We start from the raw sequence: 144,179 nt of genomic DNA, 5'->3' as shown, positions 1-144,179 counted from the left end.
TCCGCCGGCATTCTTCGGTGTTGAAGAGCATTTGGAGGAGCTGCTGACAGTCCTCCCAGGTGGGGCAATGAGTGTGGAAGATAGATTCCATAAGATCTATCATGGCTTGCGGTTTCTCCGAGTAATCTGGGGTATGATGTTTCCAATTCAACAGGTCAGTGGTGGAAAAGGGCTGGTAGTTGATGACGGGGCTTCCTGGCTGGAGGGTCCCATCATCTCCAACTTGGTCTGGCCCTCTGGTCTCCCGGAGGAGCAGCTGAAGTGGAGGCAGGTCCTTGGACCAAAGTCGACTAGCAGGTCCCGGTGAGGGTTGGTGTGTAGGATCAGGGGTTCCCTGGGGAGGGCTTGGGAGGTCGGGTGTCGCGGTGGGGGCCGGACGGAGGCAGAGTGTCTGGAAGTGGTGGGGCCACACCAGCCATTGGCTGTGGTGCTGTGTAGGGAGGTGGTGGCGGCTCTTTGTCAGGGTCTCCCTGGAAAATGGCCTTAGCCATGTCTTTCTGGGCGTGGCCTCATGGGTTCTATGCAACGAGGACCCTGGACTGTCCCTTACTATTGGAGCTGAACCGTACCCAAGGAGGAAGGGTTTCGGCTATTTCCAACCATGAGCCAATGTAAGGGAACTGGTCTGGATGTCCTGGGGTCCCAGTGACAACTATGTAGACTTGGCGAATAGTGGGGAGGTCAAGAGTGCCTTCTGAGGGCCATCCCACGTCAAAACTTGACCACTCCAGTTCACATAAAGTATGGAGATGTCCGGGGGTCATTTTGACCATGTAGTCTCCTCCGAAACCCTTCCTGAAATTCTTCAACATGCAGTCTAGAACCGTGGGCTTCCCGCAACTCCCTCCCATGATGTTCGGTGTTACACAGACAAGGCGCCCACCTGGCTGTGTCCCTCATGGGAACTTTGGGTATGTCTTGGCTAAGGTGTGCCCATATAAGCCCTGGGCTCGGTCGCACTCCGAGAGTGCGAATCACCATTATGCCGCACGACGCTACCATGGAATGCAGGTTGGGGCTCACTCGGGCTCCGTAGCCGACAGACCATAGATCCGCACAGAATCCCGTTGGTGACGAAGCACACGCATGTTCATTCAGAGAGAAAAGACGCCTTCCCCTAGAATGGCCCTAACTAGAGTCCAAAATGGGACTTAGTGGGAGGTGATCAGGCTCCCCTTCTGTCCTTAGGCAGGCCTAACTGGGTCCGGGCTCTGGGGTCATAGCATGTCCGATCTCCTGGTTGACTGTCCATCCTTTCTCTCTAATGGGATCCAGCAGGGAGTCACAAGCCGGAGGTGGCAGGAGGTCGCCGGTCCCGAGCCTGCCAAAATCAGCAGGGCACGCCTAGCCCTGTCTTGGCTCTCCCCCCACCCTACGGTCCCCTCTTGCCCAAACCAGTACCTCAAGGGGCCAGTGCAGTTGGGTTTCCTGGTCAGGGAACCAAGAATGTTATGGATACCAGGGCCGGAAAGAACCCAAGCAGCACTCAGAGAGTTAGGAAGGTCAGCTTTATTACACCAGTGGGCTCAGTGGGATCTTTCCCAAATACTGAGCGCCTAGCAAGGTTTTGAGCAGGTTTTTATGGGTTAGGGACTTCCTTGTGTCGGAGAAGGGGTAGGTGTCGTCTGGTGATTGGCTCAGGGTGTGGCTTGGAGGGGATTATGCGGAAGTGGGCTGGTGCTTAGGCTAGGGATTTCTCTCTTCGCTCAGGCCATCATTTTAGGTCAGTTCCCCCATCACTGGGAACTTATTTGTTCCATACCAGCTCTAACTGAATTCTTAACTCTGGGGGTGAGGCACCATAATCTGTCTTTTAATAAGCCCTCCAAATAATTCTGATACATGCTGAAGATTGAGAATTAATCAATATAGACAATAAAGTGGAAGGAAATAAGTAAGGTTAAATAAGAATTTTTTATACCTCTTTTGTATCTTGCTTAGGGAAGATTGACCATATTTGTGTCTTTCTACAGAGAGAGAATGCTTCTCTTCCCAAGTATTCTTATGGACCATTGCTGGAATTTTCATCCTACTACTCAGTGCCTGTTTTATCACCAGATGTGTTGGTGAGTTCTGAAGGTCAAATTTAATCTCCCTGGTGAATAATTAGGGTACATTCTTTCTTGCTGTCTGTGGATTCTCTTCTCCTACAAGGTATTTCTAGTCCACTCCCCCCCCTACCCCCTGCCCCCCATTTATCTCCAGGTTATTCCTCAAGCCAGAAATCCCAAATTAGTATACTAGTCCCAAATAGAACTATTACCAAATTTCATTGACCTCTGACACATTTTTCATGATAGACATTTTTCATCTCCATGACTCTTTGAGTCCTTCCCTTTGTACACTTATCATTAGTGTAAAGCTTTCTAGGAGATCCCAGCCAAAGACATAAATCACTTTTTGGAAGGAAGAGTAGAGAGGGTGAGACTTGGCATAAGAAAGAATGCAAACACATTTGTTTTATCTAAGTCTTTGGGCCTGAAATAAAATACATTCTTATTCATAAATCAGGAAAACCATGAAATGTGAATTCCTTCTTCCTTCTTTAAGTAAATCTCAGTGCTTCTCCATTTAGAAGGAAAAGTAAATAGCAAGAAAATAACATAATATTTGGCACTTTAGTTATAAATACAAAAATAATTTATTTTTTATCAAAAGAGTAATAAACATTAACTGTGCACCTTTCCTTACAGTGACGTATCACATCTTTCAACTCTGTGATGAAAATAAGTTCCAGCCACATGAAGATCTCATGGAATTCTCCTGCTACAATGATGGATCAGGTATAATAGTCCTCAAATTTGAACATCAAAATGTACACATCAACATTTTCTGGCTTCTAGATTGATTTGGGGATAAGTAAAGTAGTTGGAGTAGGTCCTGTTTTTCAAAAGCAAAATGTAAAATTTTGCCTGTACTGGAAGAGTATTATGAGGAGTTGGTTAAGAAGACAGGAATAGACCTTTGGAAATGCAATTAGCATTGAGGCAGGAAGTCTTGGGGACATTATAGTAAATTTTTAGAATAAATTTGAGGTATATGTCTGAACAGTAAATCTAGAAGTGCAAGGGTATCACCATGATACACTCTTTTTCCTGTTCACCACCTGCTTTCAAAATGAAGGAAAAAGTATATATAGACTCTGGGTGGTGAACACACAATATGGTATATAGATGATGCATTATAGAATTGTACACCTGAAACCTATGTAACTTTTGTCACCCCAATAAACTTTAATAAATTTTAATAAACTTATATATATAAGTTTAATAATATATATAAGTTTGATAAACTTATATTATATATATATATATATATATATATAATGGGGATTTGGAAAAACTTCAGAAATATACTTTCTATGCTCTTGCATATAGTCCTATTCTAAATCTTAGAAAAAAGACATATGATACTAGAAAATGACTTCCTTCTCTTGGCTATAATTTCCTCACCATTAAATTGAGAGAGATTGGACTATTTCTTTTTAATACACCTTTAAGTCTTAACTTCTATAGTTCTAAGAAATTTAACCCATCTGTAAATCCAGTTTGGAGAGTTTGTTGAGGGTACATCATTTGGACAACATGAGAGATGGTTGCTTAGATAAAATGCATAACTTTCTCTGACCTTGGCAGTCTGAAAATATATAATGGAGTCCCATAAAAGTAGCATAACTGAGATAGATTGTATATATGGTTGCATTTACTGGTATATCTAGAAAATAAAAATTGTGTCTCAAAAAGACAAGAAATTTGCTATTTGTGTTTATTGACATACGAATTACCTTAAGTCTTAGATAGTAAGATGGGGGTGGGGGTACAAACAAGGGATTCCAAGGCTTCTAATTGTAAATGATGGACTTCATGGGACCAGATGGAACTTTCTGTTTTCTTACTTAGTTCATGTGGGACTCTCATGGAAACTTATCTCCTCCTAGGTTCAGTCAAGAATTGCTGTCCATTGAACTGGGTACATTTTCAATCTAGCTGCTACTTCTTTTCTACTGACACCATGACCTGGGCAGCAAGTTTAAAAAACTGCTCAAACATGGGAGCTCATCTGGTGGTTATCAACACACTGGAGGAGCAGGTAATTGAAGTACAGTCTTCCCCAGTTTCAATGTAACATTCTTCACATGATCTATCCCTTTTTCCATACGTGTATACAGTGTTTGGACCACAGTTAATATGTTTTAAATGAATGTACTGAAATGCATGCTATTCCTACTATTCCTCTAAGTCAATACCTACTATAATTTATTTTCATTACTTGAAGAGCCTAAGAAAAAATACATTTCCATATTTAGTTCCTTCATTAGTAAGGCAATGAAAAAGAAGAGTTGGGAGTCCATTTTAGAATGACCATTATGTTTACCAACCTAGATGAAAGAAGGAAAGCAAATATTGTCCATTACTTTTAAGCTGTGATTAATAATATTTTGTGCTAATCTATATAGTAGATTTTGCGACAAATAACAGTAGATACTTGTAAACTTTGAATGAGTTATTGAGCTGTTGAAGGTTCTTTTTTGTTGGTTTAATTTTATGTTTTGTGTATTTTTACCACAATAAACAAAATCAGAAGATAATTCCCCCATGATTTCAGGGCTATTTATCTATCATTTTTAGTCCAGATCCTATATTATCTCTTTTAATAACAATTACCTTCAGCATGTGTTCAGAATTGAAATAGTTGATCAGTTGTTGTTTTTTCATTGTGTATCTTCCATAGGAATTCCTTTTCCATTCGAAACCTAGACAGAGAGAATTTTACATTGGACTGACAGACCAGATGGCTGAGGGTCAGTGGAAATGGGTAGATGGCACACCTTTCATGGAGTCTCTGAGGTAATTTCTTTCTTGTAGGAAAATTTAACATTACCCCAAATCCTAAAGTTAGACCATTGTTGAGGGGAGTTCTCAGAAGCTCCTTCAGCTCCATGACATATATTTAGGGTTATTGTTCGTGATATTAGATACAAGAAGAGAGAAAAGAGAAACATGTGGATCTACTGCTATCATTTCCTAAGACTATCTCAAGAATACAGGGCTAACAGTGAAAATTGAAAGAGGATTAGAACTGAAGTTTAATTCTTTGGAAATGCAGCAGAGGCAAAGAGTGGAATTCAGTCTTATGCCCCTATACTATAGTAAATGAGACAAAAATAGTGATTTGAGAAAGAAAGAAGATGCTTATGGTGTGAAAAAGGGAACCTCTTTGATAATGTCTCTTCTCCTTAATAATTTTTTACAGCATTAGAGCACAACATTTTGGAGTTTTCAAAGTTTTGATCTCATTCATGATTTCATCTAACCTAAGTTACACCTTTCTGAGATACATCGATATTATTAATCTTCACTGAGCTTTGGAGGAAACTAGAGGTCAGGGGGTATCAATCAGCTCTGAGAGTACAGTCCACATGCTTTGCTACTTTAAAAAGTTGCTTCACTACAACACTATTCAAGTGTGCACAGAAGTAAATACAAACTCTGTGTAGAATAAAGGGAAACAAACATGATATGAGATACGAATACAAAGGAAACAAATCCATCAAAACATCAGTCGTTCCCATAACTTCTCATTCTGGGTCTAATATATGAGGAAGTATGACAAAATAGAAAGGAAGAGAGATCCAGTTCAGCTTAACTACTCACAAACTCTATGACTTAGACAAATCGTTTAACTTTTCAGAGATTCCTTTTCTTCATCAATAAAATGGAGAATATAATATCTGCCTCACAAAATTGCTGTGAAGTTAAATAATGCAAAAGTAATTTGCCTAGTATATTAGGTCACTATCGCTTGTAGTTGGGATTTAAAATCTCCCATGTCCTTTCCTTTCAGCTTCTGGGATGTAGGGGAGCCCAACAACCTAGCTACAGTGGAGGACTGTGTCACCATAAGAGACTCTCCAAATCCGAGGAGAAATTGGAATGATATGACCTGTTTCTTCAGAATGTATCGTATTTGCGAAATTCCAGAAATATATGATATGAAGAATAATCTCTAAGAAGACACAACTTAAATGTATAAATGAGGAGGAAGAAGAGTGTGAACACAGCCACAACTCCAACATGAGAAAAGTGTGCATTGCACTTCTTAAGGACTTCATAAGTGTTTGCCACTTTGATATAAATAAAAATAAGTAGTTTTGAATGTTATAATTCATGATACCGATTGAAGTGTATTTTTCTTTCTACTAGTCTCAGGACTTCTCAGAATTTACCAAGCAATTCTTTAGCAAATGCTGTGAGAAAGAAGGAATTCTTCTTTTGGTACATTTTCTTCATTTTGTGAGTATTTATAAGAAAATACAGGGAGATAGAACAAGTGCAAAGTTGGACAAAGAAGAGGATTTTGGAAAGTGCCTTGAACAATTGCCTGAATTCAGGCTCTGTGTCAATTCCTCTTCTTTCTAGCTCTTGAAAAATGTATCTTCTCTTCTTGGTTTCATACTGTTTTACCGCCTGCCTAAGTATAGTTCTTCAATATGCTTTGTACAATGAGTAAGAAACTTTTTAAAGTCATGAAACTTATCCCCGTTCAAAAGACTGGTGTGGACTTTCTGGCCAAAGGCCTTTACTGCACCTCTTTATGGAAAGGACGTGCTAACCGTCAGGTCCAAACAGACTGTCATTCAGTCCACTCATCCCAGGAACTCCCTTTTCTCCATATCCTCTCCCACTGACTAATGGAATCTCACCTGAATTTGTGTCTATTACTCAGCCAGGGCCAGAGTGCAATCTCAAGCCAATCCATTTGTTGCATAATATTCTAACCATACAGATAAGGTTATTCAAAAATATGTATATAACATGGCAGCTTTTATAAACATGTTTCTTTCACACAGCACCATAAAGAGACCCTCAAATTTCATACATTGGAATTAATGTGTAATTATTAAGTGGGAAAATTCAACTGAACATATATTGGCTTTCTTTACAAATGTTTATTTCCTTTAGGCATAAGTGAAAATCTGTGGTTTTGAAATCAATACACCTTTAAGCCAAAAGTCATTCAAACTAAAAGTAACCCTATAAATATATTTTCAATTTTCTCATTCCCATTTTTCAAATCATAAACATGAATGAGAAAACATTGAAAGATATATGGAGATGTTTTTGATCATCATTGTTTCCATGTAGGTAGCTATAATTTGATTATTCTAAATTTTATTTTGATATTGAAGGACATATGAAAATATTAGTGTATATTATTTCACTATATATTTATAATTTAAGTTATACAACTAAATTTGTCTTTAAAATTTGGCAAGAAAAGAAATAATTACTAAGGGTTTAGTAGTTAAAAATCATTGGAACCTAAATTATTTATTCTTGTTTGAGAAGTAGATCATCCAATTGAAACTGTTTAAAAAAAACTATATATATATATATATATATATATATATATATATATATATATATATATATATATATATATATTCCCCCTTATGCATGGTTTTGCTTTCCGTCATTTCAGTTACCTATAGTCCAAAAATATTAAATGGAAAAAATTCCAGAAATAAACAATTCATAAGTTTTAAATTGCTTACTGTTCTGTGTAACATGATAGCATATCTAGCCATCCCACTCTGTCCCGCCCAGGACATGAATCATCCCTTTGTCTAGCATCTCCACACCACATACACTAGCTGCCCATTAGTCACTTAGCAGCCTTCTCAGTTATCAGATCAACTGTCATGATATCCCAGTGCTTGTGTTCAGTCATCCTTATTTTACTCCATAATGGCCCCAAATCACAAGAGTAGTGATGGTGATAATTCAGATATGCCAAAGAGAAGTCATAAAATGCTTTCTTTAAGTGAAAAGGTATGTATGTATAGGAAAAAAAACATAATATATATAGGGTTTGGTACTATCTGCAGTTTCAGACATCCACTGGGGGTCTTGGAAAGTATTCCTGTGGATACGGGAGGACTACTGGGTGTGTATATCTATCTCTATCTCTATCTCTATCTCTACATCTGTCTCTATCTCTATCTCTCTCTACCTATCTCTATCTATAGCTACATCTATCTATATTTTTATCATCTATATCTATCTCTATATACACATACAAACATTCAGAAAGAAATCATACAACAGATGATGCTTTTTTTTTTCTTTTTTGCTTGCTATAAGTTTTTATTTTATTTTATTAGTTTCAGGTGCACAAGACAAAGCAAAACTTAGACGTTTATCATTTATATCCCTCCCACTGTGTGAACCCCCCTAGATGCTTTTAAAATATTTAATTTTACTTGAATTAAACAAATGAAAAATTGAAGTGAAATTAAAGAATTGTGGAACTTCAGGAATTTTTTAGGCTTTGTAAGTTACCACAAAAAATTATTTCCTAAAAAGTTCTTCTGAAGTAAAGGAAAATTATGAAGAACCATGTAAAATGTTCTTGCTTTTTTATTTTCTCTTTTTCCTAATCCCCATTTCCTTTTGCCTTTCTTAACAATGCAGTCCTAAAATCATTCATCAGATGATGCAAAGCAAGTTAGTTTTTACATGTGTATGCATGAATGTATGGGTGTGAGGGTGGGGGGAAAGGGATGCATAATTACCACCACAGGGATTTAGAGCCTAAGCAGGGTGAGTCTGTGTAAGCAGAAGGGTGGGGGTGGGAAGAGTTGTAAGGGTGTCCCACTGGATTCCAGGGCGCATCCTGGTGGAGTGGCAGACTGGCCCAAAGTGTGAAAGCGTGAGCTAATTTGAGGAGTGCAGATGTTGAGCCCAAGTAAGAGGACCAAACAGAAGAGTCGCAGGGCACATAGTGGGGTGAGGGCCACACAGCCATGCTGTAGTAGGATGGCTTACAGGTCTTGCAATCAAGTTTTGTAATTTTTCTCCATAAACTTGCACATTTGGTCAAGTTTATTTTTGGGTATCTTACAGTTGTATTGCTGTTGTGAGTGTAACATTTTATATAAAAATACATTTTCTATATTTTGCAAGTATTATATAGTGTTGATCTTTGTATATTGATAATTTATCCAGAAACATTACTAAACTCTATTATTTTTAACACTTTAGCTGTATATTCCCTTACATTTTCTATGTAGACAATTATATTGTCTATATACTTAGCTCTCCAGAACTGTAGCCACTGAACATTGATCACTAGTCTTAGTTGAGATATGCTGGGAAGTATAAAATACATATCAGATTTTGGAGAACTAAATTGGAATAAAAAATAAAATGTCACTACTAATTTTATACTGATTACATGTTAAAACGATAATATTTTGGATATATTGGTTTAAATAAATTAAAAGAACTTTTTTTTCATGTGTTACTGAAAAATTTAAGCATATATGGCTCACATTTTTCACTTGCTTTATATTTCCTTTGGACAGTTCTGATCTGCAAATAATGATAGTTTGGGTTTGTTCCTTTCCAGTTCTTCTGATCATACTAAGCTAGCTAGGATTGCCAATAACTGTCACATAGAAGCTGCTATAGTGAGCATCCTTGTTTTGTTCTTGACTTTAAAGAAAATGTTTATAATGATTTATTGTTCAGTATAATAAATGCTACAGATTTGGAGTAGACCTTCTTGGAAAATTCCTTTTATTCCTTGTTTGTTAAATGTTTTACACTAAATCGTTTATTGATTTTAGTAGACGATCCTTAAGCATCTCTTTTTAACTATTAATGTGAAACTTAAATGTTAATATTTTACTTCAATAAAGTTGGATACTACATACATACATGTACATAAAAAAAAATAACCTTCCATAGGTGTTATAAATTAAAAACACCTGTTTTCTGCCAACTGGATTTCCATGCTTAAGAGGCAAGCACATTCAGCTCTTTAGATGTTTCTTCTACTGTGTTGCCTGTTTCTAAATAGTATAGTTTCTATTTCTATCTAATAATTTATACTATATTATAATTTGATAATTTCTCCACACTAATGAAAACAAGAATCTCTCTCTCTGTCTCACAGATACTCACACGCACACAACTTCCCATCCTTCTGATATCACTATATCATAACTTATTGTTATGTCAATATTCAACATTTACATTACTATGATATATAAATATTATTCACATCTGAAGTATGTACTGTATCATGATTACTTTCTTAAACATGTTTTGCTTTTCATGTTGTTATTATTGGCATCATTTTTCATATTTATTTAGTTTTCTATGTACTGGTGAATAATTCATCCCTTAACTCTCCAGAATTGTGTATCACTCTCAGTACGTTCTGTCAGTCCCATATTTTCATGTGGAAAATAATCCCATTGGAACTCTATCTTTCTTTTCTTATCTGATGTGGATGGCTCTCATGGTTTGCCTCACAGTCATTATTTTGTTGATTTTTATTACATAAGGAAATATTTTGTCATTTTAAGTTTATTTCAAATTATGATAATCCGATACAAGAAAATACTATTTACTTATAAGGAACAAGGTATAAAATAATTATCAAGCTATATAGTTAAGTAAGAAATGCAAGATATTTAAGACTATGTAGATAATGGTTCCATTAGTGTAAAAATTGTAAATTATATTCTATATATGTTATGTAACACACATATGAGTAAACATATATAGAAATATACATAAGAAACTGATCAAACTGTACTTACTCTGAAGAAGCATTTAGGGGACTAGAGTTCAGGATGGAAGAGAGATTTACTTTATACTTCTATCATATTAATGTCTTTACTGTTCGCCTTTTAAAATATTTAACACATTACTTTTTCAAAGATAAAACAGTATTTAAAATTCTTTTCTTTTTCTATTAAATTTATTGGAGTGACAATGGTTAGTAAAATTATATAGGTTTCAGGTGTACATTTCTATAGTATATCTATATATCACATTGTGTGTTTACCACACAGAGTCAGTTCTCCTTCCATCACCATAAGTGCTTCAAACTTCTAGGACTACCACAGTGTACTAAACTAATTAGCTTTTTTTTTTAAATTATTATCAGCTTTCTTAAAGAAATTGTGAAGAATAGGAAAGATGCCATGAAAGTTGATAATAGACTGAAAGGGACTAAGGGGAAAAATAGGAAAACCAATCAGAAAGCCATTGCAATAATCCAAGTAAGAGAGATGATGGCTTGGTCTGTGGTAGTAGCCATGGAGGTAATGAGAAATGGTTAGCATTGGGAGAAATATATATAGACGTACCCATAGATGTATAAAATCACAAAGCGTTCACATTTTATTGACAACTGAATCTCTACCAATATACAGTTTTACACAAATAAATATGAGTAATATTAACTCTACAAAGCCTACTAGTATTTACATAAGTTATGTCAACAGGTCTTGTAGATTTTGTAATTTAGTGAATATGGCAAACACAATTAAAGTCACTTAGCATTACTTCAGTTAAAACTATCATCTTTAAACACAGACACATACACACACGTGGAACCAATCAATCAAACACTCACAAATGTCAATCTAATGACTCACACTATTAAAAAGTCTGAAAACAAAGCATCAAACAATAAAAATATTGTTGTGGGGGGTGGGAGATGAGGGTAAGGGGGATCAAATATATGGTGATGGAAGGAGAACTGACTGGGTGGTGAACACACAATAGGATTTATAGATGATGTAATACAGAATTGTACACCTGAAATCTATGTAATTTTATTAACAATTGTCACCCCAATAAATTTAAAAAATAAATTTAAAAAAAAGAAAACTTTAAAGGGCTTGTGATATTTGGGTTAAAAAAATGGTGTACCACTACCAGTTGGAATATTCCACCTTTGAATTTTAAGAGCTAAGATTTTGAGCAGAGGGAGACATGACTAAGACATTTAAGCCATTCTGTTAGATGTGTAATAAATGCACACCAATTGAAAAGTATATATTTTAAAGTATTATCAAGAAAGCAAAATTAATGAAAAATGACTTTCACAGAAAAGATTATTCCTTCCACTGAAACACCAAACAAAAACACATTATCTTGAATGAATTGAACAAAATAAATAAGGCCATCATGACTGAAAATGTTCTATGACCCAGCATGTTTTCTCTATTCCAGTGATGCATGTATATTCTGCCCTAATTTGATGGGTCCTTCTTTTCTGTCCTCATCACAAGGACCCTTTCATAGGTTTCTATTGAATACAGTTCCAGGTATCTTACAAATCCTACTTGACCCAACGTTACAAGAAAAATCTTTCCAGGCCCACTTGTTTTGGTCATTAATAAGGACAACACAATTTTCTTTCTGATGGTTGTTTGGTTTGCCCTTATGCCAGAATCTGAAATGAAAAAAATAAGTAAATAAATAAAAATAAATAAATTAATTAACACACACACACACACACACACACACACACACATACATATATATATTCAGAGAAAATGCCCCAAGTGAAAACTTTAAATTTGCACTGTCTAATACAAATATCGTAGTATATTATTATAGAGCTTGCTCAACATAGAGTGCTGAGTAAGCATTTTTACATTGGTATGCTCTGCCCCCAAATAAATTCTGCTTGCTACCTTTTTTGCCTATAAAGCTCTTTCACCCCAGTCAATATACTCACACCATGTGTGGGTTAAATGGCGTCTTGTTCACCCATTGCCACTGGACTTCACGGTTCTCATGTGTAAATCCCAGGAAATATGAAAATCGTCTACCCAAAAATTGAATAATAAAGTTCTTCATAAAAAATGTAAATTTTATAAATGTATTTGTATTTACCATGTGATAGCTGTTATGTTAGGAAAAGAGGAAAGAGGTCAAATAGATTACTACTTAAGCACAAAAGCATTAACATCAGACAGATCTGTTTTCATTTCCTGCCTTTGCAGTTTATTGTGTAATGTTAGTAATTGCTTTAATCTCACCAAACCCCAGTTTTCTTATCATCAAAAGGGACAACTCCACTGCTTCATAGAGTTATTGTGAAGATTAACTGAGATCATACTTGTAAACCACTTAGCAAATGCTTCATAGAATCAGATTATTAGGAACTTTTGTTTACAAAATTGCCTTCTTTAATTGTGTATTTCATTAAATTCTATTTTATTCAAAGAGTCAATGAACCTGCAAAGCCATGAAAACAGAATCCTCCAGAAAGCCCTGCTGATCAATAAAAGGGTAGAATGTGAGTCCTGGTACATATATGGAAATATATTACATGAGGATATAAATTTCAGCTTTTAAAGAATTAAATTTACCTTAAGATTTTTTAATTCAGAATTACAACCATATGTCTGAATTATTTTTCCTATGCTTCATCCTGAGTAGCTATTTCAGCCTCGATTAACCATTCATCTATTCACTTACTTCCCATTTATTAAGACCTAGCCAGTGTGCCTAGCACTGCACAGGACCCTGGAGATGTAATTTAAGTAAGGCATGGCCCCAGCCCTCTACAAAGTAGGGGTCATTGGAAGAGATACAGTATTGAACAACTGCAGGACACTGAAGTAAGTGCCATGAAACCACAGTGTAGAAAGTACCATCGAAGTACCTCCAATTTAGAACAGGGAAGGTGGAGTATGGGAGATGGGTAGAGTAGTTTTGAGGAAATAATATATAAATCAACTGGAAAAGACCCGAAGAAGTTGGTCATGTGAAGAAAATGAGAGAGAAGAAAAGACTTTCCAATCAGATGGAATAGGTGAAGCAAAGGAACAAAGGCACAGCAGAGTAGAAAATTCCTCTTTCTCTGCAGAGATTCAAACCAACAGAGAAACTGTGCGAGCCTCCCAACATATCTGCTCAGCTTCTGTGCTGATGGTGGCCCGGTGAGCCCCCATCCCTGTACAGTTCCTTTCACTCTTAGTCCATGTCTTGCTGTCATTAACAGGAAAATAGCAGTTAGACTGGAAGGCTCTCCAGCCAACAGGACAACAATTCCAGGTGCTCCCTCACATGAAAATAGAAATGAAAATTAGTTATAAAAGAGCGTTTCATGTCTAACCACTATGCTGTACACCTGAAACTAATATAAAATAGTGTTGAATGTCAACTGTCACTGAAAAAAATAATAATAATTTTAAAAAGAGCATTTCATCTGCAACAGATTGCATAACTATTTTACCACCTAGTATCCAGTTATCATTTATGGAAATAATATCAGGATTACCAAGATAATTCTGTTCCCCCTTTAAAAAATATCCTGAAAATTACATTTGTAAATGTCTTCTAAACAAAAGTATTTGAATCACATAAGAACTATAAGAAAATTACAGCATATTCTCTTAGAAGGAATGATTATTTTTCAACATCCCTACATCTATTTACATTCATACTTAAAGTGCTTCCATAACAAAGCCTTTTGCAAGACATTTTAACAGATGGGGGGCAAAAAGTATGCTAAAACTCTCAAGCATTTCCTCATTCTCCCAAATGAGACTTTATAAATTCCAGAATAATAAAAGAGATAAAGATGCTTCAACAAAGCTATATATTCTAGAAGGAAACAGTCCTTACGATATGTCTGAATCAAAAGAAATGGAATTAAATTAATGTTATTATTTAAGAAAAATACTTGTTTTGAGTTGTTGAGTCTTAAATGCTTTAGAAGTATAATATATGTGTATATGGTCTGCTTGGGCTTCATTTTTCATTCCACACCACTAAAATTCATTCATGTTGCTATATATAGCTCTATTTTAGTCATTTTTTAATGCTATTACCTCATTACATATTAAATGATTAGAAACAATCGATAGAATTATTCTTCCTTCTATAATATTATAATATAAATAAAATAGATAGGCCATATCTATACCATTTTAACACTGGCCACTCTTAGAAATCTATCTTAATTATGCATTCTGTTCCTTATTAAAGATTGCTTTTCATAATACTACTCAAAGTGCGTATTAACATATTATTTTAATTTTAAAAGCCAATTAAGTTATATATGGCAAACATTTTCCATATGTTGGATGTGATAAATGTCCAACTCCAAGGTTGACAAAAATATTGAAAGCTGTGATGAACAGAAGCATTTATCAAAAAGATATGCTGACATTAATAATATTTTATTTTGCCAATTGTCTGAGAATCATGAACTGATCAAAGTGCTTTGTAAGTTTAAGAAGAAGTATATATAAATAATAGTCATTTGATAAGACTTAGAAAATCCTGTTTTGGTATAATTCCCACAAATTGAGAAAGCAAATGACTATTGATTGAGAAATAGCAAAGTTTTTGCAAGTTGTTCTATTTCTTATTATTTATATTCAACAACACTGAAGAATCACCTAATCCAATTCTCAGTTAACAGATCATTACAAATAATTTTTGATATTAGAACACTGATTTTTGGCAAATAACTCTAAAAATATTGGGTGACATTCTAACAGAGCACTTTTTATTGCTATCTATTTTGATAAGTAAAATTTATCAGATTGCGTTGCTAAAGTAAGATATAAGATTAGAATTGCTGTTGAATTCTATCTCAATCTAGGAATAATATTATTCAACAGTATGTGATTACATGTGATTACATTTTTTTTTAAAGTCCCATTCATGTCCTTAACAGATGGGTTTCCAATAGTTTATTAGTAATAATTTATCAACAAAATAATAATGTATAACAATTTATAATAAATTTGTAATGTTTTGAATATTGTATTCTGATAATAATCATAATAAGTCAATCTAGAAGAAATTTTATAACACTTAAAACTTAATGTTCTATAGGAAATAAAAATGTTAGACATATTCTTTTTACTTTATTATTGGCATTTTGGCAAATGGGGGAAGTGCTATGCAAATATTAGTCCAAGAAGGAAAAAGAATTATATAAAACACGTGACTGTTAAATAATGCGTTTTTCTTTTCCTTTTTTTTGTATGCATGATAGTATTTAGAAACCAGTAGATACGTTTAAGAATAGATGTAACAGTTTTGCTTTTATATGTTAATATTTACAATATTCCAGAAATTAAAGCTTTTGCTTCTATTACATGATGAAAACTTTTAGATGTCAAATTAAATTATGTAAGGGGTATATAGTTTTTCAAAATCTTTCAGGATGGTTGGCAAGCAAAATAGTGTAAGCAGAGTGCAGGCTTATTGAAGAAACTGTTACTTTACTCATGCTTCTAAATGTCTCAACACTCTAACCTGGACTGAGTGGGAAACAAATTGGGGAAGATACAATGTGGATTTCAATTATTTTTAAACTTTAATTAAAATGGAAATTTTGTATTTGGACTTTTATTTTTTCCTTTTCGTTGGCATAATAATTTGAAAGGGTTTTGTTAAAATCTAAGCACTTTTATTGGCTGATATGGTGTTACATAAAATAATTTTCTGATATAAGCTTATCTGTAACTTGATTCAGTTGTATTGAACATCCTGGTTGACCATAACATTAGGTTGGATGTATGTAGAGAGTAAATTTGCAGTCTCTTATGCCAAATGAATGTGAAGTTCATTTAATTAATATCCATCTCTGTCACGTTCATTTCAGAGCATTCTGAAGGCAAAGGCTAAAAGTACCCATTGCTGTTTCCAGGTAGGTATTGTTTAAAACTTCAGTTGTTATAGGAGTGGCTCCAAAAGGTGGGAGGGAGATGACACTGATGGAATTATCTTTTTCTCCCCAGAAGAACCAGCTCCACAATTGTTTGACCAAAAATCCCCACCAAGACAAGAAAAGCATAGGCCAGAGAGAGTAAAGAGAATCATTCCTCACCACCTCCATGCACTATATTCTTGCCAAATACCAAAAAAAAAAAAAAAAAAAAATTCCAACATCTCATAGAAATACAGAGAAACTACTGTCCCCTCTTTACCGCTCATAGATTTCTCGATAAAAACAGAAGAGTGAATTATTTAGTTCTTGAAATAGCAAGAATCTGAGATCTATTTGGATTTCTTTACTTGGAAGGAGTAAAACCATAAAGACCACTACAAACATGCTCTTTTCCTTTCTTTGGCATATTTAACTAGACAGAATTGAAGGCAGATTATGATTCTGACTTCAACTCTCCCAACTTTCCACATTCAAATGTACCAGGACTATACTTTGAAGTGAGGGCAGTCTCATCATGAGCCATGTTCCAACATCCAAACTGACCAATAATAGAGCTGATATTTGGAATATAGATGGGTGTTATTAACCAGGAAGCTTAGATAACAAAAAAAGAATTTTATCCAAACGATAAGAGTGAGGATAATTTGAAAACAGAACTTTTATGAATAACTTCCAGGGTTGGCTTGAGCAAATTACATGGTATGTTGGTAGCAGTTATTGAGATCAAGAAGTCTAGGGAGGAACAGTTTTGATGGCAAATCTAGAGCCTGACATGAGCATGTAACTTCAGAGATATCTTAAAGATATCCAAGCAGAGACTATACAAAAAAAAATAGAACAACCCGAACTTGAGCTTCACCCTGACCTCTCTCTCTGAGAAAAGAGAAAATCTGATTACAAATTGTAATACTTTACCTGTGACCCAATCCCTTCACTGAAGCAGATTAGACTTGAATGATATGTACATAGTTCAGACAGCCTTTTGTCAGCTTTGCCATATGTAAAATGATAAGTCACTGTGGAGGAAGAAGAAGAATTAGCATCCATCCATTCTTTTTCTATAAAGCCTTATGCTCTATAAATCTGTGCCAAACAGGCTTTCCTCCAAATGCTACCATTTTCTTTTCTGTCTAAGCAAGCCCAATCAAGACCATGTTGACTTACCGCTTGTTTGTATTAATTTATCTTGTTTGTTTATAAGTCTGCACCTTTTTTTCTCTTTCTTCTTTGAAATTTCAGCCCTATATTCTAGAGCAGAGATTCTATCTCTTTTCTACATCAATTAATTATAAACACCTAGAACAGTGATTGTTACAAAATAATCCATAGATATTTGTTGATCCTCTGGTTATACGCTTCTCATTAATTTTGATCATGAAGCAAGCATACAGAATATTTTGATATTTTTAAAATTTTCTGACTGCTGATAGCTACAGATAAACATATGGGGTAAAGAGAAACCAAGGGGAGCCTTTAAACATTTAGACATTTTAAATATCACAAATAAACATTAACTTTTGTGTTCAAAGGTGTGCACATTGAGCAAGACCTGTTTTCTCTCAGGTCCTAATTTGATTCTTTACTCATTTCTGTCTTGTCCTGCTATGACTGAAGCTTAGTACTGCCAAACCTTTCTACTTTTCTCTTAGCCTATGACTTGGGGTCCTAAGTATCTGCTTCCTCTTGATTAATGAAATAACTATTCTTAAACCTTCTCTCTTGCATTTGACCATGAGAAGTGAAACAGATTCTAACTTTGGTGATAATTATTTGTGTTTTAGTAAAGACGATGAGATTTATTTATATCTCAAGAGAACTTTAAACATGGTCCATTTGACATATGAAGTCACTTTCACTTAATTCCAGATTGTTCAATATCTATTGCAATCACCTTATCAGTGAATAGAGAACCAAATTACAGATTAAAGACAAAAGAATTTTGGTATTGCTCACAAAATATAATTGAAATTTTTATTTGGAAGCAAAGGGAGCAGGAAAGAAGTATTTTATTCCTTTACATCTCTATTATTTCATTTCAATACTTTTTCTCTTCAATTGGAAAAGACTGCCAGGTGAAAATCAAAGACCCTATTCTAAACTATTACGATTACAAAAGCAATTATACTCATCTTCTCAAAAGAGGCTTTTTGTGACTAGAGAACTTGTGATCATTAGTAAACCATATAGTGGAAAACGGTGTCTTAGAAGAGGCTACAACTAACAGATATTCGTATGTGTGGTCATGATTGGGAACATGCTAATAAAATCAGCTGAAATATATCTGGAAGCAGAGTCAATTATGAAAAGACGGAGGAAGAGGAGAAAAGAGGAGGAAGAGGAAATCAAAAAAATTTTTGGCATACCAAATAAAAGCTAACATACCAATGGTGTAAAGGAGAATATACCCTAGGGAATCTTTATAGACATGTTGAGGAAAGGAATCAAGAGAAGTTGTACTCAGTGAAGAATTTACCCATACAGCTCACGATGAAACAAGTGCTGAGGAGAGCTATGGAAATCACAGCAACAGACCAGAGCCTCACGTGGGATCACCATACTGCTTTCTCTGTCAGAGCAGCAAGACAAACGCAGTTACCAGGGGGCCAGGAAGCCAGAGTTCCTAAGAAGCTTAGAGCAATGAAGAAACCAGATGAAGGATTCCAGATTATGATAATTACAAATCTAAAACAATAGGAGAGCTTAGAAACTCACTCAGCATAAATGACCAGGTAGTAGCTCTGAATTCCTAAACAACCTGGCAAAACTCATGTTCAACCAACTGTCATTTCCACTTCCTTCTTCTTTCTTCTTAAATAGTACATTCACCCATGGATTCCCCATCTTTCTCAAGACATCACTTTTGTCTCCCACGTCTCATGCCACTGTATTAATATTTGGTTTCTTATCCTTTCAAGTACTTTTGGCTCTGAGGAATTATTCTTTCTTTTCACTTCTCATGACTGCTATAGTGGTCCATGGATAGAGATCCCTTCAATCTGTCCGTTGTCTATCGCTTCTCCCCAGATGACTTATCATCTCTTCATACACTTCTAACTTTCTCTCTCCAAAAGTAAGAAAAGGAACACTTACCTCTACTGTGAGGTTGCCCTTCATGTACCATCATGTTTAGAGAGTCCAGGAGCCTGTTGTGTCTGTCTCTCTCTGAAGATGTTACCCAGAGACCTGGCTTCATTCAAATAGGTCAAAGACCAGAAACAAAAAGTAAAACACTCTGATGAGACTAAGAGACTTCCAATGTAAAATGTACCTCAACAAACGAAGTCGTGGTTTAAGGTCTCCAGTGACGTTAAAATATCAAAAAATAAAAATAAAAGAGGAATTGAGAAGCATATCCAAAACTGTTCATGTAAACTTTGTCAAGAATGTTCAAATCATTTGCTCAGTTTCTGACATGAATTTCTCTCTGATTCCTACTCATGAAAAATAGAAAATTTTATATGCCCTAAAAGAAATGTAATTGTAGGACTTAATTAAGTGCTAAGATCTAAATAAATGGAAAGATATTTCATGCTCTTGGATAGGAAAACTTCATATTATTAAGATGTCAGATTTCCCAATGGTCCATAGATTCAATACAATCCCAATCAAAATACCAGCAAGGTATTTTGTGAATATCAACATTGATTCTAAAGTTCATAGGGGGAAGCAAAAGATCCAGAATAGCTAACACAATATTGAAGAAGTACAAAGTTATTAATAGAAGACTGACGCTACTTAATATTTAAGTCTTACTACAAAATTACAGTAATCAAGACAGTGCATTATTGGTGAAAGAAAAGACAAATAAATCAATAGAACACAATTGAGAACCGAGAATAGACAGACACACAAATATAGTTAACCGATCTTTGACAAGACACTCCAATGGGAAAAGCATAGTCTTTTTAACAAATGGTGCTAGAACAACTAGAAACACACATGCAGAAGTGCATCTAGACATACACCTTATACCGTCACAAAAATTAACTCAAAATGGGATACAGACCTAAAAGTATAAACAAAACTGCAAAGCTTCTTCAATATGACACGGGAGGAAATCTAGGTGGCTTTGGGTTTGGCAATGAGTTTTTAGGTACAACACCAAAAGTATAATACAAGGAAACAAATGGGTAAGTTGAAATTCATTAAAATTAAAAACTTCTGCTTTGTGAAAGGTACTGTTAAAGGAATAAAAATGCAAGTTATATAATATAATATGCCCACTATACAAGAAGAAGAATTAAATGATATTTTGCATTTTCTTCAGTGATGGTAAAATTAATCTACTCTGATTTTTAAATTGTTACTAATCTCTTTAGATTAGTCAATTGTTACTAATCTTTTGTGATTGAATATGTTTCATTATTTTGCAGAATCTTGGTTCAAAACTGATGTAATTTGAAGGTGTCTCAGTTATACATCAGTATTGTTGAATAATAAAAAAAACTTAGTGGCTTAAAACAACTCTTTCGTTATTTTTCGCAATTCTGTCCATTGATTGGAACTCAGCTGGATGATTCTTCACTTAAATGTCACTCTTTAAACACAAAATTACATAAAATCTGTTATATACAATCTTGATTTAATGGTGCTCTAGGGAAAATTTTTTAAAATAGGTTCTGAACCACAATCATAAATGTAATGTGTAGAGAGGAGAAAAGTTCCAGCACTGACTAATGTTACCATTCTCCTTTTCACTCCATTTTAAGCGCATCTATTCTGACAAAGGCATTTAATAATGTAGTTCTTGTTGCCCTTCCTACAATCCACTCCCAGATGATTGAAATATAATAATAATGGGAAAATTTCATTGTAAATAAAGTTTCCCCAGAATTAGTATGTAAGTTGCTCTCTGGGAAATAAACTGATAAATTCTACATACAATAAATATGATCAGACCTATATAAAAATAACTAAACTTTAGATATTGATGGGAAATGAGTGGCAAATGTAATTACTGAGTTGTATCAAGAATATCAGGGTATGATCTCAGGTCATATTGGGATAACCATGGTGAGAATTAGCTTTATCATGATCAATTATAACTACTATACTAAAGCAATGAATTACAGGCTTTATTGTAAATATGATATATTTTACATTGTTGTAAATGAAAATGATCTGTGAGAACTTTGGTAAAAAAGGGGACTACAAATACACCAGAGGACCTTTGGAGTGGCAAACCATACATAGAAACCATAAAACTTAACTAAAGAAAAAATGTATCAAAATACCTGATGAATATAAATCTGTATTAACTCACCAGTGTTAACCTAAAAACAAAAGGCCAAAGTGAGAGGAAACAAGCATTTGAGATCCAAAAGCTGTGATTCAGGCAGAAACCTAAATAGCATTCCAACTATAAGTTGAAGATAAGGTGTATTTATGAGACACGTAAGGGGAACAATTACATAAATAGATAGAAGGGATTTCTATAGGTGCAGATAGACTAACATAGTAATGATAATTCTAAAGAATGTCTTTAATTTTCAGCCAGGTAGTCATAATATCAGCTTTTTTTGTTATCCTTGCAAACAGTTGTTTGGGATACAGTGCTCCTTTAGGTCCAGTTCAAAGGTCATTTTGCCAAGTTTTAACATCTCAGAGGAAGAGTAAGACATGCAAGGCACTTCCTCTGGGATGGCAACTCCAACTCCCTTTTTAAAGAGGCTCTGTTTATATTCTTTTTCACACCAATAATAACTATAATTCTAAATATCTAATACTCAATCTCTGATTAGCCTATGGCTGTACTCTGATGTTAAATAACAATCCAAGACCAAACAGAGAATGTTAAGAGCCCAAGAGCCCACTGGACAAAGGCTGAAACTTATCTTACACTGAGGTGTATAATATTCCAACTGCTACATAGTTTGCTTTCAGTGAAAATAATAAATCTCTCTGAGAAATGGAATGTAATATTCAGTATTATTTTCTTTTGACCAACCCATAAAGAGAAAAATCCACATCATATCATTATATCAGTATCGAACCCCTTAGCAATTAGACCAATATTGGGATGGAGGCTCATGCTTCCTCCGTTTGTCTGCAGGTAGGCTCTCCAGTATGTGTCTGCACATGGAAAATGCTCAGTATATTTTCATTTTATTAATGAATAAATAAATGAATGTGTACACTGATTTTATCATAGGTGAACTAGGTGACAGCTTACTGGAAAATTCTATGGAGATCACTTATACAAGCTTACAAATGAAATTTAAAAAGCAAATTAGGGGCAGCCAGATGGCTCAGTTGGTTAGAGCCTGAGCTCTTAACAACAAGTTTGCCGGTTCAATTCCCGCATGGATGATAAGCTACGGCCCGTGCAACTAAGATTGAAAACGGGGTCTGGACCTGGAGCTGAGCTGCGCCTTCCACAATTGGATTGAAGGACAATGACTTGACTTGGAGCTGTTGGGCCCTAGAAAAACACACTGTCCCCCAAAATTCCCCAACTGAAAAAAAAAGTTTAAAAAAAATAAAAACAAAAAGCAAATTAGCTCTCTCTTTAATGGTGGACACCAATTCAACCACATGTTCACGGAGAATTTTCATTCAGAAGTAGATCTTCATCATCTCGCAAATTGATCTTAGAGGTAGATCACAGGGGATATCATTCAAGCCCCACCATCTCTGCTGACGAGCATTCAGAACAGCACAACGCTCATCAGGATGACTGGGTTCACCTAGGTGCCAGAATCTGAAAGGGGAAAAAAGGATGAGGATGTGTCTTCAAATAGTGAGAAGGGTTAGAGACAGTGAGGGAGAAAGCTGGGGTTTAACTTTGTGAAAGTCAAGGCAGATATGCCCAAGTCATTCCTTTCCTACTTCTCATGCAATGTTTTCTCCATCTGTGTCTCTGACATTTCCCTTGAAAACTAAGCCTACACCATCCAGTACCGTGTTATCTTGGGGCATAAACACTTTCCGAGTAGATATTCCAGAGGCTCCCTTCTATGTGTCCATCTATACGCCCTGTTCCTAGGGAACTGCCACTGCTCCTTTAATGATGACAAGGTTTTACCTTGGTTCCCTGGTTCCAAGTATCAATCAATGTAGTTTGTTTCCTTTTTTCTTCTTCTTTTTTTAAATGTACTGCTTTTGGAGTCTAAAGAAGTAGCTAAAATCTCTGAATCTGCTACTATTCCTGTTATCTTGCACAAGGATTTTAATTTCCCTCATTTACATATCTAAAAAACAAAGAATAAAGTAATACCCCTACATATATCACCTAAGGACCAAAGGCAGTAATTTACTAAAATGTCCTAAAGTACTTAAGAGTTTTAAAATACCCTCATAAATATGAAATATTATAAAACTATGAGAATTTAGCTTATTTGCTTTATGAGAGATAGTAAATATTAACAATGGTTATAATCAATACAGACATAAATATTTGTTATATTTAGAAATATAAATGTACTGGTTAAAAGCACAGACTTTGGAATCAGATAGACTTGGTTTAAGGGCCACTGACACCACCACTGGATAATATTCACTGAAGTATCTAAACTCTCTAAACTCAGCTTCCTCAGCTCTACAGTGAGAAAAATAATGTGTGCCTCATAGAATTCTTCGTGATTAAAGTAGATAATAAATAAAATTATTTAACATAGTGCCCAAGAGTTAAAAGAAAAGTGAGCTATTTTATTTTAATACCTAACAGTTGGCATTGATAGTGTGGACCCCCTAAATTCCTGATGATCCAAGACACAGGATTCCTTTATCGAATTCTATACTCACGTGGCACTTCGATTGTATGGTGTCTGATCAACCCATTGCCAGTGTCCTGTCCCCTCTGGGTCTGACAGGCCCACAAAATAAGCGTTCTTTTTTTCCAGTTTCCCAGTGATAAATTCCTGAAGGAAGAAAAGAAAGCAGTGACAGCCTTTAGAGTATTCACGTTCAATTGATTTCTTTATGGCTTTAGGGAGAAGAGAAGGAAAGGAGAAGATGCAGGAACAAACACATGGAGGCCCTGCCCAGGATCCTAGGCCTTCTCCCGCTGTGCAGTGCAGGACCACACGTAGACATCACTTGTGAGCATGATATTTGTCTTAATCTACTTGGGCTCCTATAACAAAATACCACAGACTGGGTGGCTTATAAACAACAGAAATCTATTTCTCCCAGTTCTGAAGGCTGGAATCCCAGATCAGGGTACTAGCATGGTGGGGCAAGTCTGGCACCTTCTGGCTGTGTCCTCACATAGTGGAAAGGCGATGTAGCGATTTGGGGTCTTTTTTATAAGAACACTAACCCAATTTATTGGTGCTCATGACCTAAGCACCTTGTGAAGGCCCCACTTCCTAATACCATCACCTTTGGGAATCAGAATTTCAACATATGAATGTGGAGGGGACACAAACATTCAGAGTATAGCAATGTTCAATACATATGGAAGCAATTTCTATCCATGATCATAGTGAATTCTCATCTCCGACTCACTTCCCTTCTTTTCTTCACTAAGAGATGATATACTCCAAAGTTATGCACGAGAAAACATTTGCAGATTAAGTTATTTTCCTTTCACAACCTCAGATTCTTTTGCTTCATTTCTGATTGTTGATGGTGATTCTTCCTGATTGAACTTTATTTCCCTATTTGACCTAACACCCCTTCTCTGTTAAACTGTCATTTATAAAATAATTACATGTTGCAATAATAAACTGATATTTCAGGCTGAAATAATTTCATTCTTCCTTTCAACCCCCACATATTGTATTTTAAATGTCCCCATTTATTTTGAGGGAGATCAGTTTCATGGAAGCAGGAACGAGGTGTGGAATGTAAAGGCTTAAGTGATCTTTCCCATCTATTTTAAAGTCTTTTGCCCCAGTGCCAATATCCCAAAACAATGAAAAATGTTCTCCCTAGCCAAAAGGTGTACAAAACCCAGACAAAATTCCTGACTTCATTATTTATTAGAAAGTACCTGCTCAGCCTTGGTGTTGATCACTAGAAGGTGAGCCTTCATTCCTGAGCAGTTCTTCTCACTCTCATTCCAATTTTCGTCTTTAGTAGAGATGAAGTAGCAATTCAAACTAAATGGCTCCCAACCCTTTGGGCAGCAGCTCCAGTCTTTGTCTGTAGTGACATAAGGCCATATAGGTACAATATAAGAAAAGTAATTCACAAAGTGTGTGTTAAAATTAAGGACCAAGAGGGATCCCATGGAAACCGGAACTCCCATCTGCATCCAGAGGTAACAAGGAGCCCCCGTCCATCAGGTGTAAAGGTCAAGTCTACCTACAACAAGCAGTAACAAAGCAGGGCCCCCTTTCCCTTGCCATAGTGCTATCAGGAAAAGCCAGCTAAAGCAGGGTTAAATAAGATCCAGACACTCAGAACATTATACATTAACATCTAGGTTTCAGTGGAAAATCACTCATTATACCAAACACCAAAATGTTCTCAAAATTAATATAAAAGAAAAAGAAAACAAATACATGGCAATACAACAGAAACATTAAAATTATCTGATTTTTTTTAAATTAAAGTTTATTGGGGAGACAATGGTTAGTAAAGTTACATAGGTTTCAGGCGTACAGTTCTGTAATACATCATCTATGTTGTGTGCTCACCACCCAGAGTCAATTCTCTTCATCACCATATATTTGACCCCGTTTAACCTCTTGTACCATCTCTCTCCCCTCTTACCCTCTGGTAACCACTAAACTATTGTCTGCGTCTAGGAGGGGTGTTTTTTTTTTGGGGGGGAAAGGGGAACAGAACTTTATTGGTGTGTACTTCCAGGACTTTTTTCCAAGTCAAGTTGTTGTCATTTCAATCTTAGTTGTGGACGGTGTGGTTCAGCTTCAAGTTGTTGTCCTTTCAGTCTTAGTTGTGGAGGGTGCAGCTCAGCTCCAGGTCTAGTTGCCATTGCTAGTTGCAGGGGGCATAGTCCACCATCCCTTGTGGGAGTTGAGGAATTGAACTGGCAACGTTGTGGTTGAGAGGATGCAATCCAACCAACTGAGCCATTCGGGAACTCAGCAGCAGCTCAGCTCAAAATGCCATGTTCAATCTTAGTTGCAGGGGTGCTGCCCACCATCCCTTGCGGGACTTGAGGAATTGAACTCGCAACCTTGTGGTTGGGAGCACACTAGCCCATGTGGGAATCGAACCGGCATTCTTCAGAGTTAGGAGCAAAGAGCTCTAACCGCCTGAGCCACCTGGCCAGCCCGCGTCTATAAGTTTTTGTTTCCCTATTCGTTTGTCTTGCTTTCTTGTTGCTTTTGGCTTTATGTCCCACATATCAGTGAAATCATATGGTCTTGACTTTTTCTGTTTGATTTATTTCTCTGAGCATAATAATCTCAAGATCCATCCATGTTGTCGCAAATGGCACTGTTTCATGCTTTCTTATGGCAGAGTAGTATTCTATTGTGAAATATATATACCAAATCTTCTTTATCCAATCATCTATTGGTTGTTTCCTTGTCTTGACCACGGTAAATAAAGCTGTAATGAACATCGGAGCACATATATCTTTACAGATAAATGTTTCCAGATTTTTTGGGTAGATACATACCCAGGAGAGGGATTGCTGGGTCATATGTTAATTCTATTCTTAATTTTTTGAGGAACCTCCACACTGCCTTCTATAGTGGTTGCACCAATCTGCATTCCAACCAACTGTATATGAGGGTTCCTTTTTCTCCACAGCCTCTTCAACACTTGTTACTATTTGTCTTGTTGATGATAACCATTCTAACTGGTGTGAGATGACATCTCATTGTGATTTTTATTTGCATTTCACTGATGATTAGTAATGTTGAGCATTTTTTCATATGTCTATTGGCCATCTGTATGTCCTCTTTGGAGAAATGTCTATTCAGATCCTCTGCCCGTTTTTTAATTGGATTCTTTGTTTTTTTGTTGTTGAGTTGTATGAGTTCCTTATGCATTTTGGATATTAGCCCCTTATCCGAGGCGTTGTTTGCAAAAATCTTCTCCCATTCAGTTGGTTGCCTCTTTATTTTGTCAATGGTTTCTTTTTGCTGTGCAGACGTTTTCTAGTTTGATATAGTCCCATTCATTTATTTTACCTTTTACTTCCATTGCCTTTGAGGTCAAATTCATAAAATCCTCTTTGAACCCAAGGTCCATAAGTTTAGTACCTGTGTTTTCTTCTATGCAGTTTATTGTTTCAGGTCTTATGTTTAGGTTTTTTATCCATTTTGGGTTAATTTTGGTACACGGTGACAGATAGCAATCTAGTTTCATTCTTTTGCACATGGCTTTCCAATTCTCCCAGCACCATTTATTGAAGAGGCTATCTTTCTCCACCATATGTTTCTGGCTCCTTTGTCTAAAATTATCTTGCCATATTTAAGTGGTATTATTTCTGGGATTTCAATTCTATTCCATTGGTCTGTGTGTCTGTTTTTCTGCCAATACCATACAGTTTTGATTATTGTTGCTCTATAGTACCATGTTTCCCCGAAAATAAGCCCCAGTTAAGATCATCAGCCAGATGGACATATTTAGTATGTTATGTCGATGTTTCAGAAGAAAATGACATGACTATATTTGAATAATGGTAGATTGTTGTACATGAAAAAATAAGACATCCCTGAAAATATGCCCGAATGCATCTTTTAGAGCAAAAATTTATATGAGACTCGGTCTTATTTTGGGGGCAATATGGTACAAGCTGAAGTCAGGGAGTGTGTTACTTCCAGCATTATTCTTTTTTCTTAGGATTGCTTTGGCTATTCGGGGTCTTTTGTGCTTCCATACAAATCTGATGACTTTTTGTTCTATTTCTTTAAAAAATGCTATTGGGATTTTGATGGGGATTGTATTAAATCTGTATTTTGCTTTGGGTAATATGGCCATTTTAACTATGCTGATTCTTCCAATCCATGAACATGAAATAACTTTCCACTTCTTTGTGTCTTCTTCCGTTTATTTAAAAAATGTCTTATAGTTTTCAGTGTATAGGTCTTTCACATCCTTCATTAAGTTTATTCCTAGAAGTTTTATTCTTTTTGTTTCCATTGCAAAAGGAATTGGTTTTCGGGGTTTTTTGTTGTTGTTGTTTGTTTCTTTTCTTTTTCTGAGACTTCATTGTTAGTATACAGGAATGCAATGGATTTTTGTACGTTAATTTTGTAGCCAGCAACTGTACTGTATTCATTTATGGTTTCTAATAGCTTTTTTGGTGGAGTCTTTAGGGTTTTCTATATATAACATCATGTATCTGAAGAAAGTGACAATTTAACTTCTTCATTTCCAATTCAGATGCTTTTTATTTCTTTCTCTTGCCTGATTGCTCTGGCTAGGACTTCCAATACTATGTTGAAAAGCAATGGTGATAGGGGACATCTGTTGTGTTCCTGAACATAGAACTTCAGTTTTTCACCATTAATTATGATATTAGCTGAGGGTTTGTCATGTATGGCCTGTATTTTGTTAAGGTATTTTCCATTTCATTAAGTGTTTTAATCATAAATGAATGTTGTATCTTGTCAATTGCTTTTTCTGCATCTATCAATATAATCACATTATTTTTATCCTTTATTTTTTTATGTGGTTCATCCTTGTGCCCCTGGGATGAACCCCTCTTCGCCGTGATGTATGCTCTTTTTAATGCATTGCTATATTCGATTTGCTAGAATTTTTTTTTTAGGATTTTTGCATCTGTATTCATCAGAGATACTGGTCTGTAATTTCCTTTTTGTGTGTTATCCTTACCAGGTTTTGGTATCAGGGTAATATTGGCCTCATAAAATGAGTTAGGCAGTATTGTCTCTTCTTCAGTTTTTTGGAAGATTTTGAGTAGGACAGGTATTAGGTCCTACTGGAATGTTTGGTAGAATTCACTAGTGAAGCCAGCGGGTTCTGGACACCATACATCGTTATTACCATACTACTGACTATTTTCCTTATGCTATATCCTATATCCCCATGCCTGCTTTGTAACAACCAATTTGTACTTCTTAATCTTTTCCCTTTTTCACCCACACCCAACCCCACTCCCATCGGGCCACCATCAAAATGTTCTCTGTATCTCTGAGTTTGTTTCTGTGTCGTGTGTTAACTTATTTTGTTCTTTAGATTCCATTTATAAGTGAAATCATATGACGTTTGTCTTTTGCTGTCTGACTTACTACACTCAGCACAATATCCTCTAGGTGGTATTGACCTAATTGAGTTGAAAACTTATGCCCACACTAAAATCTATATGCAAATGTTTACAGCAGCTTTATTTACAAGCATCAAAAACTGGAAGGAATCAAGATGTCCTTTAACAGATGGAAGGATAAACCAACTTTGATACAACCTACAAAAGAATAATATTCAGTGATTTTTAAATGAACTATTTAGTCATGAAAAGACATGGAGGACCCTTAAATGCATATTGCTAAGTAAAATCAGCCAGTGTAAATTGACTACCTACTGTATAATTCTAATGGTAAGGCATTCTGAAAAAGGCAAAAGTATAGAGAAAGTAAACATTTCTGTGATTACTAAGAGTTTGGAAAGGAGGAAGGAGCACAGGAAATTTTTAGACCACTGAAACTATTCTGTGTGATACTGTAATAATGAATATATGACATTATGTATTTGTCAAAAATCCATAGAACTTTACATATTTATTGTATGCAAATTTTTAAAATTCATTTAGGAGGTCAGGGGATCCCATTAAAGAATGAAGACTGTGACAATAGAATCTAACTGTATTACAAGTATAAGAAATAACCACACTGAAGAGGGTGGGGTGTAAGGTGATGACCTAAGTAACTTTGGAAATGGAGTCTATAAAAGACAAAAGAAACTGTGCATAAGCTCTGTATTCTAGATATAAAGTTGTTTCCCATGGTGATATGAGTTTCTGATTCTGATACTATTATCTGTGTTACTTGGAATTGAATAATTAAGTAAATGTATTGGGCAATGGTGAGAACCAGATTTGTCACTTAAAGATATCAAGGGGTGTAGACTAGAATGATGCATGTGATAATGGATTAGAGTTGGAGACATCAGTAAAAACTGATGTTTAACTTATTATAGGTACAGATAGTTACATGTAGAAATATTCATAGATATATGTAAATACACAGGTTAGTACACACATATATATTTTTTTGCTCTATCAGCTGAGAAGGCCTAAGAGAAATGATACCCCAGTAGCAATGAGCATACCTAGTGTCCAGAGCTTGGTTTCTAATACGGGTCTTCAAGAACAGGAGCCATAGCTCCTCAGACCCAAAAAATAACCTCTCAGGCTTTTCTGATAACTTAGGACACATCTTGTTGCTAATGGACACACAAAATAAATCAAGATAAAGCACCAAAGCTCACAGACCAAAGCTGTGGCAGCTTGATGCTGAGATGCTGAGTGCAGTTGCCTGGGAAGGAGCTTGGCAGGGCCACTCTTGCTGCTCAGGTGTGTGCTGTCTCTGTTAACAGCTTGCTGCAAAACAAACAGTAACTGCTTTGCTTGCTTTTTGCTTTGTTCTGTAAAAGTGAAAATCCTCTTCAGATTTACTTTGATTAACAAAAACAGGTACTAATTTAGGTCTTTTGTATAAGTGAAGTGGCAAAATGCAAACTTCTGAAAAGCGGGGGATACCTATGTTTTGTTATGGCAGCCCAAGCAGACTGATACAATGCTCCACCTTAAAGGACAGGGAGGATAATTCCTCAATACTTAATTGTGGGCTGCATACAGCAACTTCCCTCCAAAGTGTACAGCATGAAAAGGGGGGGGGGAGAATAACTTTATACTGGAGAAATATGACAAACATTACCTCAGCCGTGTGATCAAAGTCAACATCAATTGTCAAAAATCATGTTGATAGAATATAATGTGATGAAAATATGATATAATGTGATGAAAATGGTACTTCATATCTGTGATCCTCCTCTCAAAAACCAATAACCCCAATCTAATCATTAGAAAAATACCGCTAATTTCCAATAGAGGCTCATCCGACAATATACCTGGCCAATATTCCTCAAAACTGCCAAAGTTATCAAAACCAAGAAACATCTGAGAAACTATCACAGCCAAGAGGAGCCTAAAAAGACATGAAAACTAAATGTAATGAGGTATTTTGGATGGGGTCCTAGAATAAAAAAAAAAATAACATTAGGTAAACCCTAAAGAAATCTGAATAAACTATGAACTTTATTTAATGCTAGCATATTAATACTGGTTCATTAGTTGTAATGAATGTACCTTACTAATGTTGAGATGTTAATAACTGGGGAAACTGTGCACAGGGGAGGGGAATGACATGGGAACACCTGCCCCATGACTCTCACTCTCACTCCTCTGAGCATGTCTTGCTGTTCATTATCCTCCCGATTTCTCCAGCTCCATTCCATCCTTTTGGAACTGACATTCTGCTCTGCACATTTAAACTTTGTTCACATGGGAATTCTGTATTAATTGCTCAGTTTTGCTATAACTGTAAAACTGTTCTTTAAAAAATTGCCTATTTTTCTAATTAAATAATTCACATTCATATTTATATCACTATAAATTATCTTGATATCAACATTATCATCTTGATAAAACAAAACTAAAACTTTCTCTTCCAACATCTTCAGTCTTAGTCTCTATAGGTAAAACCCTGTAAGAGTATTTTATGTGTTCTTCCAGAAATGTTTTATGAACATACAATATGTTTTCTTCCATCACCATGTGATATATAGATGATGCATTCTCTTAGAAGGAGTGATTATTTTTCAACATCCCTACATCTATTTACATTCATACTTAAAGTGCTTCCATAACAAAGCCTTTTGGCAGGGCATTTTAACAGACGGGAGGGGGGCAAAAACTATGGTAAAACTCTCAAGCATTTCCTCATTCTCCCAAATGAGACTTTATAAATTCCAGAATAATAAAAGAGATAAAGATGCTTCAACAAAGCTATATATTCTAGAAGGAAACAGTCCTTATTATGATATGTCTGCATCAAAAGAAATGGAATTAAATTAATGTTATTATTTAGATGCCAAGAATGGCCCATAAATGTGTCATTATATCCTCCAGTTATTCAACTGATTACAGTCATGAGAAATAATTCTCTCAATTTACTGATGCTCATTTTTGTGCCAGATTCTCATTTTACGTTATTTTACTCTCTCCTGGTTTATTACTGATATACTTTAAACCAGATTATGAATTTGAATGGAAATGGAAATGATGAAGAAATTCTCTTACGCTCTCTGCTACCTGTACCTTTCCGTTCTGATTTTCCTCTGATGCACGTCAGCGCTGTGTGATGCTCTGGTAACTGGAACCCTCCTGTGCTTCCCTTACAGTGTAGAAAGTTGTAATGAGTCACTGTCAAGGAGGGAGAAAAGTTAGTTTCCTTTCCCTATATAACTGCTTAATTAGAGAAATGGGGCTGACTGCTCTAACCTCTCTCCCACCCTAATAGTAAGCCTCCCCCCGCCCCACACATTCTCTTTTCTTCCTATGCAATTCCTTTATTGCAGTTTCAGGTGAATTGGTTGAAAAGAATTGTTGAAAATGAATATTTCATCATATTGTGCATTTTGTACTTTATGAGAGTAGTTTTGCAAGCCTTTATGTGCATGTGCTTTTAAGCATACTTTTCTATCAGAATTTGTGTTAGCATGGAGATTTTTGGTGAACACTGTCCTGCAAAGTTTTATGAACCTTATACATTTATTTATCTTCTAAATGTTTTTACTTCAAAATATAACCAAATGTAAAGAACTAAAAAACATAAATTATCAAATTATTGTAAAGGGAAAATTCTAGGTAACAACTACCCAGATCAAGAAACACAACATTACCCACACCCCAGGTGACCTTCACATCCAAATGCAGCTCACTCCCTCTCTCTTAAAGGTAATCATGCCATAGCTTTTAAAGTAATCACTTTGTGCTTTGCTTCACAATTTTACCACTTAATAACATATCCCTAAACCATATAGATCACATTTGCCTGCTTTTGTACTTTATAAAACGGAATCATACAACATGTCTTCTTTTGGTTGTCTTCCACTCACATCTGTTGTTATGTGTAAATTTAATTTACCCATTTTCATTCCTGTAAAGTGATCCATTGTCTTAATGCACTAAAGTGCATTTATCTGTTTTTCTTCTGGTAGAGATTTACATTATTTCCAGTGTCTGCCTATTGGAAGCTATGCTGCTCTCAGCATTTTTGACCATGCATCCTAGAGGACTTAAGCATGCATTTCTGCAAGGTATATGCCTAAGAGTGGAATTGCTGTGATAGGATATACATATTATCCACTGTGATAGTGGCAGCTTTCCCAAAGTGGGTTTACTGCTTTCCACGCCTACCAGCAACAATTCATTAGAGGTCCAGTTGCTCCACAGTATTATCAATATCTGGTAGTGCCACACTTTTAAATTATTGCCATTCTTGTATGTTAGCAATGGGATCTCATAGTGAATTTAGTTTGCATTTCCTTCAAAACTAATGGTTGAGTTTTTATATGTCTATTTTATATGTTTATTGGACATTTCATTCTGGTTCTATAGTGCTTATTCAAAATTTTGCCCGTTTTTCTGTTGTACGGTCAGTATTTTTCATATTGATTTGAAAGATTTGTTTATATATTCTGTACACTAATTCTTTATTAATTATGTGCATTACAAACATCTTCTCCTATGGCTTTCTGTTTTCTCTCAGTGGTATTTTTTGTTGTACAGTAATTTTTATGTTAATTAACATAATTTGTCAATATTTTATTTATTGGCTAGCACATTTTGTAACTTGTTTAAGAAATCATTTTCTGACTCAAGACCATGAAGATATTCTCCATTTATCTTCTAAAAAGTGCTCTTGATTTGTTTTTCACATTTTGGTCAATTATCCATCTTGGGTTGGTTTTTATACATGATATGAGACAGGAGAACAATTTCATTTTTAAATTACGGATAATTAATGGTCCCTATAACTCTGTAATATCCCCTTCTGTTTTATATAAGGAGTTTAAATATGCTGGATCTGTAACTAAGCTCTCTATTCTTTTCCTCTGGTCTATTTGCCTATACTTGCATCTTTATTATATTACTTTAATTATAATAACATTGCAGTGGGTCTTGATATCAGAAACAACTGGTCTTCCAACTATTCTTCTTTTCAAAGCCAGTCTGTAGTCCATCTGAAAGTTGGTTTTTTGCATAAGAGGCAACCCTTTGTAATCCTAGTCCAAAATGGGGGATGATTTACTACAGCCACCAACCTTCACATGTATAGAAAAGGGTCTAAATTCCATCTTTCATTCTCTGAGACAAGGCAGCACCAGCAAACAATAGCAGGTCAAGTACATAGCCCTGAATATTAGATCCAAGACCCTGAAGATATTATAGATTGATATGTTGGGGGAAATCAAGATAACAAAAGGTTTAGAGCAATTTTATGAAATTTGTTTGGGAAAATAACTCAAGGGGAGCTCCTCACTTTTGCTAATAACTTACCCAAACAACTTGCAATAAAGCAGGCACCAAGAAGTGAGATGAAAACAATAGCAATGGCCCAAGGGATCAGCTGGAACTGGGGGCTTCCTTCTACTAGGACAGAAAGGAAGACAAATAGGTTATCTGCTTCTCAGCCACAAGAGCTGGGGAAGCTAATTCTACCAAGGAGCAGGCTAAATATGAGGTCATCCAAAATATTTTAGATCTAGAGGAGGGCTTAATGTTTTCCCCTGACTAAATCAATTTTAGAGCTTACAAATCAATCAATCAATCAATCAATCAATCAATCAATCAGAACTATGTTAACAATTTTGAGGTTGGAATAGGAAACACTTTTTATAAAGAAGATACAAAACCCCAAAGTTATAAAAAATTGATCATATAGGTACATAAAAATTAAAACTTCTATATAACACAAATTCTGTTAAAACACAAGGAGATACAGAAGAAAAATCTTCTCACAATATTAATATCCAGACTGTATAAAGAATTTAAAAAATCAATTGGAAAAGTGAGCAAAAATTGGGCAAGAAATTTGCTGAATATTTAATTTACTGAATTATAAATTGGCCATTAAATGAATAAAAATATGCTCAATCAGAGAAATGTAAACCAAAATGTTATGGTAAGATTTTTAATATATAAGATTTTAAGAAGTAAATTACAAATATGTACGGCACTCTTGGTGAGGAAATAAATGCTTCTACTGAACTACAAACTAGAAAGTCTTTTAGACAGATCAAGTTAACAGCATTTATCAATTTTTAAATACATTAACATTTGTCACAACAATTTCAGTTCTAGAGATCTATCCTATAGAAATAACTGAATTTATTTATATTAAAGGATATTCATTACAGTACTTATGGAAATAGAAAAAAACACTGAAACAATATTTACATATGTATTATCAATAGTAGAGATTCCATATCACGGTGAATCTATATAATGGAATTCTATATGGCAATTAAAATAATCATATGTATCAGTGCATATTGCCATAAAAAATCTCCAAGACATATTGTTACATAAAAACATTTTTTACAGCACCACTGTACATTGTGGGTTCATTGAACTTTGCCATGTTGGGGTAACAAGCTAAAGTGAAACGTTAATTTTAAAATGATATATTTCTGCGTTTGTTCTCTATATTTCTCAAAATATTATATAATGTTCTCATAATACAAATCCATTCGTATCACTTAAGTAAAACATAAAATGGGGTAAAGTTAGAGACTCAGGAATGCTGTGAGCCTTAGTCGGTGTGTTTTCTATCTTTCTTCTATCTCTTCCCTTTAAAACAATCTTCCCAAATTTCTTTCTTTCCATCTTGTTTTTCTTTTATACACTTTAAATCCTCTGTGGGCCCAATTTATGTTTTACAAAGAAGTTTCTGTTACTCAATGTATTTAAATCTGTCTATGACCTTCCTCTTCACCAAAGTCATCCTCATTTTTTTCCACCATCTCCTCTCCATATCATCACATTCAATCTTCAAAACAACAACCATCAATTTGTATTTTTAAATCTTAGTCATAATTTTGCCTGCCTCTTTAAAACTGAAAAGAGAGAAGTACTCACGTCTATTTTGAGGTTCTTCTTGCCCCATTGTATGTTAACTCTTTTGTTGTCCAGTGTTTAGGAGGAACAGATGCTTCTAATATTTTCCTCCCAGGGTATATTTCTGTAGATAAAAGAATATATTCAGAAATACTTGAGATTGAACATCAATCTTACCTATTTTACTGAGACTATAAAGTTGCCAATATAAAACACAACTCAAAAGAAGAAGTCTTTTCAGAGACTGGGCTTTCGTTTGATTCGCTTTGGGAGACGGAGCAAAGAAAAAAAAAGGAAATTGAGAAAGCAACACCCAAAAACAGTTAGCAGAAATTTCCATAAGTATTTTGAAATCACTACATTGGTGTGACATGTCGAATCATCCAATTTGTTTTTATTCATTTAAACAAACAAAAAATTAGCGATACCCTAAAAAACAATCATTATACCTAATAAAATTTTAGTACTCTATTTGACAGAACTAGAGCAGTTACTATCTGCTGCCAAAGTTCCAGTGCAGATGCAAGAAAAAGGGGTCCTCGTGCTTTCTGTCTGTGGTAGCCAAGACTGAATGGGGGAATACAGGGGAAAAAAACATGGAGAGAGTGTTTGCAACTCAGAAATAACCTTGTAAACAGTGAAAAACCTGTTTTACTCCAAAGAAGAATCTTAAATACACGTGAAAAGGACAAACCAGTGCTCACAGACTCAAAATATTATAAAAGACCAGGCATTAAGAATGGACATTGGGCGGGCCCGGTAGCTCAGGTGGTTGGAGCTCTGTGATACTAACTCCGAATGCTGCCGGTTCAATTCCCACATGGGTTAGTGTGCTCTCAACCACAAGGTTGCCAGTTCGACTCCCGCAAGGGATGGTGGGTTACGTCCCCTGCAACTAGCTACGGCAACTGGACCTGAAGCTGAGCTGCGCCCTCTACAGCTAAGATTGAAAGAACAACAACTTGACTTGGAAAAAAGTCCTGGAAGTACACACACTGTTCCCCAATAAAAAAGTCCTATTCCCCTTCCCCAATAAAAAAAATCTTTAAAAAAAAAAAAAAAAGAAAGGACCTTAATGATAAGAGTAATCTCTTAACAAATCAAAATTGACAATGGGACTTATAGAGAAGGAAACATAATATAATCTTAGACCATTTCTTGGTCCAAAAGAGTCATGATCATGAGAAAGCTCCTTGATGAGAGTTAGCCTCTAGATAAAACATTCACACTTGATCATAGCGGTTGCACAAAATTAAGTGTTAATCTTAGCCAAGTAAAATTAAAAGTGTAGGACTGACAAAGATAGGAAGTAAAAGTGAGAAGAAAGTTGTAGGAGTAATCATCCTCATTTTAATACAGGTACAACAAAAAATTAATGAACAAAAATATTATTTAGAGTTGCAAAAGCAGCAAATAAATTCATAACTAAAAGTAATAATAATCATTTAATTGTCAAAATTTGAAAGAGAAAAGGTGAAAATAGAGAGGAAAGTGAAAAAGAATAGGGGAACAAGAAGTACTGGGTTGTAATGTTCAGAAAAAAGAGATATAAGTATTATTTAGAGTCACAGAAAAAAATTAGCAGAATTTAAAAAAAAAGCTAAAACAATTTACCTCTGTACAGTAAGGTTGGGGTAGAAAAGGATGAAGTGAGAGGCTGCTGCTTTTCATCATGAACTATTTTGTACTATTTAAATTGTCATCTTGTGCATATTTCATTTGACAATAGACCTTGATGATTTCAGAATTTGCATTCCTTTTTATTATTCCATACTACAAAATTGGCATGAGTACCTAAGTCAGTACAAGTGATTAGAAAATTAAAATGGCAAAGCTAACCCCTCTGAGTGCATTAGAGCACAGGAACAAGAAGAGGAATACAATGTCCAGAAACATTTCTAACCCAGCTATGGTTGAAGATATTGTCAGTCTCTGAGAAAGTCAAATTCTGGAGTCATGACTCAGCTGCAGGAGAATATTCAAGCCATTAGTCATACTTGAAATCAGATAAGTAACAGCACTGAGGGTCTTGATAATAGATGCTTTTAAGTACAGACAACAGCCAAAGGAGTGGCTGTTAACTGCTGAGTGTCAATTGAGCGGTTTTCAGCACAGGGTCCAAAAGCAGAGTCATAGACATAAAAACCAACCTGGCCATAGGCAGAAACCTAATCATATGGGTGTATTTGGGGTAGTATGAGGATAGGGTAAATAACTTAAAAATTCATAGACAATGCAAGCACCCTGCACTGTAGATATCAGATTTATTAACAGCAAAATAAATGTCAGCCCTACAACTGAGAGGAGTTGACATCCTTTATGATTTCTCAGGTCAACTCAGAAAGTAAGCAATGTTGTTTTTAGGAGATTGACATTGGTGATTAAAGCTGGAAAAGGCTGGAGAAAGAAGTAGCCAACAAGTTATGGATGCTTTGTGAAGAACACTGAAAGAGCAAGTTAAGAACACTGATCTGAGGTAATATGCTTCTCAGAGGTCAGATTGGATAGAGTAAACCAGAAATGTTTACAAGTGAGTATGTCTAGACCAACAGTAAAGATCTGCCTTTCTTTCCATAAGTGCTGCTGACACATCCTAGAGGACAGATTGTAGTCAAGGACATTAATAAAAGAACATTATTCAAGTAGGGTAGACAGCATCCATACTCTACGTTACCAACTGGTATTTACATACCAGTCAGTATAGATGCTGTCTACCCCCTTTATTAATAATAATAATATTAATAATAATAAAAATCATAATAATAAATTATGAAATCCTTAGAAAACAGAGATTAAACACTTACATCTACATTTCTTTTATTGTCAAGTGCATACTTAACTTTCATTTTAAGGCTATAGCTGTTCTACCAAATCACTATACTTTTAAATTCCATTAAAATCCTTTTGAGGTCGTCATTGTCTTACCTCTTATTTTCTATATAACCTGTGTATTGTGTTAAGTCTTTCATTTGCAAAATACAGAAGTAAGCCTACTAAAAACTTCCAAAGAGAGAAAAATGTATAGGAAGTCTGCTCATGCATTCCACAAAAACTAAAGTTACTGAACAACCAGTTTCCCAGAGGTTGAAGCAAGGTAGCAGAACTGCATTTGAACATCAAGAAGACAAAAATCATGACTGCAAAAGAAATATACAACTTTAACTTTGACAATGAAGACACTGAAATTCTAAAATATTTTATTTACTTTGACTCAGTCATCAAATGGAGACTGCAGCCAAGAGATCAAAAGACGGCTGAGACTCAGAAAGGCAGCAATGGGAGAATTTGGAAAGATCACTCAGAACAAATGTGTGTCATTAGAGACCAAAGCTGAGATCATCCACCTCCTCATATCCTCAATTACTGTGTATGGATGAAAAAGTTGGATGGTGAAGAAGGCTGAGAGGAAAAAAATGGATTCATTGGAAATACGATGTTGGAGGAGGGCTCTATGGATATTCTGGACCTCCAGAAAGACAAACAAGTGGGTCCGAGAGCAAATTAAGCCTGAAACATCGCTGGAGGCAAAAGTGACAAAACTGAAGCTGTCCTACTTCAGGCACATCATGAGAAGGCAGGGGCCTTTGGAAAAGACAATAATGCTGGGAAAATAAAAGGCAGCAAGAAAGAGGAAGACCAAATATAAGATGGATTCACTCCATAAAAGAAGCCATAGGCATGAGTCAACCTAGATCTGGAAGATACAGCTCACAGTGGGCCATGTGGGGATCAAACTGGCAACCTTGTTATTAAGAGCACTGCACTCTAACCAACTGAGCTACCTGGTCGCCCCCTGTGTTTTAATTTTTAAAAATAAATCTCTTCAGTGAAAGAAAAAAATGGAGCCTTGTGGCTCATTCTGGCCAATAATTTGTGACATGTTTCACATCAGGTCAAAACATTTACTACTTCAGAGCTCTCTTTCCCCCATAATCATTCATATAGTGGCTGTACCATCTGTCTTGACTCCCAAGTGAGGAGAACAGTAATATAGAGTCTTACCATCTAGAAATGGACATACAGCATGAAAAAGTAGTTTTGTTTTGGTGTAATTGTTTCTCACAGCATAATACAGTCTATCCTGGCAAATACAATGTCTAAAAAATTGATAAGGTCAACAAACATGAGTATGAGTCTGAGGTCAATAGTATCTACCATAAGACAAAAATAGAAGGTAACTTTTTTAAATCAGAGAATATTTTGATTTATTTAATGAGAAACAGAAAGCAATTTTTAAAAAAGAAACAAAATTGAAGAATAGTGCATTGAAAACATGAAATAAGGTAGCAGTGATAACTCAGTATAAAATAATCACAATAAATAGAAATGGGTTGAACTCACTACTTAAGACAGAAACTATTAAGATTGATCAAAGGATGCTGTTTACAAGATGCATACTTAAAACAAGTAGCAGGAAAATTCAAAAATGTTGACGGGATGAGATGAAATCAAAAAGAAAGGAAAAAAGATAAAGAAAAGAAAAAGACTCAGGCAATATGAACTAAAAGTTTGAATATCAATTTGAATTTCTAATGAAATAGAATTCAATGCAAACTATTGTAAATGAAGAAGAATGTCACATATTGTTAAAAGGCATCATAGAAGATTAATCATAACAGGAGAGAGACTCAAATTATATAAAGAAATAACTGACAGCAATAGAGGTAGAATTAGATAAACCAACATTTACAGTTGGAGATATTAACACATCTTTCTAAACTGGTTGATTAACCATACTAAAGATAAGCAGTCATACATTTTGTACTTGGTTTTATTAAATAAAAACAAAATTTTAGTAGTCTGCCACCCGGAAGAGGGCCCTCACCAGAACCCGACTAAGTTGGAACCCTGATGTTGGATTTCAGTCTCTAGAACTGTGGGAAATAAATAAATTTCTGTTGTTTGTAAGCCACCTAGTCTATGGTAGTTTGTTTTCGCAGCCTGAACTGACTAAGACAGGTATATTTTATTGTATTAAGTTATACTTCAATAAAGTCGATTCAAAAAAGAAGGCAATGAGCATGGTAAAAACCATTCTTTTCTCTCCATATTCTTCAGTTCATAAAGAGAAATTTCCACTAACACTTTCAGCATGTTTTTGTGGCTCTTCATTTCTCGCAGTATCTTAGACTCTTGAGATAAAATCTGATGCTTCCATTATGTCCACTGGGGAGAACCAATTAATCAAAGGGCAGTATTCAAGTGTTGTTTTTCTCTCTTGGCTCTCTACAGGAAGGCTAGCAGAGGTCTTTTTTTTCTAGCATGTAGCCTCCACAGTTCTCCCCCAAAGGGGTTTCCATTTTAGACTTGGAGTTGGGATAGTAATAAAAAACTTTTTTTTTTTTTTGGCTACAAATCCAATCCGTATTTTTCAGTACAGCTTTACCATCAATAAATCTGGTATTTGGATTCTTTCCTGGTTTTTTTATTTCATTCTCTAGAACTCAGAAATGAGAGGGCTGTCACTAATTACCTTTAAACTTTAATAGAGTTATTATAATACCATTGAGTATATACTGTACTTTACATTACAGTTATTATAATACCATTGAGTATATACTGTACTTTACATTCCATACTTTTTACTTATAGTTGACATTGAATATTATTTTATATGAATTACAGCTGTACAGCATAGTAATTAGGTATTTATATAATTTATGAAGTGATCCCCCCAATAAGTCTAGTATGCATCTCACACTATACATAGTTTTTACAATATTATTGACTATATTTCCCATATTGTAGGAGTATTTCACATCCCTGTGGCTATTTTGTAACTACCAACTCGTACTTCCTAATCCCTTAAACTTTCTCACCCACCCCCACAACAACTATCATTTTGTTCTCTGAATCTATGAGTCTAATTTTTGTTTTGTTTGTTCATTTATTCTGTTCTTTAGATTCCACATATAAGTGAGATCCTTGGTTGACTTTGTAACTGATGATTTGGCCACTTGTTCCCTTCCCACACTTTAATTCCCGCTCTTATGTTTTAAATTCACCAATAAAGAGTGAACCCATAAAACTTAACCCCCCCCCACCATAACCCCATGAAAGAAGAACCCCAGACCTGCTCTCCCTCTGTCTCTCTCTTTTTATCTCTTCAGCCATGAGGGGGCTACTGCGGGCCCATGTGAGTGCTCTCAGGGACTTATAGCCGAAAGCGTAACTATCAATAGCTTGAGACCAACACAAAACCAGGTAAAGAAGGGAAAATTGTTGAGAATCATTCTTAGATTAATAGTTTGGGCATCTGGATATATGTAGAAGCCATTTACTGAAAGGGAGAGCACAAAAAGAGACAGATTTTTGGTAAAATCGAGGGCCTCATTTCAACATGTAAAGTTTGAAATGCCTATCTATAATCTCTAAGGGAAACAACGGGACCTACTCATTTGGAACTCAGAGTGGAGGTCAAACTGAATAGGAATTTGAATATTAGAACAGGAAGTCTGATTTCTCATGCAAAAGTGTATCTTCCAGTAAAATAGCTTTTCACAAGCAGGTCATCAAAAAACCCATGTCAATTTTCCATTATACAGAATTCTGACGAGTCACGGGGAAAGAGGAAGGAGGATTAGTTCCTGTACTATTTATTATGTCTTTACCAGAACACATGCTCTCACTGATTATCTTACTCCTGTTGTCCCTCATTTATTTTCTCTCATATTTCTTAAGGTTAAAATATGCCATCACTTGCCATCATGATTCTGACCATTTAATGCCAACTCTCTTCAGGTCTCCTAATTATATCACTTTTCTCTGTGCCAAACCTCAAGAAAAAATTTCACTATCTCAGAGCTTGTTTGTATTTCATTTTTATTTAGTTATAGGTTTACATATTTTTTCAATGACCATCCAATTAAAATGTAAGAGCTACAGTTTAGAGCAGGCACTACTAGGGAGCTCACTGGTTCTCTAGCACCAAGAAAATAGTAATTATTTGATTCCAAAATATGTTGACTCACTGGCTGCCCATTTCTCTGTATTTTATCATTCTGCGGGCCTTTTAAAAGTTTTTAAGTTTTCTGACTACTAGTAACTACAAAAAAAATAAGAGGTAAAATACACAGGAGAAATTTTCAATGCTTTGAGATATCTTAAATGTCTTACAATGAAAACTACCTCTTTGTTCTTTGGTAAGGACACGAACTGATCTATCTTTGCTCCTCCATTCATTTCTTCACTCCTTTCATTTATTTTCTTCTGATTTGTGGAGACTTGACTCAATCCAATTTCTCTACATTTCTCTTGGTCAAAATATGTGTTTCCTAATCAGCTTCTACTTTATTAATGAAACACCTATTCTTAAACCCATTTATGTCTGGCACTTGACCTTAAAAAATTAAATGGAGCTGACCTTAGTGATGATACCGTTTTTTTTGCATTACACTAAAGTCTGAGCGATTTTTCTTAACATTCCTGAAAATTTCGGGTTGTCTAAATCAACATGTTCCTAATTCGCATAAGAAGGCAGCACAAGAAGGGCAAAGGGAGAACACAGATAGTGCCTGACAGCCTCTGTGGCCTTTGGAGAGTATTTTAATCAGCACCTATATGTGTGATCAATTAGATGCCTACCACTTTTTAAATAAGCAAATCTGCCTTTCACAGAAAGACTGGTGCTTTTCAGTTTGCTACCTCTGTGCTGTGCCTATGGGATTAGCCATGGTGAGCCCGTTCGAACACCTTGAGAACTGTTTCTTGGTTCTTTATAGACTTAGGGGTCTCATGGATGCAAGTTTTGTTGGTTTTCAAAGCTAGATTTTTGGGGGCCCACCTCTCAGGTACAGGTCTTATAAGTTAGGGTGCTAGATATGGGGTTCAAGCCCTTCACTCCTCAGGGAGAAGCCGGGACGCTTCTAATTGTGGGTCACTGTGCTAGGGTGGGGTTCATGGCAAGATTGTTTCTCGGCCTCTCCTACCCATATTAGTATGAGTTTTTCCTCATTCACCTGGTGTGTAGGAATTGCTCAGCTAGTTTTGGGGCTTTTTCTAGAGGAAATAGTTCTATATGTAACTGTAGATTCAGTGTGTCAGTGGGAGGAAGCGAATTCAGGATTTTTCTACATCACCATCTTGAACCACAGTGCACGTTTTTCTTTGCCTTTCAACTGCTCATATCTGAGCTATTTTTCTAATTTTACCTTTTCCTAACCTATTATTAGTGTTATAATCTCTAGTACTAAAATTCTCTAACTTCACAATTCTCTCACCTGTTGGTTTAATTACTTTAGAGAGCATCACTCTTGGAAACAATCTCAATTCCTAATCTTCCATTGTTGATTTTACTTCTACTCTCCTACCTGGAACTGAAAAAAAATAAGTTCTAACTTCCACTTTGAGGTTATTCTTTTAGAAACATTGCATGCACACAGCCATGGTAAGGTATACTAAGAACCTCTTATGTCTGTGGTCCTGAAGTTTTTATCCAGGAAACCTGAATTTATTCAGAGAAGTTAGGCCTTAGTCACTCTGAAAAACTAGAAAACTTCCAATGTAAAATTCATTTCAAAAGAAATAGTATTGTTAAGGGCTAAAGTCCCCAAAGATTTAAAACCTTTTCCTTTACATTGAGAAAAATGCAAGCAAAAGTACATTCAAAAATAAAAGAATGTTAAGGACGTCTCCAAAATGTTAAAATCATTTGCTTGATGTTTCACATGAAGTTACTCTATTTGATTACCACATCAGATCATGGAAATAAGACATAAAGTAATTAGTTTCTAGGCCTCCAAAATATGAACATTTATTGTTATTCTCCATGGTAAATTTTCATTGGAAGTTTTTTTCACGAAGTAAATAATGCCTTAGGAAAAAACATAAGTCATCTCACCCAGAAAGATGGGCAATATCCTAATTTTGCAGACATGATTTAGTTTAAAGAAGGAAATAATATTTAAATAGCTATAGGATCTATGAATATTTTACTGTGTAGGATACGTTTTCAAAAATAGAAAAGAAAGCACCAGAAAAAATGAAGTAAAATACAGAAGAAAGAGCAAGAGATACAGAAGATGATAGAAAGTCTTAACATATATTTAAATGAAATGACAGAAAATAAAAAAAGAAAAAGAGAATTGGAAAAATAATGGCTGAAGACTTTCTAACACTAAAGATGTGCATCAATCAACATACTTAAAAGTCCCAAAGAATCCAAGGTAACACAGAAAAATAAGAAGAGAAGAGGAAGAAGAAAAAACATTAGAAGGGGAAGTGAGAGGTGAGTGGGAAGAGGAAAAACAGGAATAATAAGAAGGAAGGAAAGAGGATGGGAGGGAAGGATGGAGGAAATCCTAGACATTTCATAAGAAAACTGCAGAGGGAAAATAGACAAAGAGAATGTCTCTAAAACGGCCAAAGAAAAAAAGGAAATTGCCTTCAAAGGAGCAAAATTTAGCTAAATTGTTAACTTTTTACGCACAATTATGAAAACCAGAAGATGCTGAATGATACTTTCATTGAGCTGAAAGAAATTCATTACCAACATAAAATTCTATACCCAGCAAACATTATCTTCAAGAGTAAATGTGAAATGAAAAGAAAACATTTTCAGGAAAATAAACACTGAAAATATTTGCCTTCAGAACACCAATATAAATAAAAACATAAAGATTATTGTATAAAAACTGAGGGTTGCTAGATGGGAGTGGGGGGTGGGGATAAAGGTAAGGAAAGGAATTAGAAAGCACAGTCAGTAACCACAAGATTGCCACGAGGATACGAAAATCAATTTGGGGAATGTAATCAATAATGTTGCAAAGATTTTGTAGGGTGTCCGACGGACACTTGTCTCGTTAGGGAGACCACCTAAGGGAAGATGTAGATGCCTGATCACTGCACTGTACACCTGAAGCTGAAGCTGAACAATAATGAATGTCAACTACAAGTTTATATATATATATATATATATATATATATACACACACACACACACACATATATATACACATTTACAAGGAGCAGAGTAAAGTATTAGGAATAGAGACAGAGGAAATGTAATGGCTGTGTGCAATGTCAGAGGGATAGTGAATGGGGGAAGGGGGGTTGTCACTGTGTGAGGGATGTAAATGATAAATGTCTAACTATTACATTGTTTTGTGCACCTAAAACTAATAAAATAGAATGAAATAAAAATGATAAAAAAAAGATTATTATATAGATAGAAGAAAAATTATTCCAGGTATGAAGTTTGAGATGAAGAAATGAGTAAAGAGAAATTTTAAAATAGTAAATATGTAGATAAATCTACATGGACATTGACTGCATAAAACAAGTAAAATAAAATTTGTAAGGTACAAAGAATATATAAAATTTTACTATATGTGCTGCCAAAGCGAGCATGTGAATATATAAAATTAACATACATGACAATAATAGCTTATAAGTAGAGAGGAATGGCAATGGAGTTAACGTGTTTGAAGGTTCTTACAGTATCCAGGAGGACAGCAAATCATCAGTTAACACTAGATTTGATAGGTCATTGCTTCACATCACAATTTCTAGAGTAACCACTAAAAGAATATTAAAAACGTATATAACTTCCAAAATAACAAAAGGAGAAAATAGTAATTTAAAAATAATCCATCCAAAAGATGACAAGAAAGAGCGAGTGGGAAGGAACATAGAACATGATGGGGAATATGGAAACCACATAGTAAGATGATAGATTTAAAACCATGTATACCATTTCCCCAAAAATAAGACTTAGCCTGACAATCAGCTCTAATGCCACTTTTGGAGCAAAAATTAATATAAGGCCCAGTCTATAATATAATTTTATATATAATATATTATATATTATATAATATACATATTATATATATATATATATACTACATATACAATAATAATTTTAATATAAGACCCAGTGTAATATAATATAATATAATACAATATAATATAATGTAATAAATATAATATAATGTAATACTGGGTCTTATATTGATTTTTGCTCCAAAAGATGCTTATTGTCTGGCTAGGTCTTATTTTTGGGGAAACACCGTATGAAAAATTGTCATAAATGCAAACGCATTAAATTTGCCACCTAAAAATTGGGTTGTCCAAACTAATTTTTTTTTTTTAAGATTTTATTGGGGAAGGGGAACAGGACTTTATTGGGGAACAGTGTGCACTTTCAGGACTTTCCTCCAAGTCAAGTTGTTGTCCTTTCAATCTTAGTTGTGGAGGGTTCTGTTCAGCTTCAAGTTGTTGTTCTTTCAGCCTTAGTTGTGGAGGGCGCAGCTCAGCTCCAGGTCCAGTTGACGTTGCTAGTTGCAGGGGGCACAGCACACCATCCCTTGCGGGAGTCGAACCGGCAACCTTGTGGTTGAGAGGACATACTCCAACCAACTGAGCCATCCGGGAGCTCAGCGGCAGCTCAGCTCAAGGTGCCATGTTCAATTTTAGTTGCAGGGGGCGCTGCCTACCATCCCTTGCAGGAGTCGAGGAATTGACCTGGCAACCTTGTGGTTGAGAGCCCACGCTCCAACCAACAACTGAGCCATCCGGGAGGCAGCTCAGCTCAAGGTGCCGTGTTCAATCTTAGTTGCAGGGGGCAGAGCCCACCATCCCTTGCGGGACTGGAGGAATTGAACTGGCAACCTTGTGGTTGGGAGCCCACTGGCCCATGTGGGAATTGAACTGGCAGCCTTCGGAGTTAGGAGCACGGAACTCTAACTGCCTGAGCCACCGGGCCGGCCCCCCAAATTAATTTTTTAAAAATTTAACTACATGTTGTTTACAAGAAGCATATCTAAAACAGAAGACTCAAGAAAAGTCAAAAATGAAGAAAAAGGAAATACCTTATAATACTAATGTATAGCAAGTTGGTAATATCTATTTTAATATCAGGAAAATAACTAAAGCCAAAGGCTGAAGTTAAAGCAAGTGATGTCATAATGATAACTGTGGGTGCACAAAAATATTTTAATCATAATTTGAGATTCATAATACACTATCTTCTTGATATTATTGTCAACATAGATTTATGTACTTTTTAATGTGGTTGTACCAATATAAATTCAAATCAACTATGCATAAGAGAACCCATTTAAATTGGTGCAGCCACCACCATGGAAAACAGTATGGAGGTTCCTCAAAAAATTAAAAATACAACTGCCATATGACCCAGCAATTCCACTTCTATTTATTTATCCAAAACACTAATTCAAAAAGATATATGCACCCCTCTATTGTTCATTGCAGTACTACTTACAATAGCCAAGATATGGAAGTAACAACTTAAGTGTCCATTGATAGACAAATGAATAAAGATGTGGTACATAAATACAATAGAATATTACTCAGCCATAAAAAATAATGAAATCTTGCCGTTTGTGATAACATGGATGGACCTAGGGGATATTAGGCTAAGTGAAATAAGTCAGATAGAACAAGACAAATACCATATGATTTCACTTGTATGTAGAATCTGAAAAACAACATAAATGAACATATAAAACAGAAACAAATTCAGAGATACAGAGAACAAATTGATGGTCACCAGATGGGAAGGAGTTGGGGGATGGGCAAAAAAGTGAAAGGGATTAAGAAGTACAGATTGTCAGTTATAAAAATCATCATGGTGATGTAAAGTATAAGATAAGGAATATAGTTAATAATATTGTAATAACTATGGATGGTGCCAGATGGATACTAATCAGGGTGATCATTTCAAAAGGTATACAAATGTCTAATCACTATGTTGTACACCTGAAACATAGATATAAAATTGTATGTCAACTATAATTGAAAACTAAATTTAAAAAAAAGTCAATTAAAATAAATAAACTAAAAAAATGAAAAAAAATATTCTCTTTCAAACAAATAGATCCGGTTTATCTATATCTCCTCCAATACTTGGTATTATCTGTTTTTTATTTTTTGCCATGCAAATGGGTATGACATGGTATATTACTGTGATCTTTACTTGTAGTTCTCAAATTATGAGTAAAGCTGAGCATCGCTATAAAACATGTTTGTTGAATTATGTATTTCCTCTTCTCTGAAATGCTTTTCAAATATTTTGCCCATTTTTTGTCTTCCTAATTCATTTGTGACCACTGTTTATATATTCTTGGTATTGATGCTGCGTTAGTTGTAAGTATTTGAAATATATTCTACCAGTTCAACCTTTAAAGGTTTTCTTAATAGTGTTTTGATGAAAACACGTTCATAATTTCAGTGTAGAATAATTTTCAATTATTTTTCTTCTTGGTACACATATTTTGTATCTGTTTAAAGGAAACTTCCCAAATAAATTTTCATTTAAAAAAAGAATTATAGTGTGGATTTGCAATTCTGGCTAGAATTCATGGCCTTACCATAAAAAGAAAAACAAAGAAATCCTGCTATGGTAGCCAACCTACAAGATGGCCCTCCGTGATTTTCGTCTTCTGCTGTTCATGCCTTTGGGTAATCCTCTTCTTTAGTATATCAGGTTTGGTCTATGTGAACAATGGAATGCACCAGAAGTTATCGGGTTTGACTTCTAAGGCTAGAAGACATCGCTGCTTTCACTTACTCTCTTAGATTACTTGCCCTGGTAGAAGCCAGCCACGATATTGTGAGAACACTCAAGAAACCCTATGGAGAGTTCCCTATGGTGAAGAACTGAGGCCTTCTAACAACAGCCAGTACCAAGTTGGCAGCCATGTGAGCGAGACATGATGTATATCCTTCAGCTCTTGCCAGGTCTTCAGATGATTGCAATCCTATCACCATCTTGACCAAAAGGATTTCTCAATGGCATTTTGAGGAAGGTCAGTCATAATTTTTAATAGATACCTACTTATAAGTCTTCTAATAGACAAAATAACACCGTTTCTGACACAAGGAATGTTTGTGAAAAGAAGTATGAAGAAAGTAAAGAAAATCATGCATAACAAATGAAATAAGAAAAACGAAAAATAAGGAAGGAAGAGCTCACCCTATCATTAGTGGAAAAAAGGAAACTATAAGGGGGTGATTGAAGGGAGAAAAGGAGCTGGATAATTCACAGCTATGATGTGAATTACATATAAATTACAAGAGGAAATTATCATTTTATGATAGGTCTCAATTTTAAAGATGTCGATAAATAGAGTTCCGATCATAGATAAGTCTTCATTTCACATATTGAATTCTTTTTAGAGTAACAGAGAACATCATTCAAGCCCCATCCTCCATGATTCCAGAAAACTATTAAAGCTCAATCCTCTGCAGAAAAAATGGGCTCACACTGGTGCCATAATCTAAAGAGAAACAAAGAATAAAAACAATTCTTCAATGAATGCATAGTGATCATAAAGTACATAGGTTTGAGATTGAAGAGAATGAGGCTCAGGGTAAAAGAACATCCCAATGATTGCTCTCCTCTTCTCTTATTGCCCTCCTCAAAAACCCCAAACCTCAAAACCTCAAAAACACACTTTTATAATTGCTCACCTAACATTCTCCTGGCAAAACTTTTATGAAATAGGGTAACACTGAACCTTTTCCCTACAATCTGATCTTCACTTCCTCCTCTACACAGAGCCCTTATCCTGATATGAGTTGTTAAATAATTCATAATTCCTTTTTAGTGGCATGTAATAAAGAGGCTGCTTCCTTCATTTGTATACTCTTATCACCTTCCCAAATTCCTCTATTCTCATGGAGATACCCTAAACAAGTGTCAGGATGTTTGAGTCTGGACATAAGAAGTTACTCTACTTCTAAGAAATACAATCTGTGGCAGGAGTGAGGTGGTGGGAGATAGACCTTGTTTTTGAAATTAAGAGACCTGGTTTTGCTACTGACTCATTTTGATCTCAAGCACATACCTTAATCTTCTCTTTATTTATAAAAATAGGAATCATAATCACGTCCCCAAATAACTACAAGATTGTATGAGAATAAAATGAAATAATGTATAGTTAAATCTGGGGTTTTTTCAAAGCCACAAATAAATAGTATTATTATATAACTATCCTACTAAATTGAACATAGTTTCCAGATATTTTAAATCTTATTAATTGGGAAAACATTAATTAAAGTATCTACATATGTTTAGACGCAGCAAACTGTAATGATTAAGAACACCATCTTTGGAGTTAGACAGACATGGCATTGAGACCCAGTTTCTCATCTTACTAGTTATTGAGCTTGGAAAAGTTATTCCATTTTTCATCAGTAAAATTAGTTCTGAAGAATAAGTTTTCATGAAGATTAAATGTGATAATGCATGCCCTTAGTAAGAATTTAATAATGGTTAGAATCTGTTATATGTATAATAGTTAGTATTAGCATTAATAGTTACTGCTAACAAAATTTCCCTACATTTCTATGTAAGCAAAGCCCTATATATGGTTCATTCATCTGAGTCTGCACTCACCTGACATTTTCCTTGTAAGGTGTCTGATCAATCCATTGCCAATTGTCATTCCTTTGTGGATCTGAGAGTCCCCCCCAAAAAAATAAAAAATTATGCATTCAGCTTCTGGACAATGAAATTCTACATAAAGAAAAAAGTCATAGACTGAAATTTGCAGATTGAACAGAGAAGTGTTCTTATAGCTCTAAAGAAAATGCAAAATGTGAGGAACAGTCTCATGACAGCACATTGGAAAACAGAATGGGCCAAAAGCACCAACATCACTATAGGAAGGAGGGAGTTATAACCCATGAATCCAATCTCAGGCAGAAATTATTGATTTTTTTTAACCAAAAGACAGAACTCTTTTTTAAATGTACATGTCAGTTTTTGTGCTTTCAATCATTTTTTTTTTAATTTTATAAGTTCAGATGTGTTCCATCTTATTGCTCATTGTTTATCAGTGAAATTGTATTTGGGTTATCAAAATTCAAATTTCTTTCTCTATTCTCCTAAGTAGTGCCTCTCTAAGAAGTAGTAAATTATTTGTAAAAGGTAAACATAAACCAATGCTTAGTAGATGTTAACTGTAGTGATTATTTCTTTAAAAATTATTAGTCTCATTTTCCCACCAGGGTTTTTATATTACCTCTTTGAGCTATATAGATTGTTTTCCTGTAGGTAATTTTATTGAAATAAAGTGTAATTAATTTTGAATTGGACACGCAGGCTTAAGAATTTCCTGTGTGTTGTCCTGAGATTATCAGACATAAAGCAAATATTCCAGGGCAAGGAGGATGCTCCTTAGCCAAGGGTGTCATACAATACATAAATTTCCCAGGCATTCATTTCTGTTTATAGAGGTACCCTGCTTGTCATGGAATATTTGCCAAGGCATTTTATGTATTTCAGTGATTTTAAAAGAACAAGACAAACAAATGAGAAACAAAAATTCATAGACACAGACAATAGTTTAGTGGTTACCAGAGGCTACGGGGGACAGGGTCTGGGAGATGAGGGTAAAGGGGATCAAATACATGGTGATAGAAGGAGAACTGACTCTGGGTGGTGAACACACAATGGGATTTATAGATGATGTAACACAGAATTTTACACCTGGAATCTGTGTAACTTTACGAACAATTCTCACCCCAATAAACTTTAATTTAAAAAATTAAATAAATAAATAAAAATAAACAATGCTACACTGAGGGAAAAAAAAGCAAACACCTATCCGTTTTTTTGATATTAACATATCAGCTTAAGTATATTTGTAGCTTGATATTGAAGAATTTTAAAAGAAGAGAGAGAAATAATTTCTCTCTATTTCCCAAATGCTCTAATTAATTTTAGTTAACAAGAGTATGTACCTTTTTGATGTGATGTTTTTGTGATTAAAAAGTAGTTGCAAGTAATGTTTATAATATGTCAGACATTGCAAATGTCTACAATAATTATAACATCCCTAATCTTTTGCAGATGAAATTTCTACATACTGAACCACAGGTTTTCCAGGCTCATAAATGTATCATTTCATTGCACATTTCAGCTATCAGAACAGACGACCTCCCACAAAAAAGCATAAGATGCCTTCAGTTGACAAGTTCCTTTAACTGCATATGTTTAACTACACACCTGTAATGGAATTAATCATATTTCTAAGTTGCTTGCTCCAATGAAATATGCTTGTGTAGTTAGGGAACTAGAATGGCAAGTAAGTTTAAAATGGCATCCTTTGCAAAGAACTCAGACTTTTAATTTACTATTATAAAATCAGTTGGTACTCACTGCCCAAGAGTGGTATTATTGAGTTTTTGTTAAAACAATCTTAGTGATTTGCTTTGTTTAAAACAACACAATCACAAATGCCACTATCTCTCAGACATTTGAATTTTTGTTTCAGCTTAGGTACATATTGAGTGAACACATTAATCTAGGCAGAGAAAGTTTTTCTATGCCTCTACTCCAGTGATAAAAGGAGCAATTTTTTAAAAATACTAATTTTGAAGACTTCTAAAAAGAAGACCAGAAAAAGGTCAACACTATGGCCTAAACCACTTACCCAGAAGATATATACATTGTACTTTAGTTCTAAAGTACTTTATTATTAAAAGCAAACAACTTTTACTTAAATTACTTTATTTACCATTGATGTATGTAAGTCTGGGCTCTTTGTAAAAATCAACATCTAATAAAAACATGACTTTGTTTACTGAGATTCAAACTTGATGTGATTTTTCAAATAAAGTCGATGCTTTTAGAAACATAGTGAATGTGTTCCTGCAGTTTTGAAATAGTATATTAGTAATTTTACGTAAGTAATACCTATTTTAGAAGCTGGAGAAAGAAACAAGAGAAAATAACACAAAGAAAGCAATTTGAATGCAATTTCTAAGTTTTCTTTTTTAGGACTCTGAATTTTGCAATGGTCCCTAGAGTCAAATTACGAATTATTCCATTGGTTTGTGTATAAAAATATGCTACGGAGAACTCTAGAGAAAACAGAGAACTTCATAATAGATCCTTAAAAAAATACTGGAAAAAAAATTAAAAACCCAGTCAACACTTTCTACTAAGCTTTATTAAATGCTGAGGATGCTACTTGCAATATTCTATGTGGGCATCATTTTTACTTTTGTTTCACTATAATACAAATTAACACTGTCAAAACAGACATTCTTCAAATATAGATGACTTTTTTGAGATGTTTATGTCTACTAGATGCTTGACATACAGGTATATTTAAAGTAAAAGGTTGGATTGAGTCTTACTACATTGAAATCTTTTATTTTGTCAACTGAGAACTGTATGTCTAGTAGATACAAGAAAAATAAGTGAAAATTTGAATATTAAGGTGAGCTTTATAAAGAATTTTCACAAATTTTTGTGAAAAACATTTTTTTGGAAAATATAAACCTTGCTACTGTAATATTACATTTGACATATTTCATTTTATAAATCAGACCTGATCATTTATTTTCCAGTTTAGAGCTGATTTGCCCTTAAGAATATTTGGCTTTCATTTCAACAAACAATACAAACTGGTTGTTTATTGTATGGTTAAATGTCAACATTTCTTTGAGAATCTGAGTATAGTAGAAACAGAATTTTGAAACAGAAACTGTTAACTTCTTGTTTGGAAAAGTCAACAGAATTCTGTAGAATCAGGTTTCACTACACATATGCCATTCATCAACCAAAAGAAAATGGAAGGTCAATATGGATCTTATTTCTCAGTTATGGATGTAGACAATATAGAAAGATTGATATTAATCTCATTTTTTACTATGTAAAATAAATATTTATTTTCTTTTGAAAAAAAAGTACATGCTCTGCTGACATCAGCCAGATGGTGCAATAAAAAGGCCCAGGCCTTCATTTCCCCACAGATACACCAATTTAACAACAGTATACAGACCTAATTATTTTTATGGGTATTCAAGAAACCAGTCAATAGGCTGCAACACCCAAGGCAAATGCAAACCTAGAAAATCTGCATCAAAGTAGGTAGGAAAGCTTGCTGCATTTACTCACCAAAACTCCCCTACTTAATGGAACAGCACAAAGAAGCTGGGAGAAAATGCCCAATTCACAGATTCTTCCTTGGGAAGGAAAGAGAAGAGTGAAAAATATTTCCAATGTTCTGGCTTCTGTCTTGCCTCACTGGGAGTACTGGGAGTGACTGCCTGCCCTGGCCCCCACCATTATGTGTATGTCTGCAACCACCCCCTACCACTACACAGGTAACTGCAGATGGCCCCTACAGCCAAGTGTGTGCACACCGCCAGCTCCCGCCCACCATCACTGCTGGCCTTACTCCCTAGCCAATGGACCTGAGAAAACCACTGAGGAAAGCATTAGGACAGCAATAGTCTCTGCAGAGCTGACCAAGGACTATACAGTTGTTGATGCTGTGAATCCCAATGGCCTGAGCCAAGAAGAAATTACCTTCTTGTACCCTCTGCTGCCACAAACCCCCACATTTTGTGTCCTGCACCACTAGACCTGTGGTTGCAACACACTCCAGTATGCCCCCACCTACAGGTGAAAGTCTTCTCTTGCTGAAGTCAGTCCCTAAAGTCTGGAAGAGATGATTGCTTCTTCAAATACACAGATACCTATGCAAGACTACAGGGATCACAAAGAATCAGGGGGAAGGGACTCCACCAAAGGGATACAGCAAACCTCCAGTAAGAAAGAAATGGAGATCCAAAGAATTCAAAATAATGTTCTAAAGATGCCCACAGAGCTATAAGAGAACACAGATAAACAACTTAGTGATATCAGAAAAACAATATAAAATCAAAATGATTCAACAGGGCCGGGCCGGTGGCTCAGGCGGTTAGAGCTCCATGCTCCTAACTCCGAAGGCTGCTGGTTTGATTCCCACATGGGCCAGTGGGCTCTCAACCACAAGGTTGCCAGTTCAACTCCTCGAGTCCTGCAAGGGATGGTGGGCTCTGCCCCTGCAACTAAGGTTGAACACGGCACCTTGAGCTGAGCTGCCTCCTGGATGGCTCAGTTGGTTGGAGCACATCCTCTCAACCACAAGGTTGCCGGTTCGACTCCCGCAAGGGATGGTGGGCTGTGCCCCCTGCAACTAGCAATGGCAACTGTACCTGGAGCTGAGCTGTGCCCTCCACAACTAAGACTGAAAGAACAACAACTTGAAGCTGAACAGCACCCTCCACAACTGAGATTGAAAGGACAACAACTTGACTTGGAAAAAAAAAGGCCTGGAAGAACACAGTGTTCCCCAATAAAGTCCTGTTCCCCTTCCCCAATAAAATCCTTAAAAAGAAAACAAAAATGATTCAACAAAGATATAGAAAACAAAGAAACAAACAGAAATTTCAGAGCTGTTGAATCCAATGGCAGAACTGAAGAATTCAATAGAAATCTTCAAAATTGCTTGACCAAGCAGATGAAAGAATAAGTGAGCATAAAGATGACTCAGTTAAAATTATTCAATCATAGGAGCAAAAAGAAACAAAAGGAAGAGACTGAAAAAAAGCATATAAGATCTATAGGATACCATCAAGAGAACCAATCTGTATATTATTGGAGTTCAAGAGGGATAAGGAGGCAGAAAGCTTATTTAAAGAAATAACAGCTGAGAACTTCCAAACCTTGGGTGAGATTTGGATACCCAAGTTCAGATAGCTCATGATTCACCAAACAAACCCAACTTAAAGAGATCCTGTTCAACATACATTACAATAAAACTGTAAAAAATCAAAGACTAAGAAAAAACTCTTAAAAGCAAAAGAGAAAAAAAAAGCTTACACTTATAATACAACCCCCTAAAGGCTAACAGCAGATTTCTTGGCAGAAACCCAACATGTTAGATGTATTCAAAATGATGAAAGAAAAACCTGTTAACCAAGAATACTTTACCCAGAAATTTTTTTCAGAAATGAAGTAGAGATAAAAATGTTCCCAGACAAACAAAAGCTGTAGGAATTCATCACCACTAGATCTACCTTACAAGAAATGATGAAAGAAGTATTTCAATCTGAAATAAAAAGATACTAATTAGTAACATAAAAACATATGAAAATTAATAATGCACTGATAAAGATAAGTACATAGTTAGATTCAGAATACTTTAATACTGTAACATGGTGGCTTGTTAACCACTTAATTTTAATATAAAAGTTAATGGACAAGAGTATAAAAAATAACATAGCTACAGAATTTATTAATGGATACACAATATAAAGAGAGTTTTGCAAAATGTAACAGCAAAAACATAAACTCGGGGAAATAAAAAGTAGACTCTTCGTTGTGATGGAAGTTATGTTGTTATCAGCTTAAAATAGACTTGTATCTGTAAGGTGTTTTCTGTAAACCTCTGGTAACCACAAAGCAGAAAGCTACAGTAGATTCACAAATGATAACGAGAAAGAAATCAAAGCATAACTCTATGGAAAATAATCAATTCACAAAGGAAGTCAACAGGAGAGGAAGGAAGGAACAAACCAGTCAAAAACAGTTACTCAGATGGCATTAGTAAGTCCTTACCTATCAATAATTACCCTAAATGTAAAAGATATAGAGTGGCTGGCTAGATTGAAAAACAAACAAACACACAACTATATGCTGCCTACAAGAGACTCACTTCAGCTTTAAGGACACACACTGAAAGTGAAGGGATGAAAAAAGATATTCCATGCAAGTGGAAACCAAAAGATATCAGGAGTAGCTATACTTATATCAGACCAAAAAAAAAAAAAAAAAGACTTAAGCTAAAAACTGTAACAAGAGACAAAGAGTGTCATTATATAATGATAAAGGGGTCAATTTAGCATGAAGATGTAATAAACACAAATATGCATGCACCCAATATTGAAGCATCTAAATACATTAAGCAAATGCTACCACATCTGAAGGAAAATCATATGATAGGTCACAAAACATCTCAGCAAATTTAAGAAGATTGAAATCATACTATGTGCACTTTTTGTACGAGTGTAGACTACTGCAGCCCCTAATGATGGTTCCTCAAAAAATTAAAATTAGGGGCGGACAGGTGACTCAGTTGTTTAGAGCACGAGCTCTGGGCAACGGGTTGCTGGTTCAATTCCCACGTGGGCCAGCAAGCTGCGCTCTCCACAACTAGAATGAAGTCAATGAGTTGCCACTCAGCTCCCGGGTGGCCAGAGGGCTCCGTTGGTTGGAGTGCAGGCTGTCAACCACAAGGTTGCCAGTTCGACTCCTCGACTCCCACAAGGGATGGTGGGCTGCACTCCCTGCAACTAAGATTGAACACGGCACCTTGAGCTGAGCTGCCACTGAGCTCCCAGATGACTCAGTTGGGTGGAGGGTGTCCTCTCAACCACAAGGTTGCCAGTTCCACTCCTGCAAGGGATGGTGGGCTGCACCCCCTATAACTAACAACGGCAACTGGACCTGGAGCTGCGCCCTCCACAACTAAGACTGAAAGGACAACAACTTGACTTGGGAAAAGTCCCAGAAGACACACTGTTCCCCCATAAAGTCCTGTTCCCCTTCCTTCCCCACCCCCCAAAAAAATAACATTAGAATTACCATATGATCCAACATTCCCATTTCTGGGTATATATCCTAAATAATTGAAATCAGGATCTCAAATAGATATTTGCACACCCATGTTCACTGCAGCATTATTCACAATAGTCAAGAGTTGGAAGCACCCCAAATGTCCATCAATGCATGAATGCAATGCATGAATGGATAAATAATATGTGGTACATAACAAAAGGACAAATACTGTATGATTCTACTTATATGAGGTACCTAAAGAGGTCAAAATCAAGAAACAGAAGATAGAAGGGTAGTTGCCAGGAACTGGGGGCAGAGGAAAATGGGTAGTTGTTGTTTAATAGATATAGTTTAAGTTTTACAAAATGAAAAGTATGTAGAGATCCTTTTGCAACAATGTGAATATAATTAACATTACTGAACTATACCCTTAAAAACAGTTAAGATGGTAAATTTTGTGTTATTTTTTTTCCTACAATTAAATTTTAAAAGAAAAAGAAAAAGAAAGAGAACAAAAGTACCTGCTCTGCTTTTGTGTTGATCACCACCAAATGAGCCCCCATCCCAACACAGTTCTGCTCATTCTTAGTCCAAAAATTCTGTTCAGGAGAAATGAGGTAGCAGTGGGAACCAAAAGGCTTCCAAGTACTTGGGCAACATCCCCAGAATTTTTCTGTGTTACATGAAAAGGAAGGGTGAATGCAAGATGAGACAAATGAGATCAGAGAGGTATGTTCTAGACACATAAAATTCCAAAGATCTGAGGTTGTTTTTTAGAGATGGGCTCCTTTTTTTATTATCATTATTTTTTATTACTTTGAGGTATAGAGATGGGCTTCTTAATTCATGTATTTATTGTCCCCTAAATTATATAATTTGGGGCCATAGAATTGCTTTTAAATAAACATTATTTAACATTAAGTTCTCAATATTTACTAAGGTATACCTGCAGAATTCTTCTGGAATTTTTGACTATCAACATTTTTTTCTGTTCTTCATATCCCTTATATATTAGAAGCACCAAGTTCTTCGAGTTACAAATGACTAACAAAAGTGTATCTGGAATGCCAGTTCTGCTTAATAATCTTGGGCAAGCCACAGAGCCTCAGGATTTTAAAAATGGAAATAATAATTCTCTACAGGGTGGTTATGAGAATGAGAATTATGCCTTATAATTCTGGCTGCACCATTTATTATGTATGCCTTTGGGAAATTATATAACCTCTTTGAGTCTCACTTATTTCATCTATAAAATGGAAATAATTTTATAGATGTACCAACCTCAAAGGGTAACGTAATCCCATAATATATGAAAGGCACTTTAAAATGTGCTTAACATGAAATTATGGCTCATAAATGTTACCTACCACTAAGTTTTAAAACAGTATCAAACATGTAAGAGTTTTAAAAATGATCAGTTCTCTCCTTTCCCCTTAGTAACACCAATTTGCCACTCTCCTATAATTAAAAAAAATATTTAGTTAACCATATTTATAATCAATAACACATTTTGGTTTTATATATATATGTGTGTGTGTGTTTATATGTCAATACATATATATGTTTATATGTCATTTTACCACAGATATATGTACAACTAAATAATAAGTTGTTTTGAGTTGTTGAGTTTTAAATGTTTTAGAAGTATAATATATGTGTATATGGTTTTCTTGGGCTTCATTTTTCATTCCACACCGCTAAGATTCATTCATGTTGTATGTAGCTCTGTTTTAGCCATTTTTTAATTCTATTACGTCATTACATATTAAATGATTAGAAACAATCGATAGAATTATTCTTCCTTCTATAATATTAAAATATAAATAAAATAGATAGACCATATCTATACCATTTTAACACTGTCCACTCTTAGAAATTTATCTTAATTGTGCATTCTGTTCGTTATTAAAGATTGCTTTTCATAATACTATTCAAAGTGCGTATTAACATATTATTTTAATTGTAAAAGCCAATTAAGTTATATATGGCAAGCATTTTCCATATGTTGGATATGATAAACCTCCAACTCCAAGGTTGACAAAAATATTGAAAGCTGTGATGAACAGAAGCATTTATCAAAAAGATATGCTGACATTAATAATATTTTATTTTGCCAATTGTCTGAGAATCATGAACTGATCAAAGTGCTTTGTAAGTGTAAAAAGAAGTGTATATAATTAACAGTCATTTGATAAGACTTAGAAAATCCTGTTTGGTATAATTCCCACAAATTGAGAAAGCAAATGACTATTGACTGAGAAATAGCAAAGTTTTTGCAAGTTGCTCTATTTCTTATTATTTACTATCTATTATTTCTTATCTATTTCTTATTACAACACTGAAGAATCACCTAATCCAATTCTCAGTTAACAGATCATTACAAATAATTTTTGATATTAGAACACTGATTTTTGGCAAATAACTCTAAAAATATTGGGTGACATTCTAACAGAGCACTTTTTATTGCTATCTATTTTGATAAGTAAAATTTATCAGATTGCATTGCTAAAGTAAAATATAAGATTAGAATTGCTGTTGAATTCTATCTCAATCTAGGAATAATATTATTCAATAGTATGTGATTGCATGTGATTACATTTTTTAAAAAGTCCCATTCATGTCCTTAACAGATGGGTTTCCAATAGTTTATTACTAATAATTTATCAAAAAAATAATAATGTATAAAAATTTGTAATAAATTTGTAATGTTTTGAATATTGTATTCTGATAATAATCATAATAAGTCAATCTAGAAGAAATTTTATAACACTTAAAACTTAATGTTCTATAGGAAATAAAAATGTTAGACATATTCTTTTTACTTTATTATTGGCATTTTGGCAAATGGAGGAAGTGCTATGCAAATGTTAGTCCAAGGGGGAAAAAGAATTATATAAAACACATGACTGTTAAATAATACTTTTTCTTTTCCTTTTTTTTGTATGCATGATAGTATTTAGAAACCAGTAGATACGTTTAAGAATAGATGTAACAGTTTTGCTTTTATATGTTAATATTTACAATATTCCAGAAATTAAAGCTTTTGCTTCTATTACATGATGAAAACTTTTAGATGTCAAATTAAATTATGTAAGGGGTACATAGTTTTTCAAAATCTTTCATGGGGGTTGGCAAGCGAAATAGTGTAAGCAGAGTGCAGGCTTATTGAAGAAACTGTTACTTTACTCATGCTTCTAAATGTCTCAACACTCTAACCTGGACTGAGTGGGAAACAAATTGGGGAAGATACAATGTGGATTTCAATTATTTTTAAACTTTAATTAAAATGGAAATTTTGTATTTGGACTTTTATTTTTTCCTTTTCGTTGGCATAATAATTTGAAAGGATATTGTTAAAATCTAAGCACTTTTATTTGCTAATATGGTGTTATATAAAATAATTTTCTGATATAAGCTTATCTGTAACTTGAATCAGTTGTATTGAACATCCTGGTTGACGATTACATTAGGTTGGATGTATGTAGAGAGTAAATTTGCAGTCTCTTATGCCAAATGAATGTGAAGTTCATTTAATTAATATCTACCTCTGTCACCTTCATTTCAGAGCATTCTGAAGGCAAAGGCTAAAAGTACCCATTGCTGTTTCCAGGTAGGTATTGTTTAAAACTTCAGTTGTTGTTATAGGAGTGGCTCCAAAAGGTGGGAGGGAGATGACACTGATGGAATTATCTTTTTCTCCCCAGAAGAGCCAGCTCCACAATTATTTGACAAAAAATCCCCACTGTGACAAGAAAGCATAGGCAAGAAAGAGTAAAGAGAATCATTCCTCACCACCCCCATGCACTATATTCTTGCCAAATACCAAAAAGAAAAAATTCCAACATCTCACAGAAATACAGAGAAACTTCTGTCCCCTCTTTACCGCTCATAGATTTCTCCATAAAAACAGAAGAGTGAATTATTTAGTTCTTGAAATAGCAAGAATCTGAGATCTATTTGGATTTCTTTACTTGGAAGGAGTAAAACCATAAAGACCACTACAAACATGCACTTTCCCTTTCTTTGGCATATTTAACTAGACAGAATTGAAGGCAGATTATGATTCTGACTTCAACTCTCCCAACTTTCCACATTCAAATGTACCAGGACTATACTTTGAAGTAAGGGCAGTCTCATCATGAGCCATGTTCCAACATCCAAACTGACCAATAATAGAGCTGATATTTGGAATACAGATGGGTGTTATTAACCAGGAAACTTAGATAACAAAAAAAAAGAATTTTATCCAAATGATAAGAGTGAGGATAATTTGAAAACAGAACTTTTATGAATAACTTCCAGGGTTGGCTTGAGCAAATTACATGGTGTATGTTGGTAGCAGTTATTGAGATCAAAAAGTCTAGGGAGGAATAGTTTTGATGGCAAATCTAGAGCCTGACATGAGCATATAAGTTCAGAGATATCTTAAAGATATCCAAGCAGAGACTATACAAAAAAAAATAGAACAACCCGAACTTGAGCTTCACCCTGACCTCTCTCTCTGAGAAAAGAGAAAATCTGATTACAAATTGTAATACTTTACCTGTGACCCAATCCCTTCACTGAAGCAGATTAGACTTGAATGATATGTACATAGTTCAGACAGCCTTTTGTCAGCTTTGCCATATGTAAAATGATAAGTCACTGTGGAGGAAGAAGAAGAATTAGCATCCATCCATTCTTTTTCTATAAAGCCTTATGCTCTATAAATCTGTGCCAAACAGGCTTTCCTCCAAATGCTACCATTTTCTTTTCTGTCTAAGCAAGCCCAATCAAGACCATGTTGACTTACCGCTTGTTTGTATTAATTTATCTTGTGTGTTTATAAGTCTGCACCTTTTTTTTCTCTTTCTTCTTTGAAATTTCAGCCCTATATTCTAGAGCAGAGATTCTATCTCTTTTCCACATCAATTAATTATAAACACCTAGAACAGTGATTGTTACAAAATAATCCATAGATATTTGTTGATCCTCTGGTTATACGCTTCTCATTAATTTTAATCATGAAGCAAGCATACAGATTATTTTGATATTTTTAAAATTTTCTGACTGCTGATAGCTACAGATAAACATATGGGTAAAGAGAATCCAAGGGGAGCCTTTAAACATTTAGACATTTTAAATATCACAAATAAACATTAACTTTTGTGTTCAAAGGTGTGCACATTGAGCAAGACCTGTTCTCTCTCAGGACCTAATTTGATTCTTTACTCATTTCTGTCTTGTCCTGCTATGACTGAAGCTCAGTACTGCCAAACCTTTCTACTTTTCTCTTAGCCTATGACTTGGGGTCCTAAGTATCTGCTTCCTCTTGATTAATGAAATAACTGTTCTTAAACCTTCTCTCTTGCATTTGACCATGAGAAGTGAAGCAGATTCTAACTTTGGTGATAATTATTTGTGTTTTAGTAAAGACGATGAGATTTATTTATATCTCAAGAGAACTTTAAACATGGTCCATTTGACATATGAAGTCACTTTCACTTAATTCCAGATTGTTCAATATCTATTGCAATCACCTTATCAGTGAATAGAGAACCAAATTACAGATTAAAGACAAAAGAATTTTGGTATTGCTCACAAAATATAATTGAAATATTTATTTGGAAGCAAAGAGAGCAGGAAAGAAGTATTTTATTCCTTTACATCTCTATTATTTCATTTCAATACTTTTTCTCTTCAATTGGAAAAGACTGCCAGGTGAAAATCAAAGACCCTATTCTAAACTATTACGATTACAAAAGCAATTATACTTGTCTTCTCAAAAGAGGCTTTTTGTGACTAGAGAACTTGCGATCATTAGTAAACCATATAGTGGAAAACGGTGTCTTAGAAGAGGCTACAACTAACAGATATTCATATGTGTGGTCATGATTGGGAACATGCTAATAAAATCAGCTGAAATATATCTGGAAGCAGAGTCAATTATGAAAAGACAGAGGAAGAGGAGAAAAGAGGAGGAAGAGGAAATCAAAAAATTTTTTGGCATTCCAAATAAAAGCTAACATACCAATGGTGTAAAGGAGAATATACCCTAGGGAATCTTTATAGACATGTTGAGGAAAGGAATCAAGAGAAGTGGTACTCAGTGAAGAACTTACCCATACAGCTCACGATGAAACAAGTGCTGAGGAGAGCTATGGAAATCACAGCAACAGACCAGAGCCTCACGTGGGATCACCATACTGCTTTCTCTGTCAGAGCAGCAAGACAAATGCAGTTACCAGGGGGGCAGGAAGCCAGAGTTCCTAAGAAGCTTAGAGCAATGAAGAAACCAGATGAAAGACCCCAGATTATGATAATTACAAATCTAAAACAATAGGAGAGCTTAGAAACTCACTCAGCATAAATGACCAGGTAGTAGCTCTGAATTCCTAAACAACCTGGCAAAACTCATGTTCAACCAACTGTCATTTCCACTTCCTTCTTCTTTCTTCTTAAATAGTACATTCACCCATGGATTCCCCATCTTTCTCAAAACATCACTTTTGTCTGCCACTTCTCACGCCACTGTATTAATATTTCATTTCTTATCCTTTCAAGTACTTTTGGCTCTGAGGAATTATTCTTTCTTTTCACTTCTCATGACTGCTATAGTGGTCCACGGATAGAGATCCCTTCAATCTGTCCGTTGTCTATCGCTTCTCCCCAGATGACTCATCATCTCTTCATACACTTCTAACTTTCTCTCTCCAAAAGTAAGAAAAGGAACACTTACCTCTACTGTGAGGTTGCCCTTCATGTACCATCATGTTTAGAGAGTCCAGGAGCCTGTTGTGTCTGTCTCTCTCTGAAGATGTTACCCAGAGACCTGGCTTCATTCAAATAGGTCAAAGACCAGAAACAAAAAGTAAAACACTCTGATGAGACTAAGAGACTTCCAATGTAAAATGTACCTCAAAGAACGAAGTCGTGGTTTAAGGTTTCCAGTGATGTTAAAATATCAAAAAATAAAAATAAAAGAGGAAATTGAGAAGCATATCCAAAACTGTTCATGAAAACTTTGCCAAGGATGTTCAAATCATTTGTTCAGTTCTGACATGAATTTCTCTCTGATTCCTACTCATGAAAAATAGAAAATTTTATATGCCCTAAAAGAAATGTATTTGTAGGACTTAATTAAGTGCTCCCTAGCCAACCTTTTCATTGGATTTTATGTAAGGCTTAATCCAAGTAATGGATTAAGTGTCCTAGGAAGTGAACAAAAGTTTGATTAAATAGATACGGTTTAGTTAATATGTTAATATAGTAAATTACATACAGACCCATGGACATTGTTCAGGAATATGATAGCAAAATGGAAGATCCTGGAATTTCTCTACAAAGTAATTAAATATTCTTATTGTATCAATACTAATATTAAGCAGAGGTTAGTAATATTTTACAATCTCCCTAATTAGGCAAGGGAAAGCTTAAAGTGGTATAATATCAGAGGCGGGCTTCATGAATTCCTTGTCATCACACAAGGGTTTGAGGATCCTTCTTAACATGAAGTCCCTAGAATGTAGACCTTCATTAACATCAAAAACATCTCCACATTCCCAAGTGAGCAATCATGAATGCAAGAAAAAAAAATCTACCATGGATATATGAATATGAAACACAATAGGCTTTTTCCCCCTCAAATTACATAGCCTTTATTTTACAAAACTAGAAAAGCTAAAATCTGGACTATACCTACTGCATTCCAGGATCACAGAACACTCAACCTCAAGATTCATCTGAACACTAGCTGAACAGAACCACCATAACTATGGATATAGAGAAGAGGCCACAACAGGAAGCTACAAAAGAGTAAATTAAATCCAAAGTAAGCAGAAGAAAATGCACAATAAAAATGAAAACAGGGCCAGCCCAGTGGTTCAGTTGGTTGGAGCACCGTGCTCCTAACGCCGAGTTCTCCAGTTCGATTCCCACATGGGCCAATGAGCTACCCCCTCCACACCTAAGATTGTGAACAACGGCTCTCCCTGGAGCTGGATTGCAGTGAGCAGAGGAGGTCGGCATGAGCTGCCTTGGGTTGCTGCGGGCTGCTGTGTGCTGCCATGGGCTACCATGTGCTGCCACGAGCAGCCGTTGGCCCGCATGAGTGGCCGTCAGCCAGCGTGAGTGGCCGCCAGCCAGCATGAGTGGCTGACAGCCTTTGTGAGTGGCCGGGAGCCGGCAAGAGCTGCTGTGAGTGGCCCACGGATGACAGGCGACTGACTGCTTCAACTGAGAAGAGCGCAAAGCTCATAATACCATCATAGGCCAGGGAGCTATGTCGTACACAACTAGACTGAGAAACAACAGCTTGAACTGGAGTGGGGGGAGGAGGCGGAAAAAAGGGAAAAACAAAGGAAAACAAACATCAATGAAATTAAAAACAGGAAAGCCACAGAGAAAGTCAATGAAAACAAAAGTTTATTTTTTTGATAATATAAAGAATAAGTAACTCCCTAGCCTGGCCAACCAAGAAAAAAGGAAAGAAGACAGAAATTACTAATATCAGAAGTGAAAGAGAAGTTATAAAGTTAGTTATCACTAATGACACCCTCAGACATTAAAAAATAATAAAAGAATATTATGAACAACTCTATGCCCACAAATGTGATTACTTGCATAAAATGAAACAATTCTTCAAAGACACAATCTACCAAAACTCATACAAAGAGAAAGAGATCACCCGAATAAGTTTGGGTCAACAATTAATAACCTTCCAAAATAGAAAGCATCAGGCCCAGATAGTTTCACTGCTGAATTCTATCAAATTTTTAAGGAGTAAACGGTATAAATTCTCCACAATTTCTTTCAGAAAATAGAAGCAGAAGAAGCAGTTCCTAACTCATACTATGAGGCCAGCATTACCCTCATACCAACACCAGACAAACACATTACACAAAAGGAAAACTACAAATATTTTTTATACACATAGATGTAAAACTCCTCAACAAAATATTAGCAAATTGAATCCAACAATGTATGAAACGAATCATAGATCACAGAGCCAGGTGGAATTTATTTCAAGTATGGAAGCCTGGTCCAACATTTGAAAATCAATTACTGTATTCCATCACATCAACAGACAAAAGAAGAAACACCATATAATCATATCAAAGATCCAGTAAAAAGCATTTGAAAAAAACACAACACACATTCATGATAAAAACTCTCAGCAAACTGAGAACAGAGTGCAACCTTCAACTTAAATAACATTTACAAAACAAACAGTTAACATCATAGTTAATGGTGAGAGATTGGGTGCTTTTCCTTTAGACTGGGAACAAGGTAAAGATGTCCTCTTTTACCACTCCTGTTCAATATCTTACTGAAAGTCCTAGCTAATGCCAAAAGAAAAGGTGTATATGGATTGAGACTGAAGAAATAAAACTGTTTTTGTTCGTAGTTGACATGATTGTCTATATAGAAAGAAACCAAAAAATTGACAAAAGAAACTCCTGGAACTTGTAACTTACTTCTGGTAAGGTAGGATGCAGGATTAATATACAAAAGTCAGCCGCTTTCCTATAATCCAGCAATGAGTAATTGCAATTTAAAACTTAAAACACCATTTACATTAACATCAAAGAAAAAAAAAGAATAGGTAGGTATAAATCTAACAAAATATGTACAAGATCTATACGAGAAAAACTACAGAACTCTGAAGAAAGGAATCAAAGATCTAAATAAATGGAAAGATATTTCATGCTCTTGGATAGGAAAACTCTGTATTATTAAGATGTCAGATTTCCCACCTTGGTCTATAGATTCAATACAATCCCAATCAAAATATCAGCAAGGTGAATATCAACATTGATTCTAAAGTTCATAGGGGGAAGCAAAAGATCCAGAAGAGCTAACACAATATTGAAGAAGTACAAAGTTATTAATAGAAAACTGACACTACTTAACATTTAAGTCTTACTACAAAATTACAGTAATCAAGACAGTGCTTTATTGGTGAAAGAAGAGACAAAGAAATCAATAGAACAGAACTGAAAACCGAGAATAGACACACACACAAATATAGTTAACCGATCTTTGACAAGACACTCCAATGGAAAAAGCATAGTCTTTTTAACAAATGATGCTAGAACAACTAGAAACACACATGCAGAAATGCATCTAGACATACACCTTATACCTTCACAAAAATTAACTCAAAATGAGGTACAGACCTAAAAGTATAAACAAAACTGCAAAACTTCTTCAATATGACATGGGAGGAAATCTAGGTGGCTTGGGTTTGGCAATGAGTTTTTAGATACAACACCAAAAATATAATACAAGGAAACAAATGGGTAAGTTGAAATTCATTAAAATTAAAAACTTCTGCTCTGTGAAAGGTACAGTTAAAGGAATAAAAATGCAATTTATATAATATAATATGCCCACTATACGAGAATAGGAATTAAATGATATTTTGCATTTTACTCAGTGATGGTAAAATTAATCTACTTTGATTATTAAATTGTTACTAACCTTTTTAGATTAGTAAATTGTTACTAATCTTTTGTGATTGAATATGTTTCATTATTTTGCAGAATCTTGGTTCAAACTGATGTAATTTGAAGGTGTCTCAGTTATATATCAGTATTGTTGAATAATAAGCAAAACTTAGTGGCTTAAAACAACTGTTTTGTTATTTTTCGCAATTCTGTCCATTGATTGGAACTCAGCTGGATGATTCTTCACTTAAATGTCACTCTTTAAACACAAAATTACATAAAACCTACTATATACAATCTCGATTTAATGGTGCTCTAGGGAAAATATTTTAAAATAGGCTCTGAACCACATTCATAAATGTAATGTGTAGAGAGGAGAAAAGTTCCAGCACTGACTAATGTTACCATTCTCCTTTTCACTCCATTTTAAGCATATCTATTCTGACAATCAAAGGCATTTAATAATGTAGTTCTTGTTGCCCTTCCTACAATCCACTCCCAGATGATTGAAATATAATAATAATGGGAAAATCTCACTATAAATAAAGTTTCCCCAGAATTATTATGTAAGTTGCTCTCTGGGAAATAAACTGGTAAATTCCATATACAATAAATATGATCGGACCTGTATAAAAATAACTAAACTTTAGATATTGTTGGGAAGTGAGTGGCAAATGTAATTACTCAGTTGTATCAAAAAATCAGGGCATGACCTCAGATCATATTGAGATAACCATGGTGAGAATTAGCTTTATCATGATCAATTATAACTACTATACTAAAGCAATGAATTACAGGCTTTATTGCAAATATGATATATTTTATATTGTTATAGAAAAAAATGATCTGTAAGAACTTTTTTAAAAAGGGGACTACAAATACACCAGAGGACCTTTTGAGTGGCAAACCATACATAGAAACCATAAAACTTAACTAAAGAAAAAAATGTATCAAAACACCTGATGAATATAAACCTGTATCAACTCACCAGTGTTAACCTAAAAGTAAAAGGCCAAAGTGAGAGGCAACAAGCATTTGAGATCCAAAAGCTATGATTCAGGCAGAAACCCAAATAGTGTTCCAACTATAAGTTGAAGACGAGGTGTATTTATGAGAAAGGTGAGGGAAACAATTACATGAATAGAAGGAAGGGATTTCTATAGGTGCAGAAAGACTAACATAGTAATGATAATTCTAAAGAATGTCTTTAATTTTCAGCCAGGTAGTCATAATATCAGCTTTTTTTGTTATCCTTGCAAACAGTTGTTTGGGATACCGTGCTCCTTTAGGTCCAGTTCAAAGGTTATTTTGCCAAGTTTTAACATCCCAAAGGAGGAGTAAGACATGCAAGGCACTTCCTCTGGGATGGCAACTCCAACTCCCTTTTTAAAGTGGCTCTGTTTATATTCTTTTTCACACCAATAATAACTATTAATTCTAAATATCCAATACTCAATCTCTGATTAGCCTATGGCTGTACTCTGAACTTAAATGACAATCCAAGACCAAACAGAGAATGTTAAGAAGCCCAAGAGCCCACTGGACCAAAGCTGGAATTTATCTTACACTGAGGTATATTATATTCCAACTGCTACATAGTTTGCTTTCAGTGAAAATAATAAATCTCTCTGAGAAATGGTGTGTAATATTCAGTATTATTTTCTTTTGACCAACCCATAAAGAGAAAAGTGTACATCATATCATTATATCAGTATCGAACCCCTTAGCAATTAGACCAAAATTGGGATGGAGGCTCATGCTTCCTCCGTTTGTCTGCAGGTAGGCTCTCCAGTATGTGTCTGCACATGGAAAATGCTCAGTATATTTTCATTTTATTAATGAATAAATAAGTGAATGTGTACACTGATTTTATCATAGGTGGACTAGGTGACAGCTAACTGGAAAATTCTATGGAAATCACTTATACAAGCTTATACATGAAATTTAAAAAACAAATTAGGGGTGGCGGGTGGCTCAGTTGGTTAGAGCTTGAGCTCTTAACAACAAAGTTGCCAGTTCAATTCCCACAGGGATGGTAAACTACGGACCCTGCAACTAAGATTGAAAACGGGGTCTGGACCTGGAGCTGAGCTGCGCCTTCCACAACTAGGTTGAAGGACAACGACTTGACTTGGAGCTGTTGGGCCCTAGAAAAACACACTGTCCCCCAATATTCCCCAATTGAAAAAAAAAAGTTTTAAAAAAATAAAAACAAAAAGCAAATTAGCTCTCTCTTTAATGGTGGACACCAATTCAACCACATGTTCACGGAGAATTTTCATTCATAAGTAGATCTTCATCATCTCGCAAATTGATCTTAGAGGTAGATCACAGGGGATATCATTCAAGCCCCATCTCTGCTGACGAGCATTCAGAGAAGCACAACGCTCATCAGGATGACTGGGTTCACCTTGGTGCCAGAGTCTGAAAGGGGAAAAAAGGATGAGGATGTGTCTTCAAATAGTGAGAAGGGTTAGAGACTGTGAGGGAGAAAACTGGGGTTTAACTTTGTGAAAGTCAAGGCAGATATGCCCAAATCATTCCTTTCCTACTTCTCATGCAATGTTTTCTCCATCTGTGTCTCTGACATTTCCCTTGAAAACTAAGCCTACACCATCCAGTACTGTGTTATATTAGGGCATAAACACTTTCACAGTAGATATTCCGGAGGCTCCCTTCTATGTGTCTATCTATACGCCCTGTTCCTAGGGAACTGCCACTGCTCCTTTAATGATGACAAGGTTTTACCTTGGTCCCCTGGTTCCAAGTATCAATCAATGTAGTTTGTTTCCTTTTCTTTTTTTTTTAAATGTACTGCTTTTGGAGTCTAACGAAGTACCTAAAATCTCTGATCTGCTACTATTCCTGCTATCTTGCACAAGGATTTTAATTTCCCTCATACATATCTAAAAAACAAAGAAAAAAGCAATACCCCTATATATTTCACCTAAGGACCAAAGGCAGTAATGTACTAAAATGTTCTAAAGTACTTAAGATTTTTTAAATACCTTCATAAATACGAGATATTATAAAACTATGAGAATTTAGCTTATTTGCTTTATGTGAGATAGTAAATATTAACAATTGGTTACAATCATTACAGACATAAATATTTGTTATATTTAGAAATATAAATGTACTGGTTAAAAGCACAGACTTTGGAATCAGATAGACTTGGTTTAAGGACCACTGACACCACCACTGGGTAATATTCACTGAGGTATCTAAACTCAGCTTTCTCAGCAATACAGTGAGAAAAATAATGTGTGCCTCATAGAATTCTTTGTGATTAAATTAGATAATAAATAAAATTATTTAACATAGTGCCCAAGAGTTAAAAGAAGAGGTGAGCTATTTTATTTTAATATCTGACAGTTGGCATTGATAGTTGGGACACCCTAAATTCCTCATGATCCAAGACACAGGATTCCTTTATCGAATTCTATACTCACGTGGCACTTCGATTGTATGGTGTCTGATCAACCCATTGCCAGTGTCTTGTCCCCTCTGGGTCTGACAACCCCACAAAATAAGCCCTGTTTTGTTCCAGGTTCCCAGTGATAAATTCCTGAAGGAAGAAAAGAAAGCAGTGACAGCCTTTAGAGTATTCACGTTCAATTGATTTCTTTATGGCTTTAGGGAGAAGAGAAGGAAAGGAGAAGATGCAGGAACAAACACATGGAGGCCCTGCCCAGGATCCTAGGCCTTCTCTGGCTGTGCAGTGCAGGACCACACGTAAACATCACTTGTGAGCATGATATTTGTCTTAATCTACTTGGGCTCCTATAACAAAATACCACAGACTGGGTGGCTTATAAACAACAGAAATCTATTTCTCCCAGTTCTGAAGGCTGGAATCCCAGATCAGGGTACTAGCATGGTGGGGCAAGTCTGGCACCTTCTGGCTGTGTCCTCACATAGTGGAAAAGCGATGTAGCAATTTGGGGTCTTTTTGACAAGAACACTAATCCAATTTATTGGTGCTCATGACCTAAGCACCTCGTGAAGGCCCCACTTCCTAATACCATCACCTTTGGGAATCAGAATTTCAACATATGAATTGGAGGGGACACAAACATTCAGAGTATAGCAATGTTCAATATATACAGAAGCAATTTCTATCCATGATCATAGTGAATTCTCATCTCAGACTCACTTCGCTTCTTTTCTTCACTAAGAGATGATATACTTCAAAGTTATGCACGAGAAAACATTTGCAGATTAAGTTATTTTCCTTTCTCAACCTCAGATTCTTTTGCTTCATTTCTGATTGTTGATGGTGATTCTTCCTGATTGAACTTTATTTCCCTATTTGACCTAATACCCCTTCTCTGTTAAACTGTCATTTATAAAATATTTACATGTTGCAATAATAAACTGATATTTCAGGCTGAAATAATTTGATTCTTCCTTTCAACCCCCACATATTATGTTTTAAATGTCCCCATTTATTTTGAGGGAGATCAGTTTCATGGAAGCAGGAATGAGGTGTGGAATGTAAAGGCTTAAGTGACCTTTCCCATCTATTTTAAAGTCTTTTGCCACAGTGCCAATATCCCAAAACAATGAAAGATGTTCTCCCTAGCCAAAAGGTGTACAAAACCCAGACAAAATTCCTGACTTCATTATTTATTAGAAAGTACCTGCTCAGCCTTGGTGTTGATCACTAGAAGGTGAGCCTGCATTCCTGAGCAGTTCTTCTCACTCTCATTCCAATTTTCGTCTTTAGTAGAGATGAAGTAGCAATTCAAACTAAATGACTTCCAATCCTTTGGGCAGCAGCTCCAGTCTTTCTCTGTAGTGACATAAGGCCATATAGGTACAATATAAGAAAAGTAATTCACAAAGTGTGTGTTAAAATTAAGGACTAAGGGGGGTCCCATGGAAACCGGAACTCCCGTCTGCATCCAGAGGTAACAAGGAGCCCCCGTCCATCAGGTGTAAAGGTCAAGTCTACCTACAACAAGCAGTAACAAAGCAGGGCCCCCTTTCTCTTGCCATAGTGCTATCAGGAAAAGCCAGCTAAAACAGGGTTAAATAAGATCCAGACACTCAGAACATTATACAGAAACATCTAGGTTTCAGAGGAAAATCACTCATTATACCAAACACCAAAATGTTCTCAACATTAATATAAAAGAAAAAGAAAACAAATACATGGCAATACAACAGAAATATTAGAATTATCAGACTTTTTTTTAAAGTTTATTGGGGAGACAATGGTTAGTAAAGTTATATAGGTTTCAGGTGTACAGTGCCGTAATACATCATCTATGTTGTATGCTCAACACCCAGAGTCAGTTCTCTTCATCACCATATATTTTACCCTGTTTACCCTCTTGTACCATCTTCCTCCCCCCTTACCCTCTGGTAACCACTAAACTATTGTCTATGTCTGAGTTTTTGTTTCCCTATTTGTTTGTCTTGCTCTTTTGTTGCTTTCGGTTTTATATCCCATATGTCAGTGAAATCATATGGTTCTTGACTTTTTCTGTCTGATTTATTTCTCTTAGCACAATAATCTCAAGATCCATCCATGTTGTCGCAAATGACACTGTTTCATGTTTCCTTATGGCAGAGTAGTATTCCATTGTGGTATATATACCACATCTTCTTTATTCAATCATCTATTGGTTGTTTCCATGTCTGGCCACTGTAAATAAAGCTGTAATGAACATCAGAGCACATATATCTTTACAGATAAAGGTTTCCAGATTTTTTTTTTATTAAATTTATTGGGGTGACAATTGTTAGTAAAATTACATAGATTTCAGGTGTGCAATTCTGTATTACATCATCTATAAATCCCATTGTGTGTTCATCACCCAGAGTCAGTTCTCCTTCCATCACCATATATTCAATCCCCCTTACCCACATCTCCCACCCCCCACCCCCCTTACCCTCTGGCAACCACCAAACCATTGTCTGTGTCTATGAGTTTCTGTTTCTCATTTGTTTGTCTTGTTCTTTTGTTGCTTTTGGTTTATATACCACATATCAGTGAAATCACATGGTTCTCTGCTTTTTCTGTCTGATTTATTTCGCTCAGCATTACTCTCTCAAGATCCATCCATGTTGTCACAAATGTTCCTATATCATCTTTTCTTACTGCCGAATAGTATTCCATTGTGTATATATACCACAACTTCTTTATCCATTCATCTATCGAAGGGCATTTTGGTTGTTTCCATGTCTTGGCCACTGTAAACAAAGCTGCAATGAACATTGGAGCACACGTGTCTTTATCTCTAAATGTTTTCAGATTTTTTGGGTAGATACCCAGGAGAGGGATTGCTGGGTCATATGGCAATTCTATTCGTAATTTTTGAGGAACCTCCACACTGCCTTCCATAACGGCTGCACCAGTCTGCATTCCACCAACAGTGTATGAGGGTTCCTTTTCTCCACAGCCTCTCCAACATTTGTTACTATTTGTCTTGTTGATGATAGCCATTCTGACTGGGGTGAGGTGATATCTCATTGTGGTTTTGATTTGCATTTCTCTGATGATTAGTGACGTTGAGCATTTTTTCATATGTCTATTTGCCATTTGTATGTCCTCTTTGGAGAAATGTCTCTTCAAGTCCTCTGCCCATTTTTCAATTGGGTTGTTTGTTTTTTTGTTGTTGAGTTCATGAGTTCCTTGTATATTCTGGATACTAGCCCCTTATCAGAGGCACTGTTTGCAAAAATCTTCTCCCATTCAGTTGGTGGCCTCTTTATTTTGTCAATGGTTTCTTTTGCTGTGCAGAAGCTTTTAAGTTTCATATAGTCCCATTCGTTTATTTTAGCTTTTACTTCCATTGCCTTTGGAGTCAAGTTCATAAAATGCTCTTTGAACCCAAGGTCCATAAGTTTAGTACCTATGTTTTCTTCTATGCAGTTTATTGTGTCAGGTCTTATGCTTAAGTCTTTGATCCATTTTGAATTAACTTTGGTACATGGTGACAAATAGCAGTCCAGTTTCATTCTTTTGCACGTGGCTATCCAATTCTCCCAGCACCATTTATTGAAGAGGCTGTCTTTGCTCCATTGCATGTTTTTAGCTTCTTTGTCAAAAATTATCTGTCCATATTTATGTGGTTTTATTTCTGGGTTCTCAATTCTATTCCATTGGTCTATGTGTCTGTTTTTCTGCCAATACCATGCTGTTTTCATTATTGTAGCCCTGTAGTACGAGCCAAAGTCAGGCAGTGTGATATCTCCATTATTGTTCTTTTTTCTTAAGATTGCTTTGGCTATTCGGGGTCTTTTGTGGTTCCAAACAAATCTGATGATTTTTTGTTCTATTTCTTTAAAATATGCCATTGGGATTTTGATGGGGATTGCATTGAATCTGCATATTGCTTTGGGTAATATGGCCATTTTAACTATGTTGATTCTTCCAATCCATGAGCACGGAATGTCTTTCCATTTCTTTGTGTCTTCTTCAATTTCTTTCAAAAATGTCTTATAGTTTTCAGCATATAGGTCTTTCACATCCTTGGTTAAGTTTATTCCTAGGTATTTTATTCTTTTTGCTGCAATTGCAAAAGGAATTGTTTTTTGTATTTCTTTTTCTGAGATTTCATTGTTAGTATATAGGAAGGCAATGGACTTTTGTGCATTGATTTTGTAGCCAGCAACTTTACTGTATTCGTTGATTGTTTCTAATAGCTTTTTGGTGGAGTCTTTAGGGTTTTCTATATATAGCATCATGTCATCTGCAAAGAGTGATAATTTAACTTCTTCATTCCCAATTTGGATGCCTTTTATTTCTTTCTCTTGCCTGATTGCTCTTGCAAGGACTTCCAACACTATGTGGTTTCCAGATTTTTTGGGTAGATGCCCAGGAGAGGGATTGCTGAGTCATATGGTAATTCTATTCTTAATTTTTTGAGGAACCTCCACACTGCCTTCCATTGTGGCTGCACCAATCTGCATTCCCACCAACAGTGAATGAGGGTTTTCTCCACAGCCTCTCCAACACTTATCATTTTCCTTGTTGATGATAACCATTCTAACTGGTGTGAGGTGACATCTCATTATGGTTTTTATTTGCATTTCTCTGATGATTAGTGATATTGAGCATTTTTTCATATGTCTATTGGCCATCTGTATGTCCTCTTTGGAGGAATGTCTATTCAGGTCCTCTGCCTGTTTTTTAATTGGATTCTTTGTTTTTTGTTGTTGAGTTGTATGAGTTCCTTATGTATTTTGGATATTAGCCCTTTATGTGAGGCGTAATTTGCAAAAATCTTCTCCCATTCAGTTGGTTGCCTCCTTATGTCAATGGTTTCTTGTGCTATGCAAAAGTTTTCTAGTTTGATATAGTCCCATTCATTTATTTTAGCTTTTACTTCCATTGCCTTTGAGGTCAAATTCATAAAATCCCCTTTGAACCCAAGGTCCATAAGTTTAGTACCTGTGTTTTCTTCTATGCAGTTTATTGTTTCAGGTCTTATGTTTAGGTCTTTGATTCATTTTGAGTTAATTTTGGTACACGGTGACAGACAGCAACCTAGTTTCATTCTTTTGCACGTAGCTTTCCAATTCTCCCAGCACCATTTATTGAAGAGGCTATCTTTCTCCACCATATGTTTCTGGCTCCTTTGTCTAAAATTATCTTGCCATATTTATGTGGTTTTATTTCTGGGATTTCGATTCTATTCCATTGATCTGTGTGTCTGTTTTTCTGCCAATACCATACAGTTTTGATTATTGTTGCTCTATAGTACCGTGTTTCCCTGAAAATAAGACCTACTCCGAAAATAAGCCCCAGTTAAGATTGTCAGCCAGACGGACGTATTTAGAATGTTATGACGATGTTCCAGAAGAAAACAACATGACTATATTTGAATAAAAGTAAATTGTTGTACATGAAAAAATAAGACATCCCCTGATAATACGCCCGAATGCATCTTTTAGAGCAAAAATTAATATGAGACCCGGTCTTATTTTTGGGGAAACATGATACAAACTGAAGTCAGGGATTGTGATATTTCCAGCATTATTCTTTTTTCTTAGGATTGCTTTAGCTATTCAGGGTCTTTTGTGCTTCCATACAAATCTGATGACTTTTTATTCTATTTCTTTAAAAAATGCTACTGGGATTTTGATAGGGATTGCATTAAATCTGTATATTGCTTTGGGTAATATGGCCATTTTAACTATGTTGATTCTTCCAATCCATGAACATGAAATATCTTTCTACTTCTTTGTGTCTTCTTCCCTTTCTTTTAAAAATCTCTTACAGTTTTCAGTGTATAGGTCTTTCATATTCTTCGTTAAGTTTATTCCTAGGTATTTTATTCTTTTTGTTTCAATTGCAAAAGGAATTGGTTGTCGGGGTTTTTTGTTGTTGTTGTTGTTTGTTTGTTTTCTTATTCTTAGACTTCATTGTTAGTATACAGGAATGCAATGGATTTTTGTACATTAATTTTGTAGGCAGCAACTGTACTGTATTCGTTTATGGTTTCTAATAGCTTTTTTGGTGGTCTTTAGGGTTTTCTATATATAGCATCATGTCATCTGCAGAAAGTGACAATTTAACTCCTTCATTCCCAATTCAGATGCCTTTTATTTCTTTCTCTTGCCTGATTGCTCTGGCTAGGACTTCTAATACTATGTTGAAAAGCAATGGTGATAGGGGACAGGCCTGTCATGTCCCTAAACATAGAACTTCAGTTTTTCACCATTAATTATATTAGCTGAGGGTTTGTCATGTAGGCCTGTATTTTGTTAAGGTATTTTCCATTTCATTAAGTGTTTTAATCATAAATGAATGTTGTCTCTTGTCAATTGCTTTTTCTGCATCTATCAATATAATCACATTATTTTTATCCTTTATTTTGTTTATGTGGTTCATCCTTGTACCCCTGGGATTAACTCCACCTCATCGTGATGTATGCTCTTTTTAATGCATTGCTATATTCGATTTGCTAGAATTTTTTTTTTAGGATTTTTGCATCTGTATTCATCAGAGATACTGGTCTGTAATTTCCTTTTTGTGTGTTATCCTTACCAGGTTTTGGTATCAGGGTAATGTTGGCCTCATAAAATGAGTTAGGCAGTATTGTCTCTGCTTCAGTTTTTTGGAAGATTTTGAGTAGGACAGGTATTAGGTCCTACTGGAATGTTTGGTAGAATTCACTAGTGAAGCCAGCGGGTTCTGGACACCATACATCGTTATTACCATACTACTGACTATTTTCCTTATGCTATATCCTATATCCCCATGCCTGCTTTGTAACAACCAATTTCTACTTCTTCATCTTTTCCCTTTTTCACCCACACCCAACCCCACTCCCATCGGGCCACCATCAAAATGTTCTCTGTATCTATAAGTTTGTTTCTGTTTCATCTGTTATTTATTTTGTTCTTTAGATTCCACTTATAAGTGAAATCATATGACATTTGTCTTTTACTGTCTGACTTACTACCACTCAGCAAAATATCCTCTAGGTGGTATTGACCTAATTGAGTTGAAAACTTATGTCCACACTAAAATCTATATGCAAATGTTTACAGCAGCTTTATTTATAAGAATCAAAAACTGGAAGCAATCAAGACGTCCTTTAGGATAAACAAACTTTGGTATACCTACAAAGGAATAGTATTCAGTGATTTTTAAATGAACTATTTAGTTGTGAAAAGACATAGAGGACCCTTAAATGCATATTGCTAAGTAAAATAAGCCACTATAAATTTACTACGTACTGTATAATTCTAAGCTAAGGCATTCTGAAAAAGGCAAAAGTATAGAGAAAGTAAACATTTCTGTGATTACTAAGAGTTTGGAAAGGAGGAAGGAGCACAGGAAATTTTTAGACCGCTGAAACTATTCTGTGTGATACTGTAATAATGAATATATGACATTATGTATTTGCCAAAAATCCATAGAACTTTACATATTTATTGTATGCAAATTTTAAAAATTCATTTAGGAGGTCAGGGGATCCCACGAAAGAATGAAGACTGTGACAATAGAATCTAACTGTATTACAAGTGTAGGAAACAACCACACTGAAGTGGATGGGGTGTAAGGTGATGACCTAAGTAACTTTGGAAATGGAGTCTATAAAAGACAAAAAAAACTGCGCCTAAGCTCTGTATTCTAGATATAAAGTTGTTTCCCATGGAGATATGAGTTTCTGATTCTGATACTATTATCTGTGCTACTTGGAATTGAATAATTAAGTAAATGTATTGGGCAATGGTGAGAACCAGATTTGTCACTTAAAGATATCAAGGGGTGTAGACTAGAATGATGCATGTGATAATGGATTAGAGTTGGAGACATCAGTAAAAACTGATGTTTAACTTATTATAGGTACAGATAGTTACATGTAGAAATATTCATAGATATATGTAAATACACAGGTCAGTACACACATATATAATTTTTTGCTCTATCAGCTGAGAAGGCCTAAAAGAAATGATACCCCAGTAGCAATGAGCATACCTAGTGTCCAGAGCTTGGTTTCTAATACCGGTCTTCAAGAACAGGAGCCATAGCTCCTCAGACCCAAAACATAACCTCTCAGGCTTTTCTGATAACTTAGGACACATCTTGTTGCTAATGGACACACAAAATAAATCAAGATAAAGCACCAAAGCTCACAGACACAGATCAAAGCTGTGGCAGCTTGATGCTGAGATGCTGAGTGCAGTTGCCTGGGAAGGAGCTTGGCGGGGCCACTCTTGCTGCTCAGGTGTGTGCTGTCTCTGTTAACAGCTTGCTGCAAAACAAACAGTAACTGCTTTGCTTGCTTTTTGCTTTGTTCTGCAAAAGTGAAAATCCTCTTCAGATTTACTTTGGTTAACAAAAACAGGTACTAATTTAGGTCTTTTGTATAAGTGAAGTGGCAAAATGCAAACTTCTGAAAAGCGGGGGATACCTATATTTTGTTATGGCAGCCCAAGCAGACTGATACAATGCTCCACCTTAAAGGACAGGGAGGATAATTCCTCAATACTTAATTGTGGGCTGCATACAGCAACTTCTCTCCAAAGAGTACGGCATGAAAAGGGGGGTGGAAAATAACTTCATACTGGAGAAATATGACAAACATTACTTCAGCCGTGTGATCAAAGTCAACATCAATTGTCAAAAATCATGTTGATAGAATATAATGTGATGAAAATATGATATAATGTGATGAAAATGGTACTTCTGTGATCTTCCTCTCAAAAACCAATAACCACAGTCTAATCATTAGAAAAATACCGCTAATTTCCAATAGAGGGGCATTCGACAATATACCTGGGCCAATATTCCTCAAAACTGCCAAAGTTATCAAAACCAAGAAACATCTGAGCCAAGAGGAGCCTAAAGAGACATGAAAACTAAATGTAATGAGGTATTTTGGATGGGGTCCCAGAATAAAAAAAAAATAACATTAGGTAAAAACTAAAGAAATCTGAATAAACTATGAACTTTAATTAACGCTAGCATATTAATACTGGTTCATTAGTTGTAATGAATGTACCTTACTAATGTTGAGCTGTTAATAACTGGGGAAACTGTGCACAGGGGAGGGGAGTGAGATGGGAACACCTGCTCCACGACTATCACTCTCGCTCCTCTGAGCATGTCTTGCTGTCCAATCTCCTCCCGATTTCTCCAGCTCCATTCCATCCTTTTGGAACTGACATTCTGCTCTGCACATTTAAACTGTTCACATGGGAACTCTGTATTATCTGCTCAATTTTGATGTAACTATAAAACTGTTGTTAAAAATTGTCTATTTTTCTAACTGAATAATTCACATTCACATTTATATCACTATAAATTATCTTTATATCAACATCATCATCTTCATAAAACAAAACTAAAACTTTCTCTTCCAACATCTTCAGTCTTAGTCTCTATAGGTAAAACCCTGTAAGAGTATTTTATGCGTTCTTCCAGAAATGTTTTATGAACATACAATATGTTTTCTTCCATCACCATGTGATATATAGATGATGCATTCTCTTAGAAGGAATGATTATTTTTCAACATCCCTACATCTATTTACATTCATACTTAAAGTGCTTCCATAACAAAGCCTTTTGCAGGGCATTTTAACAGACGGGAGGGGGGCAAAAACTATGCTAAAAGTCTCAAGCATTTCCTCATTCTCCTAAATGAGACTTTATAAATTCCAGAATAATAAAAGAGATAAAGATGCTTCAACAAAGCTATATATTCTAGAAGGAAACAGTCTTTATGATATGTCTGAATCAAAAGAAATGGAATTAAATTAATGTTATTATTTAGATGCCAAGAATGGCCCATAAATGTGTCATTATATCCTCCAGTTATTCAACTGATTACAGTCATGAGAAATAATTCTCTCAATTTACTGATGCTCACCTTTGTGCCAGATTCTCATTTTATGTTATTTTACTCTCTCCTGGTTTATTACTGATATACTTTAAACCAGATTATGAATTTGAATGGAAATAGAAATGACAAAGAAATTCTCTTACGCTCTCTGCTATCTGTACCTTTCCGTTCTGATTTTCCTCTGATGCACGTCAGCTCTTTGTGATGCTCTGTTAACTGGAACCCTCCTGTGCTTCTCTTACAGTGTAGAAAGTAGTAATGAGTCACTGTCAAGGAGGGAGAAAAGTTAGTTTCCTTTCCCTATATAACTGCTTAATTAGAGAAATGGGGCTGACTGCTCTAACCTCTCTCACACCCTAATAGTAAGCCTCCCCCCGCCCCACACATTCTCTTTTCTTCCTATGCAATTCCTTTATTGCAGTTTCAGGTGAATTGGTTGAAAAGAATTGTTGAAAATGAATATTTCATCATATTATGCATTTTGTGCTTTATGAAAATAGTTTTGCAAGCCTTTACTTGCATGTGCTTTTAAGCATACTTTTCTATCAGAATTTGTGTTAGCATGGAGATTTTTGGTGAACACTGTTCTGCAAAGTTTTATAAACCTTATACATTCATTTATCTTCTAAATATTTTGACTTTGAAATATAACCAAATGTAAAGAACTAAAAAACATAAATTATCAAATTATTACTCTAGGTAACAACTACCCAGATCAAGAAACACAACATTACCCACACCCCAGGTGGCCTTCACATCCAAATGCAACTCACTCCCTCTCTCTTAAAGGTAATCATGCCATAGCTTTTAAAGTAATCACTTTGTGCTTTGCTTCACAATTTTACCACTTAATAACATATCCCTAAACCATATAGATCACATTTGCCTGCTTTTGAACTTTATAAAACGGAATCATACAACATGTCTTCTTTTGGTTGTCTTCCACTCACATCTGTTTATGTGCAAATTTAATTTACCCATTTTCATTCCTGTAAAGTGATCCATTGTCTTAATGCTCTAAAATGCATTTATCTGTTTTTCTTTGGTAGAGATTTACATTATTTCCAGTCTCTGCCTATTGGGAGCTATGCTGCTCTCAGCATTTTTGACCATGCATCCTAGAGGACTTAAGCATGCATTTCTGCAAGGTATATGCCTAGGAGTGGAATTGCTGTGATAGGATATACATATTATCCACTGTGATAGTGGCAACTTTCCCAAAGTGGGTTTACTGCTTTACACTCCTACCAGCAACAACTCATTAGAGGTCAGGTTGCTCCACAGTATTATGAATATCTGGTAGTGCCACACTTTTAAATTATTGCCATTCTTATGTGTTAGCAATGGGATCTCATAGTGAATTTGCATTTCCCTTAAAACTTATGGTTGAGTTTTTATATGTTTATTTTATATGTTTATTGGACATTTCATTCTGTTTCTATAGTGCTTATTCAAAATTTTGCCCATTTTTCTGTTGTATGATCAGTATTTTCATATTGATTTGAAAGATTTGTTTACGTATTCTGTACACTAATTCTTTATTAATTATATGCATTACAAACATCTTCTCCTATGGCTTTCTGTTTTCTCTCTGTGGTATTTTTTGTTGTACAGTAATTTTTACTTTAATGTAATATAATTTGTCAATATTTTATTTATTGGCTAGCACATTTTGTAACTCGCTTAAGAAATCATTTTCTGACTCAAGATCATAAAGATACTCTCCATTTATTTTCTAAAAAGTGCTGTTGATGGCCAGCCCGGTGGCTCAGGCGGTTAGAGCTCCATGCTCCTAACTCCGAAGGCTGCTGGTTCGATTCCCACATGGGCCAGTGGGCTCTCAACCACAGAGTTGTGCCAGTTCAACTCCTCGAGTCCGGCAAGGGATGGTGGGCTCCGCTCCCTGCAACTAAGATTGAACACGGCACCTTGAGCTGAGTTGCTGCTGAGCTCCCGATGGCTCAGTTGGTTGGAGCGCAGGCTCTCAACCACAAGGTTGCCAGTTCGACTCTCACAAGGGATGGTGGGCTGTACCTCCTGCAACTAGTAACGGCAACTGGACCTAGAGCTGAGCTGTGCCCTCCACAAATAAGACTGAGAGGACAACAACTTGAAGCTGAACGGCACCCTCCACAACTAAGATTGAAAGGACAACAACTTGACTTGGAAAAAAGGCCTGGAAGTGCACACTGTTCTGCAATAAAGTCCTGTTCCCCTTCCCCAATAAAATCATTAAAAAAAAAAAAAAAAGTGCTGTTGATTTACTTTTCACATTTTACTCAATTATCCATCTTGGGTTGGTTTTTATACATGATGTGAGACAGGAGAGCAATTTTATTTTTAAATTATGGATAATTAAATTGAACAAAACTATCCTTTCCCTATAACTCTGTAATGTCCCCTTCTGTTTTATATAAAGAGTTTAAACATACAGGATCTGTAACTAAGCTCTCTATTCTTTTCCTCTGGTCTATGTGCCTATACTTGCACCTCTATTATATTACTTTAATTATAATAACGTTGCAGAAGGTCTTGATATCAGAAACAACTGGTCTTCCAACTATTCTTCTTTTCAAAGCCAGACTGCAGTCCATCTAAAAGTTGGTTTTTTGCATAAGAGGCAACCCTTTGTAATCCTAGTCCAAAATGGAGGATGATTTACTACAGCCACCAACCTTCACGTGTATAGAAAAGGGTCTAAATTCCATCTTTCATTCCCTGACACAAGGCAGCACCAGCGAAGAATAGCAGGACAAGTACATAGCCCTGAGTTTTAAATCCAAGACCCTGAAGTTATTATAGATTGATATGTTGGGGGAAATCAAGATAACAAAAGATTTAGAGCAATTTTATGAAATTTGTTTGGGAAAATAACTCAAGACGAGCTCCACTTTTGCTAATAACTTACCCAAACAACTTGCAATAAAGCAGGCACCAAGAAGTGAGATGAAAACAATAGCAATGGCCCAAAAGATCAGCTGGAAATGGGGGCTTCCTTCTACTAGGACAGAAAGGAAGACAAATAGGTTATCTGCTTCTCAGCCACAAGAGCTGGGGAAGCTAATTCTACCAAGGAGAAGGCTAAATATGAGACCATCCAAAATATTTTAGATCTAGAGGAGGGCTTAAAGGTTTCCCCTGAATAAATCAATTTTAGAGCTTACAAATCAATCAATCAATCAATCAATCAGAACTATGTTAACAATTTTGAGGAGGTTGGAATAGAAAAGGCTTTTTCTAGAAAGATACAAAACCCCAAAGTTATAGAAAATTGATCATTTGGGTACATAAAAATTAAAACTTCTATATAACACAAATTATGTTAAAATAAAAGGAGCATACAGAAGAAAAGTCTTGTTACAATATTAATATCCAGACTGTGTAAAGAATTTTAAAAATCAATTAGAAAACTGAGCAAAAATTGGGCAGGAAATTTGCTGAATATTTAATTTACTGAATTATAAATTGGCCATTAAATGAATAAAAATATGCTGAATCAGAGAAATGTAAACCAAAATGTTATGGTAAGATTTTTAATATATCAGATTTTAAGAAGTAAATTACAAATATGTATAGCACTCTTGGTGAGGAAATAAATGCTTCTACTGAACTGAAAACTAGAAAGTCTTTTAGACAGATCAAGTTAACAGCACTTATCAATTTTTAAATACATTAACATTTGTCACAACAATTTCAGTTCTAGACATCTACCCTATAGAAATAACTGAATTTATTTATATTAAAGGATATTCATTACAGTACTTATGGAAATAGAGAAAAACACTGAAACTTAATATTTACATATGTATTATCAACAGTAGAGATTCTATATCACGGTGAATCTATATAATGGAATTCTATATGGCAATTAAAATAATCATATGTATCAGTGCATATTGCCATAAAAAATCTCCAAAACATATTGTTACATAAAAACATTTTTTACAGCACCACTGTACATTGTGGGTTCATTGAACTTTGCCATGTTGGGGTAACAAGCTAAACTGAAACGTTAATTTTAAAATGATATATTTCTGCGTTTGTTCTCTATTTTTCTCAAAATATTATATAATGTTCTCATAATACAAATCCATTTGTGTCACTTAAGTAAAACATAAAATGGGGTAAAGTTAGAGCCTCAGGAATACTGTGAGCCTTAGTCGGTGTGTTTTCTATATCTTTCTTTTCTCTCTTCCCTTTAATACAATCTTCCCAAATTTCTTTCTATCTTGTTTTTCTTTTATATACGTTAACTCCTCTCTGGGCCCAATTTATGTTTTACAAAGAAGTTTCTGTTACTCAATGTATTTAAATCTGTCTATGACCTTCCTCTTCACCAAAGTCATCCTCATTTTTTTCCATCTCCTCTCCATATCATCACATTCAATCTTCAAAACGACAACAACCATCAATTTGCATTTTTAAATCTTAGTCATAATTTTGTCTGCCTCTTTAAAATTGAAAAGAGAGAAGTACTCACGTTTATTTTGAGGTTCTTCTTGCCCCATTGTGTGTTAACTCTTTTGTTGTCCAGTGTTTGGGAGGAACAGATGCTTCTAATATTTTCCTCCCAGGGTATATTTCTGTAGATAAAAGAATATATTCAGAAATACTTGAGATTGAACATCAATCCGACCTATTCTACTGAGACTATAAAGTTGCCAATATTAAAACACAACTTAAAATAAGAAATATTTTCAGAGACTGGGCTTTCCTTTGATTCACTTTGGGAGACAGAACAGAGAAAAAAAAGGAAATTGAGAAAGCAACACTCAAAAACAGTTAGCGGAAACTTCCATAAGTATGTTGAAATCACTAGATCAGTGTGTCATGTTGAATCATCCAATTTGTTTTTATTCATTTAAACAAACAAAAAATTAGCAATGCCCTAAAAAAACAGTCATTATACCTAATAAAATTTTAGTACATCTATTTGACAGAGCTAGAGCAGTTACTATCTGCTGCCAAAGTTCCAGTGCAGATGCAAGAAAAAGGGGGTCCTCATGCTTTCTGTCTGTCTGACTGTAGTAGCCAAGACTGAATGGGGGAATACAGGGGAAAAAACATGGAGAGAGTTTTTGCAACTCAGAAATAATCTTGTAAACAGTGAAAAACCTGTTTTACTCCAAAGAATATACAGTTTACAGGTGAAAAAAAAAAAAAACATACCCTCATTTCTCTCTTTTCCTGGATATTATATTCTCAAAGGCAGTTATATGCTTGAGGTAAGCTCTGCCCTAGAAAGTACTCTATGCTGAGTAAGTTGTGTGCAAAATGGTAAGGGACAATGTGACCAATGAGCAAAAGCTTTTAATGTGCACAGTGTAGGTACATTGTATGTAAAGACACAAAAACCTTTGTTTTAGAGTTGAGAAAGTGGTGGTTGAGCTGTTGATTAAATCCCAAAACATTCATAGATGAAAGAAAACAGGTTTGTTAAGGCAAAGGAAATGAATATGTAACATTCTGTGGTAAAGACATCATCAGGGGCCCTGACTTCATTTACAGTACTGTCATGGACCGAATGTTTTTGTCCCCTGCACCCCTGCTGTCACCCTGACTAACCACCTTCCAGAACTGTGAGAAGTAAATGTCTATTGTCTAAGCAACCAAGTCTATGGAATTTTGTTTTGTTATAGTAGCCCAAAATGACAAAGAAAAGTACCGAACATTTAGATATCCTTCTTAAATTTAAGCTTCCAGGATATGTCCCTTTGCCTACATTCTTCCTTAAACAACTATATATATATATATATATATATATATATATATATATATATATATAATCACATATATATATTCTTCCTTAAACTATAATAATATATGTTCTTCCTTAAATATTATATGTGTGTGTATATATATATATATATATATATATATATATATATATGATCTTTTCTTTCTTCTTAGGTTCCTTTCTCTTTATCTTTTGTTTATCTATATAGGTTTTTCTTTGTTGTTACCATGAGGCTTACACAAAACATCGTATACTTAGAACAGCCTATATTATGCTAATAACTGAAGTACAAACACATACTGAAGCTTTATATTTTCACTCCCCTCTCCCATGTTTTAAGTTTTTGATATCACAATTTACATTTTTTACCTTGTGTGTCCATTAACAAATTATTGCAGTTATAGTTATTTTTTATTACTGTTGTCTTTACCATCATACTAGATTTATAAGTGATTTGCCCACCACCATTACAACATAAGAGTATTCTGAATTTAGCTATATATTTATCTTTACCAGTAAGATTTATATGTTCATGTTTTCCTGTTACTAATTAGCATCCTCTCATTTCACCTTGAATAAGCACCTTTAACATTTCTAGTGAGGCTGTTCTACTGGTGATAAACTCCTTCAGCTTTTGCTTCTCTAGAAAACTTTTTATCTCTCCACAAGAAAAATAACAAGGAAACATTGGACTTAAACTACATGTTAGCCAGATGGACTCAACAGACATTATAGAATGTTTCACCCAACAGTAGCAGAATGCATGTTCTTCTCAAGCACACATGAAACATTCTCCAGGATAGATCATATGTTAGGCCACAAAACAAGTCTAAATAAATTTAATAATTTTGAAATCATATCCAGCATCTTTTTTGGTCACAATGGTATAAAACTAGAAATCAAACAAGAAAAAAAACTGGAAAATGCATAAATATGTGGAAATTAAACAAAATGGTACTGGAAAAACAATGGGTCAAAGAAGAAATCAAAAGAAAAATAAAAGACATTTTGTGACAAATGAAAATATAAATACAACATAAAAAAAAAACTTGTGGGATGCAGCTAAAGCAGTTCTAAAAGGGGAATTCATATCAATAAATAACTACATGGTAAAAATATTTTTTGAGGTAAAAACAAAACTTAAAAATATTCAAACATCCTTCCAAAACGTGATATGGAAATCAAATCGAGCTATTAAATCCATTAAGATTTTGGCCAGACAACACTTTCAAATAACTAAACTAACTTGCAGCAAACAAGCCCAGAAATGGAGATAAGTCCGTGGAATGTAAGCCTCAGAGATCTGCTAGAGCAAGGAATCCAGTATAATCTGTTACTCAAAATTTCACAATGCATTGCAAAATCTGTCAGTTGAGAAAATTCTGAATTGCCCATTCTATTGGGCTACACAATCTCTTCTACACCACATGTTTCTGTTTTTTGTCATTTTCACTTTAATGACAAAACTACCCCACAGTATCTCACAGGTGAATTGTTGCTCTGAAGTGCAAGAAATATTTCAGCGTCAAATCTTAGGTCAAAATTTAGCAGAGATACAGTTCTGCCCTTGGATTTTTCAGATTTATCTTGATGTAAGAGCCTAAAAAAAGATATATAGAAAACAAACATAACAGGAAATTCCTGATGAAAAAATCAGGGCCAAGAAGGAGTTAGAAATAAAAACTAATCACACAGTCACAAAAATTTAATAAGCACCTACTATGATGCAAAGCACTTTGTAGATAGTGGGAATACAGCAGAGAACATTGCCTTTCACTGATTCCACAATACACTTATAATTTGCTAGAAATTCTTTCCCATTCTGGGGAAAAGGCAGTGGGCAAAATAGGTAAAAATTACCTGTACTAGGACGACCTAAAAGATGAGTAGAAGTTGTCCCACAATCTCCTCCTAAATGAAATGGGGTTTCTTTCAAATGTGGCAGAGACTCAGTATTTTACAAGATATTTGTCTCATTCTTTGTTCTAAGATAATGTTATAAAAAGTTAAAATGTACGGGACAGCCGGATGGCTCAATTGGTTGCTCTTAACAACAAGGTTGCCGGTTCAATTACCCATGGGATGGTGAGCTGTGCCTCCTGCAACTAAAACTGAAAACAGTGACCGGACTTGGAGCTGAGATGTGCCCTCCACAACTAGATTGAAGGACAACAACTTGGAGCTGATGGGCCCTGGGAAAAAACACACTATTCCCCAATATTCCCCAATAAAAAATTAAGAAATAGTTAATATGTAAAAATGAAAAACCAGTGCTCACAGACTCAAAATATTTTAAAAGACCAGGCATTAAGAATGGACGTTGGACCATAAATGACCCCGGATAGCCTCAGCAATCTTTAGAAATAAGAGCAAAGTGGGAGGTATAACAATACCTGACATCAAATTATACTACAAGTCTACAGAAATCAAAACAGCATGGTACTGGCATAAAAACAGACACATAGATCAATGGAACAGAATAGAGAGCCCAGAAATAAATCCATGCCTATATGGCCGTTTAATCTACAACAGTGGAAGCAAGAATGTACGGTGGGGTAAAGACAGTCTATTCAATAAATGGTGCTGGGAAACCTCGACAGACACATGCAAAAAAATGAAGCTGGATCACCTCCTAACCATATACAAAAATAAATTCAAAATGGCTTAAAGACTTAAATGTAAGATCTGAAACCATAAAATTCCTAGAAGAAAATATAGGAAGAAACTTCACAGACATTACCTGGAGTAAGATTTTTACTGATATATCCCCTCACGCAAGGGAGGTAAGAGAAAAAATAAACATGTGGGATTACATCAAACTAAAAAGTTTTTTCACAGCAAAGGAAACCATCAATAAAACAAAAAGGGATCCTACTGAATGGGAAAAGATATTTGCCAATGACATATCTGATAAGGGGTTAATATAAAATTAATTTGGGGAACGTAATCAATAATGTAAAGATTTTGTAGGGTATCCGATGGACACATATCCCATTTGGGAGACCACCTCAGGGATGATGTAGATGCCTGATCTCTGCACTGTACACCTGAAGCTGAACAATAATGAATTCCAACTATAATTTTATATATATACATATATATATGTATGTATGTATGTGTGTGTGTGTATATATATATATACACATATATATATATACACACACACACACACACATACAGATGTATGTATATTGTTACAGGAAGCGGAATACAGCATTAGGAATAGAGGCAGTGGAAATGTAACGGCTCTGTGCAATGTCAGAGGGATAGTGGACGGGGGGAGGGGGTTCACACAGTGTGAGGGATATAAATGATAAACGTCTAAGTATTGCTTTGTCTTGTGCACCTGAAACTAATAAAAAAAAGGAAAAAAAAAAAGAATGAACCTTGGGCCGGCCCGGTACCTCAGGTGGTTGGAGCTCTGTGCTCCTAATTCTGAAGGTTGTCGGTTTGAGTCCCACATGGGTCAATGTGCTCTCAACCACAAGGTTGCTAGTTCGATTCCTCGAATCCCGCAAGGGATGGTGGGCAGCGCCCCCTGCAACTAAAATTGAACATGGCACCTTGAGCTGAGCTGCCACTGAGCTCCCAGATGGCTCAGTGGGCTGGAGCGCGGGCTCTCAAACACAAAGTTGCCAGTTGGATTCCTTAAGTCCCGCAAGGAATGGTGGACTGCACCCCCTGCTACTAGCAACGGCAACTGGACCTGGAGCTGAGCTGCGCCCTCCACAACTAAGACTGAAAGGACAACAACTTGAAGCTGAACAGCACCCTCCACAACTAAGATTGAAAGGACAACAACTTGACTTGGAAAAAAGTCCTGGAAGTAGACACTGTTCCCCAATAAAAAAGTCCTGTTCCCCTTCCCCAGTAAAAAATCTTTTTTTAAAAAAAAAGGACCTTAATGATAGGAGTAATCTCTTAACAAATCATAATTGACACATGGAACTTATAGAGAAGGAAACATAATATAATCTTAGACCATTTCTTGGTCCAAAAGAGTCATGATCATGAGAAAGCTCCTTGATGTGAGTTAGCCTCTCGATAAAACTTGCACACTTGATCATAGTTGTTGCACAAAATTAAGTGTTAATCTTAGCAAAGTAAAATTAAAAGTGTAGGACTAACAAAGATAGGAAGTAAAAATGAGAAGAAAGTTGTAGGAGCGAGCAATCATCCTCATTGTAATAGAGATATAACAAAAGATAAATGAACAAAAATATCATTTAGAGTTGAAAAAGCAACAAATTCATAACTAAAAGTAATAATAATCATTTAATTGTCAAAATTTGAAAGAGAAAAGGTGAAAATAGAGAGGAAAGGGAAAAAGAGTAGGGGAGCAAGAAGTACTGGGTTGTAATGTTCAGAAAAAGAGATATAAGTACTAGAGTCACAGAAAAAAATTAGCAGAACTTAAAAAAAAAAAGCTAAAACAATTTACCTCTGTACAGTAAGGTTGGGGTAGGAAAGGATGAAGTGAGAGGCTGCTGCTTTTCATCATGAATTATTTTGTACTATTTAAATTGTCATCTTGTGCATATTTCATTTGACAATAGACCTTGATGATTTCAGAATTTGCATTCCTTTTTATTATTCCATACTACAAAATTGGCAAGAGTACCTAAGTCAGTACAAGTGATTAGAAAATTAAAATGGCAAAGCTAACCCCTCTGAGTGCATTAGAGCACAGGAACAAGAAGAGGAATACAATGTCCAGAAACATTTCTAACCCAGCTATGGTTGAAGATATTGTCAGTCTCTGAGAAAGTCAAATTCTGAAGTCATGACTCAGCTGCAGGAGAATGTTCAAGCCATTGGTCATACTTGAAATCAGATAAGTAACAGCACTGAGGGTCTTGATAATAGATGCTTTTAAGTACAGAGAACAGCCAAAGGAGTGGCTGTTAACTACTGAGTATCAATTGAGCGGTTTTCAGCACAGAGTCCAAAACCGGAGTCATAGACAGAAAAATTAATCTGTCCATAGGCAGAAACCTAATCATATGGGTGTATTTGGGGTAGTATGAGGATAGGGTAAATAACTTAAAAATTCATAGACAATGCAAGCACCCTGCACTGTAGATACCAGATTTATTAGCAGCAAAATAAATGTCAGCCCTACAACTGAGAGGAGTTGACATTCTTTATGATTTCTCAGGTCAACTCAGAAAGTAAGCAATGTCATTTTTAGGAGGTTGACTTTGGTGATTAAAGCTGGAAGAGGCTGGAGACAGAAGTAGCCGACAAATATGGGTGCTTTGTAGACTTATTCCTAACAAGATGGTCTTTCCTGTTGTTTCTAATTTATTATCCAGATCTTTTATGAGCCTGTAGTGTATCCCCTACCTCCAACACCTCTTGGTTAAAAAAAAAAGAAGAAGAAAAAAATAGGGGCCGGCCCGGTGGCTCAGGCGATTAGACTCCATGCTCCTAACTCTGAAGGCGGCCAGTTCGATTCCCACGTGGGCTAGTGGGCTCTCAACCACAAGATTGCCAGTTCAATTCCTCAAGTCCTGCAAGGGATGGGCAGCATCCCCTGCAACTAAGATTGAACACGGCACCTTGAGCTGAGATGCCACTGAGCTCCTGAATGGCTCAGTTGGTTGGAGTGCGTCCTGTCAACCACAAGGTTGTCGGTTGGACTCCCACAAGGGATGGTGGGCTGCGCCCCCTGCAACTTGGCAACTAGCAACGGCAACTGGACCTAGAGCTGAGCTGCGCCCTCCACAACTAAGACTGAAAGGACAACAACTTCAAGCTGATCGGCACCCTCCACAACTAAGATTTGAAAGGACAACAACTTGACTTGGAAAAAAGTCCTGGAAGTACACACTGTTCCCCAATAAAGTCCAGTTCCACTTCCCCAATAAAATCGTAAAAAAATAAATAAATAAAGTTAATACAAATAACCCAACCAATACACCTGGGAGAATATGAGTACCAGCTGATGCTAGCTATAACCTTGGAGCATTATGAAAAATATACCTCTAAAAGCAGTAATAGTTAATATTTGTTGAAATGTCAGGCACTGTTCTGAACAGAAATTAACTTACCCAATCTTCACAAAATGAATAAGTACTATTATTTCCCCTCTTTGAAAATAACATACATTATATATATATATATATATATATACACACACACACACACACACACACACACACATACACACACACACACACACACACACACACACACACATATGAAAAGTTAAAAACTTGCCTGAGCTCTGGCAGAGAGTATGCTAGAACTGGAATTCAGATCAGGTATCATGGAACTTAAGGCCATACTGTTAACCACTAGATTGTAGTCCTCTGAGAAAAGAAGGATATTTTATCAGGTAACATACCACTGATCAAATGAACACTAGCTGGAAGGTAAATTAAAAACATAGACTAACAGGAAATAAGAACATATCTAGTATAGAAACCATGACTGGACTACACTAAAAAAGGAATCTGTGCAAGAGGCAGAGAAGGGAAAGTTGTATACCAACTCCAGTGATGAGGAAAGCAGCATAGACAAACAGGATGACAACCATAGCAGCAATCCAATGACGCAACAGGGGCCCACAGCTTCCTCTCTTGGTGGAGCAAGTAAAGAACACTGATCTGGGGTAATATGCTTCTCAGAGGTCAGATAGGACAGAGCAAACCAGAAATGTTTACAAGTGAGTATGTCTAGACCAACAGCAAAGATCTGCCTCTTTCCGTAAGTGCTGCTGACATATCCTAGAGGACAGATTGTAGTCAAGAACATTAATAAAAGAACATTATTCAAGTAGGGTAGACAGTATCCATACTCCACGTTACTGACTGGTATTTATATACCAGTCAGTATAGATGCTGTCTACCCCACTTTAATAATAATAATAAATTATGAAATCCTTAGAAAACAGAGATTAAACACTTACATCTACATTTCTTTTATTGTCAAGGGCATACTTAACTTTTGTTTTAAGGCTATAGCTGTTCTGCCAAATCACTATACTTTTAGATTCCATTATAATCCTTTTTAGGTTGTCATTGTTTTACCTCTTATTTTCTATATAACCTGTGTATTGTGTTAAGTCTTTTCGTTTGCAAAATACAGGAATAAGCCTACTAAAAACTTCCAAAGAGAGAAAAATGTATAGGAAATCTGCTCATGCATTTCACAAAAACTAAGGTTACTGAACAACCAGGTTCCCAGAGTTTGAAGCAAGGTAGCAGAACTGCATTTTAACATCAAGAAGACAAAAATCATGACAGCAAAAGAAATATACAACTTTAACTTTGACAATGAAGACACTGAAATTCTAAAATATTTTACTTACTTTGACTCAGTCATCAAATGGAGACTGCAGCCAAGAGATCAAGAGACGGCTGAGACTCAGAAAGGCAGCAATGGGAGAATTTGGAAAGATCACTCAGAACAAACGTGTGTCATTAAAGACCAAGGCTAAGATCACCCACCTCCTCATATCCTCAATTACTGTGTATGGATGAAAAAGTTGGACGGTGAAGAAGGCTGAGAGGAAAAAAATGGATTCATTGGAAATACGATGTTGGAGGAGGGCTCTATGGATATTCTGGACTGCCAGAAAGACAAACAAGCAAGAAAGAGGAAGACTCCACAAAAGAAGCCATAGGCATGAGTCTGAAGGAGTTGAGTAGCAGTTGAGAACAGAACACTGGACATCACTCATTCACAGGGTTGCAGGGAGTCAGAGCCAACTCAGTGGCATATAACACACACACAGGGAGCAGGAGAAGAATAAAAGGACCTAAGAATGTACTAACATGCTTGTGTTTTTATGAAAAAAACATAAAGATATTGATAAGTATGTTGTTATGACTTATGTTTGCCAAATATTCTAGTTTTACTATCTTCTGATCATATGATCTCAGTCACTGGGGTTAAGTAGAGCCTTGCAAATTGTTAAAGAACTATGTTGTAAACCTCAAACTAATATAATACTATATATTAACTGTATTTTAAATTTTTTAAAATTTAAGTGTGTTTTTCCAGGACCCATCAGCTTGAAGCTAAGTAGTTGTTTCAATCTAGTTCTGGAAGGTACAGCTCACAGTGGCCCATGTGGGGATCAAACTGGCAACCTTGTTGTTAAGAGCACTGCACTCTAACCAACTGAGCTACCTGGTCGCCCCCTGTATTTTAATTTTAAAAATTAAATATATTAAGTAAAAGAAAAAATGGAGCCTTGTGGCTCATTCTGGCCAACAATTTGTGACATGTTTCACATCAGGTCAAAACATTTACTACTTATAAGAGAACCTTCAGAGCTCTTTTTCCCCCATAATCATTCATATAGTAGCTGTTCCAGCTGTCTTGACTCCCAAGTGAGGAGAACAGTAATATAGAGTCTTACCAACCAGAAATGGACATGCAGCATGAAAAAGTAGTTTTGTTTTGGTGTAACTGTTTCTCACAACATAATACAGTCTATCCTGGCAAATACAATGTCTGAAAAATTGATAAGGTCAATAAACATGAGTATGAGTCTGAGGTCAATAGTAGCTACCATAAGAAAAAAATAGAAGGTAACTTTTTAAAATCAGAGAAAATTTTGATTTATTTAATGAGAAACAGAAAGCAATTTTTTAAAAAGAAATAAAATTGAAGAATAGTGCATTGAAAACATGAAATAAGGTAGCAGTGATAACTCAGTATAAAATAATCACAATAAATAGAAATGGGTTGAACTCACTACTTAAGACAGAAACTATTAAGATCGATCAAAGGATGCTGTTTACAAGAGGCATACTTAAAACAAGTAGCAGGAAAATTAAAAAATGTTGATGGAATGAGATGAAATCAAAAAGAAAGGAAAAAAGATAAAGAAAAGGATTCAGGCAATATGAACTAAAAATTTGAATATCAATTTGAATTTCTAATGAAATAGAATTCAATGCAAACTATTGTAAATGAAGAAGAATGTCACATATTGTTAAAAGGCATCACAGAAGATTAATCATAACAGGAGAGAGACTCAAATTATATAAAGGAATAACTGATAGCACTAGAGGTAGAATTAGATAAACCAACATTTATAGTCGGAGATATTAACATATCTTTCTAAACTGGTTGATTAACCATACTAAAGATAAGCAGAGATACGTATTGTATTTAGTTTTACTGAAGAAAAAAAAATTTTTTTTAATTGTAATACAATGAGAAGATAGTAGGAAGAGGGCCCTCACCAGAACCCGACCAAGTTGGAACCCTAATGTTGGACATCCAGCCTCTAGAACTGTGGAAAATAAATAAATTTCTGTTGTTTGTAGCCACCTAGTCTATGGTACTTCGTTTTCACAGCCTCAACTGATTAAGACAGGTATATTTTATTGTATTAAGTTATACTTCAATAAAGTTGATTCAAAAAGGAAGCAATGAGCATGGCAAAAACTATTCTTTTCTCTCCATATTCTTGTTCATAAAGAGAAATTTCCACTAACACTTTCAGCATGTTTTTGTGACTCTTCATTTCTCACAGTATCTTAAACTCTTGAGATAAAATCTGATGCTTCCATTATGTCCACTGGGGAGAACCAATTAATCAAAGGGCAGTATTCAAGTGTTGCTTTTCTCTCTTGGTTCTCTACAGGAAGGCTAGCGGAGGTCTTTTTTTTCTAGCATGTAGCCTCCACAGTTCTCCCCCAAAGGGGTTTCCATTTTAGAATTGGAGTTGGGAGAGTAATAAAAAACTTATTTTTTGGCTACAAATCCAATCCGTATTTTTCAGTACAGCTTTACCATCAATAAATCTAGTATTTGGGTTCTTTCCTGGTTTCTTTATTTCATTCTCTAGAACTCAGAAATGAGAGGGCTGTCACTAATTACCTTTAAATTTAACAAATAGGCTTTGATAATAGATTAGATGAAGGGGTATAGTGTAAACACCTGACAGTTGGGGTGTTTATTGTAATGCAATTGTCTGCCTTAAGCTGTTGATTCTCAAGGCATCCACTTAAAAGATGGCTATCTTCCAATGAAGATTGCCAGCTACTTCCCCTTCCCCGAGTTTCCTTTGTTTTAGAGATCTCTAGTTGACTATTCTTTTCAATTATTATTAGCTTCAGGTGTACAAAACAACATAGTAAGTAGACATTTACACACCTAACAAAGTGACAATCCCAACAAGTCTACTACTCATCTGACATTGCACAGAGTTATTATAATACCATTGAGTATATACTGTACTTTACATTCCATACTTTTTACTTACAGTTGACATTGAGTATTATTTTATATTAATTACAGCTTTTAAATTAATTAGGCTTTATATAATTTATGAAGTGATCCCACCAATAAATCTAGTATGCATCTCACACTATACATAGTTTTCACAATATTATTGACTATATTTCCCATATTGTAGGAGTATTTCACATCCCTGTGGCTATTTTGTAACTACCAACTCGTACTTTCTAATCCCTTAAACTTTCTCACCCACCCCCCCAACAACTATCATTTTGTTCTCTGAATCTATGAGACTATTTGTTTTGTTTGTTCATTTATTCTGTTCTTTAGATTCCACATTAAGTGAGATCCTTGGTTGACTTTGTAACTGATGGTTTGCCCACTTGTTTTTCCCTTCCCACACTCTAATTCCTGTTCTTATGTTTTAAATTCACCAATAAAGAGTGAACCCATAAAACCTTACCCCCTCCCTATCCATAACCCCATGAAAGAAGAACCCCAGACCTGCTCTCCCTCTGTCTCTCTCCAGCCATGACCTCACTGTGTGGTTCCAGGCATGCTGTGTACCCTCCAGGACTTGTGAGCAATAAACCTTATTATTTTTTTCAAAGATTCCTGATGGTTACTACTGAGGGTGTCTTGCAATCATAATAAAAACCACAAGAGCCAGTCCAGCCACAACATTGGTTCCAAAAGTGAAGATGTCTGTGGGGGCTACTGCGGGCCCATGTGAGTGCTCTCAGGGACTTCTAGCCAAAAGCATAACTATCAATAACTTGAGACCAGCACAAAACCAGGTAAAGAAGGGAAAATTGTTAAGAATCATTCTTAGATTAATAGTTTGGGCATCTGGATATATGTAGAAGCCATTTACTGAAAGGGAGAGCACAAGAAGAGACAGTTTTTTGGTAAAATCGAGGGCCTCATTTCAACATGTAAAGTTTGAAATGCCTATCTATAATCTCTAAGGGAAACAACGGGACCTACTCATTTGGAACTCGGAGTGGAGGTCAAACTGAATAGGAATTTGAATATTAGAACAGGAAGTCTGATTACTCATGCAAAAGTGATATCTTCCAGTAAAATTGCTTTTCACAAGCAGGTCATCAAAAAACCCATGTCAATTTTCCATTATACAGAATTCTGACGAGTCACTGGGAAAGAGGAAGGAGGATTAGTTCCTCTACTATTTATTATGTCTTTACCAGGCTGGGTAGCCAGCCACCAGAACACATGCCCTCACAAATTATCTTACTCCTGTTCTCCCTCATTTATTTTCTCTCATATTTCTTAAGGTTAAAATATGCCATCACATGCCATCATGATTCTGACCGTTTATCGTGCAGGGGATACCGCCAACTACGCCATGTGTCTTGGAGGGCGTCCTGCGGGGTCTCTGGTCCTGCTCCCCACATAAGAATGCAGGACACGGTGAGGCCAAAAAGGAACACCCACGGAGCCATAGATAGGGAAGTCATACCACTATATTCTCGCTGGCGGCTGGGTTGGAGACACAGGAAGCAGGAGCCACGCTGTTCACAATCCTCGCTGCACCACTTGGAGGCTCAACCACCATGTTCTTGCTAGCCCCCATTTGCTGCTAGCCTAGCCACAGCAGTTATATTAGTGGCCAATGGCTCACTGGTTACAGTTGACGGCCAACTAGCCACAGCTGATGGCCATCCAATCACAGTTGATGGCCATTTACTACCTGAGCCAGCAGCTTTCTATGTGAGGCCGAGAGCCTGGAAACTGCTTTTTGGGGTTGTTCCCACACTCCACCCCTACAGGTTCTCGCCTCACAATCTACATGACAAGCGTCTTCCATGAGGGGCCCTGTGCGAGGAGCCTGGAGGTGAATGCAATATCCAGGACATAGCCAGGCTCTCTGGGCACAGCCAGGGTTTCTCAGGCACCACCAGTACTTCTGGGCATGGCCAGACTTCCTGGGCTTCTTAGGGTACCACTAGTTTCCCCGGGTACAGCCAAGGTTTCTCAGGGCACCACCAGTACTTCTGGGCACAGCCAGACTTTCTGGGCTTCTTAGGGTACCACCTGTCTTCCCGGACACAGCCAGGGTTTCTCAGGGCACTGCCATTCTCTCTGGGAACAGCCCGACTTCCTGGGCACAGCCACGGCACCTCAGGGCACAGCCAGACTTCTGGACTCAGCCAGGGCTCTCAGGGCACTGCCACGCTCTCTGGGAACAGCCCGACTTCCTGGGCACAGCCAGGGCATCTCAGGGCTCAGCCAGACTTCCTGGACTCAGCCAGGTCTCTCAGGGCACTGCCACTCTCTCTGGACACAGTCAGATTTCCTGGACTCAGCCAGGGCTCTCAGGGCACTGCCACTCTCTCTCTGGGAACAGCCAGACTTCCTGGACACAGCCAGGGCTCTCAGGGCACTGCCACGCTCTCTGGGCCTCTCAGGGTACCGTGCTGGAACAACAGCGACTTACAATCAAGGTGCTTACATATTCTCGATGGTGGCTGGTCAAGACACAAGAGCAAATATCCCCCAGTTCCACTACATGGTGATATGTTCCCAAACAGTCAGCTGTCCATTAAATTAGGGATGGAAAGCAATTCCCCATAGTCCATAGTCATTTGCCAGGGCTGTCCTGGGGGTGAGGGACGACTTTGACCTCACCCGCATCTCCCACGGAGGACTCAGCAAGCCTTTCCTCCTGGGACAATTCCCACATCCGGGCTGCCTCAGCAAGCACTTTCCAGCCCACAGGGCCACAACAACCTTTGCTTTCTCCGGCCTGTGCTGGCTGGGGAACCGTCCACATCTTTCCACCTCTCCACGGGGCTCCATCTTTCTAGCAGCTGCATGGCTTTTCCTGTGCTGGTGGGAGAACCGTCCACGTCCTCCCACCCCTCCACGGGGGTCCAGCTCTCCAGCAGCTGCTCCTCCTGGTCTTCCAGAGACTGAGTGTTCATACACACAAACTGCTCCACCGTTCTTTGCAGAGCTTTGGTTGGCACCATACCCTGCTCGCTGCACCATTTGTCGTGCAGGGGACCCTGCTCATTGTGCCATTTGTCGTGAGGGCGTCCTGCGGGGTCTCTGGTCCCGCTCCCCACATAAGAATGCAGGACACGGTGAGGCCAAAAAGAAACACCCACGGAGCCATAGATAGGGGAGTCATACCACTATATTCTCGCTGGCGGCTGGGTTGGAGACACAGGAAGCAGGAGCCACGCTGTTCACAATCCTCGCTGCACCGCTTGCAGGCTCAACCACCATCTTCTTGCTAGCTCCCATTTGCTGCTAGCGTAGCCACAGCAGTTATATTAGTGGCCAATGGCTCACTGGTTACAGCTGACGGCCAACTAGCCACAGCTGATGGCCATCCAATCACAGTTGATGGCCATTTACTACCTGAGCCAGCAGCTTTCTATGTGAGGCCGAGAGCCTGGAAACTGCTTTTTGGGGTTCTGTCCCCACACCGTTTAATGCCAACTCTCTTCAGTTCTCCTAATTATATCACTTTTCTCTGTGCCAAACTTCAAGAAAAAACTTTACTATCTCAGAGCATGTTTATATTTTATTTTTTTTTATTTATAGGTTTACATATTTTTTCAATGTCCATCCAATTAAAATGAAAGAGCTACAGTTTAGAGCAGGCACTGTTAGGGATCTCACTGGTTCTCTAGCGCCAAGAAAATAGTAATTATTCAATTCAAAAATATGTTGACTCACTGGCTGCCCATTTCTCTGTATTTTATTATTCTGTGGGCCTTTTAAAAGTTGATAAGTTGGGGCTGGCCCGGTGTCTCAGGTGGTTAGGGCTCCATGCTCCTAACTCTGAAGGCTGGATTCCCACATGGGCCAGTGGGCTCTCAACCACAAGGTTGCCAGTTCAATTCCTCGACTCCCGCAAGGGATGGTGGGCAGCACCCCCTGCAACTAAAATTGAACACGGCACCTTGAGCTGAGCTGCCGCTGAGCTCCTGATGGCTCAGTTGGTTGGAGCGCGTCCTTTCAACCACAAGGTTGCCGGTTCAACTCCCGTAAGGGATGGTGGGCTGCGCCCCCTGCAACTAGAAAACGGCAACTGGACTTGGAGCTGAGCTGCTCTCTCCACAACTAAGACTGAAAGGACAACAACTTGAAGCTGAATGGCACCCTCTACAACTAAGATTGAAAGGACAACTTGACTTGGAAAAAAGTCCTGGAAGTACACACTATTTCCCAATAAAGTCCTGTTCTCCTTCCCCAATAAAATCTTTAAAAAAACAAAAGTTGATAAGTTTTCTGACTACTAGTAACTTCAAAAAATATAAGAGGTGAAATACACAGGAGAAATTGTCAATGCTTTGAGATATCTTAAATGTCTTACAATGAAAAGTACCTCTTTGTTCTTTGGTAAGAACATGAACTGATCTTTGCTCCTCCGTTCATTTCTTCACTCCTTTCATTTATTTTCTTCTTATTTGTGGAGACTTGACTCAATCCAATTTCTCTACATTTCTCTTGGTCAACATATGAGTTTCCTAATCTGCTTCTGCTTTACTAATGAAACACCTATTCTTAAACCCATTTATCTCTAGCACTTGACCTTAAAAAACTAAAATGGAGCTGCCCTTAGTGATGATATTGTTTTTTTGTATTACACTAAAGTCTGAGAGATTTTTCTTAACATTCTAGAAAATTTCGGGTTGTCTAAATCAACATTGTCCCAATTCACATAAGAAGGCAGCACAAGAAGGGCAAAGGGAGAACACAGATAGTGCCTGACAGCCTCTGTGGCCTTTGGAGAGTATTTTAATCAGCACCTATATGTGTGATCAATTAGATGCCTGCCACTCAGGCTGAAGCTTTTTAAATAAGCAAATCTGCCTTTCACAGAAAGACTGGTGCTTTTCAGTTTGCTACCTCTGTGCTGTGCCTATGGGATTAGCCATGGTGAGCCCGTTTGAACACCTTGAGAACTGTTTCTTGGTTCTTTATAGACTTAGGGGTCTCATAGATGCAAGTTTTGTTGGCTTTCAAAGCTAGATTTTTGGGGGCCCACCTCTCAGGTACAGGTCTTATAAGTTAGGGTACTAGATGTGGGGTTCAAGCCCTTCACTCCTCAGGGAGAAGCTGGGACGCTTCTAATTGTGGGTCACTCTGCTAGGGTGGGGTTCATGGCAAGATTGTTTCTCGGCCTCTCCTACCCATACTAGTATGCATTTTCCCTCATTCACCTGGTGTGTAGGAATTGCTCAGCTAGTTTTGGGGCTATCTCTAGAGGAAATAGTTCTATATGTAGCTGTAGATTCAGTGTGTCAGTGGGAGGAAGTGAATTCAGAATTTTCCTACATCACCATCTTGAACCACAGTGCACGTTTCTCTTTGCCTTTCAACTGCTCATATCTGAGCTATTTTTCTAATTTTACCTTTTCCTAACCTATTATTAGTGTTATAATCTCTAGTACAAAAATTCTCTAACTTCACAATTCTCTCATGTTGGTTTAATTGCTTTAAGAGCATCACTCTTGAGCATCACAATATCAATTCCTAATCTTCCATTGTTGATTTTACTTCTACTCTCCTACCTGGAACTGAAAACAAATAAGTTCTCACTTCCACTTTGAGGTTATTCTTTTAGAAACACTGAGTGTGCATTGCCATAGCAAGGTATACTAGGAACCTCTTATGTCTGTTGCCCTGAAGTTTTTATCCAGGAAACCTGGATTTATTCAGAGAAGTTAGGCCTTAGTCACCCTGAAAAACTAGAAAACTTCCAATGTAAAATTCATTTCAAAAGAAATAGTATTATTAAGGGCTAAAGTCCCCAAAGATTTAAAACCTTTTCCTTTACATTGAGAAAAATGCAAGCAAAAGTACATTCAAAAATAAAAGAATGTTAAGGACCTCTCCAAGTATGTTAAAATCATTTGCTTGATGTTTCACATGAAGGTACTCTATTTGATTACCACATCAGATCATGAAAATAAGACATAAAGTAATTAGTTTATATGCCTCCAAAATATGAACAAGTATTCACATTTATTGTTATTCTCCATGGTAAATTTTCATCGGAAGTTTTTCCCACGAAGTAAATAATGCCTTAAGAAGAAACGTAAGTCATCTCACCCAGAAAGATGGGCAATATCCTAATTTTGCAGACATGATTTAGTTTAAAGAAGGAAATAATATTTAAATAGCAATGGGATCTATGAATATTTCACTATGTAGGATATGCTTTCAAAAATAGAAAAGAAAGCATGAGAAAAAATGAAGTAAAATACAGAAGAAAGAGCAAGAGATACAGAAAATGATAGAAAGACTTAACACATATTTAAATGAAATGCCAGAAAATAAAAAAAGAAAAAGAGAATTGGAGAAATAATGGCTGAAGACTTTCTAACACTAAAGATGTACATCAATCAACATACTTAAAAGGCCCAAAGAATCCAAGGTAAAACAGAAAAATATGAAGAAAGAGAAGAAGAAGAAGAAAGAAACATTAAAAGGGGAAGTGAGAGGTGAGTGGGAAAAGGAAAAACAGGAATAAAAAGAAGGAAGGAAAAAGGGAGGGCAGGAAGGATGGAGGAAATCTATACCTAGACATTGCATAAGAAAACTGCAGAATGTGGGGGGTGGGGGGTGGGAGATGAGGGTAAGGGGGATCGAATATATGGTGATGGAAGGAGAACTGACTCTGGGTGATGAACACACAATGGGATTTATAGATGATGTAATACAGAATTGTACACCTGAAATCTATGTAATTTTACTAACAATTGTCACCCCAATAAATTTAATAAAAAAAAGAAAAATTAAAAAAAAAAAAAGAAAACTGCAGAAGAAAAAAGAGAATGTCTCTAAAACAACCAAAAAATAAATAAATAAAGGAAATTATCCTCAAAGGAGCAAAATTTAGCTAAATTGTTAACTTCTTATGCACAATTATGAAAACCAGAAGATGCTGAATGATACTTTCATTGAGCTGAAAGAAATTCATTACCAACATAAAATTCTATACCCAGCAAATATGATCTTCAAGAGTAAATGTGAAATGAAAAGAAAACATTTTCAGGAAAATAAACACTGAAAAAACTTGTCTTCAGAAAACTGATATAAATAAAAATATAAAGATTATTACATAAAAACTGAGGGTTGCTAGATGGGAGGGGGGATGGGGATAAAGGGGTAGGTGAAGAGATTAGAAAGCAAAGAGATTAGAAAGTCAGTAACCACAAGATTGCCACGGGCTTACAAAAATCAGTTTGGGGAATGTAATCAATTATGTTGTAAAGATTTTGTAGGGTGTCTGACAGACACTTGTCTCGTTAGGGAGACCATCTCAGGGAAGATGTAGATGCCTGATCACTGCACTGTACACCTGAAGCTGAAGCTGAACAATAATGAATGTCAACTACAATTTTACACATATATATTATATAAATATATATTTACAAGAAGCAGAGTACAGTATTAGGAATAGAGACCATGGAAATGTAATGGCTGTATGTGATGTCAAAGGGATAGTGAATGGGGGGAGAGGGGTTGTCACTGTGTGAGGGATATAAATGATAAATGTCTCACTATTGCATTGTTTTGTGCACCTAAAACTAATAAAAAAATAAATTAAATTAAATTAAAAAGAGGGGGAAAAAGATTATTATATAGATAGAAGAAAAATTATTCCAGGTATGAAGTTTGAGATGAAGAAATGAGTAAAGAGAAATTTAAAAATAGTAAATATGAAGATAAATGTACATGGACATTGGCTGAATAAAACAAGTAAAATAAAACTTGTAAGGTATAAAGAATATATAATATTAACATACATGACAATAATAGCTTATAAGTAGAGAGGAGTGGCAATGGAGTTAACGTGTTCGAAGGTTCTTATACTATCCAGGAGGACAGCAAACCATCAGTTAACGCTATATTTGATAGGTCATTGCTTCACATCACAATTTCTAGAGTAACCACTAAAAGAATAGTAAAAACATATATAACTTCCAAAATAACAAAAGGAGAAAATAGTAATTTAAAAATAATCCATCTAAAAGATGACGAGAGAGAGAGTGGGAAAGAGCATAGAACATGATGGGGAAAAGAGTAACCACATAGTAAGATGATAGATTTAAAACCATGTATACCGTTTCCCTGAAAATAAGACTTAGCTGGACAATCAGCTCTAATGCTTCTTTTGGAGCAAAAATTAATACAAGGCCCAGACTTATTGTAATATAATATAAGACCTGGTCTATAATATAATATAATATAATATAATATAATATAATATAATATAATATAATACAATACAATATAATTTTATATATATTATATATATTATATAGTATACATATTATATATAATATATATTATATATATACACTATATGTATAATATAATTTTAATTGAAGACCCAGTATAATATAATATAATATAATATAATATAATATAATATAATATAATATAATGTAATACCAAGTCTTATATTGATTTTTGCTCCAATAGATGCTGATTGTCTGGCTAGGTCTTATTTTCGGGGAAACACCATATGAAAAATTGTCATAAATGCAAATGCATTAAACTTGCCACCTAAAAAATGGGTTGTCCAATTGAATTTTTTAAAAATTTAACTACATGTTGTTTACAAGAAGCATATCTAAAACAGAAGACTCAAGAGAAGTCAAAAATAAAGAAAAAGGAAATACCTTACAATACTCACCTATATAAAGTTGGTATATCTATTTTAATATCAGGAAAATAACTAAAACCAAAGGCTAAAGTTAAAGCAAGTGATGTCATAATGATATGAACTGTGGGTGCACAAAAATATTTTAATCATAATTTAAGATTCATAATACACTATCTTCTTGATATTATTGTCAACTTAGATTTATGTACTTTCCAATGTGGCTGTACCAATATAAATTCAAATCAACTATGCATAAGAGTGCCCATTTAAATTGGTGCAGCCACCATGGAAAACAGTATGGAGGTTCCTCAAAAAATTAAAAATACAACTGCCATATGACCCAACAATTCCACTTCTAGGTATTTATCCAAAACACTAATGCAAAAAGATATATGCACCCCTATGTTGTTCGTTGCAGTACTACTTACGATAGCCAAGATATGGAAGTAACTTAAGTGTCCATTGATAGACGAATGGATAAAGATGTGGTACATATATACAATAGAATATCACACAGCCATAAAAAAGAACGAAATCTTGCCATTTGTGATAACATGGATGGACCTAGGGGGTATTAGGCTAAGTGAAATAAATCAGATAGAACAAGACAAATACCATATGATTTCACTTGTATTTAGAATCTAAAATCACCATAAATGAACATATAAAACAGAAACAAATTCAGAGATACAGAGAACAAATTGATGGTCGCTAGATGGGAAGGAGTTGGGGGATGAGCAAAAAAAGTGAAAGGGATTAAGAAGTACAGATCGCCAGTTATAAAAATCATCATGGTGATGTAAAGTACAAGATAAGGAATATAATTAATAATATTGTAATACTATGGATGGTGCCAGATGAATACTAATCAGGGTGATCATTTCATAAGGTATACAAATGTCTAATCACTATGTTGTACACCTAAAACTAATATAAAATTGTATGTCAACTATAATTGAAAAATAAATTTTAAAAAAGTTAACTAAAATAAATAAATTTAAAAACTGAAAAAAGTATTCTCTTTCAAACAAATAGATCCGATTTATCTATATCTCCTCCAATACTTGGTATTATCTGTTTTTTATTTTTTGCCATGCAAATGGGTATGACATGGTATATTACTGTGATCTTTACTTGTAGTTCTCAAATTATGAGTGAAGCTGAGCATCTCTATAAAACATATTTGTTGAATTATATATTTCCTCTTCTGTGAAATGCTTTTCATATATTTTCCCCATTTTTTGTCTTCCTAATTCATTTGTGACCACTGTTTATATATTCTTGGTATTAATGCTGTGTTAGTTGTAAGTATATGAAATTTCTTCCAGTTCAACCTTTAAAGGTTTTCTTTATAGTGTTTTGATGAAAACACGTTCATAATTTCAGTGTAGAATAATTTTCAATTATTTTCCTTCTTGGTACACATATTTGTATCTGTTTAAAGGAAACTTCCCAAATAAATTTTAATTTAAAAAAAGAATTATAGTGTGGATTTGCAATTCTGGCTAGAATTCATGGCCTTACCATAAAAAGAAAAACAAAGAAATCCTGCTATGGTAGCCAGCCTACAAGATGGCCCTCCGTGATTTTCGTCTTCTGCTGTTCATGCCTTTGGGTAATCCTCTTCTTTAGTATATCAGGTTTGGTCTATGTGAACAATAGAACGCACCAGAAGTTATCGGGTTTGACTTCTAAGGCTAGAAGACATCGCTGCTTTCACTTACTCTCTTAGATTACTTGCCCTGGTAGAAGCCAGCCACAATATAGTGAGAACACTCAAGAAACCATATGGAGAGTTCCCTATGGTGAAGAACTGAGGCCTTCTAGCAATAGCCAGTACCAAGTTGGCAGCCATGTGAGCGAGACATGATGTATATCCTTCAGCTCTTGCCAGGCCTGCAGATGATTGCAATCCTATCACCATCTTGACCAAAAGGATTTCTCAAGGGCATTTTGAGGAAGTTCAGTCATAATTTTTAATAGATACCTACTTATAAGTCTTCTAATAGACAAAATAACACCATTTCTGGCACAAGGAATGTTTGTGAACTGAAGTATGAAGAAAGTAAAGAAAATCATGCATAACAAATGAAAAAAGAAAAATAAGGAAGGAAGAGCTCACCCTATCATTAGTGGAAAAAAGGAAACTATAAGGGGGTGATTGAAGGGAGAAAAGGAGCTGGATAATTCACAGCTATGATGTGAATTATATATAAATTACAAGAGGAAATTATCATTTTATGATAGGTCTCAATTTTAAAGATGTCGATAAATAGAGTTCCGATCATAGATAAGTCTTCATTTTACATATTGAATTCCTTTTAGAGTAACAGAGAACATCATTCAAGCCCCATCCTCCATGATCCCAGAAAACTATTAAAGCTCAATCCTCTGCAGAAAAAATGGGCTCACACTGGTGCCATAATCTAAAGAGAAACAAAGAATAAAAACAATTCTTCAATGAATGCATAGTGATCATAAAGTACATAGGTTTGGGATTGAAGAGAATGAGGCTCAGGGTAAAAGAACATCCCAATGATTGCTCTCCTCTTCTCTTACCGCCCTCCGCAAAAACCCCAAACCTCAAAACCTCAAAAACACACTTTTATAATTGCTCACCTAACATTCTCCTGGCAAAATTTTTATGAAATAGGGGAACACTGAACCTTTTCCCTACAATCTGATCTTCACTTCCTCCTCTACACAGAGTCCTTATCCTGATATGAGTTGTTAAATAAATCATAATTCTTTTTTAGTGGCATGTAATAAAGAGGCTGCTTCCTTCATTTGTATACTCTTATCACCTTCCCAAATTCCTCTATTCTCACGGAGATACCCTAAACAAGTGTCAGGATGTTTGAGTCTGGACATAAGAAGTTACTCTACTTCTAAGAAATGCAATCTGTGGCAGGAGTGAGGTGGTGGGAGATAGACCTTGTTTTTGAAATTAAGAGACCTGGTTTTGCTACTGACTCATTTTGATCTCAAGCACATACCTTAATCTTCTCTTTATTTATAAAAATAGGAATCATAATCACGTCCCCAAATAACTACAAGATTGTATGAGAATCAAATGAAATAATGTATAAATTCTGGGTTTTTTTCAAAGCCACAAATAAATAGTATTATTATATAACTATCCTACTAAATTGAACACAGTTCTGATCCAGATATTTTAAATCTTATTAATTGGAGAAAAAATTAATTGAAGTATCTACATATGTTTAGACGCAGCAAACTGTAATGATTAAGAACACCATCTTTGGCGTTAGACAGACATGGCGTTGAGACCCAGTTTCTCATCTTACTAGTTATTGAGCTTGGAAAAGTTATTCCATTTTTCATCAGTAAAATTAGTTCTGAAGAATAAGTTTTCATGAAGATTAAATGTGATAATACATGCTCTTAGTAAGAACTTAATAATGGTTAGAATCTGTTATAATAGTTAGTATTAGCATTAATAGTTACTGCTAAAAAATTTCCCTACATTTTCTATGTAAACAAAGCCCTATGTATGGTTCATTAATCTGAGTCTGCACTCACCTGACATTTTCCATGTAAGGTGTCTGATCAATCCATTGCCAATTGTCATTCCTTTGTGTATCTGAGAGTCTCAAAAAATAAGAAAATGATGCATTCAGCTGCTGGACAATGAAATTCTACATAAAGAAAAAAGTCATAGACTGAAATTTCCAGATTGAACAGAGAAGTGTTCTTTATGCAAAGTGTGAGGAACAGTCTCATGACAGCACATTGGAAAACAGAATGGGCCAAAAGCATCAATATCACTACAGAAAGGAGGGAGTTATAACCCATGAATCCAATCTGAAGCAGATTTATTTATTTTTCTTCTCCAAGAGACAGAACTCTTTTTTAAATGCACATGTCAGTTTTCATGTTTTCAATCATTTTTTAAAAATTTTATAAGTTTATATGTGTTCCCTCTTATTTCTCATTGTTTATCAGTGAAATTGTATTTGGGTTATCAAAATTCAAATTTCTTTCTCTACTCTCCTAAGTAGTGCCTCTCTAAGAAGTAGTAAATTATTTGTAAGAGGTAAACATAAACCAGTGCTTAGTAGATGTTAACTATAGTGATTATTTCTTTTAAAATTATTAGTCTCATTTTCCCACCAGGGCCTTATTATTATCTTTTTGATGTATGTAGATTGTTTTCCTGTTGGTAATTTTATTGAAATAAGGTGTAATTAATTTTGAACTGAACATGCAGGCTTAAGAATTTCCTGTGTATTGTCCTGAAATTATCAGACATAAAGCAAATATTCCAGGGAAGGGAGGATGCTCCTTAGCCAAGGGTGTCATACAATACGTAAATTTCCCAGGCACTAATTTCTGTTTATAGAGGTACCCTGCTTGTCAGTGAATATCTGCCAAGGCATTTTATGTATTTCAATGATTTTAAAAGAAAAAAAACAAACAAATGAGAAACAAAAACTCATAGATACATACAATAGTTTAGCGGTTACGAGACGGTAAGGGGGAAGGGAGCTGGTAGATCAGGGTAAAGGGGATCAAATATGTGATGATGGAAAGAGGACTGACTCTGGGTGGTGAACTCACAGTGGGATTTATAGATGATGTAATACAGAATTGTACATGTGAAATCTATGTAACTTTACTAACAATTGCCACCCCAATAAACTTTAATTTAAATAAATAAATAAATAAATAAATAAATAAATAAATAAATAAAAATAAGCAATGCTGCATTGGGGGAAAAAAAGCAAACACCTATCCCCTTTTTTGGTATTAACATACCAGCTTACATGTATCTGTAGCTCGATAATGAAGAATTTTAAAAGAAGAGAGAGAAATAATTTCTCTCTATTTCCCAAATGCTCTAATTAATTTTAGTTAACAAGAGTATGTACCTTTTTGATGTGATGTTTTCGTGATTAAAAAGTAGTTGCAAATAATGTTTATAATGTCAGACATTGTAAATGTCTGCAATAATGAGAACATTCCCAATCTTTTGCAGATGAAACATCTACATACTAAACCACAGGTTTTCCAGGCTTCTAAATGTATCATTTCACTGCACATTTCAGCTATCAGAACAGACGACCTCCCACAATAAAGCATAAGATGCATTCAGTTGACAAGTTTCTTTAACTACATATGTTCAACTACATACCTGTAATGGAATTAATCATATTTCTAAGTTGCTTGCTCCAATGAACTAGAACGGCAAGTAAGTTTAAAATAGCATCCTTTTGCAAAGAACTCAGACTTTTAATTCACTATTATAAAATCAGTTGGTACTCATTGCCCAAGATTGGTATTATTGAGTTTTTGTTAAAACAATCTTAGTGATTTGCTTTGTTTAAAACAACACAATCACAAATGTCACTGTCTCTCAGATATTTGAAATTTTTGTTTCAGTTTAGGTACATATTGAGTGAACACATTAATCTAGGCAGAGAAAGTTTTTCTATGCCTCTACTCCAGTGATAAAAGGAGCAATTTTTTAAAAATACTAATTTTGAAGACTTCTAAAAAGAAGACCAGAAAAAGGTCAACACTATGGCCTAAACCACTTACCCAGAAGATATATACATTGTACTTTAGTTCTAAAGTACTTTATTATTAAAAGCAAACAACTTTTACGTAAATTACTTTATTTACCATTGATGTATGTAAGTCTGGGCTCTTTGTAAAAATCAACATCTAATAAAAACATGACTTTGTTTACTGAGATTTAAACTTGATGTGATTTTTCAAATAAAGTCAATGCTTTTAGAAACATAGTGAATGTGTTCCTAGAGTTCTGAAATAATATATTAGTAATTTTATGTAATACCTATTTTAGAAGCTGGAGAAAGAAACGAGAAAATAACACAAAGAAAGCAATTTGAATGCAATTTCTAAGTTTTCTTTTTAGGGCTCTGAATTTTGCAATGCTCCCTAGAGTCAAATTACGAATTATTCCATTGGTTTGTATATAAAAATATGCTATGGAGAACTCTAGAGAAAACAGAGAACTTCATAATCTTGGTTCAAAACTGATATAATTTGAAGGTGTCTCAGTTATATATCAGTATTGCTGAAAAATAAGCATAACCTAGTGGCTTAAAACAACTACTTTGTTATTTTCCACCATTCTATCTATTGATTGAGACTCAGCTGGATGATTCTTCACTTAAATGTCACTCTTTAAACAATAAAATTACATAAAATCTACTATATACAATCTTGATTTAATGGTGATCTAGGGAATATTTTTTAAAATAGGTTCTGAACCACATTCATAAATGTAATGTGTAGAGAGGCGAAAAGTTCCAGCACTGACTAATGTTACCATTCTTCTTTTCACTCCATTTTAAGCACATCTATTCTGACAAAGGCATTTAATAATGTAGTTCTTTTTGACCTTCCTACAATCCACTCCCAGATGATTGAAATATAATAATAATGGGAAAATCTCACTGTAAATAAAGTTTCCCCAGAATTAGTATGTAAGTTGCTCTCTGGGAAATAAACTGGTAAATTCCATATACAATAAATATGATCAGACCTGTATAAAAATAACTAAACTTTAGATATTGGTGGGAAATGAGTGGCAAATGTAATTACTGAGTTGTATTAAGAATATCAGGGTATGATCTCAGATCATATTGGGATAACCATGGTGAGAATTAGCTTTATCATGATCAATTATAACTACTATACTAAAGCAATGAATTACAGGTTTTATTGTAAATATGATATATTTTATATTGTTGTAGAAAGAAAATGATCTGTAAGAACTGTGATAAAAAGGGGACTACAAATACACCAGAGGACCTTTTGAGTGGCAACCCATACATAGAAACCATAAAACTTAACCAAAGAAAAAAATATATCAAAACACCTGATGAATATAAATCTGTATCAACTCACCAGTGTTAACCTAAAAACAAAAGGCCAAAGTGAGAGGCAACAAGCATTTGAGATCCAAAAGCTATCATTCAGGCAGAAACCCAAATAGCGTTCCAACTATAAGTTGAAGACAAGGTGTGTTTATGAGAAAGGTGAGGGAAACAATTACATGAATAGAAGGAAGGGATTTCTATAGGTGCAGAAAGACTAACATAGTAATGATAATTCTAAAGAATGTCTTTAATTTTCAGCCAGGTAGTCATAATATCAGCTTTTTTTGTTATCCTTGCAAACAGTTGTTTGGGATACAGTGCTCCTTTAGGTCCAGTTCAAAGGTTATTTTGCCAAGTTTTAACATCCCAAAGGAGGAGTAAGACATGCAAGGCACTTCTCTGGGATGGCAACTCCAACTCCCTTTTTAAAGAGGCTCTGTTTATATTCTTTTTCACACCAGTAATAACTATAATTATAAATATCCAATACTCAATCTCTGATTAGCCTATGGCTGTACTCTGATGTTAAATGACAATCCAAGACCAAACAGAGAATGTTAAGAAGCCCAAGAGCCCACTGGACCAAAGCTGGAACTTATCTTACACTGAGGTATATAATATTCCAACTGCTACATAGTTTGCTTTCAGTGAAAATAATAAATCTCTCTGAGAAATGGAATGTAATATTCAGTATTAATTTCTTTTGACCAACCCATAAAGAGAAAAATCCAGCTAGATGGAGGAACCAGCCACATCATATCATATAAGTATCGAACCCCTTAGCAATTAGACAAAAATTGGGATGGAGGCTCATGCTTCCTCCGTTTGTCTGCAGGTAGGCTCTCCAGTATGTGTCTGCACATGGAAAATGCTCAGTATATTTTCATTTTATTAATGAATAAATAGATGTGTACACTGATTTTATCATAGGTGGACTAGGTGATAGCTTACTGGAAAATTCTATGGAGATCACTTATACAAGCTTATACATAAAATTTAAAAAGCAAATTAGGGGCGGACGGATGGCTCAGTTGGTTAGAGCCTGAGCTGTTAACAACAAGATTGCTGGTTCAATTCCTGCATGGATGATAAGCTGTGGCCCGTGCAACTAAGATTGAAAACAGTTGCACCTTCCTCAACTAGATTGAAGGACAAAGATTTGACTTGGAGCTGTTGGGCCCTGGAAAAACACACTGTCCCCCAATATTCCCCAACTGAAAAAAAAGATTTGGAAAAAAAAAGTAAAAACCAAATTAACTCTCTCTTTAATTGTGGACACCAAGTAAACCACATGTTCACGGAGAATTTTCATTCATAAGTAGATCTTCATCATTTCGCAAATTGATCTTTGAGGTAGATCACAGGGGATATCATTCAAGCCCCATCTCTGCTGAGGAGCATTCAGAACAGCACAACGCTCATCAGGATCACTGGGTTCACCTTGGTGCCAGAATCTGAAAGGGGGGAAAAAGGATGAGGATGTGTCTTCAAATAGTGAGAAGGGTTAGAGACTGTGAGGGAGAAAACTCGGGTTTAACTTTGTGAAAGTCAAGGCAGATATGCCCAAATCATTCCTTTCCTACTTCTCATGCAATGTTTTCTCCATCTGTGTCTCTGGCATTTCCCTAGAAAACTAAGCCTACACCATCCAGTACTGTGTTATCTTGGGGCATAAACACTTTCCCAGTAGATATTCCTGAGGCTCCCTTCTATTTGTCCATCTATACGCCCTGTTCCTAGGGAACTGCCACTGCTCCTTTAAATGATGACAAGGTTTTACCTTGGTCCCCTGGTTCCAAGTATCAATCAATGTAGTTTGTTTCCTTCTTTTTTTAAAATGTACTGCTTTTGGAGTCTAAAAAAATAACTAAAATCTCTGAATCTGCTACTATTCCTGTTATCTTGGACAAGTATTTTAATTTCACTCATTTACATATCTTAAAAAACAAAGAATAAAGTAGTACCCCTATATATTTCACCTAAGGACCAAAGGCAGTAATGTACTAAAATGTTCTAAAGTACTTAAGAGTTTCAAAGTACCTTCATAAGTATGAGATATTATAAAGCTATCAGAATTTAGCTTATTTGCTTTATGAGAGAATATTGTCAATTGGTTATAATCATTACGGACATAAATATTAGTTATATTTAGAAATATAAATGTACTGGTTAAAAGCACAGACTTTGGAATCAGACTTGGTTTAAGGACCACTGACACCACCACTGGATAATATTCACTGAAGTATCTAAACTCTCTAAACTCAGCTTTCTCAGCTCTACAGTGAGAAAAATAATGTGTGCCTCATAGAATTCTTTGTGATTAAATTAGATAATAAATAAAATTATTTAACATAGTGCCCAAGAGTTAAAAGAAGAGTGACTATTTTATTTTAATACCTGATAGTTGGCATTGATAGTCGGGACCCCCTAAAATGCCTGATGATCCAAGACACAGGATTCCTTTACCTAATTCTATACTCACGTGGCACTTCGATTGTATGGTGTCTGATCAACCCATTGCCAGTGTCTTGTCCCCTCTGGGTCTGACAGGCCCACAAAATAAGCGTTCCTTTTTTCCAGTTTCCCAGTGATAAATTCCTGAAGGAAGAAAAGAAAGCAGTGACAGCCTTTAGAGTATTCACGTTGAATTGATTTCTTTATGGCTTTAGGGAGAAGAGAAGGAAAGGAGAAGATGCAGGAACAAACACATGGAGGCCCTGCCCAGGATCCTAGGCCTTCTCCAGCTGTGCAGTGCAGGACCACACGTAGACATCACTTGTGAGCATGATATTTGTCTTAATCTACTTGGGCTCCTATAACAAAATACCACAGACTGGGTGGCTTATAAACAACAGAAATCTATTTCTCACAGTTCTGAAGGCTGGAATCCCAGATCAGGGTACTAGCATGGTGGGGCAAGTCTGGCACCTTCTGGCTGTGTCCTCACATAGTGGAAAGGCGATGCAGCGATTTGGGGTCTTTTTGACAAGAACACTAATCCAATTTATTGGTGCTCATGACCTAAGCACCTCGTGAAGGCCCCACTTCCTAATACCATCACCTTTGGGAATCAGAATTTCAACATATGAATGTGGACGGGATACAAACATTCAGAGTATAGCAATGTTCAATACATATGGAAGCAATTTCTATCCATGATCATAATGAATTCTCATCTCAGACTCACTTCCCTTCTTTTCTTCACTAAGAGATGATATACTTCAAAGTTATGCATGAGAAAACATTTGCAGATTAAGTTATTTTCCTTTCACGACCTCAGATTCTTTTACTTCATTTCTGATTGTTGATGGTGACTCTTCCTGATTGAACTTTATTTCCCTATTTGACCTAATACCCCTTCTCTGTTAAACTGTAATTTATAAAATACTTACATGTTGCAATAATAAACTGATATGTCAGGCTGAAATAATTTCATTCTTCCTTTCAACCCCCACATATTATATTTTCAATGTCCCCATTTATTTTGAGGGAGATCAGTTTCATGGAAGCAGGAACGAGGTGTGGAATGTAAAGGCTTAAGTGACCTTTCCTATCTATTTTAAAGTCTTTTGCCATAGCACCAATATCCCAAAACAATGAAAGATGTTCTCCCTAGCCAAAAGGTGTACAAAACCCAGACAAAATTCCTGACTTCATTATTTATTAGAAAGTACCTGCTCAGCCTTGGTGTTGATCACTAGCAGGTGAGCCTGCATTCCTGAGCAGTTCTTCTCACTCTCATTCCAATTTTTGTTTTTAGTAGAGATGAAGTAGCAATTCAAACTAAATGGCTCCCAACCCTTTGGGCAGCAGCTCCAGTCTTTGTCTGTAGTGACATAAGGCCATATAGGTACAATATAAGAAAAGTAATTCACAAAGTGTGTGTTAAAATTAAGGACCAAGAGGGATCCCATGGAAACCGGAACTCCCGTCTGCATCCAGAGGTAACAAGGAGCCCCCGTCCATCAGGTGTAAAGGTCAAGTCTACCTACAACAAGCAGTAACAAAGCAGGGCCCCCTTTCCCTTGCCAGAGTGCTATCAGGAAAAGCCAGCTAAAACAGGGTTAAATAAGATCCAGACACTCAGAACATTATACAGAAACATCTAGGTTTCAGAGGAAAATCACTCATTATACCAAACACCAAAATGTTCTCAAAATTAATGTAAAAGAAAAATAAAACAAGTACATGGCAATACAACAGAAATATTAGAATTATCTGATCTTTTTTAAATTAAAGTTTATTGGGGAGACAATGGTTAGTAAAGTTACATAGGTTTCAGGTGTACAGTTCTGTAATACATCATCTATATATCATGTTGTGTGCTCACCACCCAGAGTCAATTCTCTTCATCACCATATATTTTACCCCGTTTACCCTCTTATACCATCTCCCTCCCCCCTTACCCTCTGGTAACGACTAAACTATTGTCTGTGTCTATGAGTTTTTGTTTCCTTATTTGTTTGTCTTGCTCTTTTGTTGCTTTCTGTTTTATATCCCACATATCAGTGAAATCATATGGTTCTTGACTTTTTCTGTCTGATTTATTTCTCTTAGCACAATAATCTCAAATCCATCCATGTTGTTGCAAATGGCACTCTTTCGTGTTTTCTTACGGCAGAGTAGTATTCCATTGTGGTATATATACCACATCCAATCTTCTATTGGTTGTTTCCATGTCTTGCCACCGTAAATAAAGCTGCAATGAACATCAGAGCACATATGTCTTTACAGATAAAAGTTTCCAGATTTTTTTGGGTAGATCCCCAGGAGAGGGATTGCTGGGTCATATGGTAATTCTACTCGTAATTTTTTGAGGAAACTCCACACTGCCTTCCATAGTGGCTGCACAAATCTGCATTCCCACCAACAGTGTATAAGGGTTCCTTTTTCTCCACAGCCTCTCCAACATTTGTTATTATTTGACTTGTTGGTGATAACCATTCTAACTGGTGTGAGATGACATCTCATTGTGGTTTTTATTTGCATTTCTCTGATGATTAGTGATGTTGAGCATTTTTTCATATGTCCATTGGCCATCTGTATGGAGAAATGTCTGTTCAGGTCCTCTACCCGTTTGTTAATTGGATTATTTGGTTTTTGTTGTTGAGTTGTATGAGTTCCTTATGTATTTTGGATATTAGCCCCTTATCCGAGGCGTTGTTTGCAAAAATCTTAGGTATTAGGTCCTACTGGAATGTTTGGTAGAATTCACTAGTGAAGCCAGCGGGTTCTGGACACCACACATCGTTATTACCACACTACTGACTATGTTCCTTATGCTACATCCTACATCCCCATGCCTGCTTTGTAACAACCAATTTGTACTTCTTCATCTTTTCCCTTTTTCACCCACACCCAACCCCACTCCCATCACCATCAAAATGTTCTCTGTATGTATGAGTTTGTTTCTGTTTCATTTGTTTATTTATTTTGTTTTTTTAGATTCCACTTATAAGTGAAATCATATGACATTTGTCTTTTGCTGTCTGACTTACTACACTCAGCAAAATATTTCTAGGTGGTATTGACCTAATTGAGTTGAAAACTTATGTCCACACTAAAATCTATATGCAAATGTTTACAGCAGCTTTATTTACAAGCATCAAAAACTGGAAGGAATCAAGATGTCCTTTAACAGGTGGAAGGATAAACAAACTTTGGCACACCCTACAAAGGAATAGTATTCAGTGATTTTTAAATGAACTATTTAGTCATGAAAAGACATGAGGGACCCTTAAATGCATATTGCTAAGTAAAATAAGCCACTGTAAATTGACTACCTACTGTATAATTCTAATGATAAGGCATTCTGGAAAAGGCAAAAGTTTAGAGAAAGTAAACATTTCTGTGATTACTAAGAGTTTGGAAAGGAGAAAGGAGCACAGGAAATTTTTAGACCACTGAAACTATTCTGTGTGATACTGTAATAATGAATATATGACATTATGTATTTGTCAAAAATCCATAGAATTTTACATATTTATTGTATGCAAATTTTTAAAATTCATTTAGGAGGTCAGGGGATCCCAAGAAAGAATGAAGACTGTGACAATAGAATCTAACTGTATTACAAGTGTAGGAAACAACCACACTGAAGTGGATGATGGGGTGTAAGGTGATGACCTAAGTAACTTTGGAAATGGAGTCTATAAAAGACAAAAGAAACTGTGCATAAGCTCTGTATTCTAGTTATAAAGTTGTTTCCCATGGTGGTATGAGTTTCTGATTCTGATACTATTATCTATGTTACTTGGAATTGAATAATTAAGTAAATGTATTGGGCAATGGTGAGAACCAGATTTGTCACTTAAAGATATCAAGGGGTGTAGACTAGAATGATGCATGTGATAATGGATTAGAGTTGGAGACATCAGTAAAAACTGATGTTTAACTTATTATAGGTACAGATAGTTACATGTAGAAATATTCATAGATATATGTATATACAGAGGTTAGTACACATATATATTTTTTTGCTCTATCAGCTGAGAAGGCCTAAAAGAAATGATACCCCAGTAGCAATGAGCATACCTAATGTCCAGAGCTTGGTTTCTAATACCGGTCTTCAAGAACAGGAGCCATAGCTCCTCAGACCCAAAAAATAACCTCTCAGGCTTTTCTGATAACTTAGGACACATCTTGTTGCTAATGGACACACAAAATAAATCAAGATAAAGCACCAAAGCTCACAGACACAGATCAAAGCTATGGCAGCTTGATGCTGAGATGCTGAGTGCAGTTGCCTGGGAAGGAGCTTGGCGGGGCCACTTGCTGCTCAGGTGTGTGCTGTCTCTGTTAACAGCTTGCTGCAAAACAAACAGTAACTGCTTTGCTTGCTTTTTGCTTTGTTCTGCAAAAGTGAAAATCCTCTTCAGATTTACTTTGGTTAACAAAAACAGGTACTAATTTAGGTCTTTTGTATAAGTGAAGTGGCAAAATGCAAACTTCTGAAAAGCAGGGGATACCTATGTTTTGTTATGGCAGCCCAAGCAGACTGATACAATGCTCCACCTTAAAGGACAGGGAGGATAATTCCTCAATACTTAATTGTGGGCTGCATACAGCAACTTCCTTCCAAAGAGTACAGCATGAAAAGGGGGGTGGAGAATAACTTCATACTGGAGAAATATGACAAACATTACCTCAGCCATGTGATCAAAGTCAACATCAATTGTCAAAAATCATGTTGATAGTATACAATGTGATGAAAATATGATATACTGTGATGAAAATGGTACTTCATGTCTGTGATCCTCCTCTCAAAAACCAATAACCACAGTCTAATCATTAGAAAAATACCGCTACTTTCCAACAGAGGGGCATCTGACAATATACCTGGCCAATATTCCTCAAAACTGCCAAAGTTATCAAAACTAAGAAACATCTGAGAAACCATCACAGCCAAGAGGAGCCTAAAGAAACATGAAAACTAAATGTAATGAGGTATTTTGGATGGGGTCCTAGAATAAAAATAAAAAAAATAACATTAGGTAAAAGCTAAAGAAATCTAAGTTGTGGTATATATACACAATGGAATACTATTTGACGGTAAGAAAAGATGATATAGGAACATTTGTGACAACATGGATGGATCTTGAGAGTGTAATGCTGAGCAAAATAAGTTAGACAGAAAAAGCAGAGAACCATGTGATTTCACTGATATGTGGTATATAAACCAAAAACAACAAAAGAACAAGACAAACAAATGAGAAACATAAACTCATAGACACAGACAATAGTTTAGTGGTTACCAGAGGGTAAGGAGGGTGAGGGGTGGGAGATGAGGGTAAGGGGGATCAAATACATGGTGATGGAAGGAGAACTGACTCTGGGTGGTGAACACACAATGGGATTTATAGATGACGTAATACAGAATTGTACACCTGAAATCTATGTAATTTTACTAACAATTGTCACCCAATAAATTTTAAAAATAAATTAAAAAAAAAAAACTAAAGAAATCTGAATAAACTATGAACTTTAATTAATACTAGTATATTAATACTGGTTCATCAGTTGTAATGAATGTACCTTACTAATGTTAAGATGTTAATAACTGGGGAAACTGTGTGCAGAGGGGAGGGGAGTGACATGGGAACTCTGTATTATCTGCTCAATTTTGCTATAACTATAAAACTGTTCTTTAAAAATTGTCTATTTTTCTAACTAAATAATTCACATTCACATTTATATCACTATAAAGTATCTTTATATCAACATCATCATCTTCATAAAACAAAACTATAACTTTCTCTTCCAACATCTTCAATCCTAGTCTCTATAGGTAAAACCCTGTAAGAGTATTTTATGTGTTCTTCCAGAAATGTTTTATGAACATACAATATGTTTTCTTCTATCACCATGTGATATATAGATGATGTATTACAGAATTGTACACCTGAAACCTACGTAACTTTACTAACAATTGTCAATCCAATTAACTTTAATTAGAAAAAAAATTTTTTAAAACACAAATGGATTAGATCTCTCTTGAGAGAGTAAGTTTTAACTGATATGTGAGAAAAAGAGGAAGTGTGCACAAAAATTTCGGAAAGAAGTGAAGGCTGAAGAAATCCAAAAGCAATGTAACCTTTTTTACAACTAAGACTATTTCCTTGCACAGATAAATTAAAGATATTCACATAAGAACTTTAGATCCTATATATCTGTATACTTAAAGTTTAAAATGATCATGAGACCCAACTTAGTATGACCTGTGAATTTTTTTCACAGAAATATTGATTGAGGATCCTTACACAGTATAGTCAACAATTGAATTATAGGAACATTAATTTTTACCTTCCATGGTCAAATTTTCTTTCATACAGTCCAAAGATGTGTGAGTGAATTCTTTTACAGTCTTTTTTTCTTTAAGAAGCTGAGAATATTTTTGAAAGAAAACTGAAAAAGAGATTAAGATCATTCATTTTCCTGGCAGTGTTATACCTTTGTTCTTTATTGTTCCTATTCTTTATAGGAACAAAACCTACAAATGCCTAATTGTGCAGAAGAAACCTGACTGGAAAGATTTCCTATCACCCCATATTCAATGTTATCCTAAACCTGCTGATTTTGAAACCATAAATTTCTCCAGAAATAGCTGAAAGATCAGTAGTTGAAAGAGGACCTAACAGGTGTATTATATATCTAAACGGACTTATCCATGTTCTCCTTCAGTGCTAAATATATGATGCATGCAAAAGCTAAGGCTTGGAGAAAAGAGAAGTAGAGAGAAAAATGGCTTCTGCTTCCACCACTCCAATAAAATCACCCTTGCAATTGTCATCAGTAATATCCTAGGGCACCTTCCTCTTTGACCTCCCAGTTCTCTTCCCCCTTAACTCCTGGTGTCAGCCATGATTAGCTGAGTGCCAAATCACAAAATCATGAGCTAAATAAATAGCTGCTGTTTTCATCTATTAAGTTTTTGATTGGTTTATTAAGCATCAGAAGATAACTGATACAATCACCATCAGGGAAAAAAATTAATTCTTTAGAATTGTACACACTTCATGATTTGAGCCCTGCTTATTTTTCCCACCTACAACTTCATTTCTCACAGTTCACTTAGCACCATATGTTCAGTCATTTATACTTGGGTTTCCTAATATTTTTCCATGCTCTCTCACATCTCTATATAATTTTTTGGTACACACAGCTCAAGATGTCACCTCCTTCAAGAAGTCTATTTTGGCCTTCTGTGCTTCTTACCTATACAACACTTAGCATGCAATGTTGTAACCACTGGTTCATGTGACCAGTTACCACCATTCTCTGAACTTTTTGAGACTAAGGGCTCTGTCTAGATTCTGTATGGCACAGTATCTAATATAAAGTTGATGGCCATCCTTGCTTATTGAATGACCAAATGAATGAATAAAATATCTACCCAAATGGATGTACTAGTTTTTATGCCTTTTAACAACTTGATAAATTCTTAAAGCCAAAAATAAACAGAAATCCACCTATTTGCCAATTTGGCCTTTAGATCTCACAAGTCTTGTGCAGGACAGAAATAATTAAGGTAAAAATTCAATGGGAAATTCTTCCTGGAATATTTCTTCCCTTCTCCTTGTCCACCTGCTCATCCTCAAATATGTATCTGTGTATGAAAGAAGGCCTCGCCTTATAAATACTACTAAGGAAATTTAGATTTACCGTCACTTACACAACTGTCTAGTGTAGAAATGGTACCCTACAGATTTCACTTTACAACGCAAACACATTGTACAAACATATAGTCTTCAATTTCTATAAAGAGAGTGGATTCCATTATTTTTATAGAAAAGTAACTAAATTCAAATAAAAAACATTTCCAGTGGAGTCCCACTAATTATATCACCCCCTCACCCAAAGAAGACTTTTTTCCTAGATTTCTGGATAAAACCATTGTTAAATATCAGTATATAATGGATATCCTCTCTTTGTGTAAGGCAGACATTCCTTATAGTTTCATTTGGATACTTACTGATGAAAGCGATAAAAAATGAGATTGCCAATAGCAGCAGAAGTATCAGCAATGAGAGAAAAAGTGCCTTGGAAAAACCAGGGTTACTTTTATAAGGGCTGGTCTTCTCTTTGGGAGCTGAAGGAGAAATTAAATTAGTTTCATCAGTAATATATTCTGACCTTTAATTACTCTTTCTCCTTCTCTTCCTCTTCTCCCTTTTCTTGGATGACATACTAGGTATTACTAACAATACAGTGTTTGAAATAATGTAAAACTACGAAGGAAATAATGTTCATTGTAGAAACTTTGGAACATAAAAAGCACTAATGTCTGCCATTGAGGACAACTATTATTAATATTTTGATATATATCCTTCCAGCAATTTTTAGAGTATATACCGGGGGTATCAAAAAAATGTACACACATGACTTGTAGTCATCTTTTGTTATTAGTATATATTGAGTATTACAATTTTAACAGTTTTTTTCTTTCTTACAATGTGTATACATTTTTTGGCACCGTGTGTGTGTGTGTGTGTGTGTGTGTGTGTGTGTGTATGTATGTGTGTAGAAAGAGACAGAGAGAATATGTATATACCCATACATTTTCCCACATGACTGACACACCATATATCACACCATATATAATGGTTTCTGACCTATTGTTTTTGTACTCGCTATATCATGAACATTTTTCATACTGCCATATTTCTTCTACAACACTCTCTATTGTGGTTGCATAGTATTTGATTACATATATTTAAATAACCTTCCAGATTGTTTCCAACTTTAACTACTTTAAATAATACCATAGCACATAAATCTTTATAATCATCCCTCATTACAGCTTTAGGATAAGGTCAGACCTTTGTAGTCAACATTTCATGGTTAAGAATTATTTTCTCAAAGTTATGATATATTGCCGGTGGGGGGGGAACCCTCAGAAATGTATATTATGATCTCATTTTTAGAAAAAAATACATATACACATTTATGTATATCTCTATCTAGAAGGATGTATACTAAAATGTAAGTTATAGTTATCTCTAGATGGTAAGAATAAAATAAAATTTTTTATGTACCTCTAGTTTTTAGTTTTTCTTTACAGTGAAATTTTACCACATAATAAAGAAGATACATACATTTTTAAGGGGAAAAAAAACAGGTTTACAGAGCATTCTCTATGTCTCCACAGAAGTGTCTTGGAAAACATGAGCAATCATGAGATGACCCCCTCCTCCATGGCTTCTTATACTTCACATGCCTTTTTTCTTTCTTTTGCTCTATATCTGAGATATTATATGTGCTACTCAAATTACCTTTTATCGACTCCCAAACTTAGTTGAATCTATTTCAGAGATGCAGTATTCAACGGATTTTCTGATTACAGAGCAATTTCCCTTGAGATATAAGGGACTTTTTAAAATAAGGCTTTGTAGTCTTTTATCTGCAATGATCTTTTCTTCCACTTTAGTCCAGTATAAACAAATACACCCACAACACTCTCCACCAAACTCTTTCCCTCTAACTAATCAAGAAACAAAGTCCATGCACCTAAAACTAAAACAAGCAAAAACAAAAAACTAGAAAAAACAAAAAAGAAACAAAGCCCACTAGTTATCAATCTGCAGGGACTACAGATAATTTAGTGGGCTTTGTTTCTGTACCCAAATTCTTGACTACAGTCTCACTGAGCCTCAGAAGACACAGGAGGACAACTTTTCCACATAATTAGCACTCTCCTTAGCTCAAAACTAGAGTGGATTTCTCACATGTGTTTTATTATAGTACAAACGTACAACACCTAATGCTTATCTTCAAGCAACTCAATCGTCTAAGAATCCTATATTTCCAAATGTGGCCAGTCAGAAAACCAGCAAGTAATATCACCTATGCTTCATTTATAGTACTTTTTCTTTACCCTTCACCTCATCATTAACTCTGACCACTAGAAAATGTTTCTTACCTGCCGGAGGCTCTGATTTGGTACCTGAGGACTTGGATTCGTTTTGGAACCTCACTTCAGCATAAGTAATCTCTGAAGTCATATTGGTAAGAGATCTTCTACTTCCTTCAAAAAATCACTCTCATCTCTTCCTTAAAACATTTCAAAATGAAAACCAAACATGATGGCAACTTGTCAGACTTCCTATTGTGCAGCTAGATGAGAACAGAGGCCCCAGTTAGGCAAGTAGCCCAAAGATGAATTTCATGAGAACTGAAAACCTTACAACAGAGACCCAGTCTCCAGGAACAGCACAGTGAAAACCATAACTTTTAAAGATATGCTACCAAAGTAATAAAAGTAGAAAGTCAAAGGGTAGGAGTAAGAAATAGGAAGGAAAGAAAAAGAGGAACTAAGCAGTTAGAGAAATATTTTCTGAGAACTGTATTATCTGAACTCACAGCAAGAATAAAATTCAAATGTTTGCATTTATCTACATGCAAACATGATTATTTGTAGACCGATCAATATTGGCATATACTCACTCACGCTACATTCTCATCAGTTTTGGCCGTATATCTGTCCCAAAGCAACTTTTTGGGACCACATTCTAAGAGGATCATTGACAAAAACTCACATGTGAGCTTCCCACTTTCAAGAGTCAGCATCCTCTGATATATTGGGGAAGTGAAAGTTTAGATCATATGCCTTTTAAAGCCGTACCTCAGTGCTCTCTGCTTTTCTCTGTTGCTCTTAACTGCATCATGAATCTCCATTCATTTTGCTACAGCCAACTCCAGCAACTTCTGAAAGAATCTCTTTCTATTGGATGTTAGAGGACTAGGCCACCCTTCTCTATCCCTTTAATCTCCACAACACCACAACAAAAGGCTACACAGGTATGTATTACTATTTTAACAGTTAAGATAATTGAATGGAATCACAGTTTAGAAGGAGATAAACTGAGTGCTAAATATGATTCTTTTCCAAAGGCCAAGAGAAAAACACTCCCAAAATTATATCCTTCTTGTGGAATTTTTCCACGGACATGCTCTCCTGCATAATACACAGACACAGACACACACACACACACACACACACACACACACACACACCTCTATATTTATTTCTATATCTAAACATATTGAAAATATGAGTTTACACTTCTACCTCTAATTCCAATCCAACACCAGTTATTCCAGTTTTCTCCCTTTCCACATTTCTAACTTCTGTGACAGTAAGAAATTCACTTCCATTATCTTTAACTTATTTCCTTATTGGATCAACCCCTTGGATAGAATCAATCTTCAATCTTTGTCGCCACTTCCTCACTAAGATGCCCTTCTCTCCATGATTGGGCTCTGAGCACTCAATCTAGGCACCCATTGTTGATGATGCCCTCTTCATTCTGCTTGGGTGTTTTTGCATAAGGCCAGCCAACACCCATGGACATCCTGTTCACTTCCCTCAGGCCTGATACCGTATGCTAGGTCACCCTCCATAACCTTGCTTTCCCTAGACTGATTCTAGATGCTGATCCCTCACCCTCACTTGGATTCCAACCTACCACTTAGGCTCTAACATCCTACACAAGCTCACCCTCATGTGTGTAAGCCCTCTTCACCCTGCCTGGGCTCTGACTCCCCATATTGGGCTGCCCCACCACATGGACACCCTCCTTAGCCTGCTCAGTCTCTGAAACCCACACCAGTAAGGAAAGGGGAAGAGCTAATCCATACAAATTTCTAGCAAATAATTACTAGATCTAACAAGCACTTGCATGTGGACGGGTGTGCATGCACACACCCTACTCCAAATAATAATCATTGATTATCAGAGGCTTAACAATGTAAGCTTATAAAGAGAATGCACAATTTGGGGAATGTAATCAATAATGTTAAAGATTGTGTAGGGTATCCGATGGGCACTTGTCTCATTAGGGAGACCACCTCAGGGATGATGTAGATGCCTGATCACTGCACTGTCCACCTGAAGCTGAGGCTGAACAATAATGAATGTCAACGACAATTATATATATATATATATATATATATATATATATATATATATATATATAGTTACAAAAAGTGGAGTACAGCATTAGGAATAGAGGCAGTGGAAATGTAATGGCTCTGCATGATGTCAGAGAGGTAGTAGATGGGGGGAGAGGGGTTATCACTGTGTGAGGGATATAAATGATAAATGTTTAACTATTACATTGTTTTGTACACATGAAACTAATAAAAAATGTTAAAAAAATAAAAATAAAATAAAGAGAATGCAAACTGTATTCCTAAAAGCATCTTTCTTTCTGTGGAGTAAGTCACATTCTAACTGGATTATATTGTATCACAAGCAACCCATAATCTGAGCGGCTAACGACAGCAAGCATTCATTTCTTACTCACATTACATGTGGGCTTAGGGTCTGCTGTAACTTGGCTTGGCTCTTCAGTATTTTCTCATTCTGGAACCGAGGATCATAGAGCAGCTCCTTGTAAGCCGAAACATGTAGTAACATTCAAATCCTCTATTCAGATAATGTGTACATTACACCCACTTTGATTCCATTGGCCAATACAAGTCACCTGGATAAACCTGTGAATAGGGAAGAGAAGTACACTCTACCATACAAACAGATATGTCAAGGGCAGCAAAGTTTAGTACTCACACAGAGGAAGAAATAAACACTTGAGAACAATAATGTAAACTACCCCAATCCTTTCCTCTTAGTCATCTGGTCTGCCATGACAAAAATACTATAGACAAGGTGGCTTAAACAACAAACATTTATTTCTCACAATTCTGGAGACTGAGAAGTCCAAGGCAGCAGGTGACAGCAGATTCAATGTCTGGTGAGACCCCCCTTCCTAGTTCATAGATGGCCATCTTCTCACTGCAACCTGATATGGCAGGAAGAGCAAGGGAAGTTCTCTTGGGTCTTTTATAAGGACACTAATCACATTCATGAGAGCATCAGCCTCAGGACCTAATCATTGCCCAAAAGCCCCATCTCCTAATACCATCACACTGGGGGTTAAAATTTCAACATATGAATTTTAGGGGACCGAAACATCCAGTCCATAGCATTCTTTTAACTATTAAGCCAAGGGCTCTCTAGGGCAGTAATCTCAAAAATGGAACACAACTATCCCAGGTGGTATAAGAGGATACTTTAGGACACAGAAATAAAACACTAGAACTTAATATATATTTAAAATATTAAGGAAAATAAGCTGTATGAATATCATATGCATTTAGTGTTGGTTGCAATGTCATGTGTGGTAAGGGATCTATCATGAGGAAACAGTGAAGGTTCCACAACCCTGAGAAGTTGATGGTGTATCTTCACTAGTTCATTCACTTTCTGCGTGTGATGTGATGACATCTGTGCAATCAAGAATTTGGGTGGCCTTTGTACCCAGTTCCCAGGAACCTCTAAATCTTTGGTATTTCCTGAGTAATGAGAGTGTCTTTGTTACATATGGTGAGCCTGGATACTTTATGTTAATGAAGTCACACACAGTGGGCTCCTAGATAGTGTATGCTCACAAGATGATTCAAGATGGGGACAGGCCAAGCCAGAAAGACCAAGCATGGGATTAGAGTTGGAGCTTTGAGCCATGAGATGTCAGTCCAGACAGGACAAGGATGCTGAAGATAGAGTTTGACCTTGTGTCAAATGATTCAATCAAGCATGCCTACTGAAGGGGTTCAGAACAGGTCTCCTCCAAGATGTGACACTTTGGCACGTGAACTATTTTGAGCTGAAGGCAATTGAGACACTGTGGGCTCACGAGAAACTTCTTTGAGTCTGGCATTTTAATAGCTAGACTGAATAATCAATTATAGGAAAGGACTAGTGTTTAACAGAAAGAACTAAAAAAGCATGGACTGCCATATTTTTTTCTTCTGACCTTACTTTTAAACAGAGAGGGATAAGTTGATATCAATTATTGGGGAAATAAAACTGTTCTTTGTTTTTCCATTGCTGGTTTATGATGCTTCTATCAAACCCACACAAAGAGTAATAATCAAGACTTCTTGGGCTTCTAAACACAATTCATATGATACGATGGCCATATAACAGCAATCCATGGACTAGTACCAGTCCATGAAGAAGTTCTTAGTACCAGTCACTCTAAAGGCCATCTTCACCTTTGACCTTCTTGGTTATGTGAGTCAGTCATTCCCCTTTATTGTTATGAATCAACATGGGTTTCCTCCATGCAAATACTCCTGCTAGTAGAGTAAGCAACAGTGAAAAAGACTGCAATAAAGGTTAACACATTTGAGCATACTATGTCCTGTAAACTGTGATGCATATATTGCTTTTATTATCTCACTTAATATTCAAAATTGTCCTGAAAAGTATGCATTGTTATTTTTCATTTTGACCAATGAGGAAATTCAGAGTTTGAGAAATTAACTAATTGGCCAATAATATATCCAATAAAAACAGACTTTTAATTTTAACCCAGGCCTGCCTAATTCCAAAACCCAAAATTTGTTCGTATTCCAACAGGTTAACTTCCAATGAGTGAGCTACCCAAGCAGGTAATGCAAAACTGTCTTTTAAGGATATTATAGAAAAGGATGTTTTCTGCAAAATTGTCATTAAATCTCTTTCAAAGATTTTATAATTCCTTTGAGTCTAAAAGAATATTAAGTATTTTGATTTTAAAAAAAAAGGGGTTTATGTAGTGACTGGTAAGATATAGGAAGAGATGTGGGTGCCCAGGCCCCCTACTGTTGAATATTATTTTTATACAAAACTTGGGCAACAAAATATAGGTTGTGGCAACCTGTCAATGGTTGAAAAACACTCCTCCTAACAACAATCAGCCCCTGAGAGTTTCCCCTACTGAATAACTGCAGGCTGACCTTCAATCATCAAGTATTTATTAAATATACCCTTTGGAAAAAGAAACTACATTGGCAGTAACATCAACAGACCTCTTGTATGGTATATAGAAAAGTTGTTAAGAGCATAAATCCTAAGAGTTCTGATCACAAGGAGAATGTCTTTTCCTTTTTCCTTTTCTTCTTTCTTTTCTTTTGATTGTATCTGTATGAGAAGATGGATGTTAGCTGAATCCATTTTGGTAATCATTTCGCAATATATGTAAATCAAACCATCATACTGCACACCTTAAACTTATGCAGTGATATATGTCAATTATTTCTCAATAAAACTGGGGAAAATTGTGCTAACTTTCATCAAAATATGTCTAAGCTTCTGAGCATAAATTAGCATAATTAGTCACTCTTATTTATACTCTATTTTTCCAGCTTTATTGAGATAAAATTGTGTAAGTTAAGGGGGTACAAGAAGATGATACAAGTATATACTGTGAAATGACTATGATAGGATTACTAATCACCTTCATAACCTCATATAATTAGTGTTTTTTTTGTGATGAGAACATTTATAACCTACTCTCTTAGCAAATTTGAATTGTATTATGCAATATTGTTAACTACAGTCACCATGCTGTTCATAAGATCCCCAGAACTTATTCATCTTAGAGTTGGAAGTTTGTACCCTTTGACCAATATTGTTCTATTCCGCTAATCTCCCCAGTCCTTGGTAACCACCATTCCACTTTGTTTCTATGAGTTCAGCTGCTTTAAATTTCACATATAAGTGAGCTCATATAGTATTTGTCACTTTTTTCCAGCTTTACTGAGATATTGACATATAACGTTGACTATGTACAAAGCGATGATTTGATACATGTATATATTGCAAAATGATTACAATAGGATTAGTTAACACATCCCCTCACATAATTACCACTTGTGTGTGGGTGTGTGGTAATAAGAGTTAAGATCTACTATCTTCACTTTCAAGTATATAATACAGTATTGTTATTTGTCACCAACAGCAAAGGCAACAAAAGCAAAAATAAACAAGTGGGACTACATCAAACTAAGAAACTTCTGTAAGGAAAACTATCAACAAAATGAAAAGGCAACATACAGATTCAGAGAAAATATCTGCAAAGCATATATCTAATAAGGGGTTAAGATCCAAAATATATATAGAATTCATACAACTCAGTAGAAAAAACAATCCAATTAAAAAATGAGCAGAGCAAAAATAAACCCACATCTATATGATCAATTAATCTATGACAAAGGAGGCAAGATTACATTAATACAATGGGGTAAAAACAGTCTCTTCAATATGTAGTGCTGGGAAAATTAGACAGATGCATGCAAAAAAAATGATACTAGATGACTTTCTTATATTACATACACAAATAAACTTAAAATGGGTTAAACTTAAATGTATTTGTAAGACTTGAAACCATAAAACTCCTAGAAGAAAACATACGCAGTAAGCTCTTTGACATTGGTCTCAGCAATATTTTTTTTGAATATGTCTCTTAGGGCAAAGACAACAAAAGCAAAATAAATAAATGGGACTATATCAAACTAAAAAATTTTGCACCACAAAGGAAACCATCAACAAAACAAAAAGGCAACCTATTTAATGGAAAAAGATATTTGCAAATGATATATCCAATAAGAGGTTAATATCCAAAACATATAAAGAACACATACAGCTCAACATCAAGAAAACAATTCAATTAAAAAATGGGCAGAGACAGTTTGATGCCTCGAGTCCCACAAGGGATGGTGGGCAGCGCCCCCTGCAACTAAGATTGAACACAGCACCTTGAGCTGAGCTGCTGCTGAGCAACCAGATGGCTCAGTTGATTGGGGCGCATCCTTTCAACCACAAGGTTGCCGGTTCACTCCCGCAAGGGATGGTGGGGTGCACCCCCTGCAACTAGCAACAGCAACTGGACCTGGAGCTGAGCTGAGCCCTCCACAACTAAGATTGAAAGGACAACAACTTGACTTGGAAAAAAGCCCTGGAAGTACACACTATTCCCCAATAAAGTCCTGTTCCCCTTCCCCAATAAAATTAAAAAAAAAAAACTCTTAAAAAATATGGGCAGAGAATATGAATAGACATTTTTCCAAAGAGGGCATATAGGTGGTCAACAGACACGTGAAAAGATGTTCAACATCACTAATCATAAGGAAAATGTAAATAAAAACCACCTGAGATATCACCTCCCACCTGTCAGAATGACTATCATCAATAAATCAACAAACAAGTATTACCAAGGATGTGGAGAAAAGGGAACCCTTGTGTACTGTTGACGGGATTGCAAATTGGTGCAGCCACTATGGAAATCAGTATGGAGGTATCTAAAAAACTGGAAATGGAACTACCTTATGAACCAGCAATTCCACTCTTAGGTATCTAAAGAAATCCAAAACACTAATTCAAAAAAATTTATGCTGCCTATGTTCATTGCAGCGCTATTCACAATAGTTAAGACATGGAAATAACCGAAATGCCCATCGGTAGACGACTAGAATAAGAAACTGTGGTACATTTATACAATGGAGTATTACTCGGCCATAAAGAATGAAATGTTACCATTTGCAGCGATATGGATGGACCTAGAGAACATTATGCTAAGTGAAATAAGTCAGAAGGAAAAAGTCAAATACCATATGATCTCACTTATATGTGGATCTAAAGAATAGAATAAATGAACAAATTAATCAGAAGCAGTCTCAGAGATATACAGAAAAACTGAGGGTTGCTAGATGGGAGGGGGTGGAGATGAGGGAGAAGGTGAGGGGATTAGAAAGCACAAATTGGTAACCACAACATTGTCATGGGGATACGAAAGACAGTTTGAAGAATACAATCAATAATGCTGTAGAGTTTGTAGGGTGTCAGATGGGCACTTGTCTTATTAGGGAGACCACTTCAGGGACGGTGTAGATGCTTGACCACTGTGCTGTATACCTGAGGCTGAAGCTGAATAACAATGAATGCCAACTATAATTTAATATATATATTATGGTCACAGGGTGTGGAGTACAGCACAGGGAATAGTCAATGGAATTGTAACAGCTATATATGATGTGAGAGGGGTAGTAGATTGGGGAAGGGGGATTATCACTTTGTGAGGGGTATAAATGTCTAACTATTAACATTGTTTTGTACACCTGAAACTAATAAAAAATATTTTGGGGAAAAAAAATTATAAAAGAAGCCTGAGAAAGCTTTACCCTTTCCACCATGTGAGGTTATAGTGAAAAGACAGCTGTCTATGAGGAAGCAGGCCTTCACCAGACACAGAATCTGCCAGCGTCATGATTTTGGACTTTCCAGCCTCCAGAATTGTGAGAAATAAATGTTTGTTGTTATAAGCCACCCAGTTTATGGTTTGTTTTTTTAAGCAGCCTGATCAAACTAAAACAAATTAAAACAAATCTGTTGTCACCTTTAAAAAAGTGCCCATTGGAGACAAGACTTTTTAGGAGATCAAGTGACTGCAAGGGGCAAAAGGGTGTAAGGACTGGAGAATAGAATCGTTGCTTCTATGGCACTGGACAAAAGAAGAGTAACAAGCTCAAAGCCCTACATTCTTGGCTTAAGGTAAAACCTGCAAACCAGAATTTCTATGACTAGGTTTAAAAATCCTTTATTGTTTATTGCTGTAGGGTGAAGAAGCCAAAAACCGAACTCTAAGTTTGATTCTACAAGTTAGAAAACTACAAACTCAGTTGAATTCAAGCTTTGCTAGGTCTCTTATTTTTTCATTGACAACAATCTACATTTATTCAAACAGTCATGTCCTCTTCTTCTGGAATGTCATAATGTACCAAATGTGTCTGTGATGATCTTAACTGGGGCTTGTTTTGGGGGTAGGTCTTATTTTCGGGGAAACATGGTCGGTTTCTTAATTGAAAACTAGAGGCTTGATTTTGATAAAATGTGGTCTCAAGAACTGATAAAGAGATATATAAAGGACTCCAAAACATTCAAAGTCTGATGAGTTTCCTTTGCCCACAAAAACAGTAGACATGAGAGCCTGAATCCACCCTATGGTTACTGCCCAAGCTCCTGTTGAACAGGTGGAATAAATAAGGTGCAAATGGCAAAATCCCCATATGGTCTCTTAGATCTGTGAAGATCCATTCCGGTGAAAAAGCCAAACTGAAGTCCCTGATACTCCCCTTTCGCAACAAAACAGTAAACCCCAAATTGTAAAGTATCCATTAGGAAATCACCGAGATTGATACTACTATTAATAGCAAAATTTCAAAGGTGGAGACTTGGTGATTCCTATTATATTCTTGATTTAATTCACCCATCTTGCCAATGTAGATTGGTCTCAGAGAACGGCAGTGGATTATCACAAATTTAGTCAGGTGAGGTCTAGAGCAAATCAATGTAGTCTTGGTCCTATTAGTATAGTATATACTATTAATATGGTGGATAGCTTTTCCACCACTTAATAAATAAGCAAGAAAAATCAGAATCAATTAGCTTTTCCTCCTATCAGAAACAACAGCGTACCTTCACCATCCTACCTAAGATCTACATAACTCTTTCATTCTGTCCTACCATTTATACTGCAGAGAACTTAAACATGTCACCGTGTCACAGGACATCATGCTGGTTCATCCACTGACGGTATCACGCAGAGATCATGAGGGGAGCAGGACAAACAGGTACCTTAGGTGCCTTGGTAAGTCTCATGCTACCAAACTTCTGAGTGGTTTTTTGTGTGGTCGCCAAACTAGCAGTATCAGCATCACCCAGGAAGTTGTTAGAAATGAACATTCTTGGGCTCCACCCTAAACCAACTGAATCAGAAATTGTGGGGTTGGGGCACAGAAATCTGTGTTTAAACAAGCCCTTCAGGTGATTCTGATGGATCTCTAAGGCACTTAAATATCCCCTCCAGAATGAAAGTGATAGCACTTCTATAAAACGTTTAGCGAACTGTTTGAAAGCACATATAATAAAGATGTTTATGAAAGCGATAATTTCAGGGTACCTTGAGATGATGAAAAAATAGACAGCCATCCATAAACACAAATAGGTCTAGGAGAGCTCTGTGGTCCACTTAAAAAACTTCAGCTGCATGCCCGTGGAGCGGCCTCGGCTGACTGCTTCTTGCCTCCTGCAGCAGGCTGCTCCTGCAGCCTCCTGCCCTGGCTCGGCAGATGGACGTCTTCCAATAACAGACCTCGAGAAGACAGCTGGTTAAAATCTTTATTTGTCTGGAAAGTTGATCCAAGAAAAGATGCTCACTTTAGTCTCCTAGCCAAAAAGGAAACAAGCAGTCTATACAAATTACAGATTCACAAGGTTCAACTAGAAGACCTAGAAGCATACAACAAAATGTGTCAAGAGGTGTTGCCAAAGATGTAGGAAGATAAACATTACCCTTGTACTTTGGTAGGGACTTGGAACACGTGGTATGGCGAGCAGAATCAACATATCCACCTCTGGAGATATGGAGGAGGCTATCCCACCTTCACAGTCATGAATAAAACTCAGAGAAAATCAGGAATTTGTGGAATTCTGGAAGGCAAGAAGCAATATGTTTCTCTCTGGGAAGAATCAGCTGCTATTTGAATTCAGTTTCTGGAATGAGCCTGTTCCAATCAGGACCTCATGCATATGAACTCAGATCTTACCAACTCCAACCAGGAACTATGATTGAACGGGGCAATTACTGGGTTCATGTAATTCACTTCAGACAGGACAATAATGAAGCTGTTAGAAGATTCTTCTCTCAGAGTAGGCAGTTATATATGGTGCATCCTCTTAGGGTTTACAGGGATCTTCAGACAATGGAAGATATACAGAATGCAGCATAGCATAAACATGGCTGGGAAGAATTGGTGTATTATACAGTTCCACTTGTTCAGGAAATGGAATCCAGAATCATGATCCCACTGAAGACCTCGCCCCTCCATTAAAGCTACAGAATTTAGATGTGCCTACATAAATTAGCGACAAGTACTTGTCATAAATTAATTTTAATTGTATATCAAGTGAAAAACACTGAAATGCAAACCGCTGTACATAACTTATGAGAGACCTCTTTTCTTTAAATTTTACATAATTAGAAGGAAACTATTACAGTTTGACTAATGGAACTGTGCTCTGTAGTCCGCTTTGGAACATCCCTGTGTTTGTTAAATATAACTTATCAGATTGAAACACTCCTCCCCACTCTCTGGGAGAAGAGGGCTCAAACTAAAATTTGAATCAGCTCTAAATAAGAATCTATCCATGAAAAAAGCTAGCCATTTCTTTATAAAAAGTAAATCTGTTTTATAATTACAGATTTTTTGGACAAATTTCTTATATCAAAAAGAAATACAAATTTTATCATGATTCTCTAGAAGTTTTTTTGTTTTTGGAGTCTCAGACTAGGAACAAATTATGAGTGTACGCAATACCTGAATGTTTTAATTCACTTCATTTTCAATCAGTCAGCATGGTAAACAATGCGTCATTACTAAGCTGGTAGTGGCTGCCAAGGTACATTTAATCAGTAATTCAGTCTCCATCCAGTATGTTGTGATGTCTCTGTATAACAGGGGAACAATGGCTTGAACTTGTGTACCATATGTGATTTTGAACGAACACCCTGAATAGCACTAATTTTTATCTGCAACATCTTTCTATAACAAAACAAGAAGCACTAGAAAAATGGGTTTTAGTTTGTAAACAATCACTCATGACCTCAGACATTCTCCAATTATTCTAGTAAGCTCACGGCAGATACTTCCATGATCATGTATGACGGGTGGTGCATGGTGAGATTTAAATTAGCATAAAGTTTTGTCTAGCTCTGTTTGATTTAGTTTTCTGATACAGTGTGCTGATTTTGTGACTATAATCATGTAAAAGGCCTGTTGAAATGAAATATTATGTCTGACCCCCAAATTAGTTAATTTATATGTAAAAAAAAGTGTGAATAAATCTCATATCAAATATCAAACTTTTACATGTGAATGGTTTTCTCCAAGAACATATAAAAGTCAATAAAATCCTAATTTAAAAAAAAGAAAAGAAAGAAAGAAACTTTAGCAATACAGTGGAACAAAAACCCTGAGAACAACCACACAAGAACAGAAGGAAGAGTTTCATTTTGCCTGCATCCTCCCACCCCTCCAGCCAGCACTGCTCAGCACCAAGAGTCAACTACCCAGAGAGGAAGTTGATCACTCACCCAACTGGGAAAGGAGCAGTTGGGTGAGTGATCAACTTCTTTACCATTTGGGGGAAGTTCAGAAAACCCCTGCTTCAGTGTCACCACAATGGCAAAGCTGAGATGCACAGAGATGGCTAGGAACAAGGGAAAAAAGCAGGGGCTACCAACATCAGCCATACAGCAGGAGAGATCAAAGTTCAGTGATCTGCTCTGCAGACAAACCCAGCAGATTCCACCACTGCAGAAACTAAGCACTTTAATGGACCACCTGCAGATTTCACTCAGCTTTCACCTGAGTCCCTTCCCACTCTTTCCAACACTCCCACCTCAAACCTTATTGGAGCCTTTGAACCACATCTGCAGCCAGTCCAGGCCCCTGCAGCTGCACAAATACAAAATGGCAGCACAGACCCCAGCAGGTGACTCCAAACACTATGTGCGCACTTGAGGCTAGCCTCTCCTGCTGTGTACTTGCATGCTAGTACCAGCCACCACTGCAGCCACACCCCGAGGGGAAACTGCAACTACTAGAGAGCACACCAACAGACAGGGCCCCTGTATCTGCCAGTAAGCCCATAGCTGGCTCCAGCCTTGCTGCCTGCCCTGGCTCCCACCATTATGTGTATTTCTGTAACTGGTCGCAGTCACTCCATAAGCACCTGTAGCTGGTCCCCACAAACAAGTGTGCACACACCACTGGCTCTAGCCACCATCACTGGCTGCCCTGGTCTCTAGCCCTGGACCTGGAGGCATTGTAGAGGACCCCAAAAGCCTTTACAGCCTCTGTGACCCCCTGCAGTGCTCACCAAGGATCACAGTAGTCGATGCTGTGGACCTCAGCAGCCTGAGCTGAAACCACATCATGTCCCCCCCCCACAGATCCAGAGCAACTGCACACCCAGCATTTGGCACCCTGCACTGCTAGACTTGGCGGCACACATGCTCCAGCATGCTCCCACGTACAAGTGAATATCTTCCCTTACCAAAATCAGTCCACAAGTTTGCAAGAGGTGACTGCCTCAAACAGACAACTACAATAGCTGCAGGGATAACAAAGAATCAGGGAAACATTTAAAAGAATACAGTAAACCTCTAGTAACTGGCCCCCAAAAATGGAAATCAGGAATTACCTGACAAGGAATTCAAAATAGTTCTTCTAAAGATGCTCAGAGATATACAAGAAAACACAAGTAAACAATTTAATGATATCAGAAAAACAATTCAAGAAAAAAATGGGAAGTTCAACAAAGAGAACATAAAAAAGAACCACATAGAAATTGTGGACCTGAAGAATATAATGACTGAACTGAAGAATTCAAGAGCTTCAACAGACTCAACCAAGCAGAAGAATCAGTGATCGAGAAGACAGATCAATTGAAATTATCCAAAGGAACAAAAAGAAAAAAATGGAAAGGGAGGAAAAGCCTACAGGACTTATGGGAAACCATTAAGACAAATAATCCACACATCATTAGAGTCTCAGAAGAAAAGAGGGAGAAAGGAACTCCATTCTGAGGCTCAGACTGGTAGGAGTGATGTTTGGGGCCCATTCACATGGAAAGATGCTCAACACCAGTAATCAACAAGAAAATGCAAATCAAAACCACAAGGAAACATCACTTCACACCTCTTAGAAGGGCTATCCTCAAGAAGACAAAAGATAACAAGGGTTGGCAAAGATATGGGGAAAAAAAAGAGAACATCTGCACACTGTTGGTGGGAAAGCAAATTGGTACACCCACTATGAAAAACAGTACGGAGTTTCCTCAAAAAACTAAAAACAGAACTACAATATAATCTAAAATTCCACTTCTGGGTATATAGCCAAAGGAACTGAAAACAGGATATCAAAGAGAGACATGCATTCCCACGTTTACTGCAGCATTATTCACAATAGCCAAGATACGGAAACAACGTAAGTGCTCATTTATAATGAATGGATAAAGGTATGGTATACGAACCCAAGAGTATTATTCAGTCATGAGAAAGGAAATCCTGCCATTTGCCACAACATGGATGGACCCTGGGGGTATGATTGAGTGAGATAAGGCAGACACAGAAATACTATATAATCCCGCTTCTATGTGAAATCTGAAAAAGCCAAATTCTTTTTTTTTTTTTTAAAGATTTTATTGGGGAAGGGGAACAGGACTTTATTGGGGAACAGTGTGTACTTCCAGGACTTTTTTCTAAGTCAAGTTGTTGTCCTTTCAATCTTAGTTGTGGAGGGCACAGCTCAGCTCCAGGTCCAGTTGCTGTTGCTAGTTGCAGGGGGTGCAGCCCATCATCCCTTGCGGGAGTGAACCGGCAACCTTGTGGTTGAAAGGATGCGCTCCAGCCCACTGAGCCATCTGGGAGCTCAGTGGCAGCTCAGCTCAGGTGCTGTGTTCAATCTTAGTTGCAGGGGGCGGAGCCCACCATCCCTTGCGGGACTCGAGGAGTTGAACCAGCAGCCTTGTGGTTGAGAGCCCACTGGCCCATGTGGGAATCAAACTGGCAGCCTTCGGAGTTAGGAGCACGGAGCTCCAACCGCCTGAGCCACCGGGCCACCCCTAAAAAAGCCAAATTCATAGAAACAGAGTAGATTGGTGGTTACCAGGGGCTGGGGGAAGAGGGGGGATTGAGATGTGGTTTAAAGGTAAAAAACTTGCAACCAGTAGACACTTAAGTCCTAGAGATCTGATGTACAGCACAGCCATTACAGACAATACTGTATTATAAACTTCAAAGCTACTAAGAGACTACATCTTAATTGTTCCCACCACAAAAAAAGAAATGATAATTATGTGATGTGATAGAAATGTTATCTAACACTATGGTGGTAATCATATCGCAATATATAAATGTATCAAATTAACATGTACACTTAAATGTATACAATGTTATATGTCAGTTATATCTCAAAAATTAAATATTTTAAAAAAGAAAAGCCCATCATGTTGCCTATATACTTACCATCTTATTGCACATTCTAATAGCCAGAATTAGAATACCACTCCAGGGGCGCCAGTTCGCTCAGTTGGTTAATGCGCAGTGTTCATAATACCAACATCGCTGGTTCGATTCCCACATGGGCCAGTGAACTGCACCCTCCACAACTAGATTGAAAACAATGACTTGACTTGGAGCTGATAGGTCCTGGAAAAACACACTGTTCCCCAATGTTCCCTAATAAAAAATTAAAATAAATTAAAAAAACCAAGCCAAGCAGCAGTAGTAGTAGCACTAACATAGTTTACCATGTGCCAAGCCCTGTTCTAAGCACTTTAAAATTTTAACTTACTTTATTGTCAAAATACTCTATAAAATAGGAACTATTATCCTCATTTTGCATATGAGGAAACGAAGGCAAACAAATGTTAAATAACTTGCCCAATGTCAAAAAGCCAGTAAGTAGCAAATTTTTTTTACCAAGGCCATCTGTTTCCTCCCATACCCATGCTCATAAACACTATTCTTTAGAGCCCATTAATCATCTATTTTGGTGGGACTCGGGGAGGGAGGGGGTATGAAAATTAATGAGTATATTCCCCATTCAAATATTTAAGTATTAAAGTCTGAAGGAAGTATTATTCTGTACTTCATTTTCTGCCTGTCCAAATCGCTATTTTTCCACATTCCCTACAAATTTTGAATCAATGCATTTAGACAGCATAGATAAAATGTCCTTGACAGTCTTCATTTATGTCTTTATTTTTAAATGCTTCACATCACCAAGTCTGAGCATTTCCTACAATTGTGCTACTCGCTACAAGGAGCACGCCCTCTAGTGGCCCCAAGCTGACATGCAGCTACATAAAACGCACAAAGTGCTCCAATGAGCTTTCTTTCCTATTACAGGTTCAATGGCAGAGCACACAATAAGAAAAAAGAAAATACTGAAAAGCAAAATTTTACAAATCATAATGGGTCTTAATGCATTAGTGTGTCTGAGAGGGACAACACTATCTTTAGATTGATAGGATGGAAGGAGAGGTCACAATGGACAAGTATTTTACTCTTGGCTCAGCTATAGGCAATTTAAGTATGCCAGAGCTTTTTTTTTTTAAAGAGATACCATCCCTATATCTTGATTTCTTTCAAAAGGGGTCAAAAAATAGCAATTCTTATAAATTTCTGAAATAAATGCCAGACCATAAAATTGCTGTGAAAACCATCACAAGCCTATACATCCTCCAGGCTTAAGGGACCTACAAATAAACTTTTTCTTTTCTTTCTCAAGAGACTATGTAATTGATGGGAAAAGCTTGAGTTTGAATTCTATAGTCACAAACCATGTGTAGTTTTCTTCATGTGTAGTAAAGAGGCAATAACAGAAATGATTTTTTTTTAAAGCTAGAAAATAACTAAAATATAACCAAAGTGCAGTGTATTCTTTAGCCAGTTATGGTAATTAAAATAATACAGTAAGCTACCAAATTTATCAGCAGCTGTCCCATACACTATCCAATTTTCCTTTTCCCAGGCCATCAGGTCTAAGTACCAAAGTAAAATGTCTTCACCACTGCTTCTTGATCCCTAATATTGATTGACTCTGGAGCACATAAATGAGATTTTCTGCAACTATGACAAAACATATAAGGAATATTTGTCATGTAGCTAGGAACAACCCAAGTGAGAATGAGTAAAAGGAAAATACCCCTTCTAGTCCTTCTTCACTGAAATCACTATTAATTCAACAAGTAGTTAAGGAGCATCTACTATCTAGAAAGACATATGGCAAGTACAGTGAGCAGATAAAAATGAAGACATGGTCCTCATATTCGAAGAGCTTACAAACTAATGAGGAAGAGTTCAACAGAAACCCAAAGAAAATGAGAGATCAGGGTGAAAGGATAGGTAACATTTCGTGAAGTAGTATTCGTGCTAGCTTTAGGGATGGGAAGGATTTCAACAGGCAGATATGGAAGGGAAGGTATTCTAAGCAGAGAGAATTTTAGTAAGCATTCAGTGTCATAGTGCTGATATTTGAAAAATGACTAGTACCCTGGTTTGCTGGCGCATACTGTGAGTAAAAAGGAAAACTGAAAGTTGAGAATGAAATGGTACTTTGGACTTTATTCTGTAAGCAAAGGAAAATCATTAAAAGCAATGAGTGGGGGAGGAAAGGGCATGAGCAGGGCTTGGTTTTAGGAAGATTATTCTGGTGGCAACATGTAAACTGAATTGGAGCTAAGAAAGCTACAGATAAGCTGACTACCTAGGTTATGAGAATGGAGGAAGTGAGGAGTAATAAAGGTTCACAATTCAACACTGATTGATGACATTTTTCCCCAAACGAAACCTGAGGATTAGGATATACTTCTATCAGTGACAGTGCCTCACACCTCAGTAATGTAAGAAAGGCCTTGGTTGGGGAAGCCAGTGAATCCCGACCCTAGGAGAGCAAATGGGGAGCTATGTTGGAATCTCTGGAGAGAACAGTATGTTACTTCACACACACACACAAAAAAAAGCACGCATATTATTCTGATTCTTCTCCTGTAACAATCACTGAATAAGAATTCCAAGATCCTTCTGGCTTCCAGTCTCTGACTCTGACTTTAGTTTTGTCTCTTACCCTGATTTCCTTCATTTATGCTGATTATATAATAGTTCTAGGATGTGAGAGGTGGCCTAGAACATGAAGATAACTTGAAGCAAGTA

At 36.0% G+C, this 144,179-nt stretch overlaps 4 protein-coding genes and 2 pseudogenes across 22 annotated transcripts in view; 2 read left to right on the top strand and 4 right to left on the bottom strand.

Annotated features, from left to right (window-relative positions):
• Positions 1-6,876, top strand: part of CLEC4E (C-type lectin domain family 4 member E) — a 12,583-nt gene extending 5,707 nt beyond the window's left edge. The window contains exons 2-6 of the mRNA XM_019754335.2: positions 1,974-2,066; positions 2,694-2,783; positions 3,938-4,089; positions 4,732-4,847; positions 5,845-6,876. Of these exons, the coding sequence (XP_019609894.1) occupies positions 1,974-2,066; positions 2,694-2,783; positions 3,938-4,089; positions 4,732-4,847; positions 5,845-6,010 (617 nt within the window). The 3' untranslated portion in view covers positions 6,011-6,876. The remainder of the gene's footprint in view (positions 1-1,973; positions 2,067-2,693; positions 2,784-3,937; positions 4,090-4,731; positions 4,848-5,844) is intronic.
• Positions 6,877-22,592: 15,716 nt separating this feature from the next.
• On the bottom strand, positions 22,593-36,801 carry LOC141570143 (C-type lectin domain family 4 member C-like). 8 transcript variants are annotated; one of them, XM_074326082.1, is made up of 7 exons: positions 36,734-36,783; positions 36,536-36,638; positions 34,955-35,044; positions 32,693-32,815; positions 25,442-25,593; positions 24,250-24,365; positions 22,593-23,206 (listed from the first exon to the last, which is right to left on the bottom strand). In XM_074326082.1, exons 2-7 carry the CDS (start codon positions 36,561-36,563, stop codon positions 23,062-23,064), a joined length of 654 nt encoding a protein of 217 aa, XP_074182183.1. In that variant the 5' UTR covers positions 36,564-36,638; positions 36,734-36,783; the 3' UTR covers positions 22,593-23,061. The 8 variants fall into 8 exon arrangements, with proteins under 8 accessions (XP_074182183.1, XP_074182181.1, XP_074182180.1 ...); XM_074326080.1 differs by having other exon boundaries at positions 34,955-35,047; positions 36,734-36,780; XM_074326079.1 differs by having other exon boundaries at positions 34,955-35,047; positions 36,536-36,801.
• Positions 36,802-48,640: 11,839 nt separating this feature from the next.
• LOC141570144 (C-type lectin domain family 6 member A-like) lies at positions 48,641-71,374 on the bottom strand (annotated as a pseudogene).
• A 145-nt stretch (positions 71,375-71,519) lies between these two features.
• LOC109440324 (C-type lectin domain family 4 member A) lies at positions 71,520-113,752 on the bottom strand. 9 transcript variants are annotated; one of them, XM_074326089.1, is made up of 8 exons: positions 94,843-95,041; positions 94,573-94,664; positions 87,094-87,196; positions 85,522-85,614; positions 82,757-82,879; positions 73,945-74,096; positions 72,754-72,869; positions 71,520-71,725 (listed from the first exon to the last, which is right to left on the bottom strand). In XM_074326089.1, the coding sequence occupies exons 3-8, from the start codon at positions 87,119-87,121 to the stop codon at positions 71,584-71,586; spliced, it is 654 nt and encodes a 217-aa protein (XP_074182190.1). In that variant the 5' UTR covers positions 87,122-87,196; positions 94,573-94,664; positions 94,843-95,041; the 3' UTR covers positions 71,520-71,583. The 9 variants fall into 9 exon arrangements, with proteins under 9 accessions (XP_074182190.1, XP_074182191.1, XP_074182192.1 ...); XM_074326090.1 differs by lacking the exon at positions 94,843-95,041 and adding an exon at positions 94,751-94,768; XM_074326091.1 differs by lacking the exons at positions 94,573-94,664; positions 94,843-95,041 and adding an exon at positions 110,750-113,752.
• A 1,568-nt stretch (positions 113,753-115,320) lies between these two features.
• LOC109435523 (C-type lectin domain family 4 member A) lies at positions 115,321-136,888 on the bottom strand. Of its 4 annotated transcripts, XM_074326074.1 has the most exons (9): positions 136,751-136,888; positions 136,359-136,624; positions 128,883-129,072; positions 126,497-126,690; positions 124,550-124,666; positions 122,881-122,982; positions 117,753-117,904; positions 116,561-116,676; positions 115,321-115,532 (listed from the first exon to the last, which is right to left on the bottom strand). In XM_074326074.1, exons 4-9 carry the CDS (start codon positions 126,576-126,578, stop codon positions 115,391-115,393), a joined length of 711 nt encoding a protein of 236 aa, XP_074182175.1. In that variant the 5' UTR covers positions 126,579-126,690; positions 128,883-129,072; positions 136,359-136,624; positions 136,751-136,888; the 3' UTR covers positions 115,321-115,390. The 4 variants fall into 4 exon arrangements, with proteins under 4 accessions (XP_074182175.1, XP_074182177.1, XP_074182178.1 ...); XM_074326076.1 differs by lacking the exon at positions 122,881-122,982; XM_074326077.1 differs by lacking the exon at positions 124,550-124,666.
• On the top strand, positions 136,008-137,289 carry LOC109435567 (protein NipSnap homolog 2; annotated as a pseudogene).
• The last annotated feature ends 6,890 nt before the right edge of the window (positions 137,290-144,179 follow it).

This window comes from Rhinolophus sinicus, linkage group LG02 (genome assembly GCF_036562045.2).
Source record: "Rhinolophus sinicus isolate RSC01 linkage group LG02, ASM3656204v1, whole genome shotgun sequence".
NCBI classification, from domain to species: Eukaryota; Metazoa; Chordata; class Mammalia; order Chiroptera; family Rhinolophidae; genus Rhinolophus; species Rhinolophus sinicus.
Note: the sequence above shows the minus strand (reverse complement) of the source record. Positions and strands in the feature narration are given on the sequence as shown.

Excerpts from the sequence above, each read along its gene's own strand:
- LOC141570143 (XM_074326079.1), bottom strand. The coding sequence starts at position 36,563 with ATGGGGCAAGAAGAACCTCAAAATAGAC. Across the intron at positions 32,816-34,954 it reads CTTTATTGCAAGTTGTTTGG|TGACTCATTACAACTTTCTA; the intron begins GTAAGTTATTAG and ends CCTCCTTGACAG. Across the intron at positions 25,594-32,692 it reads AGGTACAGGTAGCAGAGAGC|ACAAAGACTGGAGCTGCTGC; the intron begins GTAAGAGAATTT and ends ATGTCACTACAG.
- LOC109440324 (XM_074326091.1), bottom strand. The coding sequence starts at position 87,121 with ATGGGGCAAGAAGAACCTCAAAATAAAC. Across the intron at positions 74,097-82,756 it reads AGGTACAGATAGCAGAGAGC|AGAAAGACTGGAGCTGCTGC; the intron begins GTAAGAGAATTT and ends ATGTCACTACAG. Across the intron at positions 71,726-72,753 it reads CCATACAATCGAAGTGCCAC|ACTCTGGCACCAAGGTGAAC; the intron begins GTGAGTATAGAA and ends TTCCCCTTTCAG.
- LOC109435523 (XM_074326074.1), bottom strand. The coding sequence starts at position 126,578 with ATGACTTCAGAGATTACTTATGCTGAAGTGAGGTTCCAAAACGAATCC. Across the intron at positions 124,667-126,496 it reads CAAATCAGAGCCTCCGGCAG|CTCCCAAAGAGAAGACCAGC; the intron begins GTAAGAAACATT and ends TTTCTCCTTCAG. Across the intron at positions 116,677-117,752 it reads TCAACACCAAGGCTGAGCAG|GAATTTATCACTGGGAAACT; the intron begins GTACTTTCTAAT and ends TTCTTCCTTCAG.